The sequence below is a fragment of the Lepidothrix coronata genome, unplaced genomic scaffold (assembly GCF_001604755.1).
Source record: "Lepidothrix coronata isolate B3197 unplaced genomic scaffold, Lepidothrix_coronata-1.0 Scaffold52, whole genome shotgun sequence".
NCBI classification, from domain to species: Eukaryota; Metazoa; Chordata; class Aves; order Passeriformes; family Pipridae; genus Lepidothrix; species Lepidothrix coronata.
In genome coordinates, this window is record NW_016690232.1 from 2,505,790 (window position 1) to 2,627,685 (window position 121,896).

Below are 121,896 nucleotides of genomic sequence, written 5' to 3' on the forward strand. Positions count from 1 at the left end.
AAAAAAAAAAAAAATTATCTTTTTTTTTCCCGTTTCCACTTAGCTGTACTTTCTTACAGCTGCACATTTTCTAAGCAGATTTTGGGGAAGTTGTAACTGCCATGGCTATACTTTGTCACACACAAGGGAAACAAGGAACAAAACTGTTAAAGAAACTATTCCTTGCATTCATACCCTGTTTCAAAGCCAAGCCACTTAGAATTTTATTTATCTAAGCACTGTCCTATAGGTGTGGGTATGGATGAGGGAAAGAACTCAGCTAAATTAATCAAATCAATACTCAACAGGCTGCACTCTCCAGGAACAAGGGACTGTGACCCACAGAACGAGTCACAGCTCAGGAAAGCAGTAAAAAACCTAAATTACAGGGAACAGCTCACTCACGTGAACTCCAATGCAGTGATACAAGAGACTAAAGCAAACTCCTATCAAGATGTTCCCATTACTCACACGGCTTGTGAGAGGAACAATAAAACACTCCACATGTAAACTGCAGCACTTCAAGCATGTTGAAATATCACAGAAATACAGGAGTAGTTACACAAATGGCCTGAAGACTTGAGCAAACACTTCAGATGGTCCAAATTAGGAGAATCTACTCATGGCCTGGGCATACACACCTGCTCCTGGGAGCAAATCCCTCCCCCTCCTTGTTTTACTTGTATGGGGTCTTCAAGGCCTCTATCAGAATAACACATATGCAAACACAAAGGCAAAACACTTCCAATTGCAGATAAAGGACAGCCACTTATTTTTAAACATAACATCAACTACTGGAATATAACACATGCAGGAGGCCATGGAAAAGCAAAGATGCAGAAAAAAAATGTGTTTTAGTCAAACAAGCTGCAGATTTAACAGGACAAAGTGCAAGTGACCTTGCAGTAGAGGAAGATGTTGTTGAAGTATCAAGCAAAACACGGGGCAGAAAACTGTAAATTTGCAGTTTCAAAAGCTTAAAATAAAAGACTGAACACAACACCATATTCCTCAAGTCTAATAGCTTTTCAAAGAGATGGCAAAAATTGACATTTAAATGTAAAAAAGTACACAAGTAAATAAAGGGATGGCAAGATGGGGAAGAAAAGCTTTAAACCTCATCTTTTGCTTTCACAAGTGCTAAAAACATCCAGACAGTGCCTCTAGCTTCGACTGTTTTTCAGAACAATCTGTATGACAAAGAATTAACATTTAAACCTTGCTTCTAGTTATGTAGTGAGAATCACATCCTATTTTAAGCTTACGTGGCAAAATATCTGCTTTGTAATACTTTCCAAGTAGAAACTGAAAAGTTGTAGTTTCTATTTTCTTCAGCTGTACAAATGTGAAACAAATTTAGCAGATGAAAATGCACTGAGCATGGGAAAGTTATATTATACACAGCATAAAGTGCATCAACATTGCCATCACTTCTGTTTTGGTTTTACGATATATTGGAGGAGTTTGAAACAATAGTGTAGTTTAAGACAGAAAATTTTTTAAGTCTGTAGAATTTATGGCATTCCAGCAAAAAAATCCCGAAGTGCAAATATCAAGAACTATTAGAAAAATAAAGCAGAGATTCAAATAAATGTATATAAATCAAGAGTTTGTGCGTTTTCTGTGCCATAGCTCAGCACAATCACAATTAAACAGATTTTTGCATACTTTCATGAACTTGAATATTATTATTTAACTTAGCTGCTGTGCATCTCAGGGTTCCTCCTAGAGTTTCAAGAGAATTTTATTAAAGGTGGTTACACTGATCTTACAAAAATATTTCCTTTAAGCAGACATCAAAACTTACACACAGGTAGCCACCATGTGACTAAAGGAAATACTCTTCCCTCACGTGGAATTTTTAGGCAGACCACTTCCATTTTAAGTGTGAGGGGTTCTTTTGTATGTGTGTTTTTTGTGTTTTTTTTTTTTTTAGCTATCCCCCTAACAGCAAGATTCTTCCTCACAAAAATTAGTAGTGGTGCTATTTCCTCTCTGGCAGCTACTCTGAGGACTTTATCAAGTTTTGGACCCCTCAGCTCAGGAAGGACATTGAGGGGCTGGAGCAGGTCCAGAGAAGAGCAACAAGGCTGGTGAAGGGACTCGAGCACAAGTCCTATGAGGAGAGGCTGAGGGAGCTGGGGCTGTTCAGCCTGGAGAAGAGGAGGCTCAGGGGAGACCTCATCACTCTCTACAACTCCCTGAAAGGAGGTTGTAGCCAGGTGGGGGTTGGTCTCTTCTCCCAGGTAACCAGCACTAAGACAAGAGGGCATGGTCTCAAGCTCTACCAGGGGAAGTTTAGGTTGGATATTAGGAAGAATTTCTTTACAGAGGTGGTAATCAGGCACTGGAATGGGCTGCCCAGGGAAGTGGTGGATTCTCCGTCCCTGAAGGTTTTTAAGATGGGACTGGATGTGGCACTTGGTGCCATGGTCTGGTAACCACGGTGGTAGTGGATCAAGGTTTGGACTTGATGGTCTCAGAGGTCTTTTCCAACCCAGCTGATTCTATGATTCTAAGTCTAGCCAATTCCTCCCCAGGCCCTGCCCATCCCTAGTTTTGGGGAAACTGGAGAGAACTGGCACAGCAAATCAAGGCAGAGCTCATTGGTCGCTTACTTTTCCTCTTCGTGCTGTTCTTGTTTCGAAGCCCATCCTGTGCCGTCTTTAGGCACAATGTTCACATTGGGGTCATTGCCTTTGTTCTCTGCTTTGAGACTGGGCAGGTTGGCTGGGGGAGGCATCCTCCTGGAAATAGCAACTTTTCCAAGGCTCTGTAATCCATGGCGTGCGGCAACTGCAGGGCAAAGCAGAAAGGGCAAGTCAAGGGGGCTGTTTGGCAGACAGGGCTTATGCAAAGCTACACAGAAACGTCCCGCGAGGAAGTCAGAAAAGTTTCAGAGTACAAGAAACAGGAATTCAAAATGCTTCATAACTGAATTTTTTTAAAAAGGCAATTGGAAATACTTGGTTTGGGAGAACTTGAGTATTTTTTGAACAGCCATTATTCCAGATTAAAAAGGATATATGGCCCCACCTTTACACACAACGGTGACAGAAAGCTAGAGAAGTCACTTAAAATACGATTTTGATGTTTTAATATCCTTCAATATTTCATCAAGCATAATTCTCTTGCTCCTTTTGGAACTTAGTGTACATTGATGAGTCCAGGAATATCCACATGGGTCCAGCCCAGTTCTTTTTTGCTGCCAATTTCAGTTGGCAGATGTTGCCCTCACAAGAACATTCCTACAAAGTGCATTAACTCCAGACTACGAGCATAAAAAAGCAGTACAAAGCTAATGCACCACACAGGACACTTAACCTACCAAGTAATCAACTCAGGTGAACAAGTACAAGTTACTGCCCTGGGCAAGCTGTGTCATCACAAACAACTCAGTTTCAACCTTTAAAAATAATATTGTGGCAAACTTTAACAAAGTTTGAATTTACTTTCCCTCTTTTACCCTCAACTTAGGCTACTATGTCAAATCAAATTCAAAACCTTCAGAATGTCATTCTCCTCTGGTTCTCAATCCCATCAGTCATAAAAAAGCAGGCTCACAGGCACCTTATTTGAGGTGTCAGTGCAAGTTTCACCCAGTGTTTGTCCACAAAACAGACAAAGCACCCAACCTGAAAACAAGCATTGCCTTCTCCTTAATCAAACACTTCCAGTACCTCAAACCTCACTGCAGTGAAAAGCACAGCTGGGGAATGGCATCTCATCTGCTGATAACAAATGGAGCCACGGCTATAAACCAGTTTTTATTTACCTACATTCTACTTCCTACTAGACTGCAAATGCTGTCTCTGGACTGACACTCTTATTTACAGCTAACCAAAAACTACAGTGAATGCTGCTTTCCACAACCCTTCCACTTCACTGCTGGACCAAGCAGGTAAGAAAAAAGTCTTGCTGTGGTTAAGTGCTCATATACTTTGCACCCTTAATTAGCACTGCAGTGATGATGAAACCGAAAGAATGCACCACTGCAGACAGTTCACTCACCTGTGGTTTTCTGAGTTTCCAGTGACTTTCCCTTGTAAGTATTAAACAGACTGAGTGTTGCATACTTTGTTTTTCCATCCTTTGCTTTTGTACTCTGGCCTGACTTTTCCGACATTTCGCTGGAAACTCATCTAGTCTGGTACCTCCTGTTCAACTCCTCAAAATCTGCCTGTAAAGAAAAACAACAGAAAAGTAAAACAGTCTGAATATAAGCCAGCATTTAAGTCAGAGCTCACAGGGCAGAAGTGGACAGCATATTTAACACCACTAATGCTGTTTCATTTCAGCATACTGGAGATGCCAAAGAATGCATTAACTCCAGAAACTTCTATCCTTACGTAACACTAGGAATTCTGAAGTATTTCCATCTCTACAATTTGAACATCACAAAATCCCGAGCGTCAGCATTTAATTAACATCAAACACTGCAGAAGTGATAAATACCATCCATGATTTCACTACAAAACAAATAATTAAAAAACCAATCCCAATCCCCACAAACATGCAAAGTTTCCACCAGCAGCTATTTCTCCACTGGGGAAGCTCAATGACTTCACCCACTCCCGAAGCCAAGTGCTGAGACACCATTAACTGCAGTACAGTATTTCTGGAATTTGCTTTTTTTCCAATTAAAATCATCACAAACACAGCAGCCAGAGAAACTAAATACACAGAGTAAGACTCTTTTGTTTATCAAAACTAGGAACACAGTATGATCAGACAGGGAGGGTGAGAATTCCTTAAACCAAGAGTTACACTGTTCTTCCTGCAGCAGTAAATCACAGGGCTGTTAGAGCAGGTCATCTCTTTCCTCCTTCCTTCCTCTGGAATAGAAGGCCTTGAGAGAAAGAACCCAGTAATTAACACTGATACTTCACTACAAGTTCTCAGAAGGAACTTGCCAGAGTTGCTGTTCATCACCAGGCAGGAACACAAAGAGCATTCACTTAACCAGAACATTACTATACAGTTGATTTAACACTCCAAAAATCCTGCTAGCCTCTTTACAACAGCAATTTTTTATATATTTCCATCTGAATTCCAGAATAGCTATGTATGCTCAAATACCCCTGTGTTTTGTTCTAAAGCAGGCAGCAAGAAGCAAGACATCCTGCTCAAATCTCAAATCCTCTGGTGATCAACGAGCTCCAATGTCAAATTCAGAGCTGCAGAAAATCTTCAAAAGGAACTTGATTCACATTCAAGGTGCTCATGGATTAAGGAGAGTCTGCAAGGACAAGCAGTCTAAAGAACAAAGCCCTTACTTAGTCATGACGGACATTAAATAATGTCAAAAGACCATGGAAATATTAAGCAATGTCAAAAGACGGTGGAAATTTTTTATATAGGAATGATAACATTCCCATCCTCCTCTGCCTTCTACTTCAATTTACAAGCCATGATTGAAAAGATGAAAAAATTAAGATGGCCAATAACCTTGGGGTGGTTCAGCTTCAGCATAACTTGGGCCAGATGCTTTTCTACTACAACCCATGCAGGGTGTTGCCAAGGGAACAGTCTTCAGCTTCCTATGGGGCCACATACATGGCTAAGAAATATATTCTCCCCTCATGAAAAGCCAGTAACTCCCAGGTTTTTTTTCCAGATTAGTCAGCATTTGGCTATTTCAACAGCAAGTGTTACACCAACAGTCATCATCCAAACCCATGAAACACAGGATGGAAGCAGGGTGAACCCAGCCCACCAAGCAGATCACAGACCTCAGTTTGGCTGTTGGCCCATCCCTCATCTATCCAAAAAAACTACACTTCGACACTGCAAGGTTTCACTGGAAGCCACAGCTCACAACTCAAACTATAGGTGCAGGGACGGGAAAACCCACCCAGCCTGACACATGAATTCTGACAAGCTTATCTTTGGAGTTATCAGTCCAGCATATTTCAAGCAACCATTCACTCTGCAGGCTGCCTCAACACTTATTTGCAATTCAACAACATGTCAAGCTTTGCCCATCAGGATTATTCACGGCCACACAACTGCTTTCAGCCAGTCTGGAGACCTGAATCCAGGAGGACTAGTTTATCAAGCTGGAGTCTAGATCAGACATTAGGCTACTCTTCCACGAGGAAAATCAGTTTATCATAAGGTCTTCAGTAAAAGGTCTGTGAATGAAGCTGGCACATTCATCCCTTCAATTCTCCTGTTACCCTCTGCTCCCAGACTTGTATTTGTGATAAAGAGTCCACCACAATCAACCTGGAGCATCAGAGCAGGCATTGGGCAGATAATTACCAGGAACACAGGGTGGCAAACAAGCTTCCAGGTGAGCATATAGTATGGAGTCCTACACTATAATCACTGTGCTCACACATCCTTTAAAGTGCAAACAACTCATATACAGCTTTCATTTGCAGCATAAGACTCATCCTAGTCAAGGATTTTGTACACATGAAGTAGCTTCACAACTGTGAATAATCTGGAAGCTGGCAAACAAAACAAACCAAGAAACCAGACTAAAAAAAAAAAAAAGAAAATAAGAAAACAAATCAGGTCATTTCTTACCCCTCAAATTTACAAAGCCCTAACAAGACACAGACAGAGCAGAAAGAAGTCTGAGAATGGTTTAAGATAATGTTTTGTCATATTTTCCAAAGCCTGCACCTCTGGTAGAGACGAAACATGGAAAATCTTAATCATAACTCTTCTTTACAGAGCAAGACACACTTCATAGTTGGGCAGACCTTAATTGTAACAACTGTTCTTTCTACATTTGAGAGCTTAAAGAACGAGAGACAGTAACCATGTTCCCCAATAACACCTTTTTATGTTAAATTTACAAAAATTAGTCTGCTCATTACAGTTGAGCTCTATGCCTTTGATATTACTGAAATTCATACTGTTTGACAAGTTTTTCCAAACTTATACTACAGAGAAAAATAAACTGAATATTTCATAATGATTAAAACATTTATAATGATTACACATTCCTCAGTAATGTGACTTACAGAAATAAACCAAGCATCACACAGTGCTCTTTTCAATTAGGCAGGTCAATATATTCATATTTAACTAAATTTAGACCTGATACTGGTTGCCAAAGAAGATAATCTCGCAAAATTAGACTTTAGACCAGGTACTCAAGCCAGGGATGACAAATCCTCCCTCTGAAGAGCACATGTGTCCCTCTACAAACATTCCTGCCAAGTCACACATTAAACAAGCACCCAGTGCCATCCAACAACAGTTATAAAGAGATAATTGCAAGGTTTTGAGCCACATGAAACTATCCAGCTCCAAGAGCTCCGCCTTTTCATCCAAACTTTAGTTGTACATGCTACATTCCCATGCCAGAGCACTGGAATCACTCCTGCAGAACAACCTACCAGGTGTTTTAACACACGACACGTTTAACCTGTGCACAGAATACATTGGCAAGTCCCAGGCTCACCAAGTGACTCTTAATTTGCCCTAACACTGACACATTCTATCAGTGAGGCAGCTGTTAGTCCGGCCTCTCTCAGTCCAGTCCTTAAAGTGCTGCTGTGCACTAGGTTTGGACTCACTGTGCTGGGAGTAAGAACAGGAGGCAGCTGCACACACCTCTGAACAGCAGCGACACAGGAAAGATGTCAGAGCTACTTAGCAAAGTTAAACAACCCCCACGGCAGGGAACAGAAGGACAGGGAACAGCACAAGCAATAATGGCAGTTGGCAGGGCTCACTGCACTGTTAAGAAATCCAAGCAAGTCAGCTGTTCACTTTGAATGACTACAGTTACTATTAGGCATAATTACAGAAGGCACAATGCTCCCAAAATTCTAGAGCAAAGATTACCTTTCAGCTGCTCTGCCACATTATCAAATAAGTAAAGTGACCTTCGCTGGGGCCTTAAGATTTTAAGGTTAAAATTGTTACTGTAATTTCTGTACCAGACTATTTTTTCAGACTCCAACTGGCTGGCTTATTTAGATCCCACACTGAACTTGGAAGCTTGTGTACAGAAAATAGCACACTAAGTAGCTGCCACAAATTCTAGATATCCTGGTCTCAACTAAGGGATATTTACTTGTACCCTCCTAGATACTGAGAGCTGGTACAGAGGAAACTGAATGTGGTATAATTCACATTGCACAATCATATTTTTAAAATACCATAAAACCCCATCAAACAAACCCCACACACATTTAACAGACCTTTTCCACTAGCTCTCCTGATCGCTTCAGAATTCCTCAAAATGACTTGTTTTTGAGGTCACTTTTGAGGACTGGAGCGATGAGAAGTTTAAAATATCTAACAATTTCCCTCAGCAATTTTTGTCTGCTTTCAGTCCTTCTCTGCCACCACGCCCATTTCAGTATTTTCAGTTGTACATGAAATCAGTTTTACACACATGCAGAGCAGAATAGTGTTCTGTGTAAGCTACAGTATATTTTTCTTGGTGTAGTAGTACAGACAGACATGAAAAGGGGAAGAAAGCTGTGAAAAGACTCAGGTAGAAAGTCTACTTTATCCACGGGGTTTTTTGGGCAGGGACAGATCAACTCTCACTATTGCCATGGGAAATAACTATATTCTCTTTGTTATAGTCTTCCAATTTATACATTTCTGCCTGTGTTTGAGACACAGTATCCCTCATTCCTCCTCAACTTTGGGAAAAAGATTACTACATTCTGCATTTCTCAGATACCCCATCGTAGCTGGTGGGAGCACAGACAACCAGATGACAAACTCTCTCAGTCCATATTTTATACACTGCGTTTTTAAACCCCTAGCCAAAAAAAGTCTGTATTTTTAACACAAGTGTAACATGTGAAGACACCTCTTCAGCAATATTACAGTGGCTTTTAATGCAGTCCCATCACCTTGAACCCCCCATCCCACACCTGCTGAGCCTACAAGGACACAATCAGTTAAGACAGGAAACCTGTACATGAGCTTCCCAGAATTTTAGTCTTAAAAACACTAAGCAAACACTGGAATAATTCCCACAATCCCTATGCAACCACAGGAGGATATCTAATACCTGTCACCTCCAGTCCAATGGTTGTATTTGGGCTAAATTTGGAGAAGGATGAACCAGAATGACAAGGCAAAGAACACCATTCAAGACTCAAACCTGCTAAAGATTTCCTAGAACCTTCAACTCTCAGAGCCTCAAATGCCCATCTGTGAAGTGGGAAACATCATCAAAAACACTACATGAAAGTTTATTCATAACTGGGACACATTAGCACCTCTCTCAAAAGAGAAACCAAGACACAAATCCAGACAGACTCTATTTTAAGCACAGTAAAAGTGGCTAAGGGGCAAAAACCATCATATACAAATCTGTTATTTGCATCCAGCCATAACTTCACTTTTCTAAGAATAGCTTTGTTTCTGGGACACTGAAGAATGTGGTTCTGGTAAATTCTGAAATTAAATACAACAACTAAAAAAAACAAAGAAAAAGAAACTTTTTTACCACATATTCAATTGGTGTTAGAGGCAGATGCTTCCAAATCAGTGTTAGCAATATCAAAAAAACTTCATTGCACACAAAAATGTGGCATTAAAAATTTCAGCCTGAAAGGAAAGATTTCATTTCAACTGTAAGTCTGGCATATTTAGATTCTAATACCGAAGAAGTTGCCTCCTAACTGCAAAACCCAAGGATAATCTGCAGCTAGATATTAAATTTTGAAAACCAACTGTGGATCTTCAGAAAACAGACTAATTTAAATCAATTACAAAAACATAATGCCATGCTAAAACACAGAAAAACAGAAAACTGGATTCAACATACTTGGAAACCAAGAAAGCTTTCTTCATGCTTTTTGTAACCCATTATCAAGGGAGCCTATTATTTTAAATGAACACTCAAAAATACTGGGTAATTATTGAATGCACTTTTTTTGTACATGGTTTTGTACAGAGAAGGCTGCACAAAAATAACAAATGGAATTCCAATTAAACACACTGACTTCACTTTTCTGATGTGGATCTTTATAAACTGTACACAAGAACAACCTTTTATTGATGATTCCATAACTTTCTATTGCCCAAAGTATCACTCTGGGACCAAGATTTTCAGGTCAATTTTTTATTTAGGAACATAACAACAAAACGAATAAACAAAAAATTTGGCCATTTATCCCATTATTAAGAGTTCTTTAGAACTTCAGCACTGGTCAGCTTAATACAACACGAACACAGGCTTCAATAACCTCCAGTAACGCTTCAGCAGCAAAAGTCTCTGTCAAATCAAAGTACTTAATAAAGTCTCCAACGTCAGGATTTCCCTCCCCCTCAAGGCTAATCTGCACCAAGGTTCATTGACAAGGAGATTTGCTGCTAAGCAGGTTGAAAATTGCAGTAAAACTTTGAGGACTCCTGAGCTTTTATTTCACGTACCTCAGACGTGGCTCTATGACCTACAAGACTAGAAGCTCTCGGTAGACCTCACTACAACTCATTCTTGAACGAGAGCTACACTAAGTTTTAATTTCCTTAGAAAGCCTTGCTAATACACTTTTCCACCTCTAGATTTTGGGCTGGCTGGTTTCCAGCAGAGCTTGGAATAGGGTACCCAATGCACAGATTGCATTGGTTCCATACAATCTGTGAAGATAGGTGGCCGAGCAGGAAAAGAAAACCCTTTAAATCACCATCTCTCCTGCACCCATCACCTCAGTGGGAAAGCTGCAGCACAGGGTGCTCCCTGAGGCACTAGACAACCTAGAGGAATACTGTTAATGGCCACCAAATGGAAAAATCAAAATTAATTTCTGCTCCTTAGAACGAAGACGTTCCATCGCGAGACAAAGGCTTTGCTAGTTCGATTATTCTTCAAATTACTCCCCTTTAAAGCCTAAGAAAGCCTTTCCAAAACACTACCAAAACTAAGTATGTCAGGTGGAAAACGGGTCATGATACAAGAGAGCCATTTTAGGGAATTATCCCACGGATGCATCTTATTAAAATGGAGTTTGTGGATGCCAGAAATGAGCATCCACAAATAGGTCTGCGTCACTTCCAACAGACATCCAGCAACAGCTTAAATAGAACTACTGAGCTAAGCAACGAAAAACAACCCAAATTAGCCACCCACAAAAAAGTCTACACAGAAACTAACTTCACCACAAAGCACATGTTAATCTGAATGAGCCATCTATGGAGCAAGGAAATCTGCTGCTGCCTTAGACCGGGAGGCAGATTGTTGAACCAACTTTTTGGGAGAAAGACCAGTCACCTAAAATCTGGCCTTCCAGCAGGACAACCAGCAACAAACCATGACAGCTCAAGGAATTTCTGAGAGGAGTGTTTTAAGTCTAACACAGTGTCACAATAGTAGTGACACTTTTTAAACAAACTTTTAGGACACATATTGTAGAAAAAAATGAGTTTCTATGAGTTCTACTTGTTTCTTTCCACTGCATTCTTGAACTAAAGAATAAATGATAAAACCCCACAGACCCGAGGACAGCAAACTTCTAATTTGCTTCTATCCACAGATTTTAATATATATTTAACTATATGTGTGTGAATATTTCATTAACGTGCACAGAAATCACATTCCTGTGGAACAGCCCTGCCAAAAGCAGCTTCATCTGCAGCACCAATCATGATCAGTGTGACTTTTTAGATGTGCCCATACAGCAAGGGATTAAAAAGCCACAGACAGGATAAACTCACACTGGCAGTAAAACTGCCAAAAAATGGACTAAATATTTTCATGTGTTACACAGCTGCTTCCTTTCAGCTAAGATCATTTCTGATATCTGCACTGTCTACGAAATAATCTCCTTCTGAAGTGACCCCAGGTAAATGAGAGATTATGGATCCCCCCCTCACTGGCAGAATGATGCCAGTGCAGCTATTCAAGAACTCAGGGGGGAAAAAGGACAGTTTTCATTTCATCTAGTTTGAGAAAAATTGTTTTTCATTTTTATATTCAGAGTATCAAATAAAGCTGTCCAATTTTTTGACAAATACTATCTAAATATTACCTACAGCAATACAATTACCCAGGCATTCAATGCTTTCACTGTTTATGTATGTCATTTTCTTCCATGTTTTACACCAGTGGCCCAATTTTGGTCTCCAGCTTTCTACTGGATAAGGGAAGCTGTTCATCAACACAACTCTTGGATTTACTTTTGTCTTTTACAAGGAAAGAAAGAGACAATGCAGAGGGGCACTCAAGCATAAATACAGCCATTCTTATGAAGCAAATCCTGAAATTAGTGACTAGCTCCCCAAAAACTGTATTCACTTCTCAACTACTGCACACGCAGAGGATATAATACCTCTGTCTGCTTTAGCTTTATAATTACACTTTCAGTATTTTTCTTTGTATTTTAATGATAACTTTACAATTAAAATAGAAATAGATTTTTAAAAGTATCAATTATCAAAGTCGAGTATCAAACAAGTTCAAATTAAGAAACTCCATTCAATGTATTTTGTGTCTGGTAATTCTTTGAATCCCCAGAGGTTATAATGAAAAATAGTACAAATATCATCAGTTAGTTTTAACATAAACTCCTCTACTACTGCCTACAAGTTCCTGGTCTGGAATATCATGAGACATCACCTCCATGTTCCACCATTTGTGCAAAGCAAAGCCACAGAGTTTCCCCCTGAACACCTAAACTACAGTTAATTAAAATTAAGAACTATACAGCTTGTGATTAAAATAAATACACCAGTTCCCCAGAAGCCATTCTTGGAATGGCTTGGAATATTTACATAACAATTCTGAATTGAATATCCAACATCTGCCGAGCCCAGATTTCAGAAAATTGATCATTTTTTCAAACTGCTTTGGAACACAAGGGACAGTTCCTTAGGGTAACATGCTGGATTTGCATACAATCAAATACTAAAGAGAATGGACTCAAAGGCTGAAGCTCTACACCAGTTGCATGCACCACAGGCACCATAAAATGATGAGCACCACAAACCCACCGTGTGCCACTAAACCAAACGCTCACTGGGTTCAGGATTTCCCCCTCCTGGAACGGTCCAAATGATCTCGGTACAAACAGAGCAGCCTCAACACTGATCCAGCGTATCTTACTCTGTCTTGCTTTTGGAAGGTTGCATTTGTCCCAGATAGCTTCCCACTGCTGATGGCAGTGAACGTGGAGTCATGCCTGAAGAAATGCTTCTCCACATGTGTCTGCCTGCAAACTCACAGAGCAACAACTGACAGGCTGGTGGGATGAGCTCACGGCGCTCTCCAGAGCAATTCCCAGTTCAGGCTGAGGCACAACAAGGCAGCAACGCAAAACAGATCTTATTTCTCACTGATACATGAATAAAAAGCTTCTAGAAGCTGAAAAGACTACAATCTGTGTGACATGAGAACACCACAGTCACTACACTAAAATTTCTCCAGTGGGGCAGAGAGACCAGGCAAATACACCACAGCCTTCCCTGGCATTGCAAGTGTCCAGTTCATTTATTCATTTGTTCTACGTGAACCAAACTAGTGGAAAGGAACTTAATGCCACAACCACAGCTCAAGTGAAAACAACAAATACGAATAACCACCAAGAACTGTACTAGGAGCTTTCCTTCAAGTCCCAGCCCATTTTCAAGTTATCAAAGTACAGCTTCTCTGCCAGAAAGGGTTTTTCAAGATATTCCAGCAGAGACTGGCAGTGTGTGTCACACCTAAGGCAGAACTAGCACACCACAAAGCTCGTGCACTAACCCAACACAACCACTCTGGCTGTGTGCTGAGAATACTCAAACATAAATCACAATTTAGATGTTTTGCTACAGTACTGAATATGTTTCAAAGAAAAATGTATCCTTTTCTGCAAACATAAGATCCAAAACTTCTTTGCAGGTCACTTTTAAGGCAGGCTATTTTCTTCCTTCTTAGCCTGACAGTGTCTTTACAAGTAATTTTTGACTTCTTTGTCACTAAGCATTTAGCAGATGTTTTGCAAGATTTTTATTTTCCAGTTTCATGCAGTTGATTAAGAAACTTTTTAAAATTGTAAATTTTTAATTGAGGCAGGAGTTTTGAAGTTCTGGAAGGAAGCCAGGGCCAAAAAAAAAGAACAGTTTCTATAGAATTAAAGAGAGCATCCTAATGATATGCATTCTCATTACTTCTGGGAACAGAACAATGTAAGTGCTTTCATCCAATTAGCTTTTCAACTTGCAGATGCCAAATGAGACTTATTTTCAAGATTTGCAAAACCATTTATTAAAGAAACTTCCATTATTTGGAAGAATGAGAAAACTTCAAAGCTCACGAAACTGAATTGCTGCCTATTTGAGCAAAAGATAAGGGAATAAATTAAGGCAAATTCTTGCAGAAACAAGCCGTGTACCTGCTATCCTAAGTATAGGATTCAAATAGTAGGTTGGCAGGCAGCACTTTTCTCTGAATATAGAAGACTAATGTGACCTGTCTTACCTATGAGAAGTCCTTTTTTAACTGAAAAAATTACAACTATCCACTAGGCTTCTTAATAATTAATTTAGGTCAGTTTATCGAGACCACAGCAGCTCCCTGTAAAGGCATCTGTTAATGATTAAGATCACAAACAGTCCCTTAAAAAAATTACTCACTTAGCATGCTGTGACAAGAACCACTTTGTTTCTCGCTCATCTGCACCACCCCATGCAGCAGAAGCCTGGAAAGGCAAAAACATTAACAAACCACTGTCCCTACACACAGCAAGTGAGGTGGGAGTCTCCTCCTCATGGCATCCTGAGCAGGGGTTGCTGTGTCAGGCTGAGCACAGGGGAGCAGAAGAGAAGTCCACAGCAGCTTCACATCTGATGACACATCTGACTCCAATGCAGGCTGAGCAGTGCTCGGAATCTGCTCCTCTGCTGCCTGGAATAAGTTACCAGAAACAACAGCTGAGGTGAACAAGAGCTGACTCCTCAAGTCCGTCTCAGCGTTAAGTCGGTGCAAAACACTTCCTTTTAGGAAGCTGATGAAAGAAAATCAATGAGTACGTGAAAGCAGACCAGATTCCCGACAGATGAGCAGCAGAAGTTGTAGCCACTTACAGCCAATGCCCATCTCTCCACTGTTCCATTTTCCCCTTTCACTTTAGCTCTCTTACAGTGAAAGCCCTTGCACTTCTCTACAAACTCTCAAACAATGCCATCTGGACTGGTGGACTATTTTCAACCCTCCCCACCCACCCCATGTTGACGTGGACAGTGAAGGAGGGCAGGACAGATTAAAGAGACAAACCTGAAATCATTCCTTGCTGTGAATAACTCGAGGAATCTCTTTCAAGGCTTCCATTTCCTGCTCCTTTACCATGATTTCCAAGTCCCACTGAAATAATTAACATTTCTTGACAGAGGAAGTGACACCTTTTTTCAGTGTTCTTCCCAATGAATTTTGAGCAGTGGATTTCTCTCCACATCATACCTTTCTGAACCTTTAAAGTATCCCTGACCTCAGCTGCAAATAAATAAAACTTTTATACAGAACATTTTTCTTCCAAAGCCCCTATTCATACGTTAGCCCTTAAATAACATAAATAATTACATCTAGGTTTTTTACTTCAGAAATTTGTTTGAAGTTGCTTTGAAATAATGTTCAGGCAAGCTGCTCTGTTCATGAGCTCTTTCAGAATATTTTGGAAGTGCACAAGAACCACTCTACGGCTACATCAATAAGAATTCTCATTCCTCTTTAGAACAGATGTGCCAAAATTAATTCCCTCTTCTCTAGCTTTTTTCTTCATTTTTTTTTTTCTGTTCATCTTTTCAAGATATTTTTGGTGTTGAAGGGTCCAACCTGATGGAAGTATTCATCAGCAGTAGGAATCTACAGAATAAACAGTTTTATACAAAGTCCTGTACAGCCTTAAGGTGACAAAAAAAATGTTCCAAATAGTCACTCTAATCATTTATGTAGTAACTTCAGCTATTTGTCACCACTTTGCTCAAATCCTCTGTTGCCTGTAACTCCTGCCATATTCCTAACCAGACTCACGTACATCAAAAATAAACGTAATTTCTCCTCTGTATTTCTCAGCATATTTTTAAGGCTTTTAAGACGCTCCCACTGTGCCAGTGAAATCCATGGCTGCCAAATGTACCACTTTTAACAAACCACTGACAGCATCAATTAAAAACTGCCACTCTGGAGCACATAAAGGTGGTGGAATCTGCTCCTTGGTCTGGTCCAGCCTGGAGAGCTCAGAGCTGCTCACAGCCTCTTCTACCTGCTGCCTGTTATCCTCTGGATCTCTGGCTACATGCTCTTCCCTGTGACTCATTAGTTTCTTGGAACAGCTTCTTGTTCATGAAGAATGCTCAGTATGTAAAAGATGCAGCTGCCAACACCACACAGACAACAGTTCTGAACAGCACTGGTTAATTACACTGAGGGTCAACTTCTGCCCTCTGCTTTACACTGGATTCAATCGTGTCTTGTTGGAAAAAGAGGGAAAAAAAGATGAGAAGCTAAATTAGAAAAGCCTTATCAGCACACGCAGCTTTAAGTATCTGCCTTTCAGCATTACAGAACCCATTTTCCATGGAAGTTAACTTGCATCTGCCAAATGGCTGCAGATGAAGTTTAACATCTTCACTTGCTCTTGGTTCTTTGTTTATTTTGCTTAGGGAAAAAAAAAACAAACACGTGTCCCTTGATACTTTGCTTTCAAGATGCAGTAAATAATTCAGGCTCAACACATTATTAAAATACTTACCAAGAAACTTCTCCTTATCCAAAGCTGTGTGTGCACTACAAAGCTCAGAGCTTCATCTGTGGCATGAAGAACATCTCCTAACTCCAGTGACTCCAGTCAGTGAACCACACAGATATGCCACAGGTCAAAGGCAAATTTTTCCTACCAGATACATCTTTCCTACAGACTATTCACACCCACTGCAAAGAGAAAAATCTTATTGTTCTCCATCTTTAGAGGACTTCTGTTGTGCACCTGTACCTAGTATCTTGTGTGGGAAGCACACACTGCCCTAAACACTACTATAAAACAAGTCCTGTAAATACAATATTTTTATTTTCTTTTTTCAAAATGAAAGCATCAATGTATTGATATTAAGCCCATGAGGTCCCTCCATGGTTATCTGGTTGCTTTGAAACAGAAAAAAATATTAAGTCCTAAAGCATAGCAAGTCTTCAATTGGGAGAAAATCACTGGCTTCTCAAACAAAATGAAGATGTTCCTGCACTTCCACCTTAGAAGATTCAAAACAGTTTAAGCATAACTTACACCCTTGCTCCTGCGAACACTCTTTTAAAATTGCGACTGTAGACTTAAATTGCAAGTAAAAATTTACAAACAATAAAACCTAGGAATGGTCATATGCTTACAAAATATTAATTTTAAACCAAGGTGCAGCAGTTGAGTTGCTTTCAGGAGGACAGACTGAAAAGGGCTGCTCTTCTAAGCAGAGCAAGTTTGATTTGCCAGCTTAGGCAAGCACTGCAGCAAAAAACAGGCAGGCCAGTCATTGCTGGAATACAAGTTACAGCCCAACTAACCCAAAATCGAGTAAGGCTGCCATTTCACTTAGGAATGAGCTGTACATTGATTTAAATAGTTATTTAATGACCCCTCTTCTCTCAGTTACCCAGCCCCGGGTGATGCCACAGTTCTTCAGCAGTACTTGTGCATTTGATGCACCTGAATGTAAAGTGCAGTAATTCCTGTCTCTGATGCTCTAAGCCTCTGAAAACATACCCCACGTTATTTTCAAGTACACATCAGTTAAAATTATCCCCCCACACTTCAGATTGAAGACATGTAATGTTGAATCCGCACTATAATTTTACTGTTAATCAAGACAGTGTCAGATAATTTAAAACACGAACAATGTGAATGTTAAACAGCTTCTCCCTTCAGTATGTGTTTGCAATCTGTAACAGACTAGCTCGTTAGCATTTACTTAGAATGTTATGTAATGGCTGAGGTATTTGTAATAAAAACAGTCTATTTCTGTTAGCCTGCTCTTCATAGACATAAAAGCTGTCTTCATCTGATTTTTATTAGGACTTCATCTTCCTCTGCTCTTTATGCATTTTTAAAGACTCCTGTGCACTCCATTTTCATTTCACCAGTACTCACACAGCATTATTTTCTCCCACCTCCCCACATAAATTTCAGCCTTTATTTTTACATCTGCTTTCACCCATAAGCTCCTACCAGGTTTGGGAAACCCAGACCCAAAAAAACAATGAGGGCATGAGGCTGAGCAAAGAAAAAATTTCCTGCAGAAGATGAACTGGTTCTACCAGTAAAACACCACTGGCACTCCCGTCATCACAAGCCCAACATCCATCCTCACTAGTGGAAAGGTGGTGCATTTTCAGGGCGGAGTTTTTTCCCCTCAAACCCTCCACTACTGCAAAGTACCTCTGAAAGTGTCCACCTCCTTCTCCAGCGTAACGAAGAAGAGTGTTTTTCCTTCACTCACATCCCCAGTCCACCACACAAGGGTTTATTCCTCTGCAAGAGCACACTGTGCAAGGGTTTAATTCTTCTGCAAGATTTTTATCTCCACATTTTATCCACAGCACCCTTATATGGTATTCAGTCTACATTTTCCACCCTCTCTCCACTTTCACATCGCTCCCGTTACTTAGCCTGGAAAACAGCCTGGAACAAAGGGCTTGCACTTCCAGCCAGGCAGGACACCTGGCTGAAGTCAACTCCATCCAGTGTAATTGCTGCTTTGACTCACATTCTTTCCCTTAACTGACACACAACATTCATTCAGACAGACCAAAGAGAGCTCCCTTCTGAATTGCATCATCCTTCCCTTGCTCCTTGTGGCCTGTTTCACTTTCCCTAGTGGACTCCAGGATGTGGGGAAACAGGGCCTAAGGAAGACAAGTCCTGTAAATCTGTACCATTGAACAAGGAGCCCAAGTTAAAACTGGACACTGATCTAACTATTCTGCTCTACAAAAAACCAGGGTTCCCATCATGGGAAGGCTAAATGACAGTAAAGAAATTATAAATTGCTACTAACCGGCCAAGACACAGAATATTTATATTAGCAAAGCTCACAGAAGCAAGTGTATATTGATTTACTCATATTTCATAAGCTATTATTTACAAAAGGAAAGAACTTCACACGAGAAACGTATACAGACACCAAGGCAGTGTTTTAGGTGACAGACACAGAGATCACAATCCTGGTCTCCACACACTGGGACCGACCTATGAGGGAACCAAATTCTCACTTCAGTTCAAACAGCCACTTCTCAAGCACACACCTCCACCAAACTGCCTTTCCACTGAACATTCACCAACTTCAAACAACTCCCAAAACTTAATTCTTTAGACCCAAGGAGACTGTTGCGGAGTTGCAACAGGACACCACAAAAATTAACGCAGGAGAAAAATTCTCTAGACTACATAATTCAAAGAAAACCGACAGCCATATCCAGCTCCTCACAGTCAGTATTTAAGGGTTATCCTTTTGCTTCTCATCCATGGACAAATGACATCATGTCCTGTTTCCTCCCCCTCCAAAAGCAGTTTCTTGCCTGAGCAGAGCTCTCTTAAGACTAGACACTGGGTAGGCCTGGTACCTCACTGCAGAAGAGGCAGAGCTATGAAAAATCAGAGCCCCGTTCCTTCTTTGGAAATAAAGCTAATTGCCACTAATGTACACATCTGACTCCAGTAAGCAGATCAACGAGGAAAAAATGGTCCTTTGCCGATGACAGAGTTCAAGACCTCTCACAGAAGAGTAAATTTACAAAACACACGTGTGAGACACAAAAAGGGTAGAAAACCCACAATGTTCCATTCAACACGCAGCACCACGTTCTCATGCACGCTCCCCTTCCCCATAAAGAGGTCGTGAACTGGAAACTATCTGGGCCATTTTTAGCCCCAAAATGTTCAATCCCTGCATCCCTCGGTGATGGCTCCCACCACCCACTGCATTATGGCCACCGCAGACCAGCTGCCTGAATTTCAGCCGTGTCATCTCCTCCCGCTCTCACCATCCCTTAAGCTCTACCAGCAAGACTCTGACCATCCCATCCCTACAAATCCTGCCCCTGGGAGCACAAACAATACCTCCCCCGAGCGCCGCTCCGCTCAGCCCTACATCAAACACCCCAGGAACCGCCTTTTACTGGGGGCGAGCAGTGAAAGAAGCGTGGATGCGTATTTCCGAGTGGGAAAACCCAAGCGCCGCGCCGTGCATGTGCCTCCAGCGCCCTGCGAGAAAGGGCTGCTCTGCCCCGCGGTCCTGCAGGAAGAATCACGGCCACAGAGCGAGCGCGGTCGCACGGAGGGGCCGGCGCCTTCCTCGAGGAATGCCCAGCGGGGGAGAAAGAAAGAGAGGGAAAGAGAGAGATGGGGAGGGAGAGAGACCTGGAGCCGTTAAAAAAAAGGGGACGCAGGAGGCGGGAGAAGGCAGCAGCGGCCCCACCGCAGCCGCCCCTCCCGGGCGCGGCCCGGGCTGTGTCCGGCGGGGCGCGGCCGCCCCGGGCGCCGATGCGGGGTAGTCCAGCGGCCCAGCAACCCCCGGCCCGGCCGCCCGCCCCGCTCCGCCCGCCCGCGGTGCGGTCCCGGGGCGCCCCTCACCCGCGGCGGCCCCTCACCCGCGGGCCGCGGGCCCGCCCGGGCGGAAGCCGCCCCCGCCCGGGGCCATGCGGCGCAGGCCGCCCGCCTGCTCCTGCCGGAGCCGTGCCGCGCCACGGCCCCGCGGCCCCACGGCGGGGGTGCGGAGGGGCGCGGGCGCTTACCGGGCGCGCAGCGCGGCGCTCGGCTGCCCGCGGGTGCCGGTGTCGGCGGGGCCACTGCCGCTCCCGGCGCCGCCGCCTTGGCCGCTTGCACACAGGGGCCAAGATGGCGGGCGGCCAAGCCGGGCGCCAACGACGTCTGACGTCACCGCGCACGGCGCGCACCGCCCGGCCCCGCCCCCCGCGCCGCCGGGTCACGTGGCCGCGCCGTGCCGCAGTCGGGCGGGAGCGCGGGGACGGGGGCGCCCCCTGGCGGAGCGGGGCCGAGGGCGGGGCCGGGCTCTGCCGACACCGGCGGGACCAGTTTGGGTCCGCGGGACCAGTTTGGGTCCCCGTCCCTGTTCTCATCCTGGTCCTCATCCTGGTCCCCTTTTGGGTCCCCATTCCCTTCTCCATCCCCGTCCCCGGTCCCCATCTCCGTCCCCATCCCTTGTCCCGTCCCCTTTCCGCTCGCCATCCTGGTCTCCGTTTCGGTCTCCGTCCCCGTTCTCATCCCAGTCCCCAGTCCTCATCCTGGTCCCCATCGCCATCCCCGTCCTCATTCCCATGCCCAGCCTCATCCCGGTCCTCCTTTGGGTCCCCCTCCCTGTCCCCATCCTGGTCGCCCCTCGCCTTCCCCTTTTGGTTCCCATCCCAGTCCCCATCCCGGTCCCCACCCCTGTTCCCCTTTGGGTCCCCATCCCAGTCCCTATCCCTTTCCCCATCCCCGGCCCCACACGTGGGACCAGCAGCACCCCACAGGAGCTCCACTGCGGTGGGATGGGGGACAGATGGCTCGGGACATGCTTTCCCCCAGGGAAGTGGCTGCAGCCTGAGGGCAAGCGTGCAGCAAAATCCCCTGATGGAGGCACTCATGGGTGTGTGGGAAGGCTCTGCCTTCTGCCCGGTAATAAACTGTTAATGAAACCAGCAGAGAAGACCCAAATCTGTGAGGTTTGTTTGTGGCTCCCCTCTTTGTGTCCCAAAAGTTACCAGACAAATAAAAAGCTATCTACAGTTCATGTTTCAGAAAATCTCAAGGCATTGTGGGTCTTGCTGAAATTTTATGGAGGAAGCTCTGGGTGAGCAGGGGGAGGGAGGAAGCCTGGCCTTGTGCCCACCAGTTCATCCCAAAATGGCTCTTTAAAAAGCCCTCTGGAGATCCAACCTGGTGCTGGTGTGGAGCGCAGCAGGTTTGGGGTGAACGTTCCATACGGCCCTTGGTGGGTGTGAAACATCAGCAGGAGGTAGATGGACATCAGACATTCCTGGCATCCAAGCTGCCATCAGTGCCAGGCCACCACCCAGCAGCAACACGGCTTCGCACCGTCCCCAGCTCACCTGGGGCTGGGGCTCACTAGGTTTCTCCTACAGCTGGGGACCTGCCCAGGGCCTACAGCCCAGCTGGGGGTGTCTAGAAAGGAGGAAACCTGCTGTGAGAGCCACAGGCAGGACCAGGAGGCACATCCAGCACCAGCCGGACGAGCGGTCGGAATCTTCATCCACCATGCGAGTCCTCAAGGGCTTCAGTGCCCGCTGCCACTGCGTCAGGATGGCATCTCTGGCCCCACTCCATGCCCCTCGTCCCACCAGCCGGTACTGGTAGGGCGTGCAGGGCCCGAAGAAGATGGCCAGGGCCAGCCTGGGGTCCGTCAGGAGCAGCCTCATCACGCTGGGCTTCACACCAGCACAGGCAGCGATTTCATCCGTGTAGCCGATAAAACTCATCTTCAGGTTCTCCCTCTCAGATGGATTCCTTCAGTGGGACATAAAAAATAAAAATCAAATAGCATCATCCCACCTCAGTTCCCAGCTCCACAGAGAGTAAAAGCTTTGGGCTCAGGCAGCATTCAAGCCCCAGTCTCTGGGGTCGAGCTCCCTCGGCCCCAAATAAACCTAAAGGCACTGAAAGAGCCTCCATGGAGTTGGTCCCAGCAGTTACCTGGGGCAGGGAATAGGCAGAAGCTTGTTTTGTCTTCAGTTGTGGCCTCAAAACCAGTTCTAGCTGAATACTGCCTTTACTTTGTAATGCTGTGTCCTTCCTTAAGGTTCACAGGTGTGGATTTGGCTGATTTTGAGAAGCAGAAATGCAAACTTTCAGAGATAAGAATGCCAAGGAGACTGGGAAAATCTGGGAGATGCATAAAGATTCCCATTCCAGAAGGGACGTCCAGGATTTTTCTGCTTGAGGCCTCATGTCTCTCGCAGGAGGGAGGATGTGCTGAATCTGCTTCAGCAAATTTGGGACACCCTGAAGGTTGTCTCCCTCGTATCTCAGGCTCCCATATTTCTGTGTAACATTGTCATGGTGCAGTCACTGGGTTCCTCCTCATAATCCCTGTGGCTCTGTTTTGTCCTAGCTTTTCATCAGTGTCCCATGAGCCAGCCCTGCCCTGCTGGCAGACCCAACCCAGCCTGCACCCTGAGATCCCCTCCTTGCTCCCAAAAGCTGCTGCAAGGCAGGCAGCACCTCTATCACCACCCATCCCACATCCTTGAGGGCACGTCTCAACCTCCTGTAAAATCCCAGTGCCAACAAGGCAGGATGTTACAACAGCCTTGTGTAATATTCATCTTGACCTGTTAAAAACTGACACAAACCGTCCCCCACCTACATTGCCTGGCTTCGGTGGGGTTTCTGGGTGGGGCTTGGGCCTGAACCCAGTGCTCTCCACTGCTTGGATTTGGGAGGAAAGAGCCACGAGATGGCACCCTCAGTCTGGAGGAAACCAAACTTCCATCTTGATATGCTAGGAATAAGGACATGGCTTGGAGGCCTGGCAGAGGGGACCTGCAGGTCCTGGGACTTGTCATAAACTGCTCCAGAGCAGCTTATGGGGTCTTGGTCCATTACCCATAAAGGAGCTGCAAGAGCTCCAGATGTGTCCAAGGCAGGTCGCTCCCACAACTGCCACAGAGCCCCCCTTTCCCTGGGGCTATCCTGGCACACAGCACCCATCATATCTGAAGCACAGGAGCATCACACACCTTTTGACTGGAGGCTTCTTCTTCAAAACATCAGCCATCATCCTGCTGGCAGGAGGGAGCTCGTTCCAGCCTGAGAACAGAGAAACCAGAGACCTTCAGCAGCACTTTAAGCTGAAAGGTTCACCCCCTTCCCAAGCTCCCAGCACCCTTACCCAGAGTGCTCATGCTTGCTGGTTACAGCAGCATGTCTGGAGCAGCAGGGATACAGGGATGCAGTTGGCGGACAGAGGCTAAAATGCCACCGATGCTCATGGCCACTGCGGAGCTGAAATGTGCCCCAGGCTCTGTGAACAGCAGGTCAGGCTGCCCCAAACCTCCCACCCCAGAAGACCCCCCTGTTTCCTACCTGCAAAGATCCCCGTCACCCAGCGAGCCTGCATTTCTGATCCCACCATAATCGAGCCGGTCAGCTGGACCAAGCCAATGATGGCCAGCGTCGGCTTTTCCAGCTGGGGAGGGAAGATGCGTCTATAGAGGGAACGGTTGTCGTCAATGAGGCTGCGAACTGACTCTTCAAGGAAGGGAAATGGAAAGATGTAGCCCGTGGCAAAGAGCACCACATCAATGTTTTCTTCTGTTGTCCCGTCTTCAAAAATGGCAGAGCTTTCCGTGAACTCTTTCACACTTGGCTTCAACACAACAGTCCCAGAGAGGAGGCAGAACGGCAGCTCTTCATTGATAATCACCTTAAATTTGGAGCTTGCAGGGGGAAAAGAAGGTGTTAGCACCCGGGTGGGATCTGAGACAGCTTTTGTAGTCAGAGTTCCCCTCCAATTGTTTGCTATTCCACAAATATACCCCAAAATTAAAAATTGAGCATTTCATGGTATAAAGACCCCCTGACCAACCAAAAAAACAATCAGAAAGAAATACCTTTTGGTAGAAGCCAACCCATAATTTGTGTGGTTAAACCATGAATTGAACTTCCGAAACCGGATCCTCCTTGTGAAGGCTGATGGGAGAAGCCAATCAAGAAAGTGGTTGAAGCGGGTGGTGCCGACCATGTCACAGGGGAAGCCATGGTTTGAGACCCGGCTCATCACCCATGTGTGGCTCCTGGCACTGAGGAACACCTGGGAGAGAAGGCAGGTCTCAGCCTTCTGTCCAGGCATCTTGTTGTTTGTTTTGCTCTTAATGGCAAATCTCATCTCAGCACTTGGGAGCTGAGAGGGTTATCCTGAGGGAAGGAGATGGCATCCAGATCAACCAAACAGCTTGTGGCAGCTTCTACAAAATTCCCACAGCTGCTGAATGGCCACTCCTCAGGTGGCCCAAACTCTCCAGGAATAGCAAAGCTTTTTCAGTTGCCTTCAACTGAAAGTGGAATTTATTTAAAAACCCCCGAGCAAAGCTTCCTGGGGTAACCTAAGCCCCTGGCTCTCCTGGTCCCTGGCTGAGCTCTGCATCACTGCAGAGTTGTACCTTGGCAGCCACGTGGCTCAGCTCCACGGAGATGTCACCACCAGTGTTGCCAATGCCGACCACAAGGACCCGCTTTCCCCGGAAAGGCTCCACATCTCTGTATTCCTGGCTGTGGAGGTACTGGCCTTTGAAGCGAGTGCCAATGCCTAGGCAGAGAGGGGGGAGCTTCTCCTACTGTCAGATACATTTAACTGTCCCAGAGAGGGGAGCTTCTCCTACTGTCAGATACATTTAACTGTCCCAGACCCTCTGGAGTCCCCAACCTGCTACCCCCCACCTCTGATTGCAGCTGAAAAGCCCATGGAAATCTTGGCTGCCTGGATGGTGCCAACCCCCTGCACCTCCTCTGCTCCGTCTTGCTCTGCAAATCCTTGTTCAAAAGCCTGGTTGCATCTTTACTAGGTGTTTTTGCCATTCCTGTGAATGGCCCTCACCATTCCAACAGAGTGAGAGTCCCACTTTTCCCAGTGTAAGGGCTTTGTGGAGCAGACAGGCTCTAAGAGGAAAATGCAGCCGAGGAACCCATGGGTGCTGGGAAAAACCTCAGGGGGCAGCTGCAGCCCACCCCACTGCTGGGAGAGGGCTTACCTGGGAAAGAATCCAGTGGTAAGTAAGGCTCCTGGTAATGGCCGGTGCAAACCATGACAGCATCGAAGACGTGGGACTCACGGACACCGTTGGTCTCGGTGACCACCTCCCACTGGCCAGAGGTGGCAAAGTCTGGGCGCCTTCTCACACTGAGAGCTGTTGTCTTGCACCAAAGCCAAACAAAACAGCAGTCAGAGACCACACTGTGTTTTGGAGATATGCCTGTGAAGGGCTGGGGCTGCTGGGGGCAGGCTGGGTCCCTAGGGAGTTGCATGTCACCCAACACCATCAAATCCCACCCTGCACCTTTCCCCTGGTGATGGCATTGAGGGGGGAGATGCAGCCCATGTTTAAGAAGCCTTTAAAACACAAAGCTAAAGGCTGCATTTGGGGTACAGAAGGCATGTAGTCCTCATAGGATGGCACCTGGCATTGTCCTGTCCCACCTGGGTGATATCCTGGTATCTGCAGCTGCTGGTGGGTCTTCTGCCCATGGTGTCTGGGGTCCCTGCTCACCTTGAAGCGTATGTGCCTCAGGAGGTTGAAGTGGCGGGCGTACATCTGAAAGTACTCCAGGAGGAGGCTGTGGGGTAGGTAATTGGGAAAATCCTCTGGGAAGGGGAAGTCACTGAAGCAGGACATCTCCTTAGAGGTGTTGGTAATGACAGAGCGGTACACGCTGACTCTCGTACCATCCACGGAGTCCTGTGTGAAGCCAGTGGTGCTGTTTGAAGGTGTGCAGAGAAATACTTTCTCTCCCCAAAGCATTTGAGTGTTTTTCCTCCTTGTACTTGATTATAAAGAATTAACCAGGACAAGCATCTGGTGACCACGGTTTCTGCTCCCTCCCTTTCCTTCTCCAACTTGGAGTCAGGGGGAGACCTGTGCCTAGGACAGGGGCAGTCTCTGAGGGCATGGCCACTCTTTTCTCTTTGCTGCAGGCAAAGCATATCCGAGGAGGGAGGGGACAAACCCAGGGACAATCCTCCCCACGCAGGCAGAGCTCACTGACCGTGTACCGCCAGACCCCCCCGATGTCCTCGCTCCTCTCGAAGCAGGTGGACTCCAGCCCCTCATCCAGGCAGCACTTGACAGAGGCCAAGCCACCGACCCCGGCCCCGATGACGGCCACGCGCCGCACTATTGCTGTCCTGCAGCAGGGAACGGGCCCGTGGGCGAGCAGCTGCAAACCAAACAGCCCAGGAATTAGCAGAAACACCAATCCCTTCTTCCCGTCCCTAGAAAAATACCCCTGGTCTTCTCTGGCTGCAGGTGCCCACAAGGAAAACTATTCTTGGAGAAAGCCATGGCCAGCTCTTGGCTCAAGCACTATGGACAGATGCTGCTCGTTACCCTTCCTGCTGTGCTAAGCCCACACCGAGGGTCCAGCAATTCCCCTCCTTCATGCAGGGAAAAGGGAGACACTTTTAAACCTCACTGTGCTGCTGCTTCATTTTTTATTCCATTTCCAAGCCCAAACCAGGGCACGCAAAGAAGGGGAAGGGGCTCGCAGCTTCTGCCCGCACAAAGCGATCCTCCTGAAACGTTTGCAAGAAACAATTTCAGCTAAGATGGCTCGTTTTCATGCTTTCCTTTTTACTTTCCCATTAAAGAGCAATCTCTTGAAAACAAAAAGGGTTTAAAAAAGAAAAAAAAAAAAGTGATGCCTGACTGAGCAGGAGCGCGGCACAGCCATTCACAAGTTAGACAGCACCGTGAAAGCGCGGCTGGGATTACAGAGCACACAAAAGGTAAGAAACCCGGGAAACGCGGGTAATAAAGGCGAGGAACTCAAGGCCCCCGGGGTGTGTAAACTAGCTGCACCGAGCTTGACTGGAAAGCAAAGAAACTAGGAAAAATGAACCCACGTGAACTTTGATTAGATAACAAACACTCCCACTGCAGAATCTGCAGAAAGAGTAATTTATAACTTTTTTCTATCAGTTTTGTGCCAAAAAGTAAGTTCACATAAACAGGAACTGGAGGAAACTGAAGACAGGGAAAAATGAAGGAGGTGCAAAAATACCCCCTCAGAATCCAAAAGCCCAGACTGAGCCACTCCCTGATCTGCATGAACAGGGCAGGACTTGCCAACAGTTGCCTGCCCCCTGTCTCTGGAGCCTCCTTTGGTTTTGGAAAAGGGTAGAGACATGCTAAAATCAGCCTTCTTTTCCAGTGCTGGATACAGACAGTTTTACTCCAGAGAGTCCCCGTAAGACCCCTCACCCCCCGCCAGCAGGGAGGCAAAGCCGGTGGCAAATGCCAAAACCCCGGAGAGCTGTCTGCCCCCTTTGGAAGCCTGCAACACCCATCTGGAGAGAAGTGAGGAGCAAACCTTGCAGGACAGTGCCGTGCCTTCGCTGCTCAGGCTTCGGCCGAACTTTGCTTCAAGTTTCTCCTGCCGCAGATTTGAAGGGAAGGCTGAAGTCCAGGCAGGTCGCCACGGCTCTTGCACCACTGACCTTTACGCCTGCATTGCCCCACCCCGTGTGCTTAAACGCACTGGAAGAAAAGCTCTCAACATCCCCGTGGCGCTGCTGGGTGAAAATCCAGACTATAATCCCAAATGGAACGTGCTTGCAAGGGCTCCCACGCCGCAGCTGGCCACTGGCCCAGCCCAGGCAGCAGCCTGGGGTTGTCCTGATTCATCCCTTCCTGCAGTGCCTGTGCCTGGCAGGCGTTCACTTGGCACGCCCAGGAAATCAGCAAAACACACTCTCTTTTACAGCTGACGGCATGGATGGGGGACACAGAGCACAGTGCAGAATAATTTTGGGGGGTCAGTGAAAGCCCTCACAGCCCCAGCCTTGTGAGTTGCCCGTGGCACTGGATGGCACAGCCCCAGCTCAGACATGGACCGTCCCAGCTCTTTCCCTGCACCCAGGCAGACGAAATGGAGGCACCTGCAGCAGGCTCCTGACACAGCTGATAAAATTTTATTCATTTTAAGTCCCCACACACATGAAAAAAGCCCTAGGATTATCCAGTGGTGAAGAATGAAGGAAAACAAAGCCAGAAGTGCTCAGTCCCAACTTCAGCAGTGACAAACCACAACCAGGGCCCTTTCATTGGAAACATGCACCAATTCAACCCAAACTGGGATTTTTGGGTCATAGGTTTTAAGTCTGGGAAAACAGACAGTCTGACCTGCATACCCAGCCCAGATAACCCCTTGCTGGACTAAAGACCCTGGTTCTCAGGTGAGTTGGGGCAGGGCTAGTCTTATCCTTGCTGCATCCTGGCTGGCATGATCCATACACAGTTATGCCATAAAGCCATGCTCTGCTCCCAGCAGTGGGCAGGAGAGGAGAGGAGCAACAGACACTGGAGGAAAGCTGCCATCCCCAGCTAATGGGGTCTGCAAAGCTGTGCTTGGGGGTGAGTTGGGGCAGAGAAAGGTTTGTGCGGCAGGTTGAAGCATAAAATTTGTTCCATCTCCTGAAGTCCTTTTCCTCCCATCCCATGGCACACTGTGGAGATGTCTGACCTGAGATAACATCCCCCGTGACAAGAACAAAAAATTAACAGGCTCTAAAAGCTATTGTAAACCAAAAATTATGGCAGCCAGGAGTAGGAGGAACCCCACCACAATCATGAGAGAGGGGAAAGAGCTGGAGGAGCCAGCAGGGACTCGTGTTCTTGTGGGCTTCAGGGTCCGGTCCCACTGGGTGAGGATGGCCCGGCGTGCCCCCTCCCAGTGCCCAGGACCCCCCAGTCGGTACTGGTAGGGGGAACAGGGACCAAAGAAAATGGTGAGGGCCAGCCAGGGGTCTCTGCAGAGCAGCCCCAGCACGCTGGGCTTGGCACCGATGAAGGAGGCGAGCGTGTCCATGTAGACCAGCCACTCGGTTTTGAGGACTTCGTCAAAGGACAGACCAAACCTTAATGAATCAGAGAAGAAAAAGAGGCAGGAGAAAGATTGGCGTCAACAGGGCTGAGAGGAACTTGAGTGCAAGTCCTCTGCATCCCTGTTGTTATTGCATTCGAATGCAAGCAGGTTCTGTTTAGGAAAGGACTGGGCGTACACAGAGTGGGAACCTTGGCCTGTCTGGCCCCAAATCCTGTCCCTTATACAGCACATGTAAAGGGATGCTGGCTCATGTTAATCAATCAGTCTTTCACTTCACTGGCCACAAGTTGCACCTGTTCCCCCCCTTCATCTTGGTGGATCTCTGTTAAAAGACTTTGTCAAACCAGTTTGGGGATTTTTTTGGAATCTAGTTTTCCCTTTGCTCTCTGCAGGGAAGTCATGTGCAGCATGAGAAAGGCGGCGCCCTCTAGTTTCCCTCACGTTCATTTCCATCAAGTATTGCAAGAACATATGGTGAATTGGAGAATTGCTTCCAGTTCATCTTCTCAGTAAAATTCAGAGTTTTATGTCCCACCTTTGGTGGGCTGAAAAAAGGCCATGTGAGTTTAACCTCGTATTGTAGAGCAATTCTTCTGAGCAATTCTGTAGTTCACTTTTCTATCCCTTTTCTCCTGCAGTGATGTAGATGACTGGATTAATACACTGCCCAGGTTCCTGGGTTTATCTCATTCATACCCTAATATTTCTTAGCCTTTTACCTGCCTGGGAACCACACACTGGTGTGTTTAGATACCTGTTCACACTGAGGCAGGTCTCCATGCTGAGAGATGAGACAATTTGTGTGGACACCTTGGGCTGGATTTTTTCCCCTTCCCAGTTGAATTACCTTGCATTTATTACCATTAATTTCTCTGCCATCTTATCTCTCAGTCCCTGGGGACCCTGGCACACTTCCCCAACTCCTAAGCAAGCTTTAGGCTTAAGTACCCTAAATTCATTTCTTCCTGCCACCAACAGGCAAAATACCAGCGTCAAATCAAAGGTTATACTGGCTCAAGTGAGCAAAGGGGAGGCTGGATCTGGACATTCCCCCTTGCCTCTGCCGTACACACAGGGAGCAGCTGCAGAGTGTGAGCCTGTGTGTTGCTGCCCCCAAAACTCCAGGGATTTTTCAATCCACAATAAAACCCCTTTGAGGCTCCAGGGAATGACTTACCATTTAACTTGGTTTTTCTTCTTCTCATTTACTTCCTTCTCCATGACAGACTGAAGAGGCAACCGACACAAGCCTAGGAGAGAGAGGAGAGCGTCCTCCAGAGTTTAGCTCCTGGGGGGACTTGTGAACTCATTCACTGATGCAAAACATGAGAATCCCTACCTCTGGAGGGCAGGAAAACCCTATTGCTCAGGTTTAGGTTGTCACTGGCAATTCTGCCAGAGACCAGTCCTCCACAGTGGTGCAAATTCACCCTTACCTTTTCCTGCTCTTACAGATTTGTGCTGTCAGGGCACGGGCAGGTGACATGGAGTGAGATGGGCTGTGCAAGCCCCAGAGAGGATCATCCCAAAGAGAAACCAGAGCTTCCCCTGGCTCTGTGGAGAAGCCTTGATATAGCCCTCCCCGTGAGCCCAGTGGGAGGTTGTTGTTATTGTTTTTATTTAAAAAACCAAACAAAAACCCCAGTAGGTTTCTTTCCTCACTCATGTTGCTGCAGCTTAGCAGAAGTGAAATAACTTGGGAAGTCTGAGCCCTGAAAATACTCCCCTGTCCACTCTGAAATGAGCTTCTTAGCTCTGAGATCTCCAAGGACAGAAATCCATCTTGGTAGAGGGACAAGACGTGTCCAATCTGAACTGTATTTTGGTACCCAGGAGAGCTCCCGTTAGCTCTCCTACCTTTGAAGACACGGGTCACCCAGCGTGCTTGCATCTCTGTCACAGGCATGATGGCTCCAAAGGGCCTAATCACCCCAATGACAGCCAGGGTGTGCTTCTGCAGGTGGGTTGGGAACACGTATTTGTAGAGGGATGCGTGCTTGTTTTCCACCTTGACGACTGATTCTTCTAGGAAGGGGAAGGAGGCGTTGTAGCCTGTGCAGAAGACAACGATATCAATGGGCTCCTCTTCAGGGCAGTTGTGGAAAACAACAGAGTTGGCCTTGAACTCCTTCACGCCCGGCTTGATGGTGACCCTCCCTGTCAGGATGTAGCTCGGAAGGTCATCGTTCAGCAGCGGCTCTCGCACCAGGCAGCTGTGGAGAGCAGAGGGGCTCTGAGAACAGAAGACCATGAACAAGCCCTTGCTCCTCCTTCCCTTGGGCCCACCAGCTCACGACCTCCCAGTGTCATTTGCTCTAAGCAAACAGCCCTACCTCCCCCTCTCCAAACACTGACACGTTCAACCCCCGCACCAGTGTCACCCTGTCCCACAGTGTGAGTGATTCCTGGACACTTCCTGCCTTCTTCCTCCACTCAATTGCTCTTTAAACCATCTCTTTTCAGAGCTGATCCACACTTTAAGCCTTTCTTCTCCTCTTTCATCAGGGAGCCTCATGAGGAAAACTCCTCTGGTCCTTCCTGGGCTTTTCCAGTGTGCTCCACCTCTCACCACCTAAGGGGGTACAGCTTATCTTCTCCTGCTGGGCTGTGAACTCCTGGTTGGAGATCACCACAGTCTGGGCACTGGTTGATGGTTTCTGGAGATCTCCCCCTGCCCACACCACCCATCTGCATGGGTTGGCAACCACCAAGTACCTCTTCTCTGGCTGAAGGCCATAGTTTTCATGGTTGAACCGCTGGTTAATACTGTAATTAACCCATCCCCATGAAAGGGGCCCAGGGAGGTTGTTTCTGATCAGGCTCATGAGGCGAGTGTTGTAAACCATATCCCATGGGTAGCCATGGTCAAACACACGGCTGAGCAGCCAGGCACCCCGGCGGGTGCAAATGGTCACCTGGGAGAGAGCAGGGAATCAATGATTTGGCTGATGAATTTGCTGAAATTTGTGCTGAAAAGTAACTCAGAGGGGCGTGGCTCAGACAGCTGCACAATGGAAAAGCAGCAACAGCATCTTTAAGACCTCTTGGCTGCTGATAATGGAGGTAGAACAGGAGAAAAGAGGAAAACCAGCTTTCTTTCAGGGTAGGTTTTTGAACAAGAACTTCAGGTTCAAAAGGACTGTTTATACACCACGTGCCTGCGGTGACAGTAGACTGAGCTACTGCCCCCCGCACCTCCCTCCCCACATTCCTGGGGTGGCTGGGTAGTGGTACCTTGGAAGCTACATGACTGGCCTCCACTGCAATGTCCACTCCGGAATTGCCCATGCCCACCACGAGGACACGCTTCCCCTGAAACACGTCGGGATGCTTGTACTGGCGGCTGTGAAAGTACTGGCCTCGAAACTTCTCGATGCCTTGGGGAAAAAGAAATGAAGCTCTTAAGTATTTGAGCATTTGTGGGTTTTGTTGGGAGAACTGGCGTAGAAACAGTCCAGGTGGCAAGAGTAAGGAAGTGCAATCACTGGCCACCAGGGACTCAGAGAGGTCCAGCCCTCCATCCCACGCACACAGAATTGGTGCTTCCTCTCCAAAACAGGGCTTCATAGACAAAGCTGCTGAAGCACGAGGATGTATTGCTGTTTGTGCCAGGAGGTTTGGAAAGCAGAATCAAGTAAAGGAAGAAAGCAAGCATTTTCCCCGAGGAACCTCTAAACGTCCCCCCAGCCCCTGGAAGCAGGTAACCACAGGCAGCCTTATACTGTACCAGGAAAACAGTGCAGGGGGAGGGATGGCTCGGACAAATTGCCACTGCAAACCATAACAGCATCAAAGACATGCGATGCCTGCTTCCCATCTGCCTCCGTGACAACATTCCACTGGCCCGTGGTGGCAAAGTCGGGGTGTTTCCGGATGCTGACAACAGTGGTCTGAAACATGGGAGTGAAGCAAAGTCACCACTGGCACCCAGAGTGCGTGTGGAGCGGGGCAGTGCTGGGGCACCCGTCACTCACCCCCAATTTGATGTGCTCCTGGAGGCTGAAGTGCTTGGCATAGCTCCGGAGGTAATCCAGGAGCCGGGCGTTGGGCAGGAACACCGGGAAGTCCTCGGGGTAAGGGAAGTCAGAGAATGCTGACATCTCCTTGGAGGTGTTGCTGATGACTGACGGGTAGAGGCTTGGCCGGCCGGCCTCGATGTGCTCCTGGCACGGCACCCCGGGGGCGTCAGCCCTGCGCCCGCGGTGGGGACTGTGCCCCGCTGCCCTTCCTCTGGTGTCAGGGAGTGCAGGCAGGAGAGGCCAGCACCCAGCAAACCCTCACACCCCCACCCCATCCACTGGAGCCCACCTGCTCCCCACCTGCAAAGCTGCAGCTCCCAAAGGAAGGAGGACAGGCACCGATGGCTCACCGTGTAGCGCCAGAGCCCCCCGATGTCCTGGCTCTGCTCGAAGCAGGTGGGCTCCAGCCCCTCAGGCAGCATTTGGTGGCTGCCAGCCCACTGACACCAGCACCCACCACGGCCACTCTCATCCCTGCTGCCTCTACCGGGATTCCAGGCTGTGAACAGGGCTTAACCTGGGAGAAACCCCACAGACAGTCATCACGCTCTCAGGGAGCAGCTCCTGGCATATCCTCTGTAGGGGATTTCTCTATATGCCACCCCCAAATCTTCATTCCCTTTACCAGCATTCTGGGCTCTTCATTTACAAGTGAGATTAAATATCTTTAAATCGTCATTTTCTCCTTTTTTAAAAAAATTTAATAAATTCATCTGCTTTTACAGTGTACTCACGAGGCTGATTCTAAACTTCTGCAATTTTCCTGGAAACTGGCTTTGAAAGTATGTAGTCAAGCCACAATTCACTGCCAATTTTTGTTTACAAGCTGTGTTTAAACTATCCTGCCTTATCGGTCTTGCAAATACTTTTATCTTTGGATACCTGCCCTGCCTTTCTCAGGATAAAAAAAAAAAAAAAGTCCAGTGAGACTATTCAGTCTCTGCATCTCTGGCAGGGTCCTGTCCCCCAACACTGGGGAAAATGCTGCTGACTTTGACAGAGTCACCAAGGCTGATGGACGGGCTGCAGATGTAGCACACCTTGGATTTAGGATGCTTTTGTGCCTGCTGCAGGGCTCCAAGCAGCTCCACCCCGGGGGTTGAAAGGCAGCAATCCCTGAATGGACATCCAGCCCTACAAGGCTCCCAGAGCTGCAACGGGGACGATGGATCCAAATCCTTCTGATAGTCCCAGGCAATAAAACAAGGGACGATGGCCAGGCTCCATGGCTTGGGCTGGATGTTGCCAGAGCAGGGACTCCCACACAGGTGCCTCAGGGGTGCTGCTGCAGCCTCTGGTTTAACCCCAGTGCTGGCAGGGAGCACCCTGCTCCACTGAGTTATTAATTCAGCACACCAGGATGTCATTATGGGTGGCACTGGCTCCTCTGCACAGAGAAGCACTTTCAGCTTCCACGAGACACAGAGGATGGGGTATTCATCAGAAAAAAATAATAAAAAAAAAAAATAAAAAAAGGGGGTAAGCACAGTGTTTCCTAAAAACCACCATATTCCCCAGAACAATTTCAACTTTCAGTCATAAGGCAACACCTAATGAATGCTCTGCTTCTCAAGGCTGGAATAAAAACTGGACTCGTTCCTGTGTAAATGAAGAAAGCACTAGCACGAGTTGCTCGCTGTTAACTGTTTTGGGAAAGGCTTTTTTTGCATAGTGGGAGTTACCTTATATCACAAACACCTCCCAGCTACATATCCTATTTGATTCTTTGCCTTCCTGCACAGAAGGTGGAAATAACACCCAGGAAACACTTGCTCTGCTCCCCTGTGCCCGTTTCTGCCACACTTTCCCTGCAAATGCCCATAGCAGCCAACCTTAGAAGCAGGGCAGGGAGGGAAGGGAAGGCTTCTCAGCCCCCCAGGGACACTTACCTCTCAGCCTCAGCCACCTGTGCTGCTGTCTCACCTCTGCCGCAGGGAGAGAGCCCCTCCTGGTCCTGATTTATAGGCGGGACTTGGCGCTTTGGCAGAGGCAGGGGAGGGAAGGCAGGCGCCCACCCCACTCCCGCGGCAGTTGCACAACCAGGGTTTGCAGTGGGAGGAGTGGCTGGACTCTCCTGCTGCCCTGTGGAGTGAGCTGGACAGCCCAGCTGATGAGCCCTAACGGGGATTGAGTGGGTGGGAGGCAGCGAAGCAGTCCAGATGTGTCCCGCAGTCGTGCCGGGAGGATGTGTGCAGGGGCGGCTCCAGCTGTGGGATGTTTTCACTCGCACCACCTCCCTTCCAAAAGGGAGCTGAAGAGGCTGACAAACAGCAGGGTTTAGGCAGGACTTTGCACCCAGGGCACCATCGAGTTAAAAAAACAAAGAGCTGGTTTTGTGGTCACTGCTCACAGGACACAGAGGCTGCATCGTGCCATCAGCCAGATCTGCAACTGCAAGAGACTCCCTATGCCAACTGGGAGAGTGTGAAATGGCCACAAACATCAGTGTACCAAGGTCCTAAGCACAAAGAAAGGGAAAATACTGGCCTAAATATCAGTGCAGGACATAGACACCCATCCAGGTGTCTCCCAGTGGTAAATGATCATGGAGATGAGAGGGATAAGGATGGCTTTGAATAGGGCTGTTGTCCCAGCTACTCAGTACATTTAGGGGGGACTGGCAAGAAAGTATGAAATCCCTGCCAATGAATACAGCTAGGCACAGAGGCCATGGAGAGACAGCTGAGAGAGGAGTGGGTCTTTAGGAAAACCAGTGATTATAGAAGGACAGTGCTGTTCGTGCCATGGGGATGACAGCAGGCAGCTCACTGGGTGAGCACGGGGGACAGTGAAAGCTGCCAGCCCCATCAAGGCATCACCTTGTCACTGATAAAGGCACTCCCAGAGCTATGGCCCCAGATTTGATATCAGCTCTTTAAGCAGTTTGAATAACCAAGGATTCTGCAAGGGGGAGGGAGGAAATCCCATCCAAGGACTGCAGAACAGAGGGTGGTAAGTAAAGTATCCAACATAGATGTCTGCTCTGACCCCACGTTTCGATCTGCAGAGATGTGAGATGGGCTCAGAGCCAGGAGCTGAAATGATAAGTGGAAGTAAGATGCACATTGGTAAGAAGGAAGGTAATTAGCCATAGGAAAAGTCTGCTAAGCTCTGTGGCAGACCCAGGCAGTTGAAGAAAAACTGTTTGGTTCGTGGAGGAACAGGATTTACCACTCCTGTGTCGGGGCACTGTCAGGAGTGCAGCTGCCTGGGCTGCCATCCATCTGCTGCACCCACAGAGACACATCAGCCTTCTCAGGCTTCCCTACCCCAGGATCTCTGTTTCCACGCAGTGTCTGGCTCCAGGGTTTGCCCTTGGGAGCACATCAGGTTCAGAGCACATGCCCATTCTGGGTTGGCTTTGCCAGCCACGCTCCAGCACAGCTCAGAGTGGTATCCAAGAGTGATGCGCTTGCAAGGGCTGGAGCCCGTGAAATCAAACTCATTCCTTGGAGTTCAGTTTTCAGACCCTTCTCAGCAGCATGAAGAAACATCCAGATTTGCTCTTCCAGGCAAACGAGACATGGTTACTGAGGCAAATGGGCAACAAGTCTTGCACATCTTTGATATTTTGGGAATTTTTACAGGTTCTGTCCCTCAGCTCTCTCTCACACTGGACCCTTCTCCAGATGCACAAAACCTTGCACCTGCAAAGATGCTTGCCAGCACTCAGCAAAAAAGAGTAGGGAATCCACATAGGCAGATATTTTGTTCTGTATATGCTCCTGCTTTTCTGAGTTTGCCAGGAGGCATTCAGGTGACTCGCAGTTGGAAGGGCACTGTGGCAGCATCCCAGTAGTGGTGTTAGTGCTTTTAGGAGGGCAGTTCAGGGAAATGTGCAAAAAGAACAAGTTGTGTTTTGGAGAAGATAAGCTACTGGCGAAGAAAAGGGGCCAGATGCCTTTGCTGCAGCTGCTTACAATGGGGGTGGCTCTAATGAGGAATCCAGTTCAGAGGTGCAGGATGAGATGCAGTGAGTGATACCAAGAGTCAAGGGTAGAAATACCTCCAAAGCCTCAGTGATCTGCTTCAGGACTGTGATGTTCCCCTCTGTAAATACCTCTGGCAATGGTCTGGCCCAGGTGTGCAGAACAAAGCATTAGTGGAGATGGACATTCGATAGCAGGGAGGCAATTAACTGTAATTATGCACGTGCTTGCCCGGGGCACTGAAAAGCCCTTGGCAGGGAAACATAAGAAAATTCTTGTTGCTTTACTCACCTCTGCTGCTGGTATAGCAGGGAATAGTATTCTGGGATACCCAGACAGAGCCATAGAGATCCCTGTGCCCATTTCTGATGGGAGGGGAGATCTGCTGCCACCCCACTGGGGACAGAAGAGGGACCCTGCAACTACCATTGCCCAGAGAAACTGCTGAGGAAAATGGGCTTTCTCCAAGGGTTGGAGTGAGGCCAGGTGAAGGCACAAAATTCAAGGAACTGTTTTACCACCTTCCCTCAGGCCAGCCTGGGACACCAAACAGCTGGGTTTGTCCACGTCCTCACATGCTGGGGGCACATTAGCTTCCAGGGGTGTATCCATCATGGGGGATCAGAGGGAATGCTAGGAGCAGTAAGTATCCAGTGGTGGCTCAGGATGAGAACTGGGAATGGGATATTCACACCTGTCTACTGAGAAACCCCTTCTCCCCTTGAGAAGCAAAGCTGCCCAGCCCTGTGGCACGAGCCTGGGCTCTACGACAGGCTTTTCTCCTTAAAGTAGAGGGAAGAAGAAACTAAATATGTCTATTAACTCTTAATCAGATGGGAAAACTCACCTTCTCTGAAAAACTCTGGCACCACTCTTACAATCGCTTTTTAAAATAACACTTTAAGCCAAGGAAGGGCAAAACTATGTAGAAACAAGTCTTAGCACGGCCTGCTTTGCTCTTTTCTAGGCACATGTCATAGTGAAGGGGAAAAAGAACAAGGAAAAAACAGTGGAGTTACTTGTTAAGCCAGTCTCCAAGCAAAGTGGGGTGCTCTCCACCGAGAGAGCTGCTGCTGCCACGGACACTCAGAACTGATGGAATGTGGCATCGGGCTCGTCAGTGAAACACCTAAGCTTCCCCTCTCCAATATTATCACTGCCTCCCCTTACTGACCAGAGGCTTTAACTGACTTTTCTTCACTGCACGTGGAGGTGAGGCTGCCCCAAAGGTGGCTACTGCCTCCCACTGCTTCCTGCGAGGCTGTGGGATACAGCCATCCGTGAGGTGAGGGGGGGCTGCAAGTAGCTGCTGGTGAAAAAACGTTTCCCCCACTTAGAGCCTGGATTTTGGCCTTAAAAAGGCTTTTGTTTCACCTCCAAGGCAAAAGACAATTTCCTCCTTAAAAACAAAGACAAACCCAAAGCAGCAGGGGCTGTTGATTCATATTTACTATTCCCAAACACTGGTCAGACACATTTCTGTTTTAATCAGGGCTAGGTATGTTCAGTATCTTGAACTACTCCTGAAACCTCCCAGAAACAGCATTGTTAAGGAGACCCAAGGATGTGTTGGAGCAGACATGGGCTGTAACACTGACTATGGGAGAGGGATTTACTTGCTAAGCAAGGAGGTCTCTGCATGGAGGGTGCAAGTGTTTTGCTCCAACATACTTGGCAAAGCTTAACCTGATTTAATAAGTCACCATGCTTCCTAGGCATGTAACCTTGGAATTTGTCAAGAGAAGACTGCTGCCCTTGTCAAATCTATTGTGTTAATAAAGCCTAGAGAGCTGTGGTTTTCAACTTCTTAGGTTTGGAGGTTTTAAAACCTACATTTAAGAGCTTCCCCAGACAGCTGCTCAAAACCTTCGCAAGAACAACCCTGATGGACATATACACCCTCCACTGGTCACCACATCCTTGTGCCAGGACTCAAAGTAGATAAACATATGTGGTCCCCAAGTGCCATGGGAGATGCACCCAAATAACATGCAGCACTAAGAAGGACTTCAGACCCTCCTCAGCTCATCTGTGCCAAACCTCATTGTTAAGAGATCTGTGTCTGTCATTTCCCAGGTAATAAAACATAACTGCTGCAGAGACTGTCAGAGCAAATAGGACTTATGGATAAGGTAACTTGTAAGCAAAATAATCCTAAGGAAAAGCTGTCTGGAGAGCACATGGTTAAGTCATATACAGCCCGACCAGGAGCCGCCTTCCTACCACCACCAGGTGAAGTCATCCATCAGCCTTCAAGTGCTTTCAAAAATTCACTCAGTGCAGGTGACCCCTGTCCATAAATATTGACTGAGCTCCCAGTCCAGGCACTTTGAATGCTTCCAATTCCTGCCACCTCTCCAGCAGATGTGTGACTGTGGCTGGCATTCCCATCCCTCAGCATGGGGACACGGTAGCACGCCTAATTCAGGCAGAGATGTGCCCCTGCACCATCTCAACCTCCTACCTAGGAGCACTTTTGTGCATTTATTCCCAGAAATCAGGGGTTTTCAGATGACAAAACCCCCAACACTAAGCAAGGCTCTACTGTCAGACCCTCAGAGGTTCCAAATTTCCAGCACAGGCAATGTGGGAATCTGTTAGATCGCATCAGCTGACAGACCTTCCTTCACCTCCAGTGGCTTCACTGGTCCCTAGGAGGCAGGATGGGAAGGAACCTCAGGAACATCTGACCCATCCTCTCCTTCAAGAGCAGCTCTAACTGACCTGTACGACCTTGTTTCCTTCCTCTTTTAAAAACCTCTGGTTATGGAGACACCAGCACCTCCCACACAACCTCACACTTGCTTTTGGTGGGACCACCAAGTTTTCTTTTCTCCCCACACCAGATACAAGCTGTTAGCTGACATTTGGGGATAATTAGGAAGACTTTGCAGCACCACCTCTCCCTCCGTTTAAACGGGAACTGATCAGTGTGACAGAGGAGCTCTGACTGGCTCATACCTTGGCTTGCTGATTGCTCTGAGAAGCTGCTGAGCACTCACAGGTGATCCTGGGTTGTTGGGGATGTCAACACCACTGCAGATTAGCCCCTCTGGCTGGTATTTCCTATTTATAGCCTGGAGAAGGACTTCTATGAATTCAAACATTTGTCAAAAAACAACACCAGGAGTGATGCACAGCATGAGAGCACACCAGCTCCTGGCCCTGGCATGGGGATAGAAAAGGTCAACCCAGGGCAGAGGAAGGGGAATAAAGGTGGAAGAAGAGTTAATAATTTACCTGGAGTGACATAGATATCAAGCAACCAAAAGAGGAAAATACCATGGACTTCTTGACTCATCATTTCCCACCTGCCATTTTCCTTAAAAGAAAAAAAAAACATATCTTTTGGCATTCCTCTCTCCTCTCTGAAAATGGAAAACAAAGGACAAGAACTGCAGGTGTGGAAAGGCAGCAAAAAGGAGAAAAGTTAAGGTGATCAAAAATCCCTGTAAGGAAAAAAAACCCAAAAGCTTCAACCCTTTTAATGCTCAACATCTACAACCTCTTGATGGACTTCTTATCACATGCTGCAGGAAAGCAAGAAAAGAGTGTGCACAACATCCAAAAGAGCATGAACAGTTGGGAAAAAGCAGTCTCACCTACAAAATCCTGCCTTTTTCCAGCCCGAAGCTGCCTCGCAGCAGTGGCACGGCTGAGGCTGGTTCCCTGCGGCGCTCAGAGAGGGTCACAGCATGACAACAGGGATCCTGCCGGGGACCACCTGCAATGACAGGAGCCACAAGAGGTCGATGGCACAGTTTGCCTCGGTGTGTGCCGTGACGCCAGGTCCGTGCACAGCTCGTTTGCAGCTCTGTGTGTCCTGGCTGCCGTCGGGGCTGCTGCGCCGGGACGTGTGCATTCCTTAACGGAGGGCAGTTGGTGGATAGGGGCCATTGGCCACCGCAGCTTGTCCCTGTGCAGCCGTGTCAAAGCTCCTGCTGGCAGCAGCAGCAAAGCAGAGAGTGACAAATCCATTTTCGATCCCTTCCCTGCCTGCACAGGCTCCCAGAGGCAGGAGCCCGAGGGATGCTCGGCACACAACCTGTCTGGAAGGCTGGGCAGGGGCTTGCCCACGTGCCAGGCTGCTCATGCTTTGGCTGGACCAGGCTCTACCAGACCATGGACGCAGCACAACACCCACACCAGGAGCCAGATGCTTCCCCAGGGAAGCGTTCCAGCCAAAACAGCTGGAAACAGCTGGATTTCTCATTGTACCCGAAAGGAATAAACCTCAGCACAGCGCCTTGACCATAGAGCTGTAGCTGAGCTTCTGACTCCGTTGGCAGCCAGGGATGAGCCAAACTTGCCGGAGGCGCTGCTGGCCCAGCTAGGGAGCGGTGGGGCCCCGCGCCCCACAGACGCCCACGACTCCCATGGGGCCAGCGCTCATCCTCTCCTCCCGCATCCCCCGGGCTCCGCTCAGCCCTTTGATGTGCAGCTACATTGTTCAACCATCTTTGAAGTCTGAAATGAGAAACACCCTGTGTGGAGGCTGGGCAGAGCCCTCCTGAGCTGCCGGCAGCGCCACAGCAGCCACGGCTGATCAGGGGACAATAAATCCGCAGCTGGAGCGGCACAAAGCGGGGCCGTGCACAAGAACGGTCACCTCGCATTGGCTCGGCACTAATTGCATTGAAGCGCTTTCCCGGCCCTTGTTTTTTTTGGAGCAGCTAAAGGTCCATTTTTCATTTGCTTTTCCACAGCCTTCTTCCCCATTTCTGTTTGTGAGCAAAATCCTTTCAGAAAAGGGCTGCAGGACCGTTCCCCATTAGGTTTGGGGCTGATGAATGGAGCACCCCAAGGGGAAGTTAACACCTTTTGATGAGGAGCAAATGTAACAATATCTCTTCACTCTCCTTAACCCTCCATCAGACCTGAAAGTTGGTTTTGCCATTCCCTAGGGATCTGTCCTGATCTGCAGCCTTTCAGTGGACGTGGGAGCTCCAAGAGCATCACTCACCCTCAGCTTCACAGCTCACAAGTCATCTTCCCAGACAAGGACAAATCAACCATGCTTCCCATGAAATGTTTTTTAGGCACAGCATTTGCAACAGGATACCACATCTCACTGCACCTATCTCAAAGACATCTCTCCACCCTTTCCCCCTACACTGCCACCCAGTCTTGGAGCTCAGTGTCCTGCAGACCTCCAGTCCATCTCCACATGCTCTCTGAGATTCCTCCTTCAGGCAGAGCCTCTGTCTGTCCTCCCTCTTTTTTCTTCCACATGTTGTTCCCTAGAGGTGCTGCCTGGTTGCAGGCAAGACCCTTAGAGCCCCAGAAACTGCTGAGAGCATCAGATGAAGCCTCATGGGAAACCACAACCATCCCATTGCAGCATAAGCTATTCCGAGGTTCCTGGTTTTCAGGACAAGATCATCCTTTCCTTGGGCAAACACCAGGTGTAAAGGCACCCCATGTTGACCTGGCTTTTGCACTGCTCCAAGCCTTACACAAGCCAGCAGGGAAGGAGCAGAGACCACAAGGACACATGGGTGAAATGCCTTCACTGCACCCCCAGTGAACCACAGCCCTGGTCAGCAATACACGTGCTATGCACAGGGTGGTTGCTGTGCTTGCAGCTATTGCTGCAGCTCTTCTGGGCCCAGACGGGTCACAGACATGGAGAACCCATGGGATCTGCTTACAAATGCAGGAAATTGTCCCCAGGGTTACTCCTCCCTCAGGAAAACCCCTTCCCCTGGGCTGATTCTCCTACCCATGCCCTGCCGGTATTTTGTCAGGGACCTCCCTAGGGAAAGGGCTGTCCTCTGTCACCAACATGCAAACCTTCCTTGGAGCCCCAAGTCGTGGTGAGGTCCCAGACTGGGATTTCAAGGTTTGAGCTGGTTTTTTTTTGCATAAGGAAGAAACAGAGCCTTTGTTCAGCAATAGGACACCAGCAGCTCAAGTCTTAACACAAAACTGCTCCAGGGTGCTTTGTGACCACACCTGCCTGAAACAGGTTTTGTGGATATAACAATTACATAATTCCTGCTAATTAACTGTGCTTTCTCTTTTGTCCTTGGGAGAGAGGCAGAAGGCATCTGGCTTAACCCCCCTAGTTATGGGGGCAGTGACTAACCCCAGAGCAAACTTCCAGGTGCACACACTCATCCTCACCTCTTGCCTTCCAGCCCTGGAGGCGTGGAGGAGTTCCAAGTTGCCATCCATGGGTTCAACTGCTGCATTTTGCTCATGTGCCTTATGGTAAGGCAAGGATCCCCTCCTTGCTTCAGCAGGCAAATTTTCCAGAGGCTTAGAACGTTCAGTGGGATGAAAGCTGATCAAGCCCAGCACCTCCAGTGCTGTATTTCCATGTGGGCAGCTCTTGTCCCATCTCCTCCAGTGGAGATGAGACCCAGGGTGCAGATTGGTGCAAACCCAACATTTCCAAGCCCTCCACAGGACACCGTCATTACCAAGGGCTGGCAGGATGAGGGAGTGCTCAGGAGCCAGAGGAGATGGACCCTGGCAAGCTGGACATCTTCAGTGCTTGCCTGGGTGCTTCCTCCAAGGCAGAGAAGGACCAGAATGTCCCAGCCAGGTCCTCATGCTTGGCCTCCCCAGGGCACAACACAAGTTCCTTTTTCTCTTTGCAGGGCACCACTCCCCAGCAGCAGAGAGTCAAGTTGCCTAATTATGGTTTTAGGGCAGCTAATTGTCAGTTTACAAAAAACCCATCTGCTCTCTCAAAGGCTGCTGCAGCCCCAGGACCTTCTCGGTGGATGGTCTCTGGGTGCAGCAACCTGACTCCCCAGCACCCACCCAAGCTGCAGGCAGGGTGTTTGTAATGATTTCTCCTCCCTGAGCACAGATTGGTCATGGACATGGTCATTTGTGAGGGACACCAAGGCAGAAGGCTGTGGGTGGGATCATTCCCCAGTTCTCCCTAGCCCTGGGGACAGACCAAATTCCAAAGTCTCAGTCTGCTCCCTTTTGGGAAGGTTAGAGAGGTGCTCCCCACACCAAGAGCTCCTGACCAAGCTGGTGAGAAGGCTTTGGCAGCCCCAAGAGCTGCTTGAGAGCAGGAGCCAGGGAAAGTAGGCTCCCTTAAAAACCAACCCACAAGTCATAATCCTGGCCAGGCAGATACTCAGAGCTTTGTTTGCAGATGATTTTTGAAACAGAAGGGAGAAAAAGCTTCCAACCATGGAAAACGGCTCTGGGGAGAGATGGTCCTGCTGCCTCAAGCAGGGCTGCTCAAGCCCCAGCTTCGGGGGAAAAGCTGTTAAAAAAGGGGCATCAACTTTCTTTGCAGTGGAGGTTTCTATCCTTTACGCCTATCGTGAAGGTAAAAAAAAAGGAAAAAAATCGACCCTCTTACACCTTAGAGAAAATCCTAAAGTTCAACTCGAGCTCCCTCTTGTGACTCCTGTATTCAGGCTGCTCTAAGTCTGGCTTGGACAAAGCTTTGCTAAGAGGTATCCTACTGTCATTATGGGAATATTTATAGCTCCCAGTCATATATTAGAATTACTTAGCACACATATAAAGCAAAATGTATCCAGATGTTTAAACGGGCATTGGCATCACACACATGATCCAGTTTGTCCTGTTTCTGTGCCAGGAAACCTGGGAGAAACTCTGAATCAACAGGTGAAATACTACCGCCTTTTCCATTCAAAGCCCAGATCTTATCACACAAGAGTACACCTTGCATTCGGGTTTTCATATCCACACTCTCATTCCAGCTGACTCTGCCCTTTCAGGATGCTAAATCACTGCTGCCTCAGGGAAAGCAGCCCGAAGGAGCTTCCCCCACTAGCCTACAATTTATGTGCCCTGTAGATTGCTTTCCCCAGGTTCTGTTTGGTCACACCCCCCATAACTGTGTGAGCTGGTTCATGTATTTCTATACTTTATAACTCCCCCATATCACATATTCAAAAGCAACATCCCTACTGCTAGGGTGCCTTTAGGCTTGTGTTATTTATTCCACTCACCTCTACAGCCACGGCTAGTCCAGAATTCCCACTCCTCACTCCCAGACAGTCCTAACGATCAGATGGGTTGTGAAGCAGAAGCACTGAATTCCTCACAGTACAAAGCACAACTCTTTGACCAGCAATGGGTGCAACACAGCCCCCCTTGGTTTTGGGACCTGCACTTAAACACAGCTACATCTGCCCTTTTTCCTCCACTGCACATCTAATGAGTAGGAGCTGGGAGCTTTTGGCTGGAGAGGACCTGGGGCTGTCACTTCTCCCTCTGTGCCTCCCCACAAGAAGACCTCAGCTCCATGAACTCATAAGTCCCTTGCAGCCCAGGAAGATGGAAAAAAAAACATCTCTGCATAGCAAACCACCACTGGGGCCATTCCCCTGTGGTTTGTTGCTCTGAGAGCTACCCTGTTCCCAGATGGATGAGCAATTCTGTTGGCTGAGCCCATCCCAAGCCCCAGATCAGTGGGACTGATTTCCATCCATGCCAATGCCCTTTCCCATTGTCTTCTTGCCATTGCTCTGCCTGTTGTGCAAAGCTTGCAGAAATAACCTCAGAACAGTTCCTGGCCTTTTTGCTGTAGGGATATTGCTAAATCATATTATTCTTGCTGTCATGCTAGAAAAAAAATTATCCACTTCAGTACAACCATTAACAATAATTAGTGCTCAGTTGCACACACAGTCTGGAATGGGGGATCTGATTTTCTGCTCCCAGTCAATAAATCTCTCCAAGTGCACAGGGAGCAGACAGCAAAGTGAGCAATCACTCATTTCTACTCCTGTAACTACTTTTAAATGCCCTGCCAACAAGCTTGCAAGAATATTTTCCCCAGTTCCCTGTACCAGCCCTTTCTGTTCACAGCCAACATCTCCTGCTGTTGGATTTCCCCGGATCACAAGCTTGGGAGGCTAAGAGCCAGACACTTTGGGAGCCTTGACAGATGCAGCCCTAAAATATTTGGGTACCTAAGGTAGAAAAGCCCCCAGTCTCAGAGTGGAATGCTCCTGACCCAGACTCAGCCTGCTGGGTGTGTGTAACACCGTGTCTGGGATCCAGTTTGTGCTGGGACCCACGGGGCTGCTCCAGCATCTTTTGCTACTGAGGCTGCTCCTTTCCCAGCACATCCTTTACATCTCTGGCTACTCAGCAGCCATCCAAACTCCCCCCACAATTTAACCCCCTCCTTCTAAAGCCTCTCACGGCTGTCCAGGAGTTTGTTCACACTGCTTGCTCTGAGTGCTTGGCTCTCCCACGGAGCCTGCAACTCCCAGCCCTGCAGGCAGCACCAGGCAGCGCAGCACCACTACCCGCTCCCACATGGTGATGGGCTTGTCCTCTGCAGGGATTTTAAGGAGTTGGTGGAAGATGTTGCCTCCAGGTTTGAGCTAATTTGCATGGAGATATCAATTAACTTACCTGTGGAATTTTTAAGTCTGCCTCTGGACTCAGAAAGAGCCTGGAGCACTCCACGAAAGATGCAGAAGTTGTCCTTTATGGGTTGCTCTTCTCACACCACCTCTGCATGGGTAAGTCAAGGGTCATGTAACAGGACAGTGAGGTCTGCTGGTGCCTTTCCAGGTCAGTACAGCTGCCAGGTCTGCAGGCATTCAGACTTGGCCAGAACAGCACTGCAGCACACAGCCCACTCTAGCAGGAGCCATCCAGCTGGAATTTACTCAAAAATCCTAGCTCACTTACCCTGGCTTAGGGAGACATCCCATCTCTGAGAAGAAACAAACACCAAACTCAGTAGAAAGAGTGTCAAAGTAGACCTTTCTACTCAAAATTAAGTACAGAATTGAATTTTGGCTTCAGACAATGCTCAAGGAAAAAGTGAAGGTCTGAGTCTCAGCTTAAATGGGCTCCTGGGCCTTGGCAGTAGATGTGGGTGGGGGGTCCCAGGTGAGTCTGCTTGGAGCAATTAAAGCCCATCAGTACCTTCAGGGTCTCATCACTCCAAGTGATGAGGTCAGTTCCTCCCTTAAGCTGGTGCAGATGAGAAATATTTTGGTAAAATAATCCATCCCCTCTCCAAAATGGCCCAGATGCAGCAAGGGATGCATATGGCAGGAAGGATGAACAGCCCCAGACTCACTACAGCATGGATGCAGCCACCTCTCTGTCCCAGCTCCAGGCTTGAAGGGCACAGTGATCCAGGGCACATCCAGGCTTCTCAGGGCCCACAGCCGTGATTTTGAGTGAGCCCAGAGCTGTGGGGTCCAGACTGGGGGGAAACCTGGCAGCTCTGCCCCAAATCCCACCCCATGCACAGCCCAGGCACCAAACACGGGTGGATGGAAAGCACTGGAGCAGACACACACCATTCCCCTCCTTCCTTCACCTGCAGGCTCCAAGCACCAGGCACTGTCTGGGTACCAGATTCTCCAGTAGCGCCACCAGACCCACATCAGTATCTCAGTACCCCACAACCCACCTGGGGAGATGTCATGGCACCTAACTCAGCCCAATTTGCTCTATAGCCCCTGCCCCTTGCTCCAGGGGCTCAGGTTTTACTGAGCTGCCTGTGGTCCAGCACAGAGCTGCCATCCCTGGGCTTGTGCCAGGGTGGGAGGAATGGGGTGTCCCACCCCCACACTGGCTGAACACCTGAAGCCATCACCCCATAAACTGTGGGACAACCCCATTTCCCCCTGGGTGACATCATCACCCACCATCTCTGGGAAGTCAAGGCTCATCAGCATCACCCTCTGAGCTTCTTGGAAGCGCCCCAGCTCCAAGGTGGGGGAAGAAATCTCAAAGAGATGTTTCTGGGCTGATTAAAGTTAATTAGCTCAAATGATGCCTCCGAAGGGAAATGTTTCTTATTTTGGGTTCCTGCCGACTTGGGCCCAAGCCTGGTTTTCATAAGGCCAGTAAGTGCAAACAGATAGGGAGGGCCTGTCATTGGAAACAGGCAGTGCAGGATATAATTAAAGAAGTATGCACTGGCATGGCAGGGAACCGTTTTCAATTACTGCTATTTCAAGAGGATTAAGGGGAAATATTTTAAACAAGACCATTGCAAAAATAGATTTTGTTTGTCATTAGCTTTGAAATAATATTTGACTTTAGGGCTGAAATTTCCATGTGCCAGGTCTGCCTCTGGCAGCACTTTCCCTGGGGGCTGGGAAGAGGGTGATTCACAGCAGCATGGGAGCTGGGAGCAAAGGTCCCTTTGTACGGCCCTATTTCCATATGGGAAATAGCCTCCTTTTTCCCTTTGGCCAGTTTTTTCTCTGTGCCAGCCTGGAAGTGATGCACAGGGCAGCCTCAGAAGTGAGATAACGCTGCAAAGGACTTATTTAGCTACGAGAACTGCACTTGGGATGTTCTGGGGACACATTGCTGCTGCCCTTGGATGGGAATGTCCTCCTCCCACAGAGGGAGTGGTGGCTCCATTGGTCCATGTGCTTTCCTTGGCCAGGCTGGCTGTACCTCTGACCCTGGTGATTTGCTGCCGTATCTCTGCACAGCATGAGCTCACGGGTGTGAATTTGGGCTGGCCTGTTTTGCCAGTGGCCACACAGGTGGCCTGGAAGATGCTGTCACTGTCACAAACAGTAGTGCAGCCTGGCCTCCCTCCATCTCTGCCTCTCCCAGCTCAGGCTGTACCTTCAGCAAGGGGAGGAAACTGGAGCTAATCCCAGGAGTGGAGCAGCACCCCTGACCCTTGCTGGGAGCCCTTCTCTGGGTGCAGGTGTAGAGCTCTGCACAGGGCTGGAAGCGGGGCCAGAAAGGCTAAGATATGTTTGCTCTGCTTTCCCTCCCCACTTTTCCTGACAAGACGCATGTCTGGGTGTGCGAAACCTGTGATCATGTGGAGCTGAAGAGAGAGGCAGTCACACTGTAAGCACTGTCATGTTCCCAGGTAGGACAGGGACTACCTCACCCTACCACACACATCTTGGTGCCAGCAGTTGTTGAACACCTTTTGAGACACCTGTCACAGGACAGACAATCAGGAGGAGTCAGCTGCTATCCGTATGAAAGGATCCCATAGTCATACAGGTTCAACACTTAATTATCAGGCAGTTCAGTGAAGGTCTCCAAGCTTAGTCTGGCATGTGCAGAGCAGGCATGTTCTCCCTGCAGGGCTTGCCTTCCCAGAGCAAAGGGCTGTTTCTCACAGCACCTGGGCCAGTCGGGTTTCTGGCTCCCCGGGGGCTCCTAAGGGCCTGTGTGAAGTCAACAGCATGGGAAGGGCCTGGCCACAGTGTGGTGAGAAGGGCTCTCTGCTGACATTTGCCCAGGGAGCTCATGAGGCTCAAGCGGCAGAAACACTGGTCCGAGCAGGATCATGAGAAATCATTCCTCTGCGCTATTTACAGCAACCAAGGACATATTTTTCCATCTGAAAACACCGCAAGGAGGATGTTTCTCATGGCTGTTGAGAAAGAGGGGTTCACCTTGGGGAATAGCATGGGCTGGGGTGTGTAGGCTTGGGGCAGTGAGGCAACACATCAAAGAGAGCCAGGGACACCAAAAAGGGAATTTGGCCACTTCCATGTCAGAGTGCAGGGCTGCTGGCACCAGCTCAGACTGTTGTGTGCGAGAGGAGTGTCAACAGACCGCTGAGATGTCTAAGGAGCAGAGGCACCAAAGGATGGATCGTCTCCAGGGGCATTTCCAAACACATGGGCACTGGGTCCAGAGCACACATGACAGCTTCACTGGCACATAAAGAAGCAGATGGGCAATGAAAAGGCTGGAAGAGGTGGGCTTCCTGCAATGCCAATGGGGCTAAATAACCCAAAGGGGTACCCAAACTGCTTCACATCCCCAGAGCTGCAGGCTTCTGGCAGCCCAAGAGGCTCAGGGGGCTCCGTCTTGTCCACAAAGCCTCCAAACACACTGCAAGAACTGGTGAAAATGAGAAAAGAGCACACCAATCCAGACTGGGGCAAACAAGCCTAGATGCACAGAGATTTCACACTATTGGCAGCTCTTGGGTGGCTCCTGGGCTAAAAGCACTTGGGATGCACTGCCTGCTGGTGGGGGCACAGGGCTGACCTGAAGTCCCTGGAAATGTCATCAGGGTCTCCATGAAAATATGCTGAATAACCTACAGGAGAATTGATTGGACTAACAATTAAATCTTTTGGATTTTACAGGGACTGGAATACTGCATGTGGAAAGGAGGTATTTCTCAGCCTTCTGCCCATGCTGCTCTTTTTGAGCTACCCATTTTCCCCCCCAGCTTTGCAGACATACACCCTCATTATTTTTGCATGTCTCTGTTAGCTATGCTTTTGCTCTGAGCTTACAGCAGAAGGTGCATCTCCTGGTCCCTGTTTCCCAGGGCCGATGGCTTCCTCCCAAGTGCTTCCCAGCCATTTACAGGATCACAGAGCATCACCATGACCCCCGCCAGCACCAATTCCTCCTGCCACAGGGTCAGGCGGCCTTTCTCAAAACTCCTGTGAGCTCTCCAGGAAATATCCTGTGGAGAACAAAATGAGATGTCAAAGACCAGGAGGATTTCAGCTCTGGCTGACCTCTGGCAGGTCCCCAAATCTGGGAAGCAGAAAAGTGTTATGAAAACACTCATCAGAAGGCGGTGAGAAATTAAATAGAGGTCACTTGAACTCCAGCCCTGAGGAAAGGGGTCAAGCCCACAGGGTAAAAGCCCAGCTGGATGGGAGGAAGCCAGCAGAGTTTTTTGGAGGAGAAACTGCTTGGGATAACAGGTCTGGACCCAGCGCTGGATCCTGCTCAGTGGGGCCAGCAGTGCCTCTCCTGCCAACCCCACAGAGCAGCTCATGCCTGTGTGTGATGCTTAGATTTTGGGCACAGATTTTTGCCCCCCAGCTGCAGCACTGTCAGATGGTTTTACTAGACAGGGCACAAGAGCTTCTTGCCTATAAAATGCAAACAGGTTGGGCATTAACAGCATGGTCCAGCCCAGGAGATGGGAGAGAGGGTCTGCTCTGAGCAACTGGGAGTATGAACATGAATCTCCTTTTAACACTTGTTTTCAGGCTTGTGGAGCGGTCTTCTGACTGCTATTTGACAGCCTTTTGCAGATGCCCAGCTTCCACTTTCATAAGCAATTGATTTTTGGTTGTCTCAAAGGGACTTTATCTCCCAAGAGAAACTTCCTTTTGAAAACAGTGTCCCAGAGCCCTTGGGGCACTTGCAAGATGTTTCACTTTTATACCATAACATTTAAAGAGCCTTTAAAGGAGAACATAAGGCAATGGATAGGACCCCATGAACACATTAAGTTAGCAGCAATCCTTGTGTTTATTTTTTCTTCTTTGGAAGAAAAGTCCTTTTTCACTTTCAAGCACTGAGAGTGGCTGCTTGCACCAACTGAGGTCACAAAACGTTTTGATTACCTGGCTCTGCATATTTTGGATATGCTACTGAGCAGGTTAACTGGTGGGTTGACCTCTTGAGATCTTCCAATAATGTTGCAAATATTTTTTGAGAGGAGCATGGCATTGCTGGAGATGAAAGAGAAGTATTTAATGGGTTTGACAGCTTACACGTGCGAGTGCTCACTTTGAAATTGTGGCCTTTTGGGGATGGGATGGGTTGACTCCTAATAGGATGCTGCTTTCTACCTGAGACATCCCAAGCAGGTATTTGGACCACTCCTGAATCCAGCCCTGGAGACTCTCCAAAGACAGCACCTCCTCGTACATCCCCCTGGAGGTCGCTCCATCCAGGTCCACGCAGCACCGATGGGCAGGCGGGTTTGTTCTCCCTCTGCTTCCAGCTCCAGCTTACTCTGGAAAGATCCGCATCCTTGGAAGAGCTACTTGGGAGATTTATAGCTCAGCTGGGCGGCCAAAGGCAGTTCAGAGTTTACATAAACGCTGGGCATGGGCCCAGCTCTGGGTGCTGACTCAGGCACCCGCCCATGGACGCTCCCATGTCACTGGATCACATGGACCATACGGAGCAGCCGTGCTGACATTTCACGCATTCACAGAGTGTAACAGTCGCTGGAGCAGCCAAATCATGGAGCTTCACATCCTGGAGGGAAGGGGCTTTAAATCTTCTCCTCCCCAGCCCCTGACCTCAAGCAAACACAATGTAATTGGGTTGTCCCAGTTGGCGATGGGCTTGATTAATTTTCCTGAACGGAGACCTCTCCGGGTGGTTGCACAGAGAGGCTCTGCAGTCCTGGCTCAGCTTCCAGGGCGTGCAGAAGGAACAGCTCCTGGGAAACCTGATCACAGCCTGTGAGCACCCACCAGGCACCACCGACACCCAGGACACTGTCACGGGTAATGGTGGGTCGAATGAGAGAGTAACAGGAAGGAAATGCTGTAAATCCTTGCTCTTGGCTCTGTGGGCAGATTCATGACTATTCCAGCTCAAGACAGGGATGCTAAAATACAGCACAGAAAGAATTTTTTTTCCTTTTTTCCCCACTGAAGCTGTCAAAAAGCTCCATTATTTGTTACTTCACCATAACAGTACGTGGTGTTTCATCTTGTATCTCACTGGGTTTTCTGAGCTGCCTGCTTCTCACAATCCCACCGTCCTTCCCAAGCATATATATATATCTCTACTCCCCTCCTGGGAAACTCCCTTCTCTTCACTGAGAACTAGAAGCTGCAAATGCCATAGCACCATCTGGCTGCAGCAGGAAAATTGTCCTTTCTGCAGCAATTAGTCTGATGCCCCAACTCCCCACCCTGCACCTGAACAGACACTCCCATATCTGCTCTTCCTGGCCGTGTTTCCATTCCTGGAAATTAAAGGCACAGCCATAAGCCATAGACCTGTTTAGGACTTGTTGTACAAATGTGATAAACGACTGCTCAGAAAACATCTCTGCTGCTCCTCATATGCTCCATGCCTGCATTTTAATAAGCTGATGCTTGGGAATAGTTAAGTAGCTGCCTTGACTTGTTTAACTCGATAGCCACAGACATTTCACTGAGCTGATGTGGGATTTATGTCTCAATAATGCAATAATGTTAGGTAAGCACTGTGGTTTTGGGTAGATTTATGTCCCATCAGCAATCCAAGAGGGATTTATGGGGCCTGTCAGAGGTAGGGTTACGGGAAGTGCCAGCAGGGCCGTAGAGATCACTGCATCTTCCTGCCCAAGGACAATGCCCTGGAGAGGTCAAGTTCAGGAGTGTTGTAACCTGCTGACACATTGCCCTGCTGATATTTTTCATTAATATGACTAAGCACAAGGGCTAAGACAGCTGCCTGGTGATGGAAAACGTTTTGTAACGTGCTTCCCTTCTTCCAGCTCTGTGATGGGTGGTCTGGGATTCACCATGGCCCAGCTCCCAGGAGGGAGACCATCCCCATCGCCTACCTCATGCACTCTCCGGGGGGCTGCTTCCTTACGAAGGCTCCCAACCAGCCTGGAGGCAGCAGCACAGTGCCTGGAGCAGGGATGAAACCCAGGAGGCAGCAGTGGAGATACAGGACACCCACTTCCAAAGGATGGAGAAGGACCATGTCTCCCAGTCGCACCCCAAACATTTGGCAATTCTGCGATTTAAGTGCAAACAGTGAGAGTTTGGGACAAGCTGCATCACAATCAATCTTGAGTTCAGTGTTGCAGGTGGCTTTTCAGAGCAGTCCTGCTATGACAGGTCCTCTGTGCCTGGGCTTTCCCAGGGGATGCTGGCTAGGAACAAATCCTCATGTCCAGCAAGTTCAGATCTTTTCTCCACTGGGACAGCCCTGGAGCATTGCTTTTCCTTAAGTTCCAGCTGAAAACATACTTCCTAAGACAAATTTCTTTGGGTTGAAATTGTTCCCTCCTGGGTCTAAGCCTAGACATACATCATTGACAAGATTCATATTACTAAAATAACCGTATTAAAGTGATTGACTTTGCAAGAAGCAGGTGCTGGAGGGAGAAACAAGGCTTGGGAGCAGAGCATTGGAGCTGCTGACCTGAAGGACCAAGGTGCTGGGAGCTACATCACCTTTGCTTTCCAGCTTCCATGGTGGTAGAACAAAACAGAGAAGGTTTGATGAGAATTAAGCCAGCTTTAGATGTTTCACTCCTGTCAGTTATCAGGATGAGTTTGGTCATTACTGCTGCAAATAATAATACCAATTTTCCTGTAAGGAAGCAGCACCATGACTGATTCAGTCTCATCCAGAGACCAGGACATGATTTGGTTACTCCATTCAACAGCCTTTTTTTTTTGAGGGTAGTATTTATTGGTGGCAGAATTGTCCACATATCCTTCACTCAGCTGGGAGGAAAAACCCCTGTTATATGGTTGGACACATTCATACAACATCAGGATGGATACAAGCAATGCTGAGATGATGAGAGATGGAGTAGAGCATCTGTCACCTTCTATAAATGACCAAGAGGAAGTGAAAGAGAATAAAAAAGTCAAAAATTCCCCTCTTTGCTGTTCAGTTCTTGGAATAACTGCTCTGAGCAGGCCCTGGCAGCAGCAAGAGTGGGTGCTCCTGGGTTCACAAGTGGCACAACCACGCTTTGACACTTGGCTCCTTCCAACTCATTGTTAACATGGGAATTGCCATTAATCACCAATCCCTGTTACTCATTCATAACAAGACATGGACAGCCCTGCTGCCATCCTGACCAGCACACCAGCATCTTCAAGCTTTGCTTTTTTCATGATCCATACCTGAATATTATCCCAGCAAAAACAAGCACAGGCAGAGTCACACAGCACCAAAGAAATCATGAGGATTAGAATCCATTGAGAAAGTGACATTTGAATACATAAGAGTTTTGGAGGGGAATTTCACATGTTCAGTCTTCTCTGAAAGAGTTTGGATTTGTTTACTAAGTGTATTTTTCAGCCAGGAAAAGCTTTGGTTTTTTTTTTTTCTTTTCTAAACAATTGCTCAACATCTTCCCCCTGTTAGTTTCAATAAAGCCAATACATGCAGCAAAATTCACCTGAGGTTGCACACACGCAGCAATGCCACCTCCTCGAAGGGAAAGCTGTTCAACGGGACTCACCCTGCACAAACAGCTTCCTTGGGCTGTGTGCAGGGGTCAGCACATTCCTGCTCATACCCACCTTGGCCTCCTGCACTGCAGCATCAGGGGCTGGAGATTGACCACGGTGTGAAGGTGCTGCCAGGGCTCCCATCCAGCAGGAGGAGAGCAAACCTTCTGGCACCATTAGCGGCCTATGGTTTGGTTTTTTTTTAATTAGGAAAGTAATAACTTTGCTGGTTTTTCTATTCCAATCCTGTTCTATTCTGGGTAATGGCTCTTATTGTAATAAACAGGATTGCAGCCTGGACTTGAAGGCTCGTGACTGTTGATGGGAAATATTTCGTTTCATAACAGCGGCTGCAGCCAGCAAAGCACGAGAACATTTTTTTTTTGCAGGAACATGGGAGCTGCTATTTTTAACTGTTCTCCCCTGTATTTCTGGTGCTTGGATAAAAGATACGCCAGTTGAAACACGTTGCAGCAACGTGCAGCATTTAACTCCATCTGTGCTGTGGAGAGAGGATGTGCAGGGGTCTGGTGGGGGGCAGTGGGATGACCATGCTCACCGTAGGCTGACAACCTCCTGCAGCTTTACAGCACCCAACACCAAGGCCATCATCATCAGGACATGACATGGCACTCTGTGCACTGACGCACAGCCCCAAAACAAACCTCTTGGTGCCGGCCCTGGGCCAGCAGTGGGTGAGAGGAGGGTTTGTTTGTGCAGAGCGCTGCAGACATCCAGAGATGGACATGAGAGCCTGGGCAGAGCAAGAGGTGTCCAGTGAGGATGGTCACACAGTGGGTGCAAGCTGCCCAGGTGTCACCCAATGCATCCCCCCATTTGTTGGCATCCTTCTGCCCCACTGGGAGGGCCCTTTCCCTCGAACGGGAAGCAGAACTCACGCTCACCATCTTTCCCACCTTGTCTCCTTTGGGATTATAAAGCCCCATCCAGTGTCATGGCTTCCATTCCTAAGTGCAGCACAGATCCACTGAAAAAAACAGACCTGATGAGGCTGGAGAGACTCTGACACAAGGCTCCAGGTGGGTCTAAGGACTCCCAACCAGGGCACCAGAGATTTTGCAAACCCAACAGCATCAACGCAGACAGAAGTGGCGTTTAAGTGCATAGTTGGTTGAAACCACGTTCCTCCATGTCCAACAAAAATACATTCTTAATAGGCGTGGAGCTAAGTGGAGTCACCCAGAGTTATGATTTCCTTTCAGCAGACATTTAATCTTCAGGCTGTCACTTTCACTCAGGCCATGATTAAAACAATAAACCCCAGAGAAGCCACCCTGCCCCCTGTCAACAGCTGCTTCTCCTCCACACACTGTGATGGAAGCCATTCATCACTGAAAAAAAGGGGGGGGGGAATTAAAGACAGATTATTATTATTTATTATTCAAAGATGCCATTTTTGGCCAGCAAGCTTTCCTTGGTACAGCAAGGTTGGGCACAGCGGATGCTGACTGGGGAGGGAGAAGTCGCCCTACAGTGTAGGGTTTGCATCACTGCTGCATGTGCTCAGTGCCTCCAGGACCTTAACCTCTGGTTTCATGTGAGAGGCAAGTCACTGTATTGAAAGGAATCCCCCATTTGCCTCTGAAAACCTTCTTGGACATTTGCATTCCATCAGTGAAATCCCACCTTGACAAATGGTTTACAAAGGGGAAAAAAAAAAAAATCAAGTAGCATGCATTGCCAAAAATAAGCAGTAACCACACCACTGTAACTCCCAACCCTGATTTCTGTGATTTTGGGAAGTCCATTCTCCTGGGTTTCTGGCCTTCGTGCCCCAAGTCTCACTCTGGATGGCACTGTGGGGTCCTCATAGCCTTAAAAGAACCAGATGATGGGGAAGGAGAAGGCACATGGATTATCCTTTGAATCTGCAAGGCAGTTTTGTCTGTGCACACATTTACTGTGGACATGACAGGTAAGATCCATCCCCCTGGGCTGACCACAGGGCTCACTGGCAGTCTGAGGAGACACCTAGAACTGGCCCATGACAGAGATGCTGGAGGAAACAGCCCATGTCCTGCCAAGTTCAGGATGTGGAGCGTCCCACTTGGACATTTCATTTAGGGCACAAAGACAGGCATTGCCAAAATGCAACAGTTTTCTTGGAGCAGGTTTTCCAAAAGCTCAACGTGTTCCACTTCAGTAAGGCTGGAAAATCTATCGTGTCAGCTCTCCTGCCATGCCTGCACATACTTGCATTTTCCTGGCAGTATATTTAGAGATTTCCACTCCATGGCCTGATTTGGGATGAAGTCAAATATGTGAAATCTTGGAAGCTGCCACAGGAAAAGAAACTCCATTTTTCAACCAGCTTTAGATACAGCCTTCAGCCACGGTGATAAATCTTCTGCCAGCCTGGAGAGCTGTACTTGCCTCTTAGATCAGGACTTAACATGGTCCAGAAGGTCTTTGTCCTGCAGCCAGTTCAGGGAGGTGCTGCTGTCCCGCCCCTCTGAGATGGGCTGAAGATTCCCACAAGACACTGCTTTGCTGACAGGAGGCAGCAGCAAGAGAGGGCAAGTGACAGAGCTCCCTGGCTCCCTGTCCCACCCAGCCCTCACGAGCCAGATGAGCAAAGAGCTCAACTTTCCTCCAGATACCCCTGTTCCCTGAGGGTCCCATATCTATGAGACTCACATCTCTTTGCTGAGGCAAGGGAGGAAATGATGGGCCTGACTTGGAAGAAGCTCAGTTCCCAGTTCCACAAAAGGACCAGCCTCAGCTCAGTCACATCCACCCACGTGTCCGCTGAAGACTCTCCATCACAGCTCCTCTAGAAATCATTTCTAACAGCACTGCTACAACAGTCAGGCAGTTTTGTGGGGTGCAAATCTGCAGGCAAAGCACCAGCTGTGGGAGTCACCTCATTCCACTGTGGGATGGACCTGGCTCACCCCCCTGGGTGAACACACACCCTTCTGGTTTGTGCTGAGTGGTGCTTCCCAGGCAGGACAGCTCCCATCTGAGCTGACTGTCCTGGGGAGGAAGAAGAAGAGACCCTTAGCTGTCTCACACCCCTCACAGCTGGGGATGAAGAACACTCTGGAGCTGCTTTAATCCTGCCTTCACTTTTTATTGGCCCATAGTCCACACGTGTCACCAAGCCAGTCCCAAACCTGCACATGGGAGGGATGGAAAGCCACTGTGTCAGCTCAGCAGCGTGAGGACCCACCTCAGAAGCACGGTGTGACTTTTCCCACCTGGGGACAGGTTTTTCCTGAGAGCATCCACAGTGCCAGCCCCACGATGGGAAGAGGGAGCAGTGGTGTAACCTCACATCCCACTTCCCTTGAGGAAAGCTCACTGCCTCCCCTGCTCCTTGGGGGAGGAGCGCTCATCTCCTTCACACATGGCTGCTTTTTGGGAAAGCGGGACTACCTCATCACCTGGCCACTGAGATGGGGGGCTCTGTGGTGTCCCAAGATGGCTTTATAGCCTGGCTAATTTTAGTACCCTCCCATTTACAAGGAGTGCTCCACCTGGCCCCGCTCTGAAACCACCTCTGGGCTGGAAAAGAGCAGCTGTGAGACAACATCTGGCATTGCTCGGACAGGCAGAGGCAGGAAGCAAAGGAAAACAGCCTCTGTCCGAGACTGCTGAGGGACTCCAGCTAGACAGAGAGCAAAATTTGGCCAAGATGCTGGAAAGAGTAACTCTAATCTTGAGAGTTATTAAAAAAGACAAAGAGGATGAGACATTGTAAGATGCTGATTGCCATTTGTCACCCTTCAGCCTGCTGTTAACTCCCACAGCACCTTTCCCTGCCATGACATGGAGATGTTGATCCCCCTGCCCCACCAAAGCCATTTCAGCTTTATCTTTAGAGTTGGAGACCCTGAGGCTCTATCCCAGCATCACCCTCAGGACTCCACCATGTGAACTGGGAGGCTGCAGGAGAGCACAGGGCACAGACCCACCATTTCCTAACCCCATCTTAAGAGGGGACAGTCCCTTACCTTTCAACTTCATTTTAAAACCAACACCTGGCTCTTGGATGACGTGACAACCTTGGCAGGGTTCCCCAATTGGGACAATCCCAGCAGCCTCAGAGACACCCTCCTGCCCAAAAGCAGATATCAGGGGTATGGAGGAAGGTTTGGCCATAGCATATGGTCCTCTCCAGCCCTCAAAAAGAGACTGCTGGCCTGCCTTTCCTTAGAGAAAGAGACTTTTTTTTGGTTAGACCCAATTTCTGAACACCCTTGAGTGTTTCCTACCCCTCCTGCTGGTAGGAAACACAGGTGCTGCTGGCTTGTGAAAGGAACTGGGGTTTCCCCACTCCTGTTCTCCTGAATTTTGCTGCTTCATGTTATTTCCTCAGGCATAAACACACAAAACACCTGACTTGAGCCACACTTCGCTGAGAGGCAGGAAAAAGTGTATCAGGCAGCCAAAGGCAGAAAAAGAACTGGTGGGGAAGCCACAAGAGAGAAGGTGGTGAGCCCAGGAGCAGTGCTAAGCCTCAAACTGAGGCTGCAGAGACCCAACCAAGCCACTGGGCAGCTGCTCCTGCTCACCTGGGATCTCTCTGGAGGGGCAGAAGTGGGGAAAGGTGAACAGTAAAGCCCCCATGGGTAAACCCCTGGGCATAGAACCACCCAGGGGCTTTCCTTGTCACTCAGCTGTAAGCAGGAGACAGGACTTTCCTGTAAAGAAGAAGCCCAAGTGAATTAGGTATCTCCTTCCGTGGTGGGAATACTACACACGTGTAATGCATGTTCAGGAGATCCTGCAGCAGCTGCGTGTGGGGAGCCCACCATACCCTGCTTCTGCCATGGTTTTTATTGGTCCTGCTGGAAAATCCAAGCCAAACTGAGAGCTGGAGCCATCAGGTGAGGAGCTACAGCACAGCAGTGCCAGGTGGGGAGATGGACACCTACCAAAGGGAGCTCAGGTGAGCCAGCTGGAGGTCTGGATGGACATCCAAGGCTTGTTTCAACTCAGTCCAAGCCACTCCAGTCTCAAAATCAGCTTGGAAGCAATGCTGTTTACAAGCCTACTTATTTTGGCAACCAAGAAATAGTAAGTGAGTGATATTATTATTATTTCGGCTTCAGCAGAGTGAATGATCAGCTTTGCAAGGAATGCAAGCTTGGCTCGTTGCTGAGGGCTTTGCAGAGATACCCATCTCCTCTTAAGGGGGTCTCTCTGTGGACTGGGCTGCTGAAATTTGACTGCCCATGGAGGGTCAGAAGCCAGATCAGCAGGGAAACAGGAGGCCAGCCCAGATACACTCCTGATTCCCAACATTTGGCTAAAATTCAAATGAATCACTTAGTGACCAAGAAGGGAAGTCACAGAAGCCCACCAGCCCCAGACACCCAGCATCCTTCCCCCACCCAACTGCAGCTCCCAGCAGAGACCCAAGTACTGAAGCACAACTCACCAGCTCCAGCCCAGCTTAGTGTCTTCAGGCAAAAAAACCTCCCCACCAGCACCTGCCCCATCCCTACTTTAATAGCCTGTGCTAATTAGCCCTCATTACCCTCTGAGCTCCTTCTGACCACCTCCCTTGCTTTGCAGTGGAGGGATTTCCCTAATGATCCCCCCCCTTCAATCCTTTTCCTCTCATTTGTTGCTTCCCCTCCTCCCATCCTTCCCTGCTGGTTGCCCAACTCCAGCACCCACACAGGGATCCCCATCCCTCCCTCACCTCCCTTCTCTGAAGGGAGACCCCCCTTCATCCCTCCTGCCCCACATTCAGCCCCACCTGGTGCCTCACCAGCCCAGGGGTGTGTAGGGTGATGGGGGTGAAGCCACAGTGTGTCCTGCCTTTTCCTGAAAACCATCTCTTTTAGGAGAAGTCTTTGTGGGTGTTTCCTGCCTTATGCTGCTGCTGAACTTGTAGCTGCCTGTGCTGACAGAAGGATCCTGTGGTTCGGGCAGGGGTCTGGACACAGCATCCGGCCCTGCCTGACTTGCTGGCCTGCACAGAGTGTGAAGCAGAGGGGTCCCCATCTCCACTGTGGTCCCCTGACGGGTTGCACGGTGTCCCCAGGACAAACCTGCTGGGCAGGCAGCCCCAGTCCCTGTTTCCCCACACAAGGCTCCTGCATATTCCCAACCCCAGCGAACACTGCAGGACACCTCAGGGCAGCAACACAGGACACAGATGTGGCAGCTTATAGAAAGGACTGGGGAGTCTTTTCCCCCTTTTATTGAAAATGATCATTTCTATTCTAGTGTAAACACTGTACATTTTACATCACAAAGCAAGAGATAATTTACAGGATACACTTCCATCTGGGAATCCCGTGGCTTCACGCGTCAAGCTCCAACAGCCTCATCAATCATCCATCCCTGTCATGCTCAAAAATCCCACTTAGAGAGAATCAGCCACCTATTGAGAAAGGGGGAGCCTGAGAAAACAGCATTTGTACAGAGCTGGTGAGAGAAATGTGTCTCAAGACCGTTTTCTCCCCGAATGGTACCCAAAACTAGTGATAATTGTGGTAACCATGGCAACTTCCTAGAGCTGCAACCAAAAGTCTACTAAAACCCTGGAGAACTCCATGCTTTGAGGATAAGGCCCTTGATTTGCACATATATTTACATGTTTTAATAAAATACAGATTAAACATACACAATAATAAAATTTTGCTTTGGCTTGATAGACAACAAGACGCTGCCTGTTGGCTGAGATCACCAGCAATTAAGAAACAAACACCAAAACCTCCCCCTTCATCCGGCTGGACTCTGTTTAGTAAATCCATGTAAAAAAACTAATTATTGGGTCACCCATCACCCAGCCCAAAGGTGATGTAAAAGGTCTCATCTGAACTGAGAACAGCCCAGTCACCTGAGGACATCCCTGACCAACCAGCCCGAAACGAGGCAAGACCCAACTCAAACTGGAAGTCAAAAGCTTGCACAACCTTCCCACAGGAGCAGCTTGTGCCAGACAATTCCATTCCTCACACAAATATAGTGAGGAGGCCGAAGGTGGGTTTGCACAGATGTTTATGTGGCCCCTTCATGTGAACATCACAGTGTGGGGATGGGTGTCCTGGTCCATGGATGGGTGATGGGATACCAGGAGCTTCATGCTCTCTGAACTGTCTCCTTGCTAACTTCAGAAAGAGGTGTCTGTATACAGGCAACAAAAAAAAAGCTGCTCAAGGCGATTTTCCTACTGCAGAAAAGGTGGGCAAAGACAAGGGGAAAGCCAAAAGGCCACCAAGACACTGAAGGAAAGAGCTGAAACTCGCTGAAGGAAAGAGCTCCAGGGTGAACACCTGGGGAAGGCCAGGTGAGCTCATCCAGGCCACTGGGATGTTGGTGGATTGTGGAGAAGGGCAGCAAGGCAAGGAGAGGGGAGAGCACCAGTTTAAGGCACTCAACAACCAGGTCAACCTCTGAGTAACATTGCAAGGCACTGTGTCCTTTCTGCTTATGCAGGACATGGTCTTTAATAGTTCCTCTGTTTGTGTAGGCACAGCAATCAGGAGTGAGTTTCTAAGTGCAGGCTGAGATTTCCAACATGATCACTTGGCTCCAGGAGCTGGAACCACACTACTCAGAAATATTTAGAGATGTTAGGTTCTCCAGACTGCAGAAAACCAAAAAAAGGGATCAAATAGAACATGATGGATTTCTTAAAATGCAGTGCTTGCCCAGCCTCTCTGTCCCTGCTGATGTTCTGGTTGTGACTTTCAGCTTTTTGTCCTGATCACAATTTAACTTCTTTTTTTTTCCCCCTCAAAAATACCCATACAGGGAGAAAAAAAAAATTCCAGCAGCAACACATACAATCACAGGCACAACTTACTCAAGTTTGGATTTGGGGCTTTTTTCCTAGTGTTAGCTCAAATACTCTGGCTGGATTTCCATTCATCTTCTGCCAGTTTAATTTTCACCTTCACTTTGAAGAGATTTCTTTCTCATTTCCTGAACATGATGTTTTAGTCTATCAAAGCCCACTGTCAGACATCTACATATGCCCAGCGTGTCTGCAGCAAACCAGGGTGGAGACCTAAGCCCCTGTACCAGAACTCTCTCTCATAACTGAGTTTCCTTCTCCTTCCCTTATGGTCCAGTCTGGACCACAGAGTAGCTCTTCTACTTTAAGTCAGACTATTCCATGGCAAAGTTTGGACACAAGTGCTATTGGTCATAAATAAGCTCCCTGTCTCCCTCAAAGAGGCAGACATCACCAGCAACATAAAAGATCCTAGTTTCCTCAGGATGTTTGTATGGAAGAAACCTCTTTTGTCCTGCATCTCCTCTACTCCTCATTGAGAGAAAAAAATTAGGTCCTAATTAGAGCCCAGAGGGAGGACAGCAGGCAGGGAGAGCAAGGGAGAGTGGTTAAGGCTACAGGACAAGCCTCACTGGGCAGTGTTATGGGAAGTGGGGGGTGATAAGGTCTTTGGTGGGATGCTGAGACATCACTTGTCGTCAGAGGGGCCGGCAGAGACTTTCCATAGGGATGTCCTTCTGTGCTCTCAGGAACCACGTGAACCCGTCTGATGGGAGAGGAGATCCTTGTTGTATTCTAGGAAGCTGCAAATGCCTGTGGGGAAAATCTGCAAAGGAGTGTGGCTCCCTCCAGCACCACTTCTGTGGGGTTGTCACGGGAGGACGTGAGCTGCCACTTCCAGCGCTGCCCAAGGCTGCCGGGCAGAGCTCTGACAAGGGTGAGAGAGGCTGTGGCTGGAATTTCAATGCCTGGCTCCAGGGACCTGGATGCAGCACAAACATCCCAAACATTTTCAATGGGTTTTATTTCGTTTAATAAAAAACACCAACCAAGCTTGCATGTATTATCTTATATATATAAATATATACAGTATATATAAAACAAATGCATCCGGACAACGCCTTTCCCTGTGGCACAAACTGTAAGGCATAGAAAGGAGTGTCCTAACAGTCCTATTCTTGGCACTACAGAGTGATCCCTCCGCTGCCCTCCCCCGTTTCACACACCCACATTGGTTTTTCTCTCTTTGGCTTTTTGAGGCAGCAGTGCTGGCAACACCCAGCAAAGCAACGAAGTGCTCTGAAGCCCAGGGAGGTCTTCCTCACACCTTGGAGTGGTCCAGGCAATCCAGACAGGATGAATCCATCTCGTTGCACTAACAGGCTTCTCACAGACTATCACTAATGGTGCTGCCCCTGTGCTACAAGGGATGGAGGGATGAGGGCCAGGTGGATGCAATGGAAAGCGGTGACCAAGCAACTTCTCCACGGGTGAGCTGGGGCAGCAGGGAGAGGAGCAAGCTTTGCATCTCAGCACAGTGGTGGTGGGACTTGTCCCTGGGCTGAGACTGGCAGAGGTTTCTTTTTGCAGTCCCATACAAAAATGGAAACCAACAAGGGTGAGACTGTCCTTTACTGAAGAAGCTCGTAGTATATTGAGCAGAAGCAATAAACCCAACAATAACAAGAAAAAAAAAATGGTGGCATTATCCCAAAAGGAAGGAGGAACCTTGTCACTCACGAGCGGTTCAGTTTGCTCCCCATGTTCAGTTCTGGGCGAGGGTTGGCTGTTTTTCTTCTTCTTCTTTTTTTTTCTTCTTTTCTTTTCTTTTTATGTTTTTTTTTTCTTTTTCTTTTTTTTTTTTTTTTTTTTTTTTTTTTTTTTTTTTTTTTTTTTTTTTTTTTTTTTTTTTTAGTTCAGCACAGATAAGTTGCGAAGCAGGACGGGTGCTGTTGCATTTTCTCCTTCTGCAAGGCAGCTGCCTCCAGTCGTTAATTGACTGTGGGCACCTGATTCCTCTGTAAACTATATTCCTTTGCCTTCAGTCTCAGGTTGGCAATACTGTTGGCCATGTTCATGCCCTGCGCCGGGCTGGCGTTGGTACACGTAGCGGAGTAGGTGGCCATGGCACTGTGGGATGGAAAGAGAAACACCACATCAGACGTGGCCTCAAACCCTGGGATTTCCACACCTGCAGGATGAATTTCTGATGCCAGCAGGGAATTACCACTCCTCTTTATTTAACACCCCTGTAAATCTTTCCGCTGCAGTTCACTCACCCAGGGACAGACAGCCCCAAAGCCGCTTGAAGTCAACAGGAAAATTTCCACTTCCTATTTTCTAACCCCCCTACAAAAAAGGTTTACAATGAGGTCAGCCTGCCAGTTAGACCACTGTCCTTAAAAGTATTCCCACTGGAAGCAGTGCCTTTTTGATGAGAGCAATTTTTGGTTTTATTGGTTGTGAAATCACGTCACTTCTGAAACACATGCTACATTAAAGAAACACTCTGGGAAAAACCCATTTCAACAATTCTGATGTTTTCTGGTTTCAGCCTTTTGGAATGAAAATTTCCACATTTTTTTTTCCCCTCAAAACTTCAGCTGATCATAAAGAGGATGCCCTAAAGGTTAAGGGGAAAAAACCCAACCATGAAACACTTTTTCTCCCTTCAAATAATGACTTTATTCATGAAAACCATCACTTCTGACAGCAGAGGCTAAACCAAAACCTCTGACTCTTTTCTTATCCTACCAAAAAACCTGCGAATCTGTTTTCCAGACTACTTGAAAACTTGTTTAACCCATGTGTCCCAGGGATTTCTGCGAAAAGCAACCCCCCTCCTCCTCCAAACCAGCACGCTGTCTGACCTGCTGCATTTCCTATACATGTATCCACAGATCAAAACCAGTTGACCATCACCACACGAACTAGAGATGCCCATTTAACACAGACAGTGCGTTCAGGAGGAAACCACAAATGCTCTGCTGGAGGTAAGCTCAGGTCTGGACTGAAACTCCCATGAGTCTCTGGCTCCCAAGTCCCCAGAGGTATGGGGGAAATTACTGGTGCCAAGTGAAACCTCTGCTAAACCAAAAATCTTCAGAAACACCCTCTTTTAGCAAGTTATTCTACCAGGAGCAGTTCCCAAGAAGGCCGTCTCCAAACATCAGAATAGTTTGAGGGTTGCTCCAGAGACTCTTCAGGGTCTAATAAGGTCCGAATTTACCCCGTTGGCCCCTTCCTCTGCCCCATTCAGGCAGAGACAAACTCTCCTTCCTCCACTCAGCTGTCTGCTTTCATGAAACACAGAGGAACATCATGTTTCTGAGTCCTAAAATCCTCCTTTCAAATATGGTTTTCAATGGCCCGTGGAGTCAAAGGTTGTTGGAGTGGGAAGTGCGGGCTGACAGCGCGACTGCAAGTCTTGTTTTCTTAGGAACCTATGCTAAAAAATGTCTAAGCAAAACATTTCAACTTCAAAAAAATAATAGTATCTACTTGGCTGTCTATGTGACACAGATCTGCAAATAGCTTTGGTTGACCTGTGGCTGAGTATATTTGGAGAATAAACACGCTGATTGAAAACTTTCCCCAGATCTAAGAGCAAAACCAGCACCGGCGGCACAGCTCCGGGCCCTGCTCTCAGCCCCCTCCTGGAGTAGCCATAAATCAGGGGCTGGTCCAGGGAGATGGGGAGGGGGCAGAGGGCCATGCAAACACTCCACATGGCTGGAGTGTTTTAATATTATTTCACCAAGTGTCCAGAATTTTAATAACCTTACTCAGTTCAAAGCTTTAATGAGGCTGTGACAACTCGGCCCGGGTGCCCTTTAAGATGAACGCTATTGCTAAGAGATGATGAGTAGGAACAGAAAGCCTGAGGAGCATGGAGTGTTTGAGAGTCCTGACCGCTTCACACTGCAGAAATCAGCTGCTCTGCTCCTCTGCCAATGCTGGGCAGTGGGAGGGTGACAGTCCATCCTAGTTGGACATGTCAACCGGTGGTGACAACTTTAAGCTGCACATATCTCTGCTGAAACATACTGGCTTAAGACGAGGGGAAGATATCAGAACAGTGAGGATGTGACTGCACTGTGGAGAGGCATAGCCTGGTCTGGAACTCAGGGGGGGAAAAAACCCAACCCTAAGACTTTCCCTTCTGCCTTGCTCTCCTTGTTCTCACATCCCAGGCACCTTGGGCTTCTCACTGCCCAGAGTGGCCCCAGACAGCCCTTCTCAGTGTACCCCTGGAAGCTAACTTTTTAGGGTCTTCTCCTAGAAGCCCTTATGAAGCCCCCTGTGTAAACATCTTGGCAGGGTTGACCTACTTTTAAAAATGTGAGAGGTAGAAATAAGTCACGAGTATTCAGCAGGGATGTGGCACTGTGACCAGCATAGTCTCAGCAGGGTGGGGAAGGAACTTGCTTCTCTTCCCTGATCTCACCATCTAGATGCTTCCCTAGGGTGCTACACTACGTAGTACTTCACAGAAAGCCTTAACCACAAAAGGGGGGTTTTGCCAGACAGCAGTCCTTGGATAAAATCCAAAGGATAAGGGCTATCTCTAAGACCAAACTATGCTGTCAAATGCATCCTTTTCAGTGCCTGACTTGTCCTTCTGGAGCTACAGGGGGGATGGGGAGGACCCCGTGGCACTGAAGCAAATAAACTATCAGGAAGGCTACGTGTTCACAGGCCCTACTGTGCAAACAATGTTTGGGAGCAAAAAGGGGGTCAAGATGACCGAGCAAGAGAGGTCCTGTGCATGGCAAGGCTCCTGGAAGCCAGCAGGAGGGTGGCTGTGACCAGGCCAGAGGAACAGGAAGAAATCCAGCCAAATGCTTCAAGGTCCTTACCGACAATGAAGGCACTGTGCTAAAAAACACCCACCAACCTCATTTTTAACTGCCTATGAGCCAGCTGGCTCCCCACAAACCAACACATCCTGTGGATCTTACGTCCACACCCAGTTCCTGCTGGGCTGTGAATGGCACGAAGGAGGACAGGGGGGCCTGTGATGTGCATGGACATCCCAGATCCTTTGAGACTGGGGTTGCCACATCTACGCTTCTTTCCTGTCACCCCTTAAGCAGCACTGACCACAGGAGATGGGCACTGAACACCAATTTGTCACCCGGTCCTTGCTGCGGGCAAACCACAGCACAGCACAACGTTCACACACACACACTTGTGCTCAGGCAACTAGAAAGAAACTGCTCACACTGAGGGAAGGAATGGGAGCAACACGCAAGGAGTTTCCAGCCCTTCCTTGCATCCCAACCAGTGACTGCCATGGGACAGCCACAGAACTCCCTCTTCTGGCCACTGTGTGTGGCTGAGCCTCCCCAAGTGCTCTGCCCTCACCTCCCCTGGATCTGTGCCCCATGAAAAACTTTCTTCATTGCTTTAAACTGAATGCACGTGGGAAGCAAGTGCAACCTCTTCTGTTTCTATGTATCTCTACCTGATCCTCTTTCGAAACTTCCTGAACTGCAGAGAAAGGGACCACCAAAAAAGAAGCTGCCAGAAAGCCACCATGATGCAGAGCTGAGCCTTCCTTGCAAACCTGGCAGTGAGATGGGGTGGGATGGGAACAGGTAAGGAAAACCAGTGGGGTGGTCAAACTGCTGTACCCTCCAGTTGTTCCATGTGAATATAAACAGCCCATGAGAGCTGTCTGGGGGCCACTTTCAGGCTGCTCTACACTACGCCAAAAACCGGCCAGCCCAGCGGGGTTGTTCACTCACCTGTAAGGCGAGGCGGTGCCCCAGGAGAGATAGTCAGTGGGTCTCGGAGCTGGGCGAGGTACTATGGGCTGCTCCACGGCGGTCACGTCCCCTGAGTAGGATTTGAGCAGAGAGGCATTCTTGCTGGCCAGCATCGCCCTCTCGTTCCGGCGGAACTTGGCTCTCCGGTTCTGGAACCACACCTGGGGCGGGAAGCACACAGACCCACCAGCCATCACAACCAGCTCTGCTGTGACACACTCCTTCCCCACACCACCTGTGCCCTCGGGACTCTGTAAAAGCTGGCTGCTTTGGCGTGCCTGTCCCTGGGAACTCCAGTGACAGCACAATCCTTATAAAGCCCTCACATGAGGGACTGGCTCAGGGAGGTCCCTGTGGGACCAGGTCTGCCTTGTGCTGACGGCAGCAAGGCCTGGGGGTGCCGTACAACACACCACGTTCCACGGTCTGCTCTGACCTTCCAAAGGTACAGGCTTGCAAGCTAAGGGCTGAACAGCTCAAGATACCAGGAACAGCCTGAGCATTCACCATCTTGGCCTTGAGGGAGCCACATGAACACGTGTGACTGGGCAGGGGGCACTTGTGGCAGCACAGCAGGCTTCCCAGTCCTCCTCAAGGCATGTCACACTTGGGGCTGCAATATAGCAGGACCCAGAAGCTTGGTGACCCTTGTGTGCCCCACAGGCCTCAAGGATTTTTGCTGCCTTACTGGAATATGATGATGATCCCCCAGGTGAGGTGTGCCTGGATACAAGGCGATTACCTGAACTCTGGCTTCAGTGAGGTTGACTCTGCGTGCAAGGTCTTCCCGTACAAAGGCATCGGGGTAGTGTGTCCTCTCAAAGACTCTCTCTAATGCCTGGAGCTGGCTGCTGTTGAAGGTAGTCCTGTTCCTTCTCTGCTTTCTCTTCTTCTTCTCTTCTGAGTTCAGCTGATCATCTAGGAGAGATGATTGGAGACGTGAAATGCTAAAAAGGCAAGAGCCCACAGCCATGGGGTGGATAATCTCAATGGTTTCAAGATGGAAAGGGGCTTGCACAATTTCAACACCACACATTAACCACATTGTGTTAGCCTCCATTTAAATAGGAGGTGGAAAGTCCACTGACCCCAAGCATTTATTGTCCAACTCAACTGCATTAAGACTTGTACCAGCTCTCTCAAGTTACCCCATTCCTCAGCTTCCTTATCTTCAAATTAAAGAAACAAAAAAAGTCCAAAATGCATCTCCCTATTCCTGACAGTCCTGGAAACCTTTTCTGACTGTGAAGAATCATGAAGCCCTGTTCTCTTGGCTTCAAATTTCCAAGGATTGCCCTGACTGGGATATAATACAGATCTCTGGGGTAGCACAAGTCCTGCATCAGCTCTTACTGACTGTCAGAAGGTGAGCCTGTCTCTGCAAAAGGAAAGCACAAGGAAATGGCTTTACTCTAGGTTTGACTATAGCCAAGGTAATGCTGTCCTCTGCAGCTCTGTTTGGTTTAAATTCTCTTATCCTCTGCACATCCAGACCGGGAGGCGTCATTTCGGGCAGAAACGGGGGAGCTGTGAACAAAGAGGTGTCAGACAGTGGAAATGAAGCGTGACTGATACGGGCCTGAACGTGAGACAAGGACAAAAGCCAGTTTCACTTGTATGCTGGCAAGCCAAGGACATAGAAATACAGTCAGATAGGCAGGGATAGCATTGCAATTGGGAAGCAAAAACCCAGTAAGAGAGAGACTGAGCATAAGCACATTGCATACTGCTGAGTTTGGAACAGTTGTGCCCTCTCCAGCATCCTCTGTGCCTTGCCCAGCCCAGCAAGGTGTTGAGCAACAATCTGTGTGTCCCATAAGAGCGTGTATTGTTCTGTACCTGGTTTGCATTTACTCAGCAATAAATCAATACATCTGGACTCACACTTATCACTGCTGTCTGTGCTGACGGTCACTGGAGCAACAACAGAGCTGACATAGCTATGAAATGGCTTTTCTTAGCAAATATCTGCTCTGCACCATTTCTCCTTTTTCCAGGGCTGCTGCAGAGCAACATGTCCTGTACCAGAGTATGCTCACTCATCACAACAGTCACAGCCCAGCAAACACTTCAGTTACTGTGGGATGCCACACTGAAGGAAGCGGAGAGCAAGGCACCAGCCTGGGAAGGCAGGAGGCCACTGCTGCAGCCATAAAACAGTCCTGTGCGGGCTGCAGGACTGGCATGTCATCGCCTTGTACTCATCCCTCTTCAAGTGCTCCAGTATGTGTGGAATCCCTCCAGAAACAACAAGGTTTCCCATGCTCCTGCAGCCCCAGCCTTCAATTCCCCCAAGCACAGCGGGACAATGTGAGTGTGGTCCCACTCTCCTGCGTGGCAGAGCAGCAGCTACACCTGGGGGGATCTAAGGCAACATTCCTGTCAGCATACATTAAAATACATTGATCACTGTATCTATAAAAATGCACACGCGAGTTAATTATATTTTAAGTTCATTACTACACACCTTGGCCCAGATGACAGTCAGCCTCACCACTGAGAGTCAAAGGGCTTGACCTGCTATATACAGTGGCAGAACATCCTCTCGACAGTCATTCCTTTTGCCATATACAGATATGACAGGTCCCCTCATCCTCCTGTTCTCCAGGGGGTATGTAAGGTACAGGGAGAAGCTGACAAGGAAATTGAAGCCTATGGTTGTTGTCCTCACCACCTGTTTGTGTTGCTTTTCACAGCCCATCTGGTACCAGTTACTGCACCTGAATGCCTCTGGAGCAAGGCCCATCCATTTGGGAACAAAAGGACATTCCTCTTAAATTAAAGTAGGTTTTCCAAATTCCTGCAGGTTTACAGTGCCTCCATTCCCAGTCCTCCTCCAACAGCCTGACAATCCCCAGCAGACTCCTTTCCAGCCCGGGGATTCCTGGGTGCAAAAATACGCCCTTGGTTCTCTTGTATCTGAGAGGAAGCATTTGGAGACCAGTTTTTAACAGGCACGTTGAATCCTAAAGCTGAGCTGGGAGAGGACTGGCACAGGCAGGAATGTGTAAGACAAACGTGTGTAGGAATGCCAGGGAATTAAAACAAGGCTACAGGTGAATCTATCCTGCTCAGGTGGTGGGAAGCAAAGCGGAGAAGCAGAGGGATGGAATTCAACCACTGCTTGTGCAGAACACCCTGCACACACTGCTACCTGCTCAGGGGGTAATGCTGTCACTAGGTCCGTACCTTATAAAGAAGGAAGAAAGTCCCACATGTCCCCCTCTTGACTCACCATCAAACCCTTCACAAAAAGGGTCAGCTATTTCCCCTGGTTCTGCTGGGGAGCTCTGACATAGTTGTGCTGCTGTGCACCTCTCAACACACCAGACAGTGAAGAACAAGCCTCAGGGCACCAACGTCCCTCAGAATGGCACAAACATCGCAAGGCCAGCTGTCGTAGAGGCCAATGTCAACATGTGTGTCTGGCCTCCTCCAGAGTTATCCATTTAATACTATTTTCTAATCTAAACCCTGCCTATGAGAACCGTATGAACAAATCAATAAAGGCCTTTGGGACCCCTTGGGAATCCCCCCCAGGCCTCTGAAGCATCAGTTTCTGCCCAGAAAACTACACCCGGCTGGAGGGAACCCGAGCCCGAGGCCGTCTGGCCGTTGCTCAATCCTGCGTGACAGCTACACATGAGGAAGGGTGAGCACATCACTCTGGGGAGCAAGAAGAAGGGCCAAAATCTGTAAAACACTGGAGAACAAGAATTCCTCCTGCCAAGCACGTTAACACAATTTGCCTGGTTTCCTCCCGGCGTAAAGCGAGACGCCGGTGATTCACAGCTCACCTCGTAACTGCTGGGCCCAAAAATAGCAGGGCCAAGGACTGGAAATTTGTCCAAGGAAAGGCAGTGTCCGTACTGCAGTGACTCACGGTCGGGTCACTAACACACCTCCAGCAGCGGCTGGCACGGAGCAGGGATGTGAGTCACCCCCTTTTTCCAGGACATAGATGGATGGAGGGGACTGAGAGTGAAGCACAACCAGTGACGGGGGGGGTTGGCATTCTTGGGTTCTCCTTTCACAGCACCTCCTCTGCAACAGCACAACACAGATAGATCCAAATGTCTACAGCAGTGACTTGGGTAGCAGGGGAAAAAACATAACAGTATTAGCCCAAAGCATGGCTGGGCTGATCACTCCTTGCATCTTGCCATGCAGACATGCCATATGCTGATTACAAACTGCTAACGAGGGACTGCAGACACCTAAACCCCAGATGCCTGCAAATGTCACCTTGCTCACAGCACACACCGCCTGCCTTCAACATGTCAGCAGGGGATTTTTTTTTTTCTGACATTATTTCTTTATCAGGAAACAACACTGAACACTGAATAATGGTATTCCTAAACACTGTTGACAGCACTAGTGACTGGAGTCAGCAGAAACGGAGAGGAAAACAGCTCTAAAGGTTTTTAGATAGGTCAGAAGTCTTTCATCAACATTCTTTTAATCACAAAAATTTTATTACAAACAGCGTTCTCAAAAGCTGCTCGCAAATGTGTCCCCCAGAGAGACTGAAATGCACGCTCTCCTCTCAGGAACCCAATGCTGGAAAATCTGGGAATTTCATTTCAAAATTCCAACCCTTCATGCTGGGCTGGGGGACTTTGCTTCCTGTTCCTGCATTTGTGTTTTCCTGCACTACCCCTACATTCATCCATAACAAGCAAATCCTGGTGTCCTACACAAGCGCACTGAAGCATTTTTAAGTTCTCCTAAAAGATATATTAGGAAATATCCTATTCTTTTCTCCTCCTGCAGCGAGGCAGATCCACTTGCCTACACTCCAATCTATGCTCCTTACTGTCCCAGTGCCTATGACTATCACTGGGGCACCATCAGACAGCTCCTCCTGGGATGCCACACTGAAAATACAATGCACTATAAACAAAACAGAGTTGAGAACTAAATGCCTATGTGCAAGTTACAGGACTGGTGTTTTTTGCACCAATACTTGCAACCGCAACATATTTTGGATTTCCAGTTTGCAGGAATGCTTGTGCATACTTGCTTTCATTCCAGGTCAGAACAAAAACTAATTTCCAGACGAGATTTACATTGTGTGGGCAGTTTTGAAAAGTTTTGACTGGTTCCATTAAGCCCAAAACCAGCTATTGCAGTACATTAATTGGATCCCAATTGAAAGTAAACAATTGGATTTAATTAAGTGAGGGACAGAGACATTTAACCACAGTGTCATATACGGTAAGGCAGGAAAGATTTGTCACACCAGTTATATAAACTGTAAACTGAGAAAGGATTCCAGGAAGAAAATAAGGAATCACACTTTAATCACAGCCTTCAAAATGAGAGGTTACCACTAAAGTTTGAGCACAGATCTAAGAAAAAACAAGAGAAATTATTTCACAGCGAAAAAGAATAATAATCTATAAACTAAAAAAGGTAGCAAGTAAAACCTCTTTTAAAATAAAAAAATACTGCAAGCCAAAAAACCCCTTTTAAAATAAAAAAATACTGCAAGACAAAAAACAAGGAAGTTTTATTCAGAGCGGTAGAGAAAGAAAGGAAATGGGATAACAGAAAGGAAAGGAACATAGGTTTTTATTGGGTTTAAAGTTAAGTTTTATGAAGTTTGAGTGGAGGTATTTCCACGGGTCACCCCAGGCTCCGGGCTGACTTCTCTCCCCAACATCAGACCTCCAAACAGTTACAGCCCTTTGCAGACTCTGCTTTGCTTTCGATTCACTGCAATGCTCCAAAACACTGCAACTCTTTGGGTGCAAGGCAGCTTTGTCAACTTGCATCGTAAAAAAATCAGAAAAAAACTCCCCAGGCACAAAAGGTTTAATCAAAGCTAAACCAAGGCACTAGGCAGGGGAGTGGGAAGCAGGGATGGGGACATACAAAATCCACCTGATGCCAAAGCCCTGCTCCAGCCAATCTGAGACAGGTCCGTTGTCTTTGCCAGACGTGAGCAGGGACAGAAGAAGGACACAGGGAAACACAGGGATAATATTTCATGCCTGAAGTATCTTTCTTAAGCCTCCCAGGAGAGAACAAACTCCAGTTCATACGTATTTCCATGCACGAAAAGTATTTTCAAATGAAAATAAGGTTTAGCCTCAGGATACACAAAAGCTACACGGACAAGTTGCTAAGTACCTGCAGCAGCCATCACAAATGCAGGAAATACGAAATGAAGATGACACTTAAAAGAAAACTAAATGTGTTAAGGTAGGAGATGCCTATAAATCACATTCTGAAGCTGGCCCTGGTGACTAGCAATACCAAGCCCTGATAACAGCAGGTTATATTTGTGATTACAGGTCAGACTACAGAGATTTCTGAACTACCATTTGCCTCTCATTATGCAACACCGGCTGAGCTTTTTTCCTAACCTTTGCTGTTTGGTTTTTTTTTCTCAATGCTCAAATTATTTCAATTATACAGAAAATTCAAGTATCCAAAGTTCTAGTCTTGCTAACATCACCAAGAACACAGAAAAAGACAATAAAGAAACAGACGCTTTATTTCTTTTAAAAGACTTCGCTTGTGATTACCTCGTAATTAGGTTCAATTTGTCACACAAATAATAAGTTGTTTTGTGCAAGAGCATGAAGCTTCAGCAAGGGGATACTGAATTTTTCATACAAAACCTGAGTTTGAATATTAAATGGAAAAGTGTGTGTATTTTCAGCATTACCCGTGGGACTCTGGCAGCTCCTCTCCAAAGTGTCTGCAATGTGGAACCTATCAGGGTAATTTTTGGCTGACCGCATACAAACAATTACATATCATTACAGAGCTGTGAATAGCTTTTGCATGGATAGCATGGATAACATGCCTACAGTCTCCTGTTGCACTTGGCTCTGCCTGCCAGACCAGGGGAGCTCACTGAGGTCCTGCACAACCACGGCTTCCCCAGGGCCAACGGTGTTACCCTCGCTGTCCTCCATCAGGACAAGCGCTCGAGCAGAGGGACCTCCCATCTGCACCGTGACCAAAAGGGAGATTTTCATGTGGGATTCGAGGCACAGCTCCAGACAGTGACTCTCACCCACCAGGAATGAGGTTCTGGGGTTGTCACCTTCCTGGTGGAGAGTCTCCAGCATGCAAACAGCCTTCACCTGGACTTACTGGACACTGCAGGGACCTTTCCCTGTGCTCTGCTCTGCACTTTTGTGGGTTTGCAGCGATCAGGTCCCACTGCGACCCCCATCTGCCCTGCTCCTGACACACAGACAGGGCAGCGTGAGCAGCCAAGAGCCCTATCCTAAGGCAAATGTAAACCCAAACTCCTTTTCAGGGTGGTTTCAGCTCTGGTGCTCTGCCTCTCATCTGGTGGCAACCTGTAGAGCACATGGGCAGTTACAGCAGCTGAGATGTACATCCTCCCTAACCACGTCAACATTACCACTTGCTGGAGCTGACAGAAGAAATGATGTCCAGGGGAATAAAAAAAAAGTAATCATGATCCACTGGAAATCCAGAGTGTCTCCCTGGAAAGGCATGATATTAAGTGTTAATTATTGGAAGAACAACATTTGTGGGGGCATAAGTATACATACTTCTCCAGAAATTGGTACCAAGCCACTGAAAGTCCCCCTAGATCCCACAGACTGGTCTGAGTTCTGCTGTAACAGCTCTACTTTTATGTTCACAAGGGTTTTCCTTCTGGGCATCCTACAGCTCATAAGGCACATGGCTTAGTCCTGCTCTTCTAACAAGCCTTTCCGCCGGGTCTTGGGGTCAGAGCGTTCCCATAATACAATAAGCACTGTATGGATCTCATAAGCTCAAAGGCACAGTATGTTATGTGTTTGGAATTCCTTGTATGCTTTTATACTTTGTTTTACATATTGTAATTTTTATATGCATTACCACATTGATCCTCGGAAAATTAATTTAAAAAAAAAAAAAAAAGATACATAATCAAAAGCAAACACATATTTTAAAACTCCGCCAGCGGCAAATCGTGTTCTGTGAGACTGCACTTTGTAACTGACAAAGAGAGCAAACCACCAGACCGTGGCGGTGATCCAGCGGCGTGGATTTACCAGGCTCGGGAGGGGACAGGATCCAAGGGGGCTGTGTTCCCCCCGAGCCCCTCGTTATATCAGCCCGACACCGCAAAAGCACTGGACCCGTGACAGAGGAGCAGAAATGCAATCACACAGCCAAACCCCACCAAACCCCAGCACCACACCCCAAGGTATCACACCCCAAACCACTCGCTGCGATGGTGCCAGTACGACCACCACACCTTCCTGGAGAGCTGGAGCCCCTCAGCCTTCACAGCCCCTTCCTCACTCCTGGTTAAAACCCTGGAACGGTGCGTTTGGCAGGGCTGAACACGTGTGAACTCATGGCTTTGCAAGGTCAGGGGCAAGACTTCCAACCCCCACGTCTTCTTCCCATCAGCTCCCCTTCCTGTGCCATGTGTCCTGGTGTTTCATCTCAGGAATGGCATTCATGCAGCCCAGATCAAACTTCCTAACCTCCGCCCTGCTCCACTGGTATCTTCCCCTTTCCAAAGCCGCCCCTCAGTGCTCTTGGCCCTCTCCCTGCCCTAGTTCATTCCAGAAAACATCTTTCTCCTCTCCTTTCCAGCACCCTTTCCCTTCCCTTCTACAACGCTTAGAAAAGCTGAGCTGTGCAACGCTGCCCCCTTTAAATTTAATGTATATATCCAAACCAGCACATCAGCTCAATGTTCTTCTGCAGAGTCACCACTGCTCTTAAGCTTGACCCTGGAATTAAAACTTCCCATGCAGGAGCAGACTGATGCACCAGGAAGGCCAGTATCCACGTCCACCTGGATACACAACACCAGCTGCCCCAAAGACAATGGCAACAAACCATCACTGGAGTCAGGCACAGAAAGGTTACTCATCTATTTTCCACAATCATATCCCCCTGCAGTGAGCTCCAGAGGATACACATTATGCAAAAGGCACACATATTATTCTCCTGATGTCCCCTTTTCTTTATGTACAGAGGTGACCCCCAGCCCTACAGCTGGACACGAACCACAAACAGGTGTCACCTATGCCCCAGGACCTGGGGATCAATGTGCCCTTTGATGACAAGCTGCTGGGACAAGACTTTAACAACAAAGCACAGAACACATTAGGGAGACTCCCCCACTGCAGGGACCAAGTGTGGGGTGGATTTGGATTCCTTAGGAGTTCTTCGGAGTCAGCAAAGATGATGTTGCTAGGGAGCAACTCGGGTTGCTCCAGCCCTTTGGGATGGCATATTTCAGTCTTATCCAGCCCCCAGAATGCTCCCTGAGACCAACACAGACAGGAACCACCTCCATCCTCTTCCGATGCCACAGATTCAGCAGGTTAAACCACCTTGTTAGTACTCAGGTAGAAGGATGCACCAGCCAGAAGCCACAAAGTGGACACCTGGCACACCTCCTCCCACTGCACACCCACCTGAACTCTGGGCAACACTGCTTTTATTAAACTTCCTTGTGTACTTAGGAAAAGTGGCAAAAAATCCTCAGGAACTTCACCTAGACAAACTTTCTAATAAGGAAAATTAGATATTTTTGCAAAAAGCTGACAAGTACCAAGAAAAAAAAAAGGGGGGGGATATGCCAAGATAGAAAAGGGGTGCTTTGGGAAGGACTTTTTTTCAGCCCATATATACATTGCAGATGAACCACTTGGCATTTTGGGCCTTTCAGTGGGCTCATTTCCAAGCACCGTGGCAACCACAAGAGTCTGCAAACGTTCCCCAGCGACCTCCCGTCGGCCCCGGGAAAGACTGACTCAAGCTGACCGGCTTCATGAACGTCTCCACTTGCCCAGGTCCCCATGGAGGCCCACTGTGCTGCTGGGAAGTGCCATTATTAAAAAGCCTTCCCGACTGGGTCTGGAAATTCACTCGGACGTGTTTTTTTGGTACGTGGGACCCACACAAACAGACTGACAACGACCTGTGGGATGCGAGCGCCAGCTGGATCACCGGCAGGCAGGAACACTGTTCTCAATGGATATTGCATCTGTTTGCTGTTGAAATATCCAGGACTGAAAGCTGCATGGCACGGAATGACTGTGCCGGGACCGCAGGGTGCCGCGGGCCAGGAGAAGGGGAAGCGCAAACGATGGCGAGAACATGGAAACCAGCTCTGCAAAGGCTGAGCTCCCCTTTCATGAGCATCCAAGAACAAATGTGTTTCAGTGAAATCAGACCACCACCACCATCGCCTCTACCAAGCAAACTGGACTGGAGCCGCCGCAAAGCTTCGCTCAGAAATCCAGCTTTTGACTGCTAATGCATTTTTTGGGTCCCTCTTAATCACAGCTGGAAGAACGACGGCATCCACGATCCAGAAATAACAGAACTTGAGCCCAGCTCTCAGCATCGAGCCCACCTGCCTTTTCCAAGGGCCGAGCATCTGACCAGGTGGGGGATAAAGGACCTTGACATCCTGCATTGCTTAAGGGAGGAAAAGGATCAGAGCATGCAGGGCCATTTGAAAACAACCTTCTCCTTCCCAGGTCCAAAGAGAAAACCTGCTCTTCTAAGGCCTGGGGATATGGAGGTGGGACAAGGCTACTGTGGATCTTTGGGGGATTTTTGCTGGACACAGGGACATTCAGCCAAACAGGAAGGCAGATGGGAGAGACCAGCTTGCTCCACACCCCAGCTCTCTGGGATGCAAAGGGAAATCAGGCTCAGACCCACCTCCATCCTTTCGCCTCTTCTGGACGGCGAATGCATTTCACATTAGCTAATAAACTGCTACATCTTATGTTCCTTAGCCTGCAGGAATGATGAATATTTTGGAATGTATTTTGAATGGTTCCTTGCCAGGGTCGAACAATCATCTAGAAATTTTAAATCAAAAGGCTGAAAAATGGAAACGTCTGTATTTCCACGGAGTTCACCGCAGTTTGAAAAGCACAACTCCCAGCAGAGGAGGCAGAATAACAATTGTCAGAGCTCTTGTGAATTGAGGCAAACAAGGGATACGTGGGAAACGACGATCCTTAACACAGAGTAAGAATTTTTGCCTCCAGGTGATGAATATATTACAGAATATCTGCTTATTCCTGCCCTTAATCTGTCTGAAATAAATGTCAGATACTCTAACCTGGAGGATCAAACAATTTAAAGGACCTGTACAGAAACGTGGGCTATCTCGGCCACAAAACACTGCTTTCGATCTGGTGCAGGGTTAGCAAACAAATGCTGCTGTTCTAGCACAATTTAATAGAATTTAAGCCTTTTTTAAAGGCTCTAGCTAATGAATCACATCCACTGCCCCACCAGCCACATCCTCACCTAACACAGGAGTACCTCAAAACCAGCAAAAGGTTCGATGTCTCACCTGAATTGGTTCACGTCGATCATCAGCCACCAGGCAACGAGGGCTGAGCAACCTCGGATGGAAAGTCTCCATGGATAAAGGAGACCATAAGTGGTCTGGTCTCATTGGAGCAGCCACAGATGGAGCAGGTCCAAGAAATAAGCTTCCCTCTCCCCCGTAGAGATGGGCTGTCTAGACACATTGGCAAGGCTGCACTGCCGAGTTTGCAGGGCTGCATCCTTCTCATATACACCCTGTCAAATACAGCAAATTCCTGTCCCCCAGCCTGTTAGCATGGGCATTTTTTCAAACTTCCTAGTGTCACTCATGTCCAGAAATGCCAATTATGTTTAATGAGAAATTTTTAAACAGATTATTTTTCCTTCCCCTAGGAAAACATCTTGTGATTTTTTATTTTTCTTTTTAATCAACCCTCTGGCAAAATCATTGGCCGGTTATTTCATTATCTGTGTTTTTACTAACAATTAAAGTAAAAATAAAGTAAGTTGAGTACAAAGTACAAAAAATTTTTAAGCCAAGAAACACTGGTATGTGAATATGAATTGCAACGTAAATGTAGAAAAAAATGTTCTCCAAAAAATAAAAAGACCACTCAAGAAAACCTATAGGATTTAGGTGATGCTTTTCACTAGAAATACAATGTTTGAGAACATTTAGAGAGAACATGCCTAGCCTCAGGGCCACATTCAATACAGTATGCATGTGCAGATTTAAAACAGTCCAGATCAAAGCCCTCCTGAAATAAGTAAATGACCTTCCAACAGATTCAAGATTGCAGGGCTATTAATGTGTGTTATACAGATTTCCCCATCATCAGAGATCCTTAAGACAAGCTAGAGGAACTTGTGTCAGGGCTAAGGTAGGTTGAACAGCATGTGCAAATTCCACCTGGCCCTGGGGTAAAGGTGGACTGACGACACAACTTCGTCAGTTCTCTGCCAGACTCACATCTCTGGAGCCCTCACCACTTTCCCAGCTTGATTACTTGAGGAGACGGCAACAAAGCCAGCAAAAATCAAAGCTGGGGACGGCAGGCAGGGTAGGATTTGGCAGCCTGGGAAACTCCCTGGCTCCAGCTTGCTAAAAGACTGTGGGCAAGACAGCCTGCTCCTCTGTGCCTTCATTTCCTTCCTTGCTTTGCCTCACCCATCTGTTTAGACATCCCACTCTGGGAGGATGTGCTCTGCCACTCTCTTTGTTCATAACACATCTGGCAGACAAAAAGCAAATCACTTCAGGATAAATCACAAGTGAGATGCACTGGCATTACAATCCCATCATTCATGCTGTTGACTTTCACAGCACAGAAAATAAATTAACAGCAAGTAATTAAAACACACTCAGTGTATGGTATAAAGGTACATAGCAGCTACTTCATTTCAGTTACAAATGGTAGCTGGTGTATTTGTGAGCACTGCAGATCCCATTTCCTAGCCTTGCCTGGGCTAACAGGGCACAGAGCACAGGGCCCCAGATCACTCTCAACCTCACTGACTGAACTCTCATCTCAGGCCCTGAATGTCTGGGTTGATTTAGAAAGAAGCAGGAACGGGATGGGCTTCCTCTCTGCTTCACCAATAGCATCCCTCAAGGGGATTTCTGAAATCACCTCCTCCCTAGGAAAGAAAGCTCAACAGCTTCTGGCTGCTCACAGAAACCTCGAGAGCCCTCACATTCACCTAGGAAATGTCTGCCAATCTCTCTGGTCACAGGGACAAGTGTGCAGGTGACTCCCTGTCAGAGGTGGCTTCCTTCCTCCTCATGCAGCTTTTCATACATCTCCCAGAAAGAGGTACCAGGGATGGACAGCATGGCTCAGGCTGAACACCCTCTCCTGCCAGTCCCAGGTCCCAGCCAGGTGCTGGACATGCTGAACTGGGACTGGTGAGCAGCTGTGAGCAACCAGACACAAAGCTCTTGGCCACGGGCCACCCCCAGCCTGCATCCCTGTGGACACATCCTCCAACCAGCCCCACATGCCAGCTCACTCACACCAGCTCTCCAGGCTCCCATGCAGTCACAAAAATTGAATTCAGACAGGAAGACCGAGATCCCAGTATGGGAATCCAGTGTCCTAACATGACAAAATCTGTACCTGCAGCCTGGACAGAGCCTGGATTTTCTGGGATGGGTCAGCTGCAAACACACGTCCATGCTGAGGGATGCTACAGAGTGGTGTTGGGTGAACTGAAACATCCTCCATGCAGGTCCTGGATCATGCAAATTGCTATGCAATGACCACTGCCATGCAACGTGGTGTAACAGAGACCAGTGCTCTGAACCCCAAACCAGCTTGGAGAGAACTAAAGCAGAACAGTCTGGTCCTGAAACAGGCCCTCTTTTTCTTTAAAGCACAGCTCATTAAATGTTTGCTGGAAAAACAGAAAAGCATTTTCCACTGAGAGGAGGACATCCAAGAAAAGCCCTTTCGGACATAAATTGGCAAGAGACTCCCAAGCATTTATCTTCAGCATAGAATGTGCTCTGTCAGGAGGGCTGTAACTAACAATACGCTGAAAAACATGCCACAGACTTCCCCTGTATTTTATTTGGCACTAAGGGGTTATTCCTCAGCACAAAGTATTCACAACTGGCACTGGTTAAGCGAGAAATTACAACCTTCAAAAGACCTATTTAGCGTCAGCTGCAGAAAGTACGGAATTTGCCATCGGCTTCGATGACAACAGATTATGCCCCATAAAACGCTGCAAACGCGCTCAGCTACAATGCTCAGCACAAGCTGCCAGTTCAGCGGGGGGATTGGGAATTCAGTGCTTCCTGCCCCTTCTCAGGAGGCTGCTGCTTGCTTTAGGACTGGTGACATCCCTCTCCCCAGCTCTCCAGCTCACGTGCCTGCCAAGTTCAGCCACAGGGCTTGGGACAAAGCAAGCTGATTTCTGCAGAGGCTTTGCTGAGCCAGGCTTGTGCTGGCTCTAACCAGGCTGCAAAAAACCTTCTGGCCACACAGCAGCACACTGCTCCACCTGAGCAAGATACCCCGAGCTCGTTAACCCTACAGCTCATTACTGCTAAGGAGGAATATGAGGAAAGCATCCCATTCCTCCAGGTTGGATAGTCAGCTGGGACAGACTAAGGTCAAGCATGGAGAGTGAGTTACCTGGCTCTGCTTCCAGTGTGGAGGTTTGGGAGCTCCATTACATCCTGATCCTGCACAGCTCAGCTGCACGCCAGGAAAAGAGACAGCCTCACTGTCCCTGTCCCGCAGGATTATTCCCACCTCCCCAGAGGAAGAAAGAACTCTGTCACCAAACCCCCCAGGCCCTCAAACATTTTTCCCCTCTGGCTTTGCAGAGTGCTCCAGGAAAGGAAACCTCAGAGTCAAAAACCCCTCCTGATGTTTGCTCAGGATGAACACAGGAGTGCTCTGCAGAGAGTGTATGCACGTGGGGAAGGGAAAGGCCGTCCCTCAGCTGGGCCAGTGCTATCTTGAGTTAACCTGGAAAAAGCGACAGGGATTCTCAGTCCAGAAACAATCTCCACCTTGGCTCTCGGAGGCGGCTCCAGAGAGGTCAGCCTGAGCTATGTGTTCCTGCTGCAAACCCAGAGCCCGCTCAGTGAGCTGTAAAACGCTCCCATCCCTCTGCTCGGAAACTTTACTGTTTCCTTCCCCAGCCTGAGTCAGGGGCACACAGCTGCAGCAGACCTACACAAACAGGGGTTTACTGGGCAGAGATCCTCTGTTTACCTTTCCCTAGATGGATATTTAACTATTCAGAGGACCTGTGCAGCAACAACAAAAAATAAAGGGGGAAAAAGAGACTCTTTGCAGCCAGCTCAGCCCGCGGCCGGCAGCCTGCCCATGTGAGCCACACACTTGTAAAACCCAGAGCCTCTGGACGGTGTCTGCAGCCTTTAACTCCTGCTCCTGCAAGCCCAGGAATTGTCACCTGGCTTGAAATTAGGTGTGTCTGCAAGACTTTACTGGGCTGGGGAGGTGGGACAGCTTTGCTGTGGCTGTGACCCCGGCACTGCTCACGCACAGCCAGAGCAGACAGAATGGGACCAACCCAAACGTTCATGGACTATAAGTTGGATCCTCTGAGAATCACACAGTTGTCTCCTTAAGAAAACGGCACTGAGACAGGCTCCAGACACACTGGGCCTTCCCTCAGTGTACCCTCTGCTTCTTTTTAAACCTCAAAGCCGGCCGGGTCTCATCCTTCTGCCTTATACACACTGCCAGATATGTGGTGTCTTTTTTAATCCCAGGTTTTAACACAACCCCAGAATCTGGAGTCTAAAATAAAAATAGAAAAAAAAAAAAGAATAAAATTAACACAACCCCAGAATCTGGAGTCTAAAATAAAAATAGAAAAAAAAAAGAGAATAAATTAAGAAATGGAGAGCCACAGTCCTTCAATGAGTCACAGCAATAGTGAAACTGGACTTTGGTCCTACTATACTGGCAGGGCACATTCAGGCAGTAAGTGACATTCTCTGGGCCCTCTGTTAGGGAGCCAGGCAAAAGCTGGTGGTAATGGTCTGTAATTGGCCCGTCATCCCAATTTAAAAGCTAAATAGTGACAGCTAAACTCACCTGCAGAGTGCTTTGATGCTCAAGCCACTTGCAGTCAGATAACTAATTACAGGCTGAAATGCCCAACTTGAGGCAACTGCACGGGAAAATTTCAGCCATTTCCCGCTCCAGCAGTCAGACAGCATGTTTGATAGGGCAGAGCCTGGAAGGCAGGCCCTGGAGTCCTCTCCTAGCTGTCTGTCAGGGAAAATACGGCCCTTTAAATTTACTCTCCTTACACAGAGGCTCATAGGGAGACCGAGCCAACATTGTCAAATGATTGTACCGGAATCATGTTTTATTTCCCAACATCTGACGGGAAGGAGTGTATCAAACCGCATGTCATCTGCTGCCATGGGCTCATTCCTGAACCAGCGCCTGCTGAACTCACAGCGGATGCAGGGACCACTCCCAGCTTAGACACTGCTTTTACTCAGCAGATAGTTTAAGTGCCCCTGGTGAATAAAGATACTTTCCTGAATCAAAAGCAATAGGAAGAAAAACCCAAGTCTCCACATAAATTAAACCCAAGTAACATTTCGACCAAATCAGTTCCCAGCATTAGAAGGATTGCAGGAGATGGAGATGAAAAACCCCTTTCAAGCTGGAGAACTCATCCCCAATGAAGGATGGACGAGTTACTAAAACAAATATTACATTTCATTGTGGATAACAGGAATCTGGTCCTGCCTCATGTGAACAGGGGAGCAAAAGTGCTCCCAAGGATTATTATTTACACACAGATGATTTCAAGTCCTCTTGCTTGCTGAGCCCAGGCTGTGACACAACATGTAGGTTTCTCTCGTAAACCCCTTCTGTTGCTCAGATGTTTGTTTCGCAGTTGCTTTGGCAGTTTAATTGAATCTGTTACCTGGGCACAGAGCTGATAAAATAGTAAAATTCTCAGTCCTGGGCACAGATTGTATCCTTTCCTGGTTACCTGCCAGCCTATGGCCAAACTTGAGAGTTCCATCCTCACTGCCTGCCTTGGGAGACCTGCTGCTGCACTCACCCAGAGCCATGTCCAGAGAGAAGGGTGCCCACATCCACCTGAACACACATCTACCCTGTATTTCCACCAGCACTGGCTGAAACAGGCCAGGCTGCCCCAAAACAGCACCAAATCCCTGCAACTGCCCAGGCGGCTCTGGGTCATCCTCTCCCATCTGGCAGTCCCCAGTACCTGAGCATCAGCCTCTCCTGCCTTCACTTACAGCCTGTGTCCAAAAACTCCCCATGGCTTCTACTTTTCACACAGAAAGGGCTTTGACTTCTCTCAAATCACTGGAGAAAATAATCCTGAGAAGTGTCAAGGCTTGAAAACCAAGCTCTTGAAAAAGTTACTACCGACAGTAAGCAAACGGGTAACACCTCCTGTGTTTGCTAGAGCAGAGAATATGTTTGCACAGCACAGATCCTGCTACTGAGCCATCAGGTCTCCTGCTGAGGGTTTGCTTTAAACTGTAAAATAAAAAAAGTGGGAAAGGTTGTCGGAAAACCCCATCAAAGATCTCTTCCCCTCTCCTGGTTTTCCCTCCTCCCTGCTCCCTGTGCTGGCTGAGTTCAAGGCAGGCTGTGTCTTGCTCCACACTGGAGCGAAGCAAGTCGAGGATGGCCCTGGCCCTTTGAAGCAGCCACAACAGAGAGGACATCCTCTCCTCAGGGATGTGCCACACGGGGCTGGCCCAGCCACCGGGAGAGCAAAGCCAACATGGAATGTGTGGCAGGAGAGAGAGGAGGAGGAACCATGGGGCAGAGCTCACATCAGCCTCCAGCAGTAGCTGTGCATCTGGAGAGGAGACTGTGTCCTCAAAAGGGCTGCTCTGGGCACCAAATCCCTTGCAGGTGCCTTCCAGAAGGGCAGCCCAGCTTTCCCAGCTGTTTTCAACTGGCTTTCCAGAGAAAACGCTTACAATGCAACATGCTCTTTGCCTCTGATCTCGCTCTTTGAGTAGTTGGCCAATTTCAACCACATTTTGAGGATTTGAACAGGAACTGTGAAGATAGTTCAGCTTTTAAAGTTTTCTTGAAAATTTGATGGCTCAGTAAAAGAAGAGAGGATTACTAATGCCAGCAGCAAAAGACCAAGCAGCTGAGCGAGACCGAGCTTTTACAAAACCCCCCAGAACCCAAAGCAGGACATTGCTGGAAGGAATATCCCTGCAGAGCTCAACCTGGATTGCTCCACGGACACCCCTGGCGGGGCACAGCATCAGGAGCATCACTGCCGACAGCTGCCACCTTCACATCACACCCCCTCACCTTTCCCCAGTGAGGCCAGAACTGCGACTGAGCAGACCAAGCCCCACATTTTGGTCTCTTTAACTACTAAACCCGGATGAAGCAGCAACAGAGACAACGGGGAGCGCAGCACCAACTGCATCCGTGTGCCCTGTGCAGAGAGGGCACAGAGCCCACGCTCTGTGGGACCCCGGCCACACCACACCGCCCACCCGTGTCTTGCTGCTGTTTCCCGCTGTCACAGACCTTCCTGTGGGCTCGGACCAGTAGATGGCACCAGAATAACAGAAAAGCCCCTCGGTACCTCCCCAAATCTTCCCGCAGTATCACCCTCCGAACAGGACTGGGCACCGGACACTGACAGCAACTGAGGGCTTTTGTCCCTCTATTTTTAACGCCTGTTTGGAGCTGACCTCTACCGAGACTGCTAAAAGTTTTACCAAACAAATTCACGGAAGAAAAAAAAGGAATGTCAAATTAAGCAATTTCTTTCCTTTTTGAGGCTTATAAAATCACTTCTTCCCCCCCTCCAACATAGATGCTACTTTTAAATAAAAACCAGAAAGTATTTACCCAAAGCATCTGCTTTCTCCATAATTGCTTTAATTCGGAGGAGGTTTCTCCTGTCCACCTGGAACCAACAGAAGTTCCCTGCCTGCTGCATTTGAACAGAACCTGCATTTCTTGATGTAGAAGCAATTCACTCGAGAAGTGCCTGGCTACCTTTTTTAGGTAGGAAGGTCCCCGTCTTTGGCTGTTGTGACCATCGACATGGTTGGAGGAAAGACCAGTGCTCCCTCCCCAGCAGCTTCTGCTCTACACTAAAGACAACACCCGTGACCCCAGCAGGCTGAGCATCCTCTCAACTCTCTCCAAACAAGTGACAGGACCAGCTCGAGTCAGGGTGGCCATTTCCCCCAGGAGGTACCTGCCTCTCTCTTGCACGCTGGGTGTGCAAGGATTTTTCTCTTTACGAAGAGGCTGCCCTAAAACAGGATTAACAGCCAGTGCACACCCTGCAGCAAAATCTAGCCACATCATGGCCAGTTTAGAATGACCCTATTCCCACCCTGTGGTACCTCCTGACAGCCACAGTGGATAGCCATGTTTTCAGAAGGACCTTGGCAAAGATGATGGTGGTCTCGAGGGATGTTCTCTGTGGCACAGACAGGACTCCCCCAGTTCCCATCTCAGCTGTGAACAAGATGTACCTGAGCACTGCACAGTGACACCAAACACCTCAGAGCCACGGCCACAGCTCTGCCCGGTGGAGCTTTAACGTACTCATGGAGGCACCAGGATTTTTTCAGAAGCTTGAATCATGCCTGGAGTCAATCTGGGACAAATTCAGAGACCTTCTGATTTTTCACACCTGGACTGAGTTTTGAATGTGGATCAGCCCAGCAAAGTCTTAGAAGGAGTTTGATTATTTTGATCTTTTCCCCACATCCCCATTATTAAACATACCGAAGGAAAGCATAATTCCTCCAAACCAAACTGTTTGCCAAACCATTTCTCAGCACATTTTTTCACTCGATGTCCCTTCTAGGAGCAAATTTGGAAGCCTCCGCAACTCCATACTCCGTGGCCAACATCCATGATCACACTGCCACGAATGCTGAGCATTGGTGCTGGAAAATGACCATCCTGGTGGGGTGGAGGAAGGGTCCCATCCCCCCGGGCTCAGTGGTGGAGAAGAGGATCAGCCACCAGGGTTTCATGCTATGAACATTCCCAGGGGAGCTGCCCTTCTCTGGCTCTTTGGACATCGCTGGTTTTGCAGGCTCTTCCCTGGCTGGCAACAATTGAATGTGCAGTGGAGTGCAGACACAAGCAGATGAATGACAGCTCTGATCATCCCAATCCTGCAAACCTCTGACCTTCCCAGGGAGCTCACCCGTCTGATTCAGAGACGCTCTGTCCCACGAGGGTGCTGAGCATGTTTACCACCCTCCCCACCACTGATTAGATTTGCAGCTTTCCCTGTTTTCCTCATTTTACCCAAAGCCAACAGGATTGTGACTACAGGAGATACCGTTCACACAGACTCTCAACCTGGCCAACAATATCAGAAGTCTCACATAACAGCCTGTTTCCTTCAGAGCTACAGTAAACTCAGAAGAGGTCCTGAAACACAAGAGAAGGCTGGGCTATTTCCATGTCTGATGTCTGCCCTTCACAGCTCTGCAGAGGCTTCCCCATCTCTGCTACTCCTAACAGCGGGATTTGAGAAGGGGATTGTCCTATAAATGTGTGGCAGCTGGTTCACATACGGGCCCGAGTTATGATCAGAGATGAGGACATTGCTTTCCTTTTGTGTTTCTTGCTATGTTTTGGTTTAAACCTGTAAACAGACTCACACCAAGTGGATCTGTGTCCTCCATCTGGTCCTGTGATCCAACTTCCTGGCAGGAATATCCCTGACATCGGATTGCTCAGGAATGCTGCAGCACATCCGTCTGTCCCAGGCCCAGAGCTGAGCCCTTCAGTTTGCTGGTTTCTGTGTGAGACCCAGCCATAGCATTTCACCCAGTTACCCCACTAGGGAGACCAATAATTCAGTTTAATTCTGACAAAAGCAGCTTTTCCAAAAGGGCTTCCAGACATTCATGGATGGAGAAGCCAGCACTCTCCTTCAGAGTTATTTCTAGTGATTACACAGCATCTCACAGTTAAAAAATGCATGTTTTCTACCTCCTTTGAATGCATGTCTGGCTTTTGCTCCCAGCCACTGGCTCCCATTCTTACTTTTCTCTGATGGATTAAAGGGGGAGGGGGGGAGGGAAAGAAAACGATTTCTTTCTGGAGAGTCACGGAAACAGGGATTCAAATCCATCATCACGAGTGCCTGGAACAACTCTCGCCACTGCACGGCCTGAGAGGGACAGCGATACATCACCAAATCAAAAGTGCTCCCACTTGGAGCGGAGATCAGGGAAGCACAGCAGAGAGCAAAGTCCTTCTGAGGATTCCTGGAGAGCAGTGCCATGGGTGTAGCAAGAGAAGCTGAGGGAATGGGGAGCCTGGCAACCGCTGCCAGAAAGAAAACCAGGATTTGCCACCCAGCCGAATTCAACCCTCTGAGAACAAGGCATCCCCTTCACTTCCTTGCTGTAACCTCCAGACACAGGTTGTCTCTGGCCAGGGGATAGACACAGCACCCTCAAAGGCTGACATGAACCTGCCTAGATTGATGAAGGGCAGCTTTCTGGGGCAGTTTTCCTGCTCATCACATCCCTTACCCATCCGTGTGCTTTCCCGCAGCTGAACAGGTCTCTCTTACCCCACAGGCACCCCAGCTGAACACAACACAGCAACTCGCCTGGAATGTGGGGGAAAACTGGAGGCAGCACCACTGTGCTGGCCAGGACAGATGAAAGTCAGGGTTAAACAAACAGGCACATTCCCACTAAAGTCACACTACCACTGAAACTTGGGGGAAGACCACCATTTCCAAGGCAGGATGAACTCTGCGCTGTTTATTCCTTCACATGTTTATCTCCATCAGATTTGTGCTTGGGGTCTCAACAAATTCTCACACCAATCCCTTCCAAGGTTTCCCTATACTTCCTAGACCTGGGAGGATTTCCCTACTGCCTCACTTACATCTCCCTTGCAGCAACAGCAAGTAGGTGGGCTTGGAGATCAGTTCATATTTGAGCCTGAGCACCTATTAGCACCTCTTCTGTCCTCCTGAACTGGAGCTGGAGCTCTCCTTACCGCTTTTTTCCTCTGGACTTTCTTTGATGCAGTTTTGCATTGGGCAGGAGACTTGATCCCAGGCCAGGCAAGCAGATTTGCAAAAGGCATGGAGCCACAGCACTCCAGTGTAGGCTCCTTTCTCTGAATTCATCCCCCTTGGCACTTGACAGCAGCAGATCCCGTGCCGCCCTCCTTTACAGGGCACTGTGTGGAAAAACACTGCAACGTGACGTGGGGGAAATCTCTGTCACCTCATCCGAGGAGCGAGAGCAGCCCTTCCCCCAGTAAGCCAAATTTCTCCACTGGGAATCACCAATGGAGACGAGATGGATCCATCCCATCAGGCCCCCACGATCCTCACAGTGCTGTCCCCTGAGGGACCAGCTCTGCCACAGCTGGAGGGCTTGGCTGGTGGCAGGGCATTGAGCAGAAGGGTTAGCACCAAAATAGGTCATTAGCAAGCGACGTGGGGTTCCTCATTCTTCTCCGGGCCCTGCATTTTCCTAACGGGAATGCCTCAGAAAACCCAGTGGGGGGGAAGAGGAATTTACAGTTCCCTTCCAAAAACCAGCCTTTGTTTGTTTGATCGTTTTTTTAAATAATCGAGTAACTTGTGAATGCATTTTCTGATGATTCCCACATCCTCCCAGCTGGAGAACGGTTCATGAACAGACTCCAAACTCTGTAAATGAGCTTGTTAGTCATAAGTCTTCAAACAGGCTTGATAAACAACTTTCAGCCTGCAGGATATTCATCAACCATTCTGTCTGCCCGGTCTCCTGACACTAATTTATTATTTACAATGAGAGATCTCTCTCCTAAATCACAGGTGATTGTTTCTTTTTACTGATTAGCTGAGTTTTCAAATTTTTTTAAGGAAAAACAATGAAAAACAAATCACAAACAAGCAATGTGCCGCAAGCACTTATTCCTGAGCAGTTCTCTGAGTTTCCATGACACGTATCAGAAGTTTTCCAAATGAAACAAACTGCAAGTAACAATCTTTTTGGCCAAACCTTCGAGACCAGGCTATAGCCAAGAAAAAGAGTGTGACTGTCCCAACCAGTCATTGGGAATTTCACTGCCTGCTGCCAAACGCTCCAGGGACCCTCCAGCTGACCAGCACGTGCTGCTCTTTGTATCTTTTGGGCTTGTGGAGAGCCCAGGCACCTCGAGATGTTCAGGAGGTTCAAGTCCACATGCAAAAATCTGCCACTGAAAACTCTTTCACCCCATGGATGGGTTCACACAGCAAACACAACCCTCCCCAAGGGCACGCCGTGCACTTAGGTGCTTCTGAATATCAGGTGGGCTCCCTGCAGCAACAAACTTGCTGGAAGTTGCTCCAGTTCATGGAAGGGCATCTCTTCCAGTTAACTAACACGGAAAGTGGTCAATTCCAGAGGCAGAAGCAGATGAAATAGTAATTTACTGGGGTGATGCAGAGGGAGGACAATCTTTCCAAATCCCTGTTTAAGCCAAGCTCTAATATAACACATATACCCAGGAAACTCCAAAGCTCCTAATTAGGGGCCAGGATCGTACCCAGTAGGAAAACTGAGGCATGGTGAGGTGAACCTGGTCAAGTTATGGCAGTGAGTATACAGAAAAAAAGACTTCAAGACTGCTGCCAAGGCACAAAGGCATTTTGGAGCAGTAAAAGACAGGCCAGGTCATCAGACTGGGCCATCTCAACTGATGTTTGGAGGAAAAAAAGCCTGACCGTCTCAACTGAGACTTTGGGTGCAAGCCTCTTCTGAGTAGGGTGCTCCCAGCATCTACACAGTTCGCCCTACAAACCCTGCCTGCAGTTCCCCTGAAGCAGAGTGGCCCTCCCTGCCTGGGGAGCACACAGAACAAACACCCTCCTCAGCAGCCTTGGGTGTGTGCATAACATCCAGACCTGTGTTTCCACCGCCACCTCAGCTCCCCATCCCTGATCCCTGGAGAGGAACAGACAGACTGCCATCAACATTCAGAATGATGGCAGCAGGATGCAGGGCTTGGGCCTGGACAGGCCTTGAAAGCTTTTTTCTCTCCCTCACTGCAAATCACCGGTACATTTGCTCTGACAACCTCAAGCACTCAAGACGGGACAGGCAGCGCTACCAGCTCATATCCAGAGACAAACATGCTCAGGAAAGAGACACAGACTGGTCACCAGCTTTCTCAAGTGCCATCAGCATGAGAGTCATCCACCCCAATCTGTGCTGGATTCCCAAACCTCTGCTCTGTACCTTCCATCCAGGGGTAAATGTGACGCTGCACAGGACAAGGAAGGATAACTGGCATGAAGTGCTACCAGCATTTCAGGCCACAAGGTAGAGAGAGCAGTGTAAAGCTTTATGGGAAACCAGCCCAGACTTCATGGGGACAGGAGCCGCCTGCAGAGCCACCAGCAAGGGCAGCCCTTTGCAGCACCAGGCCAGAGCATTAACAGTCTGTTTTCACTGTTACGGCTCAGGCACTTTTCCCTTTTAAAGTCCAATCCATCCCCGCAGAGCCCCGACTCTGCTGAGCTGACACAGAGAAGTGACGGCTCTTTGAAAGCTGCTTTTTTTTTCCTTTCAAATGTGGGTCGTATTAGTGACACTTCCAAAAAAAGAGGATGATTTCCAGAGGCACTGAGCAGATCTTCACGGCCTCACTGACACATGGCTGCAGCTCAGCCCAGCTCACCCACCGCTCATTCAGCAGCCACAAACACAGTAAAACCAAGAGCAAACTAAACTTTAGTCTACTAAAGATCCCCATGGGTTCAAAACCTACCCAGCTTTGACTGGTCCAGCACCTACACTGGCTACAAGAGAGGGCTGGAAGCTACTTGGATGCTGCCTTCTGAAGCCACCCACTCTGCTCCATCACCACCAGGCACCCTGCTTTGATCCCAGTGTCTCTGCAACTGCTGACCCCTTCAGAGCTGGATGCCATCATCCATTTCCAGGTCTGCCCCCTCAGCAGCTGCTGCTGGCAATTGCATCTTGCCCCAGTCGTGCAGGAGCACAGATAACTTTGATTTTCCTTTGGTCAAGAAGGCCACAGGAGAAGTTCATCCACTGCTGGCTTCCAAGCAGGAAGCAGTGTCCCCAGGCTCCTGAGGAGTTCCAGCTCTCAGTGCAGAGGCAGTTTTGCTGCCTGAGCAGCTCATCAAGAAGTGGAGAGGGTCCCAGCCAGATCCTGAGTGTCTCTTTGGATGTTTGCCCTGCCCAGCGGTCTCGCTGACTGGCTGAGTTTCTCCTATAGGAAAATTTCTCTAGCCAGAATGGGGGAAAATTTGGGTGGAATATGAACTGGTTGCAGCAATAGGATGTAGTGAATTGTTAAGAGCACAGCTGGCTCCCTTTACCTCTCTTCTAACCTTCCCTTCCAGGAACACAAGGCACCAGGATGTCCTGGGCTGCCACCCCAAGGCAAATGTTCACTTCATATGGGCACGTATGAAATCCAGACTGTCTGGTATAGTGCTTTAAACACTGGCATAGCCTTTTCTCAGCCTCTGGAGGTGAGAGAGTAGCCCAGAAAGCAATGTAAGCTGAAATAGATGCTCTCTGGCTTGCTCATCAGGCCTCTCTTCCCTCTTGGCCTTCGCAGACTCATCTTTGCAGATGCCAGGCTTTCCACTGCAGGAGGTGGCCCTCAGCTTTGGCACCACTGCTCCCTTCCCTTCCCAACCAGCGTCCTCCAGATGTTCTCATTTGAAAGAAACTTCTCCTTAAGTTCAGTTATGCCTCCACAGTCCCAGCAGACACACAGCACAGCTCTGCTGAGCTCCCATTCCCACCTCACAGCATCTTCCAGGGCTACTCAGCGGAGACCAGCCGGGTCCAGCAGAAAGAGTGTAGGAAAGGAGAGAACAGGTCAGGTACATACCACACATTTACAGGTCAGTGCAGGAATGACAGAGGTGAGCAGGGCCAGCAATGTAGGAGCAAGAACTGCAGGATTGCCCTGGGGGACCCTTGCCCCCCTGGCTGTAGGACTGCTGCAGTCACAAAGGACAAATCCCTCCGTGCCTGTGCCACAGGGCTGGTGGCACCTGTGTCTACATGTGTGAGCTGCCACTGACAGAGTGTACAACACAGCCTCTGTGGAGACTCTCCAGTGGCCAGTAAGAAGCTGAATTTGTCCTGCATCTCCCCCTCAGGAGGAGGCACTGCTACCATCCTTCTCCACACCCCACCGAACTGCCACAAAACTCGCTGGGATTTCACTGCCACTTCGAGCTGTCTGCTCTCCCACCAGAGCAGTCAGTGGGTTCTGAAGATATTTCCCATGTGTGGTGACCATACAACAGGTTTTTCTTGGGGGAACCAGACCAAAAACCTGCTCTGCCATCCAAGCACAAGTTGAAACCTTTCTGTGCCCTGTGCATAAAGCTGCAAGGACAGTTCAAACAGAAAGTCACATCAGAGCCTTGGACAACAGCTCCTCCAGACGGACTGCAATGATTCTCACTTCAAATCTCCATAATCCACCCCAAAATCCAAGCCTCCTTTAGGAAAGGCGAGTAGGGTGGGGAACCAGCAGTGCAGTGATTCATCTTCCCCAGAAACAGAGGCCCAAGTCTGGAATACTGTGACACTTGGTAAATATTCGTGATGTACTTCATTATGCAACAGAGGCCCAGCAGGAACACAGCTCCCTCAGGGCTACTTAATATGGGTTTCAAAAACGATTAAATGTATCATAAACAACTTGCAACCAGGAATAAACACCTATAATCCCATCAAGTCATTCTGGTGATGTCAAAAACCATGGGAGTGAACCCAGTTACCAGGGGGAAAAAATAAAATATATCCCTTGAAGGAATTACGATCCTGTAATTCTGTGCCTGCCTTGTCAAACGCTGAACTCTCCCAGTCTCTCCTGCTTTGTACTCTGTCCGTGCTCTTGCTCTTTCCTCCCAGGCTTCCTCACACCACATATTTTGGTGCGTGTTGCGCCTCTGCCGAGGGGCAAAAGGATCGTGCCCCTGACTGCTGACAGCAAAACCCGTTTCATGCCTGCGCAAAAATATTCCACCAGCCGAAAAAAACTAAGTTTTTTGCATGACTCAAAGGCTGCTGGTCAAGTCTTTAAACGCTAATACTCATCAATTGGCACACGCATAAACGGCCCATTGAGTCGCATGCAATGACTCGTGTGAGTAAGGCCTGCACAAATTAACCTTGAGATAATATTTTCCCATGCAATCACTGCTTTATACATCATCAAAAAGATGGAAAATAGACCGGCTAGCACTGGAAACTCGGTGCAGATGACAGAAAGCTGATGTTCATTAAAAGCGTTCTAGCAGTTTAGACCAAACCTTTCAGTTTTATGAGAGATTTCAAAATCTAATTTTCATGGAAATGTTTTCATTACATTAAGGGGGGAAAGAGGGAAAGTAAGAACCTTCAGCAAAATCTTTTTCAAATTAAAAAGTTGGAAGCTCTGTGTGGATGGATTGAAAACACAAATACCATCAGCAAATTATGAGACCATGAGAACCAGGAAGCAAAACTGATTATGATCAAAAAAAGCGAAATTCCCAAACAAATACAAGTCTCTTTTCACCCGTCAAAAGGAAAGCAGCATGGCCAGCACTCATAAACCGAGTCAGCTCCCTCCTCCAAATTGACATGGCTCTTTTTCTTTGTTAATAACAGTACACTGACCATTTTTGTCCACTTTTTAGTGTCTTCTTTTTCTTCTTTTTAAGAATCCAGGTACGTGGCAGTCACATTTCCATCTCCTGTCTTCATCCAGAAGCCGCAGAAATTTACGTGAAAAACACAAAACGTTTTCCCACCTCAAACTATGGGATTCAGGGATGTAAGAAAAATACCTGACGCTCCGATACTCAATGAAATAACCGTGCACCAGCCATCCTGAGACCGAAATTAGAAAGAGATGCCCAAAGAACATGAAAGGAAAGAAGTTAATCAAACGTCTAATGACTGCTTGGCGTTAATTCCTGTTACTCAGCCTCTACTCAAGTGAACACTCCACAAAGCCCCCAGGATACGGGCAGTACAACTGGCACGGGCGAAGACTACTCTGGCAAGAAAAAGCTGTTGTATTTTTCACGCAGATAACATAAACAAGCGGCTTAGTATTGATCTGATCCTCGCTTTTCCCACGTCAGTTTCTGGAAGAGGAGAATTCTGGAAAATCTTTCATGGCAGCATCCTGCGAGGATGCTCCCCACTGTCCATGGGGATCGAGGCACCCGCCGGTTTCCCCAGCTCACCCGGGTGCAACCTGTGGGCACCAGCAGGCACTTGCTGCCTGCAGACTCTCCCTTTGCCCATCAGCCCTGCACGACAAGGGAGAAAGAAAATAGCTCCTATAGACTGAATTCATGTACCCCACATTTTTCCCTCCTCAGCATCTTCTGGGAATAAGGGCTGTGATTTACTAACAGAAGAGCCACTTAGTACTTCGAGATAAAGCAAAGAAAAACCCGCAGTTGTCCCAGGCGCTTCCTCTCACGTTCATCCTCGGGAACTCAGCAATCCAACTTTTCTTTCACATTTCAAAGCGATGGCAGAGCTTTTCTACCTGTTTATAAGGCGGCGTATTTTTTGGTGAAGGATCGGGAGGCACAGGAGCACAGACGACCTCAGGATCAGCAAAAAAAAGGAAAAAAAAAAAGAAAAAGAGAAACAATTCTACATTTACACACACTCTTTTACTCCTGCAGCAACCTCACTTGGTTCTGATTAAAAAGAGGCAATTAAAGCAAAAAGAATAGCTATGTAAAGAATAGCCATGTGGGAGCAGAGGTCCTTCAGCTCCAGATCCTGTTTCAGATGGCCAGTACCAGTGGAGTCAGAGGGAATAAGCCCAGGCATCAATGGAGAGTTCTCTGCCCCAGCTCATCCCTTCTTCCAGTCTCTGTGCCTTGCGCTCCCCAAGCCGGTCGCTGCCTCCAGGCACCGCTGCCGTGAGGAGCCATCCTCAGCCCTCCCTGACTTTGTCACGTCCTTGCTTGAAATAATGTCTATTTCTGATCTCTGCAACCTCTGCCCCATCACCAAACAACACACCGGCTGAAAAGGCCCTTCCTCGTGCTCTCAACCTGCCGCCAGAGAAGAGGGGGGCTGAAGCCACAGAGATGCTCTGCTTGACCCGGCCTGAGCAGAGAAACTCACCTCCTCCCGGCTATCCGGCAGGGATTCTGCTTCCTTGGGAAGGAGCAGCAGTGCCGAGGGGTCACGATGCCTGCTGAGACAGAAGAAGTCACGGGGGGACTCAGGCAGCCTGTGCCCCAGCTTTAGTTGTGACCCAGCCTGATGTGATCTGCCAGCCCCCAGACTGCCATCGCTTTTATACTGAAGAGAAATTAAAGGACAGTAATAACTCCAACATGCAGAACTCAAGCACATACTGGACCGAAGCAGGGCTTATTGACTCCAGCATAACAATTTTTCTTTTGATGGTCACTCTTTCTCCACATTATTTTACGAGCCATCACCAGCAAGACTCAAACCAACCAACCAAAAAAAAAAAAAAAAAGCAGAGATCAAAAATCCATTCTTTTTAAAAAAAGAGCAACTGGTGAATTAACCCCGCTCAGAGACACAAGCTCTGGGAACCCACAGGCCACTGACAGGTTTCTGCCACTCTCAGAGGCGGCACAGGAGCAGTAAGAGTTCCCAGCCTTTGCTGGGAAGCTCTGGGAATCCCCTCAGCTGAGCTGGGACCTGCATTTTCATCCCAGTTTTAGCTGGAGTTAGCGAAAGCCCTGCTACCAAACGAAGAGTTGGTTGTATCTTAACAGGTGGTTTTGTGACAAACTGGAACTCAGATTGCAAATTCCTCCCAGCTAAGCAGCAGAGGCGGGGAGGTTTGCCGTGAATTGTATCAGGTTTTAGGGTAAGGTTTTCAGAGCTGCAAGTTGAACTGAAGTCAGAAAGAGTGACAGCTTCACAGCACCACCGAAAACTTAGCTCCGTAATACGTTGACAGTTCTCCCTGTAAATGTCACAAGCAGAGGTTCTCACACAAACGCTGTTTTTCTCTTATTAAAAAGAGAAATGTTTTCTCCTGAGCCTCTTTCAAACAAAATAGCGGCGAAATATTTCCTTCGATCTCAAATGCCCAAATAAAACATTCTGTCATTTCTGCCTCAAACTTCTTCCCTTAATTTTTGATTACAAAACCAGCGCCAATAATTTGGCTTTTCACTTCAGTTTGGGACAGAAATCAGTGGCAGACCAGCTGATTTTGCCCCAGGCTGAAAGAACATTTTTAATATTCTTGAGACATTCCACAATTTCTCCAAACGGCTTTTACCTTCTCTCCCTTAGAAACACGGAGAATAACCGAGCCCTGTGTTAGCTTTTCCACTGAACCAGCTCTCATTTTTCACCGAGAAAAGTTCGTATCCCTGCTGCACTTCCTAGCTCTGGCACAGTCCTTTTCCTACATGGATTGCAAAATACTTCACAGAGCAGATGCAATAGGTGGGGAAACTGAGGCACGGAGACTCTCGGGATGTGCTAAACACATCGGTGAGAGAGCCAGAAAGCCCAGATGACAGCTCTGCCCAACAAACCTGGGCGAATTTATCCCCCTCCTTTTTTTTATTTTTTATTTATTTGCTTACTTTAGAATACTTTCAAAACTTTCTAATTCACCGCAGCAGCATTTAAAACTTTTACAGCACTCAGAGAACTTCTAAATTATTTGAAGCTGCAGTTTGGTGCCGACTTGGCAATGCTAGCTAGAAAACAAGCCCTTGGGCTGGGTTTTTTTTGGTTCTTTAAGAGCAAGGTCGGTATTGGAGAAACACAGCCCCTCTTTTCCATACTGACCGAGCTGGCTCCATAAAGCTCAGCAGTAGGCAAGGGGTAATACCAGGACTAAATCGGAGTAAATCAGGAATAAATCCAAATAAAATATGATAAACGAAACTGGATGGGGAAATGGAAGAAAAAGAAAAAGTTGTCTACGTAACTTGGTGGTTAATATCTTGGGGACTGTCCTGCGGTTCAGGGAGTGAACCGGGATGAGCCGCAATCACTGCCTTCCCCACTAATATATACACCTTTAGAGCCAGAAATTGCATTTTTCTGGGTTTTTGGAAGGGAAATTTTTTAAAGCCATACCCCAGCGGCGGTCGGTCCGGCTCTCGGGGAGACAGGAGCCGCTCCAGCGGCCGCGCACCGCTCGCTCCCTTCCCGACCGCTCTCCCACTCCGGGAGGATGCTCCCGCCGGGAATAGCTCCGTCCGGGACGAGCTCGGGGATCCCATGGGCGCTGCTGCAAGGAGCGGCTCCTTTTTGGAAAGCTCTCCGCCTCCCCTGCCTGGTTTCCTTCAGGATACCGGGGAAACCACGGCGGGTCCGCGGGGAAAACAGGGTCGGAGGCGGCTCCCAGCGAAAAAATAAAATAAAAAAAAATTATGAAAACGAAAAGCGAACGAAAACTACAATTGGCATTTTCGTTCGATTTTCGTTTCGTTTTGTAGGAATCTTTTTCCCACTTTTCTCCGGGAGCCGCGGGGCAGCCCCGGGCGCGGGACGGGGATTCCTCGGAAGCGAGAGCGTGTTCGCAGCCGCGGCCCCCGCGCAGCCCACGGGAGTCCCGGCGGAGCGGCCGCAGCCGGCCCGCACCCGCAACGAAAACGCGGCCAGTCCCCGCGCCCGGGGATGCAATTTTTTTTTAAGAGAAAGCAGAGGGAGGGTAAGGGGGAGTTACTGGCCCTGCACAACCCCATCACCCTTTATGACAGCGCTGCCCTTGGAAAACGCCGCGCAAACCGGCGCCCATCCCGCTGCCCCGCAGCCGCTGGGCTGCCGGTTCACGGCTACTTCAGTTCCCAAGCTCGGACCCGGGACGGGCAGTTCAGAGGCAGGTCGGCCACTCTGTCCTGCCCTGCCCGCCGGGCCTGGATCAGGGAGAACCGGGGCTTGGCGGGGAGGGAATTGGCGGCTCCACTCTGGAGCCCCGCACGCACCCTCGGGCTGTTTGCGAGCCGCGATGCTCCCGGCAGGGCGTCGGACAATCGTCCGGACTCCAGCCAAATCTCCAAGCAGCCTCCCGGTGTCCCGGGAGGGACACCACGACGCCGGTCACCGCTCCGACGGGCCGGGCGAATGGATGGGATATACGGCTGGATGAATGGAGGGTGGCTCAGCCGCCCACCGTGCCTCCTCCCGTCCTGCCAAGCCCCGTTCTCAGACCACCCCGGCAAGGAACGGGCGAGGGGGCTGCGCCCGCGGGCCCGATCCTGCCCGCCTCGGCTCCCCGGGATGTTCTCCACCGGCTCCCGAGAGTGCGGGAGCCACGGCACAGGACCCGACGAGCGCGGCGCGGCGGCGAAGGGCAGACCGCCTCTTTCCCGGGACGCGGCTGGGGGAAAACAAGCGTTTTTGCAGCCGACCGGTGCCGGCCCTGCCAAGGGCTCCCTGCACGCCTGGGAAAGCGACTCGGGGAGCGGGAGGAACCGGTCCAGGCACCGGCGAGGGGCTCCTCCGGCCACTTCCCCGCGGGAGCCCCCTCGGGGCCGGGACCGGAACCGGCCACCGCGGCTCCCCCGGCCCCTCGCCCCGGGGAGAGATGGAAGGGGGGGATGACCCCGCACTTACTGTCCTGCTGCGGGGTGTCGCTGCCGCTGGTCAGCCCGGGGGACTCCAACAAGCTCCGGCCGGGCTCGCCGCCGCCCTCCTCCGCCTGGGCGGCCACCATGTCGCCCGCCTCCTCCAGGTCCAGCAGGTGACTCACGGAGAAGTTCTTCTTGGCTTGTAAATTGTCCAGGCCGGCGGGGCCGTCGAGGCGGGCGGGCAGCAGGGCCTGCCTCTCCATGGCGTGGGCATAGCTGGACGCCATCGTGCCGAGCGGGGCTTTTCTGCCCTCGCCCCCCGCGGGCGCCCACCGCCCCCGCGCCCCCCCAGCCGCCGGCCCTTCGAGGGGGATGCGCACGGACCGGAGCGGGGGGAACGGGACGGGACCCGACGGCGGCGGGTAGGGAAGCCCGAAGGGGAGCGGGCAGGGCCGGGCTTAAAACATGCCGGAGGGGAGAGGCGGCGGCCGGCTCGGGGCGCCGGGGCGGCGGCGCGGGGAGCTGCCGCCGGCCGGGAGGCGCAGGGTGGCTGTGGGGCCGCTGGGGCGGGTGCGCCCCGTCCCTCCGCCCCCGCTGCCGGCGGCTCCGCTCCCTCCGCCCCTGCGCTGCCCTCCCCTCCCCTCCGCCCCGCACTTCAAACGGCGGGGGCGGCTCCGCTCCGGGCACCCGCGGGGCCCCGCCGGGACGTGGCACCGGGACGGGGGTGGCAGCGCAGGTCCCGCCGCGCTCGGCGGCTCCTCGTGGGGGGCGGCTGGGGGAGCCCCCCGGGTAGGGGCGAGGGGGGCGCGCAGGGGGGTGTGAGGGTTCTCCCCCTCGTCAGCCGGAGCTGCACCTGGAGGGGAGGGTGGACGCGCCCCTGGGGAGGCTCCCAGGACTGGGGAGAGGAGCCGGGAGGAGGGAAATAGCGAAAATGAGAAATGCAGATGAAAAGGTGACCAAGGGTAACTGGAAGAGAAAGTGTGAACAGGAGAGAGGAGAGGAAAGGAAGAGGAAAAACAGCAAAAGAGGAAGAAAAAGTGCAACAGAGAGCTAAGAGAAACAGACCAAAAGGCGAACAAAATGAAGAGAGCAGAAGGGTAAAAAGAAAAAAAAAAAAGGCAAAAAGAGAAACGGCAAAAAGAGAAACAGCAAAAAGAAAAAGAGGATTCACTCGAAGGCCAGCAAGCAAAGAGGTCCCAGCAGCCTGCCCTCGCCCGGCTGGCCCCTGTGGCCACGCACAGGTAGAGGTGCTGGGACGTACCCCCGGACCTCGCCGCAGAAGAGCCCCAGGGCAGCAGGGCTGGCGGCACAGAAGGGCAGGGTCCCGCCGGCCAGGAAAGGCCGCTGCTTCTCGGTGGCTGGAGCCTGGGCTCCGAGCTGCCACAGCCAGCCCAGAATTTCCATCCCCCCTGATCTGGGGAAAGAACATTTGATGCCATCAAAGGGCTCCAGATTGAAAACAGATGTGCTTCCCTGAGCCTCTCCGTGCATTTAATTAAGGCACAGGCATGGAGGAGACATTTTCATCATTAGTTTGCTTTCAGCCCCCCCCCCCCCCCCGGTCCCAGTTTACCCTTTGCAGTCTCAAAGACCCAAATGAGCGTGGCAGGGCTGCAGGGCTCTGCTGTCCCCAGCTTGGGGGGTGAACAAAGCTGGTGGGCACCGTGTGGAAAGGCCAGAAAAAGCATTGGGGCAAGGTTGTGTGAGTCTAAATAGACCCAAAATGCCGTGTGTGCATCTATGTAAGCAGCAGTGAGTGCCTTGCAGCAGTGAGTGCCTTGCTGTATGTGTGCCTTATTGCATACTGGTGTGGCCCTTTTTCTGCATCTGAGGGAGCATTTGTGTGTGAAGTCCTGTGATATGTGTCCACATGTTGGATGGGGAAGGAGCTGTCTTCACATGGGTGTGTGAAGCTGTATCTGGCAGGCTTTGGTGTGCTGGCATCTTGTACCCTGGCTCTCAGGGACTCCAGCTTTAGGCAAGGCAGGGTGGGTGGTTACCTCTACACACCCCTGTGGGCTGCCCAGAGCACAAGATGCCCTTTTCTGTCACCCAGATACTTGGCTGCCACCTTCTTGGTCAGCTGGCTTTTACCCTCTTTTCCCCTGATCTGCTTCAAATGGATGTTACAACTGACCTGGCTGTTTTGAGAGGGTGCTGCAGAGCCCCAGCCACAAACATCCCTTTCCACAGGCAGCAGGGTCTGCTCTTAGCCCAGACAACTTCTGCCATGGGGGTGACAGCAGGAGCCACAGAAACCAGAGCAAGAGGTCTCTGTGCCACCTTCACCGCTATCCTCACTGACATCCCTGATAAGAGCTCCTCATGACTAAGGGCATCCTTCAGACAAACCTCCCTTCCAGCCTTGACTTTGGGAATGCAGCCCAGTACCAGCAGACAGCCTGGAAAGATGGTGGGTGGAGGCATGTTGGTGCTGAGGGTGACCACATCAATGTGTGCATCTGCTACAGAGGGAGAGTCTCACCTGCAGGGCAATAAAGGGGCTCAGCTCCAAGACCAGCTGCTGTGGCTTTACCCTGAAGTGAGTCCTGGGTGCTGCCCACACACAGAGCACCCCCAGGCTGAACACCAACATGGGATGCCAGAATCACATCCTGAGAGTGACCTAAACACCTCCTTTCCTGGGTGCCTCCTGCAGCACTATTGGATTTCTGTGACTGGGTGGGAGGGACAAGTTGAACCCAAGGGAAACTTTTCCATCTCTGTCTGTCTCAGAAAAAAGAAGACTGGGAACAGTGGGAGGCCTCCAAGACCACGCAGAACACTGCAGGGCTGTTCATCTTTCAACTTGTTGTGACCAGACAGGCCCAATGCCAAGGGACACCTGCAATGTGGAAATGAGTGTGGCAGGAACCTCCTGGGCTCTGACAGGTATAGGGAGGTGCATACTTGGTCAATTGCTTTTTTCTCATGTGACTTAAGTGGTCCACAAAGTTCATAAGCAAAATGTAAACAGAAAGATGAGGAGACAGAGGGGATGAGGTCAAGGGGTCCCAGGGCCCTACAGAGCTGCACATCTCAGTCTGCCACTAAAACAGAAGTAGGACCATCTTAACAAGACAAGCATGGAAGATCCCTTCATTAGCAATTTCCCTGAGCTTGCTTCAAAGTTGTAGAAAACTTCAGGTTGGAGTACAGGCAGATATTATCACCTTACCTGAATGCTCAAGGGTATTGCCTTCTAGTGTTCAGTGTCTCCCACTCCACTGGCAATGGCAGATAAGGATGGGACACTTGTCACCCATCTCAGATGCAGCAGTTCTCCCTGTACAGCAGCCAGCCCATGTGCTCACTCCGGGGCCTCCGGGAGTTCCTGCAGAATGAACAGTCACAAAGCATGAATGAGCCACACCGTGGGCTGCTGCAACCCAAGGATCTCAACACACTTCTGTTTTTCAGATGGGGAAACTTGTGCAAAGGCAACTTGGCCCCAGGATCAAACCCAAAAAAGCAGAAGTCATGGGATACCCCAGTTCTCATGACCCTGAAGCTGGGAAGGGCTCCCATGCCACAGACAGCCCATGCCAGCAAAGGTACACACCATTTCAACATCCCACAGGCCCTCAAGTAGTTGGTTAGACATTTCCCACCTCACCACTGGTCTGGTGTCAAGCTGAATAGGCAGCTCCCCTTCCCCACCATCCTCCCATCCCACCTTTCCTCTCCAGTGTGCACCTGCCTGGCAGCTGCTTACAGCCCCATTCCTCCCCTTCCCAGCTGTCCAGCAAATGGTTGCCTCCTGCTCACGCTCCCAGCAAGGCAGGAACCTCTGAGCCTCTTCTGCCAGGGGAGAATAGGAGAAAGCCCAAATGTCCTGAGATAGCCGGAAATCTGCCAGGTAAAGCACCCACAGCTGAAAGGTCAAGCCTCACACCACAGACAGCAGCCAGACCCCAGTGTGGCCCTTCCTGGTCCCAGAAGTGCTTAATGTTTTGAAGGATATCAGTGAGACTCACCAGCTGGAGCCCTGCCTCAAAACCCATCCCCTGTGCTCTGACCATATCTGACCCTCAGAGAAGGTGAGGAGGCAGAAACCACAAACTCTCCCTAGTTGCATATCAAGAAGGGGAAAACCAAAGATCTGCATCTCTGCAGATGACCAGCACATTTTGCTTTTGCTTTCTTTTCTCTTGGAAAATTACAAGCTCAGCCTGCAGTGTCAGTGAGAAAGTCCCTAACTTGGGTATTTTTTTTTGATTCTTGAAATTTCCCAAGAAACCCAGCACTGGCAGCTCCTGTGGTTCCCACCTCCCATATATGGGCTGCCCAAGTACATCATAAGCCCTCAGAAACATTCCCCTCACCTTCACATCTGTCTGAACAAGAACTTTATAGAACCACAGTCATGGTGATAGTTTTCAGATACAACAGACAGGACCTGACAACCTTTCCAGGAGTCTTGTAGCCAACAAGAAACACTTGGGGCAGATGAGCAGCAGTAATATCCTCAGGGCAGCTCACATTCCATGTGGTTGGCATTACTGGGATGCAGGAAGGCACCAAGCACTGAGTAAGCCAAGCCTTCACCTGCTCTGCTCCTACATTCAGCTCTCCTGCACTGACCACCACGTCACATGCCTTTCCCAGCATAGATGACCTTCTTCTTTCAGCTGCCCTAAATATCTTCTATTCCACGGGAGTTTAAATAAAAGAAACCAGGCAGAAGAACCTGTGACACCCAGGTGTGGGTCCTCAGCTGTCTAATCATATCATGGCACTCAGGTGAAGCATTTTGCTCAGTGAAGAAAAGTACTTTGGGCCTCTCTCTTCCCTACCTTATTTTCATGAAACTTGTCAGCATGTAAAGTCTTAGAGACCTTTTTTTTTATCTGCCAAATTTGTTTCATCCTAGCAATTTAAAAAAAAAAAGGCAGGAGGGCAGTGAGGAACAGGAGCTGCCAGCCAGAACCACTGCACAAGCTTGTGCCTTTAGGAAACCTGACCAAAATGCACATATCATTTATTCCTGCTCTGTACCAGGTGCTCAGCTATTCTGTGACATGCTAGGCACCCTCTAACTCTGCTCTCTTGATGACCTGGATAGGTGTGAGCAGCTTAGATGGGTGACTCAGAGGGCAGGAGGGCACAAATGAGGCTTACTCCTCTCCCAGGCCCAGAGCAGCACCCACATTAGAGAGTGAGTGCTCCAATGCAGACCTTCACTGCTTTGCACCCTGAAACTCTGCCACAGCTCCTTAGGGCAAAGCTGATGAGAGGCATCGATTCAGAGCATCTCTCTGTCTCTGGCTCGTCTTAGGATGCATCCACGTTGTCCTGTCCAGTGATATCCCCACTCTGTTGCTGATGCCCAGGTGCTTGGGATCCAAATCAGAATCCTTTTAGCCCAAAAAGTTCTCCTCCAGCCATTTCATCATGCTGGTTCCCTTTAATGTCTGGTCTCAAGCCCTTCTGCACTTGCTCCAGCCAGGGCTGGATAAGAACTCCACAGAGCTGGAGACAGAGAGCACCTGCAGGAACATGTGTGTGCACAAGGGTGTATGACCTTACACGTGTGGGTGAGCCTTTGGGGGTGTGTGCCCAAATTCGGGTCTGGAGCCAAACCTCCCCCCACAAACTCCTGCTACACACTTGGCCCAAATCCCTCTCTCTTCTTTCTTCCCCACTAGAGGTGCATTATTACATCTGTGGGGGATCAGGTAGTCCACAGTCATTCCAAGCTGTAAACTCAACATCAGGGTTTCTTTTAGTTCCAAACATCTTGATATCATCTGGAAATGCCACGAGCAGTTTATAATTAGGGTTTAGCATACAGATTAATACCAGCAGCTCCAGGGTGAACAGACCATCAGAGTCTAATCAAAGCTTAAATGGGGCAGCAATTTAGTACCGAGATTTATTATTCCACTGCATAATATTTTGAACCAGGGGCTGAGTTCACATCACACACAGTCATTCCTGGAAGTGCTATCACATCTCCAGCCAGAGCAAGGTGGCTTGTTACTGGTTCATGGAGGTGATAAATACTAGACTTGGGGAGCTTATTTAGGAATATTGCAGAATTCACTGCACTAGATTTAGAAGCTGAGGCTGGTTGCACACATGCCCAACTTTGCCCCAGCCCACGTGAATGGTGGGGCAAAGCCACACATTTGCATTGTCTTTTTTGATGTGTACCAGGTTTAATAAGGGAGGTACCCCAGGATACCAGCTGAAGGGTTCTGTTTGCCATCTCCTCTGGCCTTGTGTGGGTGAGGAAGGATGGAGAGGTATGAGCTACTCAAGGTGGGGATAAAGCTGCCCCACAGCAACAGAACCATCCACTGGGAACTGACACCAGTTGAGGCTTGGTGACATGCTCAGCCAGCAGCTGGGGAGGGAGTTCTGGGCCAAATGCAGCCAGGGACAACTCCTCCTGAGTGGTATTTCTGCAAAGTCCCATCTGCATGACCCTGGGAGTACCCCAAAATCTCAGAAGTTTGATTTTTAGGGTAGGAGCAGCTACTGTGCAGTGCCTGGGTTGGAGTTTTCACTAGCAGGACTCCTACCTTTTCCAATCTGCCTTGCCCAGACCTACCCCCACCCAGTCAGGGCTGGAGCCCTTCCTTTGCCTTGTCATTTATAAAACACAAGTGGGGGAGAGGGCTGGGGGAGTGGAAATTTGTTCATCAGTTTGTCTGTACACGTCCCAATTTTTAGATTTCAACAGTTGCCACCTAGCTTTCAACAGAGATGACAAGCACATTCACCAGCTGCCAATGGCAGGAACAAGTTTCCTATTTTCTTTTTCCGTGAGCTTTCCGCCAAGTGGAAGAGGGGCTATGAAGAAGGGGCTATCCTAATCTTCAGCCTAGATGGCCTGTGAATCTGAACTAGAGTCCAGCTATCCCTTTCCCTGGTTTTGCTCTTGCCAGGGATGCCTTATGGCCATTAGCTCTGCCTCTGGCCCCCCAGATCAGCACCATGTCTGAGGTGCAAGGAGCAAAAACACCTCCTCGCCAGGGCTTTGTGCCAGTGGCCACGAGCCCGTGAGCACGGGGTGACAGGGCACAGTCCTGCAGGCGGATGATGCTTGTCTTCATTGCACTGAGCTGCTCCATCACCTTGGAGGATTTCAGGGGAGCTGCCTGCCTGGTAAAAAAACAGCCTGTGCCCCTGTCAGGCTGCCTGCAATGGCTACCTGGTGGCACTGAGACGGCCACCAGGATCTCCACCCACTCTCCCCCTGCCCCGGGCAGGACAAGTTAAATGAGGGCTAAGCCGCATGTTCCCAAGGGCTCAGACTTGAGCTGGCTCCAGAGCCGGCTGCGTAAGGAGCCGTGGGTTTGGATAAGCCAGCCGTTTAACCGGGGTTTTATTACCAGGCAGGGTAACAAAAGCACTCAGAGGTCACCCGGGAACTTTAATCAGCACCGAGGGTCACTGGATAGCAGGACAGGAGGGAGGAGGGCAGGGCCCAGGGCATGCAAATAAATAAATAGATGTATTGAAACCACCTCTGTTCCTCCAAGTGATCTCCTCTCTCTCTCCCCTTCTCCAGGCACACACTCTGCTCCTTACAATCAGACATTCAAGTGGCCCTAATTTCCCCAGCAGAAACTCCAAGATCTCCTGCAAATTTAACTAAGAAGTTTATCCACAAGGTTTGGTTGGGTTTTTTATTTTAAATCCCTCACTGCTGGAGATGAAAGTTCAGTCTGCTGGACTGCTCTTGGGCTGGGTATCAGATATCCCTAACCCCGGAGAGAAAAAGCGTCCCACCAGCTTCTCTCCCCTGCAGGAAAGGAAAAAAAAAACACCACCTCCCATAATCAGAGTCTGGGCAGACAAATTGGCACCACTGTTTTCGTCTTTGCTCCCTCCACCCCCCCTTTCTGGAAGAGGACTAACCCTTCGGAGCACAGTCACAACTCACAAATATTTGTGGGTATTATATTGCAGGAGGGAAAAAAAATCCAAAGGAAGGTAACTGTTAAAAGCTTAGTCCCTCTCCCATGGAAAGCAGCTTTATGCACGTCCATAAATCTCCTTTGTAAGTGGCCATTAAAATTGCGTCTTGTTTAATTTTTTTTTTTTAATCTCGTTTAAACACTTTTTCTCATCTTGCAAACGAATGATGTCATTGGCAGGCCCAGTAATGAACGTGAAAAAAAAAAAAAAATCAACTTTCTGATGTTTTGGGGTCTCTCTCTAAAAGCAAACCCTTCAATAGCAGTCTCCTAATCCAGCTTAACAACCAACTTGTATTTAAGTGCCTTGCTCCCACATCTGTCCACACTCATCTTCGTGCACAAATGATGTGCTTCAAGTGAGGAGCGTGTTTAAACTGTGGCAGGATGGGAGTCCCTGGGTCTGGCTGCTGAGCTGTCGAAATGCTCACTGCATTGGTAACACATTGTGACACAGACCCCACAGCAGCTGCACATGGGTGCCCTGACCCACTCACTGATGGTCACTGGTCCTCCCTGTCCTTCTGCAATCCTTAGACTGATGTCCTCAGGGGACAAGGCTTTCTCCAGATGCCACAGAACAAGACCATCACTAGCCTGCACAGCCCTGTGCCTCACAGATACGCCCTTGACACCCAAAACATGGCTTGGTTGAAAGGCTCCTTGCTGGGCTACTTCTGTTGTTTGGGTTTGGTGTGTGGGGCTGGGGATTTTAGGTTTGCTTTTAGATTTTCTTTTTTTTTTTTTTTTTGGAAGCTGTTTTAATGGAGCGGAAGCAAAACCAAATAGCAGGCTGAGCAAATGGGAGAAAAATAAATGCAAAACTTGAAAATGAATAATTGGTGTGTTTTTAATTGCTTTTTTTTTTTTTTTTTTTTTTTTTTTTTGGAAGCTGTTTTAATGGAGCGGAAGCAAAACCAAATAGCAGGCTGAGCAAATGGGAGAAAAATAAATGCAAAACTTGAAAATGAATAATTGGTGTGTTTTTAATTAAAAAGCAGTTAACTGTTTCGGGGTGAGGAGCGTGGGTTTGGGTTGACACCGTCTGAACCCTGGAAGGAGCACGTTAAACTGTTCACCATACTGCGGGTTAAGAAAATGGGAAATAAATACATCCCAGCCCCTTGGAAAACTAAACCATCTTTAGGGCTCAGCTGTAAACTTTCTTCAGCAATTTATTAGAGTTCCAGAAAACACTTGTTGAGTAGCCTCGGCCCATAATAAACATCAGTCCTTGTTTGTTTGTTTTTGTAATGGGAACAAAACCACATCTTTTTCTTTCTCAAGTGGATAATTTAATTACATGGCAAGAAACACATTCATTGTCCAGAGTACCCAGAGAAGATTGCCACGACACTTGCAGTTCAGTGTAGAGCCAGCTGATACCCAGAATGGTTTCAGGGAAGATTTCTGTAATGGCACCTCCACTCAGGCTGGAGCTGATGGTAGCACTGGGATTGTCATCACAAACAGGAGGAGGAAATGGGTGCCTCTGTGTAAGGCAGGTCTTACTGGAGCATTGGAGGGGAAAGGAAGACTGGATGAAAGGGAATGAGAGACAGGGAAGGGAAGGGACTTGTCTGGGCCACACAGCAGGTCCGGGGTGGCAGCAGCGACTGAGCTGATCCATCTGCTTTCCCTCAACACAAGCTTCAGTCTGAAAATGTCAGTGTTTTCTTCTAGAGGCTGAAATACTTCAACATTTCTTGCTCTGCAGGTCGTCACCTCTTCCGTGGGGAACTTGTCTTGGCCTCAGTGGCAGGAGGCAGATAATGGCAGTGATCACAAGAGCATCTGGAGGAGACACCTTGTGAGGACAGGGAGTGCTTGTGAGCATCCATCCCCTTCTGTGCCCCCATTTTTGGGAGCCTGCCGTGCAGAAAGAGAAACAGGAGTTGATCCCTTACAGTTGATTCTTGGTGGGTTTGGTTTGCCCATGCCCTGCATTTGGGGCACCCTGGCCTTGGGTTTAATACCAGAAAAGTCTCCAAGCTGAAATAGCTGAAGGGGGGAACCATCCAGATAAGCAATTACCCAGTGCTCTTTCCCAGGGCCAGCCCAGCAATTATGGTCAGCAATAAAGAAATCTGACGGCTGTCGAAACACAGACCCTCGTTCCTCCAAGCTCTTCTTGAGGGGGCACAATTAGACAATGTGATTAAAGCCACGGCAGGAGAGCCAGATGCACCCAGGTAACTCCTCCGAAGCCCATGGCTTGAAACCGAGGTGTTGGTTACCTGATTTGTAGCAAATCAGGTAGAAATCAGCCATTCCTCTCCACAAAACTACATCACACCCTTGAACAGCCAAACCTTCTTCTCTTACATGTCTTTGAGGGAGATGAAATCCATATGGCCCAGAGAGTGAGCGCAGGCTAGGGATGGAAGGAAGGACAGGAACAGCATTTCTTCAGGACAGAAGACAATGGAAATGTTTCCACTGATTCCAATAGGTTCTGAGTCAGCGGCTGCAACCAATTTTCCTCCTAAATGGACTTCCATATGTCTAAAAAACTCTTGCAAGTGCTGGAATTTGTTACAGAACAAACCTGTACTTTATTACTCTGCTCCCTGATTCCGAGTGTTTCTCCCTTTAAATTCCTTGGTCAGCCATTTCTGGGCTTTGGGGTTCGCTTCTGAGAAACGCATTCACTTCTAAAGCCAGCATTTTCTGTGGAACAGGCAGAGTCTCCCCCCTCTGCCCCCACACTTCACTTTGCTTTGCTGGGAACTTGTGTCTTCAGGTTCATCAGAAAAATAGATGCAGAGGAAAGCACAAGGAGGAAATAAAGTTCACCAGACCTTCTCTACTTTACAGATTGCCTCTGAAACACAGAGCAAAGCTGCTTTTTACCATAAATTTTCCATTTGCCACATCTCTAGAAACAGAAGAGATTTTGCCCTCTTTGTGACAGGAATCTTTAAACTAAAGATTTTTCTATTTCTTTCTTTCATTAACTTGAAACAAAAATTGGCAGAAGTGGACTTTTCCATTTTCATCAAAAACTGTTTTGTATGGACAGAGAGTCACTTTCCTGCCCATGATATCCATGCTCTGTACTACATCTAAAGGAATTTAGGAACCACTGTACCGCTTTCAACAGTGGTTTAGGGACTACAAGGGACATTTCCATGATCATATCCATTTTTGAGTGCTATCTGTAAAGGTTAAGCAGCTAAAGACGTTTATCTTGCACTGAGGTGTCAGTGAAAACCAGGCTTTCTACAATGTCTTGAAAATACAGCTTAAATTTGATTAAGTTCCTAAAACCTAAAAGAATTTTTAGAACTTACTCCTAATGCTACACAGAAATGGCCATATATTTTCTATTATCTATTTTCTGTTTCCTCGCAAGAATGAGAACACGGGAAGAAAGTTTCAAAGCAACTCCCCCAACAAACATCCCTAAGGCCCCATTTAATTCATAATTTTAAGAAGTTTCTAAGTTTCCAAAGTATTTTTTAGTTGATGTTAACTTTACTTTAAGGGTGTTGGTTCAAAATGAAATCTCAAAACATTTCATTAGAAAACAAAGCCAAAACACTTGGATTTCTTTTTCTTCCTTTGCCAGAACAGTTCATCAAACTGATGTGAATTCACAAACATTTTCAGCCAACCTAAAGCACAATCTTTGGCAAATACATAGTTTGCCTAAAAAAAGAAGTAATTGTCCCATTCTAAGAATAAAGTTAAAATCCATCCATGATTTTAAGTGCTCAGACTGAACAATGATGGAGTATTTGCCCTGATGATAGAAGAAAAAAAGAAATAAATTTTGCTTATTACTTTACATATATATTTATATGTACCTGAAATTCATATACACACACGGTCCTTTCCATCCAACATGAATGTTTTCAACACAGAAAAAGTAAAGAGAAGAGATTTAGTGCTGATTAGAACAAAAGTTGCACTGTACCTTACAGATTTCAGCATGTCTCATTAAAACTGGGCTTGCAATATACATATCCTTTAATAAATAAAGCTTAAGGTACATAAACACTGCAGCGGATATAAATTATTTTAACCAAAGTATGTAGGGAAAAAAAAAATTACTGGAACACCATGATCCAGGGCATTTTACAGTAAATTGGACTTCATCAGCGGTTTTGCATTTTTATTTGATTTTGGAGTTCCTCCACTAAAGCTGTAAGTTTTGTAGAGTTTATTTCACACCTTGTAATTTAAAACGTTACACTCCATCGAAATTCCTCTCAAAAAAAGGACCCGAGTAATTAATGTCTTTGGGCTCAACGTTCATTATATCCCACTAGTGTGAAAATTCATAAAAATAAGACATGGGATTAGGAGCTTAACAGCCTCACACATTTGCAGAGCTGCTGCATTGGCAAATATTTCCCTGCCCTTCCGAAGAGCAGCGCTCTCCTGGCTGCTCTCCTTTGTTTCCTTGGATCATCCGAGTCATTAGAAAGTGCCTGAAAAGAAACCTCGTGTCTTGTGCTCGTATTTTTCTCTTGGAAGCAGATAAATAAAATAGGATGGGGCCATTTCTTCCCGTGCTCTTCTATTTTCTTCATTTGGTGGCAGTGTATCTTTTAACTCCTCATGGAGACAATGGGAATTTTGGCCACTGGAAGCAAGGGGACTCCAAATGCCCTTGGAAAGGAAGCAAGACCTGGGTTTTGATTACTGAGAGCTGAATTGCTTCCTTCATGCAAACATGGTTCCAAGGAGGTGGGACAGCTCCGGGCTGAATCACAGGCTCCGTTTTGCCCTCGGCAGATCCACAGATACAGTGGGTGAATTTGTGCAGCAAACAGCAGTTTTGACCAGAGTTTAATTTCAGAGGGACATAAACCGTTCACAAAGTTGGGCTGAATTTGACAAGTACCTTTTGCCAAAAACCCAAACAAAACCAACAAGCCTAATACAGGAGGCTCTTTTTTAAACTTCAAAACATTTCATTCCAAAGTGTTTTCAAAGCAAAGGGGTTGACTTCACGTAGGTGTTTCTGAAATGAGCCTTTTGGAGGTTTTATTGAAAAACCCGACCTTAGAAAAAAAATGAAATTAAACTGTAAAATGGAACATTGTGTTTCGGATCAAACACTATGTCCTAAGTTGACTCAATATTTCTCGTTTATTTTATCTTTTTTTTTTTTTTTTAAGACTGTTTTGGTTCAAAACAAACAGAATTGCTTCATTCCCTGGTCTCCTCCCCCAGGTATCTGAATGTGGCCGCAGTACAAAGCATCCTTTATCCACCCAGGTCGCAGTCATTCCCCCCAGGACAGGGCTGGCCACAAACCCTGAGGAGTACATCAGCACAGCTCTCCCTTCAGCTCTGGCCACACAATTCCCTTCTTAACGGGGCAGTTCCTATTGTGCTGAAGTTCCTTCCAGGTCCGGTTCACTCATCACGGCTCCCTCTATGGCTGACAGTGAGAAATTCCAGCCCAGGATCCTTAGGACCAGCCACACTCAGAACATGCCACTTGATTTTAGAGGGAACCGAGCTGTCCCGTTTGGACTCAGAGATACCTTAAGCGAGGGGATGTGAAGTCTGCAACAGATCTATTCCTGGGCAGAAAGTATTAGTGGAAATTGCTGTTTCCATTACTGCACGTGGCTGTGGAAAGGAAAACCTTTGTCCAAGATAGATCAGCTATTGCATCTGTCCTGGAAATTAATTTGTCAGCAGCAGCTGGGAAAACTGCAGCAGCATTCAAGTGCTTCGCTGATGTTTCAGGTTGCATTCACATTACCTTTCTGCCAAGTGCTTTTTGGCTGCACCATCTCCAGTCCAAGGAAGGGTTTTTCAGGAAGATCTCCAAAGAAGAAAGAGCATGCCAGAAAAAAGGCCCCTTAGATTTTACTCTGCACATTTCTAAGCAATATAATTAAAATAACTTTTAGCATCCTAAATGAGGCTTGCACGTTTTACCCCATGAACAATCCTTCTAACTGAATGCAGTTAACATACACTTTAATAAAAGAATAAAAATTGCATATATTCTTTGAGCTTAAAAAAAGAAACTTGCAAGCTTGATCTGGAGGCTGTGTTGCAGCCTCCCTTTGCTCTTCAGCCCTAGAGAGCCATTTTGCTCTCAGAGCAGGACACCTTTGCAGAGAAAGGGCGAAGGGATTCTAAGGAAACATCAAGGAAACATCTCAGATGAGTGAAAACTGGGAGATCTCTCAGCAAAGTTATTCTCTGGTTTGATCAAAAAAATCTGTCATCGCATACTGGGGCTGGTGAAGAGGTGATAAAATCATTCAGCTTTGGGACATGAGCAGTTCTCTCAAATTTAAATCAGATGGAAATGGAGTCAACTTGTTTGGAAAAGTAGTTCAGCTCTCAGCAAGGATTATGACTCTCATAACTTTCTTGTAGTTGCAAATTGAGCGTGTTTCAGAGCTCAAACGCAGCAGTAAACAACCACCATTATCTTGCATCATAGCCCTGTCCCCTCATGAGGACAAGCACCACAAAACCTGGAGCTGGTGTCCGTGCGAGCATGCAGGGATCCAGTGCTTTGCCTGCTCTGAGGATCTCTCCATGAGTTGAGGCACAAGCATGAAGATGAGTCACAGATGGCTCGACTGGAAACTCAACGCAGATCTGAACAAGTTTTGGATGCTTCCCACCACGCATTCTTCACTCCCTGCCTCACTGCAGAGCCTGCTGTGCAAATGCTTCCAAGGGGAACACAGAGAAAGGGCTGTGCCTTGGGAAGAGGAAAAACCATTCTCCTGGAACACAGTTGATGGGGCAAGAGGACCCAGCTTTGACTGTAGCAGTGGAGTTTCCAGTTAGACCCTGGGCTAAACTTCTGCTGCTGAGAGACAGATTCTCCATCACTGCAGGGTGCAGAAACTACGAGACAATTTTATGTCAGGACACGCAGGGTGGACTTGGCTGTGGCTATGAGGCAGAGGACATGTTGAGATCCTTTCCAATTCTGTCATTCCAGAATGGGAGGTCATCCCAGCTGTACCTTAATCTTGCTTGGAAGGTGCACCCCAAAAGGACATTGTCTACAGTCCATGAACAGCAATGTAGCAATGTAAAGAATAACACTAATACAACCTTTCAGCAGGAGCAGAGTCACATTTCTCCAGGGAAACATCCCCGTGCACATCACACAGACCTGCACAGTTAAGCAGTACTGAGACAGAAAGTTTTGTACCCAGGACACAATTAAAACTGCTGTGACCTCATGCAGCAAAACACTGAGGCAATGTATACCACTCAGCCTAGTCAAATTTATCCTCTCAATTGTTATAGTCCAACAGAATTCATGCCAGATGGGGTATCATATGTCTTCCTGCAGCCAATGTAAAATGTGAAGCCAATATAAACACTATATACCATGTTCTAGCTAATTCAATACAAAGCAACAGTGTGCACACACCTGACCTGGATCAGATTTGTCCTGCCAGGTGATTTTGCAATACACAACCTGAGTGTTAATGAGGTGGAATCCTAGCCCCATCTATTGCCCTGACAAGCCCTCACCTCGTGTTTCCTACTTAAACCCTCACGTCAGTTCAAGCTCATGTGCAGCATCCAGAGACACTAACACCATCCTGGCAGGATATTCACGGTGAGTTTTCCCACTCTCAAGCAATCAAGGCTACAAACACAGCCTGTAAGGAAAGGGATTTATGTCTCTTAGCAGAGATGCAAGAAGGAACATTGATGTTCAGCCCCACTGCAAAAAACCACCCAGCAGAGGAGTCCCAGCCATCAGCTCTGAAGCAGCCCTTGATCTGCTCTTAGCAACAGAGCCTGCTCATAGTCAACTGTCCAGGCTAGTGGAGCTGTAATTTGAGGCAGATCCCCACTAACCTGGGGCTCTACATCATGTAGCACACAAATCCAGCACACCTGTGCCCAGGGTTTCTCCCACCTTCGGCTACAGACGTCACACAAGCCCTCCATGTCCCATCAGTTCCACTGCCCACCTAGCAGTGATCTTCTCAGCTAGGGCTCAACCTGCAGGATGTACCAAGGCATCCCTGTCCTCCAAATACATTCTCTTGTGTTTTCTGACAGTCCTGATTCTTCTGAGTCCAAAACTTTGGGCTTAACACTAGAGACTGTCCTCATGCCTCCTGGCCCTGAGATCAAGGAAGGGTCTCGAGCTGCCATGGCCCCATCTCCTGAAGGCTGTGCAATTGTCAGCTGAGGGCTTGATTAAGCTTGACTAAATTTCTACAGCAGGAGGGTGGCAGTGCCATGCTGACCCTTCCTTACACAGAAACACATCCCAAATGCACAGGCACTAGCACAAAAAGGGAGTGGCCGCTCACTTTAGGGTTAGCTGGTCATTTCTACCACAGAAACTACTGTGTTGGCATCTGCAAGTATTTAAAATTCTCAAGGTTTCTTCTATTGTTGTATCTGCCTTCTGGGTTTTCTTTTTTGAGCCTTTCTGTTAGATGGCGCTGAGTTTTCAAGCTTTCCTCCACAGGGATGAGGCCACCAGGGGGGCCACAGTGTGCACAGCCAGACAAAGCTCTGTGGAGATGTGATGTGAGCAGGGTGTGGGGAGGAAGCCTTAGAAGGAAGAGGGAAGATCTGTCTTCTGAGAGGTTTCAAATGACCCTGATAGAATCTCTAAATTGAGAGTTTGGTAATACTGAAGGGGTGGAGAGTAAGGAAAATTTTAAGGATGAGTAGGAGAACTTCCCAGTCTTACTTTATGTTACTGATAGCAAGGCTGTGTGTGAACAGAGCACCTGAGCATGGTGGAGGTGATACCAGAGCTGACACGCTGGAGGATTGTGTGTCAGGTTTCCATCTGGGCTACACCAATGCCTGCCTCGACACTGATTAGAAGAAGCAACCCCACTATCGGGAAAACAAGAGGACACAAAATTAGCAGAGGAGCCTGGGGAGGTATTGTCAGTGCGTCTCTTCTAAGGACATGGCCCTGACAGGAAGTTTAGGCTCTTTTCTTACGGCTGGGAAAAGCAAACAGAAGAAACACAAAGAAACATCAGCTGTTCCTCGGGTCCAAAGCAGAAGCAGGAATCTTCAAGGCTAAGCAGGACTGGGAAAAAAAAAAGCTCTGAGTTGAATTAGTTGTGTACCAGTGGGCCCTGTAAGAGAAGCCAAGTTTCTACCTTGCACGGATTCCCCGTGCTCTGGCGTGCAGCTGAGGCCCTGCCGTCCACAGGGTGGATGTTTTAGTGCCTGGCTCTTTTTAACTGGCACATGTTAAGAGCTTTGAATTAACAGGTGCATAAAAACTGTCAAAAAACACTTAGCTCTCAAGACAGTCTGTCGGTTGTATTAAAAATATGGTTTTATGTAACCACATTCTCTCAACACTTGCTGGGTATTACGGCATGGGAAAGTCACTCGCCCTCTCCAAATGAAAGCGGCGATGTTTAAACTCTCCCGCAGAAGAAAAAAAAAGGAAAGAAATGAGAAAGGCTACAGTTCCTCTGATCTTGCCAAGGAATTGCTCCTGTTTTCCACACCAAAGGTTGACTTTTTCCAGCAAAACAGGACCAGCCTAAAGCTCCAGACTAGGGGCAAGCACCCCAGGAGGTCAAAAGGCCAGTGTCTTGCAGGCTTAGTGAGGTGGAAATGAGGGATTTTTGACAACTGAATGGGAAGATGTCTTACTTGCTGACTGAGGAGGTGGTATTTACTGTAAGCATGGCCTAGGATTAAAAAAAACCCTCAAGAGTTTAACAGAGGTTTAGAGCTAGGAAAAAAGTCCCTATTTGTGCCCATGTTTCAGAAGAGGTTTAGAAATAGTTTTAGTTCTTATTCTTCCCTCACTCATGAGTCCTGAACATCTGGGATCCCAAAAACAAAAGCATCGGGTTTCCAGAGTGGAAAGAGTTGTAAGAGACAGGTCCAGAAGAATTTTTAAAACTCTCGAAAGCATTTCTGAAACCAGTTCCCTTTTAAATATGTGGCAAATACATTAAAGTGGGTTTTGGATTAAAGTTTTACTGCCTCTTGATAAAAGCCATTCGCACCTTTGATGTGTTTGTGGATGGCAGCCATCCCAAATGCCTTCCCCAGGCCTCGCCCCCATCAGGAAGTCTCCCTCTGGCTCTCTCCAGGAATGCCCAGATGGGTTGTCATCTGTCACCTCCCCAGAGGTGACCAACTCAGAACAGCCACTCTGGGGTTACAGACACAGTAGGTGAAAGCAAAGATTTCTGAGTGCAAGTGTAATGGTGAACATGGATAACCCTGGAGCCTGTGAGAGGTGGGTAGAATGGCAAGGAATGGGCTTCTGAAACTGGCTGTGAGTTTAATCTTACTGAGTTTTAATTCTGTGAATCAAAGCCCTTCCAGTACCACCCTGTGCTCACCCACCTTCTGCTCAGCCTGGTGGCTCTGGGGAGCCCTGGTTATTTGCCTGGCCTGGAGGACAGATGGGTCCACGAAGTTTCTCAGCAGCTGTTGGAAGGAGGAAGGGAAACTGTCTGAAGGACAGAAGGAGAAATCTTACTGGTGGCTTGGAAGGGTTTGAGTAATGAAAGGCTCCAGTGTGGCAGGCAGCTGGGGCAGAGGAGACTCAGTAGTCCTTGAAAAGCACATCGTGTCTCCCCTCTATGTAAAGCAGATAGAGCTTTGTGAATGTCAAGGCCAGAAAGTTCATCATGAGTGCCCAAGTCCAACTTGCCAGGCCAAGGAAAGTATTTTCCAATAGCTTCATAAGTTCTGCCAGCAAGAGCATCATCCCCAAGAGACTCACAGAGGGACTGTCACTGACAGTAGCAGATATGCTGAGCAAGTCCAGGAGCAGGAGCCTGCCTGCTTGGCAGTGCTGTTTGCAGAACTGTTTAGTGTCAATGAGACTGATGAACACTCCACAGTACTTAGGGGATGCAGTGGGATGTCATGGAGAAAAGTCCATCACTAAATATTTTGATTTGAGGAGCAAAGAAAAGAAAACAATTGGCATTTTAGCAGATGGGGGGAAAAAAAGATCTGGAAGCAAGAAGAAAATCCTGCAGAGAACGAGGCATGATTTTTTACAACAGCTGCAAGATGTTCTTCTTGGAGGATCAGGGAAGCACGTTAGGAAAATGCTGGAATGGACCTGGTTCCTTATGAGCACATCCTCACGCCAAGTACTATCAGCTTCTCTGCCATGAAGCAAACCACCAAAACGTGGGACCAGCTGCAGCTCACACGACAGCCAAGCCAGAGACACAACCTCTGGGAGACCATCAGCACCACAGACAATGGAATATGCACCATCAGCAACCAGTCACCACCTAAACAGTTACAGAACTATTCAAGACATGATGGAGGCTTTGGGGTGATACTCAGAAACCTACTCCAGATGCAACTGGGGAAACTTTGAAGACGATGATGTCTGAATTGCATTAACCCCTCCTTGGGACACAGGATCTGTCTACACTGGAATGGGGACAGTGACTGGAGCCTGCAAAGACAGAGCCGTTTCACTCTACCTAGCTCATGTTCCCAAGGCAGGATACACAGTACAGATTTTGGCACAGGCTCACAGCACAGGGCTCCAGGGGGTTTGTTGCCCAAACCAACAACTGAGGAACAGCCAGTTTGTGACTCTTTAGACAAACCACGTGCAGTCAACAAACACTTCTAGTGGGATATCCTTGCTGGCCCAAGGACTCATGGTCTCCTAAGGCTGTGGTAGTGCACAGGGTGTGTCTTTCACATGGAAAAAGGAAGGAAGCGAGATAACATGGCTTGCTGACACACCATCTGCAGGATACCGAGCTCCATACCTGTGGAGGAGTCCTGATCACACGAACATGAGAGGATCACAGCAGAGTGTCATGTGTGCAGATACACTGACAGCACTACCAACAGCTAAAGAAAAGCAAGAAACCTTGCATGGGGAAGTTAAAGAGGCCCATTATTCAGGGATGTATTTATGGCTCATGTTTCACTTTTATCACCCCCAGAGCATTTAAGGTCGTTTTGGGTGGTTTTTTGGGTGTCTTACTTAGCTCCAAGCCTTGAAAGCTGACTTAGGGAGGGCCACAGCTTCAGCCCGAGCATGGTCTGAGGGAACAGTGACTGTTCCTTCATTCTGCCATCTTGCTACATCCTCCCCCATTCTAAAACATGCAACAGAGTGAAGGGATGTCCTTAACTCTGCAGCTTTCCCCTTGGATGATTTATATGCACTTCAATGGCATCACAAGGCATAAAATGAGTTCTTCCATTTCTCAGGGTTTCATTCTTTGCTGTGAGGAACCTCCAAGCTTTTTTCTTGCTGTCTGCTGAAATGGATTCCAGTGCTCCACTAGAGCACTGGGCTGACCTGGGTACAGGGCAAGCTATCCCATACTCATTATCCAGCAGTCTCCAAAAAACAGCACAGCCCTTAAACGGTGGAGCCCTGGAAAAGGGAGTCATGTATTCACTACGCAGCTCTAGAGGACAAACGCAGTGCCTGGCCCCCACACGTGCTTTCCACTCCCAGATATCACATCCAACAGCATCCCTGCTGCTGCTGGACTTTCCGCACTCATGCCACCACCCAACGCTGCCTATTCAACAGGATACTGTCCCCATTCCCCTGGAGGTGTGCCACGGAGTGCTGAGGCTGTTCAACCTCTGCCACACGTGAGGGCTGCTTTGCTTACTGCCTAAGAGCAATTCCTCCCAGTTCTCCCCTCTCGCACACATGGGCCAGGTGTGAAAATCAGTTCAGACATTAAAACCCACTGCTCAGCTCTAGCAGCACGGAAAAATAAAATCACTGGCTGATCAGCCAAACAAGCAGGTGGGAGTGGTACAGACAGAGGCAGGAGAGACAAGGTACTAAACCTGCCCAGTGCTCCCAAGTGCCTCGTTATACTGATTTATGTTTAGCTAATTGAGAAAATGACTCTAACTACACAATC

At 48.5% G+C, this 121,896-nt stretch overlaps 4 protein-coding genes across 11 annotated transcripts in view; all 4 read right to left on the bottom strand.

Moving 5' to 3' along the window:
• Nucleotides 1–20,732, bottom strand: part of PRRC2C (proline rich coiled-coil 2C) — a 70,951-nt gene extending 50,219 nt beyond the window's left edge. For 6 of the 7 annotated variants that reach the window (XM_017815655.1, XM_017815657.1, XM_017815660.1 and 3 more), the window contains exons 1-3: nt 20,663–20,732; nt 3,991–4,159; nt 2,598–2,775 (exon numbers count right to left, since the gene is read on the bottom strand). In XM_017815655.1, the coding sequence (XP_017671144.1) occupies nt 2,598–2,775; nt 3,991–4,105 (293 nt within the window). In that variant the 5' untranslated portion in view covers nt 4,106–4,159; nt 20,663–20,732. Of the gene's footprint in view, nt 1–2,597; nt 2,776–3,990; nt 4,160–20,662 lie in introns of those variants that run through there. The other variant, XM_017815661.1, reaches the window with a different exon arrangement.
• Nucleotides 20,733–21,573: 841 nt separating this feature from the next.
• LOC108497744 (dimethylaniline monooxygenase [N-oxide-forming] 4-like) lies at nt 21,574–28,374 on the bottom strand. Its single transcript, XM_017815644.1, has 10 exons — nt 28,353–28,374; nt 27,972–28,057; nt 26,649–26,819; nt 26,153–26,341; nt 25,637–25,799; nt 25,049–25,194; nt 24,500–24,699; nt 23,973–24,325; nt 23,627–23,696; nt 21,574–22,394 (listed from the first exon to the last, which is right to left on the bottom strand). The coding sequence occupies exons 1-10, from the start codon at nt 28,372–28,374 to the stop codon at nt 22,007–22,009; spliced, it is 1,788 nt and encodes a 595-aa protein (XP_017671133.1). The 3' UTR covers nt 21,574–22,006.
• Nucleotides 28,375–28,552: 178 nt separating this feature from the next.
• FMO1 (flavin containing monooxygenase 1) lies at nt 28,553–35,782 on the bottom strand. Its single transcript, XM_017815933.1, is given in 10 exon segments — nt 28,553–29,517; nt 30,664–30,736; nt 31,344–31,699; nt 32,202–32,401; nt 32,721–32,863; nt 33,214–33,376; nt 33,461–33,649; nt 33,856–33,917; nt 33,920–34,022; nt 35,395–35,782. Coding segments are annotated over 9 exon segments (1,587 nt in total). The 5' UTR covers nt 33,978–34,022; nt 35,395–35,782; the 3' UTR covers nt 28,553–29,174.
• A 29,137-nt stretch (nt 35,783–64,919) lies between these two features.
• Nucleotides 64,920–101,643, bottom strand: PRRX1 (paired related homeobox 1). 2 transcript variants are annotated; one of them, XM_017815885.1, is made up of 4 exons: nt 101,176–101,643; nt 69,541–69,716; nt 68,778–68,959; nt 64,920–65,157 (listed from the first exon to the last, which is right to left on the bottom strand). In XM_017815885.1, the coding sequence occupies exons 1-4, from the start codon at nt 101,414–101,416 to the stop codon at nt 65,019–65,021; spliced, it is 738 nt and encodes a 245-aa protein (XP_017671374.1). In that variant the 5' UTR covers nt 101,417–101,643; the 3' UTR covers nt 64,920–65,018. The 2 variants fall into 2 exon arrangements, with proteins under 2 accessions (XP_017671374.1, XP_017671375.1); XM_017815886.1 differs by lacking the exon at nt 64,920–65,157 and adding an exon at nt 67,306–67,357 and having other exon boundaries at nt 101,176–101,416.
• Nucleotides 101,644–121,896: the final 20,253 nt, after the last annotated feature.

What these genes read in the sequence shown, in the direction of transcription:
- LOC108497744 (XM_017815644.1), bottom strand. Translation starts at nt 28,374, where the DNA reads ATGCCGTCAGCTGTAAAAGAGA. An exon ending in TGAGCCACGTGGCTGCCAAG is followed by an intron (nt 24,700 to 25,048) that starts GTACAACTCTGC and finishes CTTCTCTCCCAG; the next exon opens with GTGTTCCTCAGTGCCAGGAG. An exon ending in AAGAAGCCTCCAGTCAAAAG is followed by an intron (nt 22,395 to 23,626) that starts GTGTGTGATGCT and finishes GTCCCACTGAAG; the next exon opens with GAATCCATCTGAGAGGGAGA.
- PRRX1 (XM_017815885.1), bottom strand. Translation starts at nt 101,416, where the DNA reads ATGGCGTCCAGCTATGCCCACGCCATGGAGAGGCAGGCCCTGCTGCCC. An exon ending in TCACTGAAGCCAGAGTTCAG is followed by an intron (nt 68,960 to 69,540) that starts GTAATCGCCTTG and finishes TTCCCGCCCCAG; the next exon opens with GTGTGGTTCCAGAACCGGAG. An exon ending in GGCACCGCCTCGCCTTACAG is followed by an intron (nt 65,158 to 68,777) that starts GTGAGTGAACAA and finishes TCCATCCCACAG; the next exon opens with TGCCATGGCCACCTACTCCG.